Source organism: Ruditapes philippinarum, unplaced genomic scaffold (genome assembly GCF_026571515.1).
Source record: "Ruditapes philippinarum isolate M1 unplaced genomic scaffold, ASM2657151v2 ctg2232_1_1_1_1, whole genome shotgun sequence".
In the NCBI taxonomy this organism is placed as follows: Eukaryota; Metazoa; Mollusca; class Bivalvia; order Venerida; family Veneridae; genus Ruditapes; species Ruditapes philippinarum.
In genome coordinates this window covers 1-140,001 of record NW_026866654.1, presented here as the reverse complement: position 1 = coordinate 140,001, position 140,001 = coordinate 1, and the positions used below count along the sequence as shown (strand labels likewise).

The window sequence follows — 140,001 nt, the reverse complement described above, 5'->3', positions numbered from 1 at the left end:
AAAACCCCTATTGATTTTTGGGGTCAAAGGTAAAAGGTCAAGGTATGCCAGTAGATATTTTTAAAACCCCCTTTTAATTTTTTAAATCACGGGGTCAGAAGTCATGCATAATAACCTTATCACATGACTAATTGGCTGCTGATAGGGGGCATACATGTTTTACAAACATATCTTGTTATTGATGATTGGTCAATCAAACAGTCAACCGTTCGAAATATATTGCTAAAACATCTCAACTTGACTACGGAATAGATAAGCACAATTAATGCCACTCGTATTGTTCTGGTCTGTTGAACAATGAATATCCTGGCACTTTCTATCTTGTCCATGATGTAGACCAATTATCCTCTGGTGAGTGATTTAGGGCCTTCTAAATGTTCTTCTTGTTTTGTCTTTGATATTTAACTAGTAAACAGAAATATAAATAAACAATACTGTAAATTTATATAATCACTGTTTATCGTAATTAAACAATACTGTAAATTTATATTATCTCTGTTTAACATGCACCAAAAAAAAATAACGTCTGTTTTTATATTTCAAAGGGTAAGTTGTAAATATTGTATGGTCTTGTGTATGTTAAATTAGCAGGTCCACTTCAAAATTTGTCAGTTTGACAAAAGTTTCTTTATTTGATATCCCCTGCTGTATAAATGACCTTTACCTCTGATAAAGAGATAATGCAAGGGTGGGGGGGATATGATTGCCTGAGCTTCATTAGATGTACACAGATACCTTGTGCAATATGCCTCAAGATTTGTGCTCATTTTCTCGAAAAGTTTGAAAATGTGTTTAAAAGTACATTATTGCAGGTATTGTGTCGGGAACAATGAAAATAATTTACATGCTGCTAATTGTACTTGCAATCCATGTAAATAACCAAAAAGAGATTAAAATATGCAAAATGGTCCTTGAATACTGCATTAATTAAGTCATGCAGAAAAACTTTTGTGATTTTGTGATAAATAAATGCAAAATCAGCTATTATTCGCACATTTGGTATGCAATAACTTTTAACATTTTGTACATCTATGTGGAATTTAGAAGATAGCGATATAGGAGTGATTGTAAATAATGTCACGCCAAAAAATTTGAAAACAATAACGTTCCGGAAATAACTGATTAGCTTTTTCTGGTGGGAAAGCATAATAGTAAGACTACCAGTTAAAGAGAAATAAGTTATTGTATTCACAACAAGTAAATGAACTGTCTCTCTCACATGGATGGATGTTGCAAGCTAAAGTCATGGAGTTGTATGTATATCTGTGCTAAAGTTTACAAAATTCAGATGATGATCCTGATAATTGTAATTTTGTTTTCAAAAGATAAAAATAAGAATTCTTAGCAAATGTTTTGTATTGAATTGCTCTTGTAATATTTCTTTAAATTTCCTTAATGTTTATTTTTAAACCAAATAGGTATTATATAAAAGGCAAATTCATATACATTGTTATGATATGAGAAGAACACTCTTTGCTTTTATCATATTGCATTTATTCATACAAAGAACATTAAATAGAAACTCAAGGCGATTAAAAAAATTTTCTTAATGTTTACTGTGTAAGTCATTAAATTTTCAAATGCATGTTCACAGTCAATTACCTAGATTAAATTCTAACTTGCATCATTACAATCATTGTCAAAAAAATTTGATTTTCGAAGTAACAGTCAATAAGACTTTTGCTAACAAATTATCATTGGCAAAATGGTTGATTTTTGAAGTAACAATGAACAACACTTAAAATCCAAATTTTAAATTTCAATTTAAATCTGCAGAAATTGAATATATAGTAAATTACATTCAGATTCAATATGCAATTATTCGTCTAAATTTATGATTTTAACTCGCAAATTTTTGGGTGAAATACAGGTGGCCTAATTTCCAAAAAATGCTTTGTTAAATGATGTCAAGTGCTTGAGTCGTAACTTGCCTGGCCCTAAGGATCATTGTTAAAACACAGTATTTGCCAACAAGGGTTATATGATTCATATTTTTTACCAGTACTTTATTATATAGATTCATCAGATCCTTGCAAATGAGGGTTATCCTATTTGGATTGATGTGAATGAGATGAATAAATATGCCAACTTACTTGAGGGAATGGCGAGGGCTGTCGAGGAGGCCTACGTCATTTTAATCTGCTTCTCTGAACAGTACAGAAACAGTCAGAACTGTCGAACAGGTATAAGATATAACTTTCATTTGAACTTATAAAATATTTCCCTGCAATATTTGTTAATTATATTTTCCATGTTTCAAACAGTTTATTGCATGTTGTTAAACTTGGAAACATGACTTTCCCAAAAAATGAGAATTTTTATGATGTTTTAGACAGTTTGGGAAAAACTGACAACATAGTGTATATACATGTAACAAATAAGACATAGAAATCAAATATTTGTTTTATTAAATTCCTTGTATATTCCATTCATATTACAATTTGGAATGCAAAATTACAATTTTCAATGGCATAGAGCAGTTGAATGTAACAAAATGATAATACTTATTTTATTTTTTGTTCCTTAAATGGGGAATTATCTCCTTGAAATTGGGAAAAAACACGTACTTCTTCCCATTTGGAACATGACCCAGTATCAGTCATCATAATGGGCCGGAAAAAAACTCTTTTAAATCTTAGTCAGCTGGTGGTGATTGAATTTAACCATGTGACAAGTGCAGTGCAAGATAAGCTGGCATGTCTGCACCATCTGATCACCAGGTCTTCATTGTTGGCTATATTCAGTCAGTATAATTATTTTTGAATTTTTCCCTATAAATGATAAATGGTTTAGTCCAGATTGAAAAATGGACAAGTCCATTTAAGATATTTCGTGTGGAAAAGGTTAAGATACTTAAATTTATGCAGTCAGCAGTATAGGGATTTGTCAGACTGCATTAAACTGGAGGCCTAGGTGAATTATTGTTGCTTAAGAAGCATTCAGAAAACTAGATTTCAAGATATGGGACTACTAAAATAATGCCCATTTCAATGTATATAGCTATATCTGAAGAAATTTTTTACTAAAACATAAGTCCCCTTGTGGCTGAGGGGTTGTCTTTACGGTTGAGGCTTCATTATTGCAGCCACAGTTCTTAAGAGTTGACAAAATGGGTTCCAATTAATGGAGTCTATGCATCTATTAGCTCCAGCAGGTGAGGTGACCCCTGGTGTTGCTTCAAGTTTTTAACACTTAAGGTTAGCCAAAAACATCTTTCCTGTCCTGGCAACATGTGACCTAAATTGTATTTATGCGCCATAAATTAATTTAAGAACAGTAATTTTATGTTGTTTTTAAAACCTTATAAGATTTGTAACACAAAATATTGAAAAAAAATCCTATTAAACATGTATTTTATATGTAGCAGAAAATAAAATAATCTTGAACAAAATATTCTGCTGTTATTTTTCAGTAGTTTTGGCAATGGTTTCATGTATGCTACACTTGCTTTCAGTAAAAAATAATAACAATTTTTGTTCATTCTATCTATTCTGTTATAATTTTTATCACAAAATAAACAATATAGTTTTACAATCCACAGACATCAAACATCAAGAGTTGACCACTAAAGTGCAGTAACTTATATAAAACAAAGAATGACTTACAACAATTTTGCTGTCAACCTTCGATATATAGCTTTATACACTTTATACTGTGTGCAGTATATTTGCTTGTGTTAACAAAATCGGACATTATGAATGATTTACTTGTATTTTCAAAGAGGCAGATTATGCATACGCTCAGCAGAAGAACATTGTGCCATTAAAGATGCAGCGAGGGTATAAACCTGACGGTTGGCTTGGAGCTCTAATTGGTGCCCGGCTTTACATTGAGTTCTCACCACACTATCCATTTGAAGATCAGATGATTAAAGTTAGGAACCAGATTGTAAGTAATTTTGTGTATTATAATTATATTATATTTTGAGGGCATATCACCACATATTTGGAAATCAATAGATTTTAAGAATAAGGTAAAAAAAAATGGTTTGTCAGTCAGATGAAACACAAATTTGTTTGTGAGATTTAGTGAATCTGATGATTTATAAAGTATTTCTAGTCAAACATTCTTTCTTTGGCAATTTGAGTAAACATTGCTCTGTTGTTTTCTTCTCGAAAGTAGTCTCTCCCTGCAATATTGATGTCAGCTTCTCCTCTAGAACTTTAGTACTCTAGTACTTGATGAAAACAAAATTTAATGTCTTGTGTGCATGCTTAAAAAAACTGAGCACTCACATTCTTATGAAACAAAAAATCTAAAGGGCAACTGGATTTAGTAAACACATTTCAAAACTTATGACCACTTCAAAACGTGAGTGAATAGAACTAGAAAAGTAACACAACTCAATTATGGAATTAAGTTTTAAAGGAGCATAGAAACATTTTTTTTTAAAATAAAGAGTCATGCTAATAAAAAGAATTTTTGTGTTAGGTCTAGCAAGTTTTGTTTTAGGAAGTGGAATTGTAGGACTAAAACATATTAGCAATGACAGATATTCTTCTTTTATAGAAACAGGATGATGAGCCTCAAAGAGAACCAACACCACTTCCGAAACCTCTACCAGAACCAGCTGTGAGTCCATTAAGATCCTGGTCAAAGCAGCAAATTGATTCTTGGATAGCTGAACACAGACTTGAGTATGATATTATTTCACTTATCTTAATTATTAGTGAAGCTGTCCTACTCACCTTATCGTCAATATCAGCATCCAGTATTCAATAATTTATCCATGCTTACTTCTCTGACAACTCTATTTTACTTTGTTCCTCTTCTTAAAACGGCCTTCAGCTTTCCCAAAGGTTAAATATGTTTATGATAGGTTGTTTCATATAATTGTCAAATCATAAGAATGAAGGTTGAAAATGAAATTTGCTGTCATTAAGATACTTAAACAATAAGGAAGCCCCCTCGATACCTCTAATCTAATGGTCCTCTCTTAATAAAGCTAACAATTTGTTTCCTCATCTATTTTTTTTTTAGAAACAAAGGTTACTGTTATGTAATAAATAACTTTCAGGATGCTGTGTTGTTAAAGATTTAACAGTGATATGATAAAATAATAAAGTTACTATAACAACACAGAATAGTTTTTCTAACAAAATTTTTTAAAAAACCCCGCTGAAAACGCTTTTAGCCCATCCCCTGTTAGACCTTTTTAAGCAATATATTTAGAGTATGGCTGTCTCAGTATTGCAAAATAAGGCAAACTACAGAAGTTTTTGAAATACATATAGATCCTGGGCGATTGAAATAGAATAGGGATTGATATTGGGATTGATAAAGTTTATGTCACTAGAGAGTAATTACGATGTTGTTTGTGATGCTATAAATTTAGAACTGGGATAAGGGATTGATTCTGAATCAAACATTGTATAATTATAATCATTTGGTCACGTTTATTACAATGTATCTTTCCTACTCTTTACGATATTGGAATCAATATTGATTAGCCCATGCCACTAATATAGAGCCAGGTCAATCTGGCACACATACAATCTGAACAGGCATGTTGGTATCTTAATTTTTGTATTCTGATATTAAAATTCCTGATTTTTTTCTAACAAAATGTTTCAAATTTAAAGCTGGACAGTACCATTACAAAAAAAAAAAGCAGGTATTTGGTTAATCTTGTCTTTGCAATCTGCTTGCAGCTTATTTAGTTTAAACTAATGTATTTTAGTTTGATTGTGTTGGTAGCTAGCTTACTGGAACACTCTCGAGTTCATTCCTGGAAGAAACCAGTACATGTACAGAGCAATGACTGTAAAGTTTCTTGCTCATGGAAACAACAAGGTTTGAACCCATGTGGCCAGCTATCTTTAGATTAGACCAACAGAATAGTTTGATTCCATTCAAGTAACACATCCCCCACCCCTTTGTGGCTGAGGGGTTGCCTTAAAGGGTTGAGGCATAAGAATTGCAGCCACTGTTTAACCCTGAGTGATCATAAGACGCGACTAAATTGGTTCAAATGACTGGAGTTTATGCATCTATTGACTCCAGCAGATGAGGTGCTTTAAGTTTGTAACACCAAAGGTTTAAAAAAAAAATAAATTTTTCCTGTTTCGGCCCCTATGACATATTTTTTGGGTAATACATTTTAAAACTTTTTTAGCTCGACTAAAACGAAGTATAGGGAAAGAAGCTGTCTACTTGCCCTGCGCCCGCGCCCAAAATTTTTCAGATTAAATTTTTTGGGGGAGTAGAATTTTTTTTAAACTATAATTTTATTCATTTAAATAAGGTATCAACTTCAAACTTCAAATTTTTATTTCCCTTATAAATAAACCAAAATCTTATGTGACAAGGTTCTTTAACCCCAAAGCCCCAAAATTTTTTTCCAGATTTACCCCTTCCCTTTTTTACTTTTTTTTTTTTTAACTTAAAAGTTTTATTTTTTACTCCCCTTAAAATTTAAAGAATTTTTTTTTAAAAAATATTTTTTTTAATTTTACTTTTTTTTTTTAAAGGGGAAAACCCTTCCAAAACCACATTTTATATGAAAAGGTTTATAACTCGAGCACCAATATTCGATTTATCTCCAAGATGTATATTCCTTATCATCCACCAGATCTTATGTGACAAGATTCATCACTTTTGAAGCAATATTTTCTGAATTATCTCCCTTTGAAGTTAGAATTTTCTTTTATAAATATTATAACTTGTTTACTTTTTAAGGTATCTACTTCAAACTTCAAATATATATTTCTTATCATTACACACATGTTGTGTGACAAGGTCCATAGCTCTAGTGTGACTATTTCTAGCATTTACCCCCCTTGAAAGCGGAATTTATGTTTACAAGTATAAATTCTTGTCATAAGAAGAAGTATATTTATATCATAATTGATTTTTCTTTCATAGTTTTATATTCCTTACTGCCTCCAGTATTTAATAAGTCGAGCTTCGCTGTATCCTGTGACAGCTCTTGTAATTAAAGTCGATACACTTCATTATAAAATTTTGAAATCATCTAACATTGGTACTTTTTTGATTTTGATTTTAATATAATATGTATAACTTTATCTTTCAGAGGGCCTGGTTTTAAGGCTGTAAAGAGATTGACAGGTGAACAGTTAGAAAAATTCCCTTTACAAAGGTATGGTCAAGGTAAAAGGGGAGAGAATTAAGGGGTAAAAAAAGTTTAAAAAATTTTTTAAAAAATTTACTGGGGAGTGTCATTTATCAAATTTTCAAAAAATATTCCCTAATCCTTTAAAAGCAAAATTAGTCAATGTTTCAAATGTTTTATAAGCTAAAAACCACTTTTTTATGTCCTCACTTAAGAATTTAGTAGGAGCAAACTGTGATGGGTTCTATCTGTATGCTAGTACAATCAATAACTTTAGAAGGAAATATGATATGGATTACAATAATAATTACATGTATATAACTTAGTAGGGACATTGCCCATTGCCAGTAGATGATCAACATTGATTTTTAGTGAAATAGGTCAAAGATCGAGGAGACAGTGACTCTTTTTGTATAATCCTTGCCCAATTGATATCTTGAGGAGAAAAAGGCCCAAATAAGATATGTTTACTGAAGAATGGGAAGAGTATAATTATAGTTGTCACTTTTGTGTGTCCTTGAACTTGAAAAATATAGAGGAATTTGATTAAGATTTGTAACAGTCATAGAAACAAGTGAGAGAAACTCTTTTTTACTTGGTTATTTAATTATTTCCCTTAATAATGCTTGTTACTCTTGCTTATAAATACAACCTTTATTTATTTGCTAATGTCTCTATTTGATTTGACGGTAAATTTGGTGGTTCTAACTTTTAGTAGAATAACGCCTGTAGGAGTCCCATAGGTCAAGGTCATTAGTTATTATAATTAATTTTGGACTTTATATAAGTTCTGCTAATATTTATTTTTATATAACTGCCATAGAAGATTTTATATAAGTTCTGCTAATATTTATTTTTACATAACTGCCAAAGAAAATTTTTCATAACATACATTTTACAGGGGGGTCAAAATAAATTGGTGACTGCTAAATGTTGTCAGTTTTCAGTATGTTTTGCTTGTAATGTTGTTGACAGCACCAAACAGTTTTTTAAAAAAAAACTCCCGCCTTGAAAATGTTGGTCTGTTTTTTTGTTTTTAAACCAAAACTGTTTATCCCCTATATTTCTAAAGGGGGCCCCTTTGCCCCTAAAATTTCTAGGGGGGCCTCAAATGGTGTATGCTTTCTCTTAAACCATAAAAAGAAAATCAGGAGTGTAAAAAAAGCCCTTTAATAAAAAAAAATAATTAAATTTCACCCATGTAAAAAAAACTTTTTTCGTGACCCTCATTTGCGTTTAAAAATGTAAAATTTTCATTAAAGCAAAATAATTTTTGTTTGCACTATAGACACGTAATGCAGAAGATGAAATCTTTTGGGGGATTTTTTCATTCTTTTTTTTTGTAATTAAAGTGAAAAAAAAGAATATTTTTTTGTGTAGATTCAATACTAAATTTTTTTTTAAAATTGTTGAATATGAAAAACGTTTTTCACACTTCGTGACCAGCATTTTTAGTGAGCACCAAACAGTTTTTAACAAAACTCAGCCTTGAGATGTTGGTCTGTTAAATGTCTAAACCATACTGTTTGTCCGTATATTTTTAGGTGGCCCTCAGTGGTGTGTGTTTTCTCTTATAACATAAACCGCAGTGCAGGAGTGTAATAAATAGAGGATATTTGTTTAGTTCAGTGTAAGATCGTAATATATTTCACCGAGTGAGCACCAAAAGGTATATTTCACGAGTGGCGCAGCCACGAGTGAAATATGAACTTTTGGTGTTCACAAGGTGAAATATATTTCGATCTTACACTAAACTAAACAAATTTTCTTTTTATTACATGCAAAGAAACGTTTTAAAAAGACATTAAACCTAATACTGAATGAAAAGCGCGCCAAAAAATAATACAACGTGACGTCATTTACGACGTCACGTCATTAAGTTGGTACCCAGTTCTGTGTACGCTGGTATTTCACTGAAACAACGTAAGGGGCTTAAATTCAAAACAGTGAAATTATCAAAGTGGTAATTTCACTGTTTGAAACAGTGAAATTACCAGTTTTAATTCATTGATATATTTCTATAAACCACCGAAAAGCATGTAATAAAGCCATTTAATAAAAACAATAAATATTACACCACTGTAATAACACTTTTACGCGACATCATTTGTGTTATTTGTAAACATTGCATTAAAGCACGCTAATATTAGTGTTACACTATAGACGATAACTCTTTTTAACAGTTTACCGTTCTTATTTTTTGTAATTATGTGATAAAAAGAATATTATATTTGTGTAGATTCAATACTAAATTTATTTAACTTGTTGCATAAAACAATATATTATGCTCACCAGAGGCTCGCATATGATTTTATGTGTTAAACCAACACTCATTCAATAACCTCTATTTATATAATATTTAATTCCTCAATTATATATTTTATTTTCATAGTATTGTGTTGACATTGTATGATCACTTTATAATTTAATATAATTTTTGTAATTTCTCGTTTTAGTCACCGGACACTTTCTATCGCTGGCTGGAATCGAAGGTTGAGTTAAAGTCACTAGAAGATCTTATGAGATTTGATAGGGCAATTCAAGCATTAGGAAAGCATGTAACTCATTGAGATATTGGTCATATGTTATGACAATCAAAATATTATTATATTGTGATATTGTAATTTATTTATCTAACAAAAAAATCAAAATTTGTTAAATTGTGTAACTATGTGAACAATCATGTGCCAGATTATTTATGTTTTCAAGTTTGTTAATTGAGTTTTTGTTATTGGCAGCTGTTAATTAGAGTAGATATATGAATTTATTTAGGTAATTTAATTACTTGGAATTTTATTTTATATTTTTTTGTATTACATTATACTTGTATATCATATTGCCCTGCAGGAAATTTTTTGCTACGCATTATTTTGAATATCCCTGTACACCACTCATTTGTAAGTGAGCCTCAAGATCTAGGTGGAGGCCCTTTGATGGCAGGGGCTTTGACTTTTGCAAAAGTAAAGCCCTGGTATATTTTGGGATTCAAAGACTTTTTTTGGGCTCAAAGAAAAAGCCATCTACTTCTTTACTTGGGAGTGTGAAATACATCTTCTAATGCGTACCGATGGGAGGTGATTAGGTTGGCAGTGATTGGTGCATTATGTTCAGTATTGGTTTAAACATATTTTTTTTCATCAGATAAGAACATATTTACATACATGACATTTATAATTAATACTAAAATGGATTAGACTGGAAGCAACCTAATGCTGATTGAAGTCTTCTTCTGGCTGGAATCAAAGTCTTTTTGTTCAAAATTGAATCATTACTGTGATATAGATAATAGGAGTTTTTGTATTTATATAAAAATATGATTGTGATAAATTAATTTTAATGAGAAAATTTGTTTTTGATATACATTTATATTGCTTTAAACTGTACTCTTTATACGTACATGCTAGAGTCTGTAAAACGCTTTGTATTCTGTAAAGTTGGATATAGATTCATTATTTCACACCCTATATAAAATGTAACCAATGAACTTACCGCATTTGCACCATGTGATCTTCCAATATAAATCATTATTGGATCCTAGCTTATAAATAGTGCCTTGTCCAATATAGGTTTTACAGCTGTACCAGTCCAATATAATATGTACATGTATAATAGAGGTGGTCTAGTATTATTGGTATTATGAGTATTTATTTTACAGCATGTTTTGTCAAGTTTTTTAAGCTACATGTATTGCTATTTTTTGAATGTACATATATATAATTCTTATAATATCTGTGATAAAGATGAAAGCATTAGTTATACTTTAACTTAAGCTTGAGGAGTGTAGTCAACCGGGCATCGGTGTCTCACTTGTGTCACACTTTGGTTAAGTTTTTGCATGCAAGTTGCTATCTCCAAAACTACTGGAGGGAATGGGTTGTAAATTCACACACTTGTTCTCTGTGATTATTTAACATGATGGGCATAGGTCCCCTTTTCATGCACACTGTCAAGCACTTAGAATAGTTGAGTGTGCTGTCTGACAAATAGCTCTTGTTTGTTTACATTTTTGTTATTTTACATACTAGTATTTTATCTTAGTGCCATGTTATATTTATACTTTGTCTGACTGTATAATAATCCATACAGTAATTTCAATCTCCTACGCAGTGATCTCCCCTTATCAGTACAGAGATCTCTGCCATCACAAACATTGAAATATCAATATTTGGATATTTATATTTTTTAGCTTTTTAATTTATTTTTCAATATTTTGTATACTTTTGATAATTTTTTGATAAAATATAACGGACGTAGGTACAAAAAGTTAAAAATAAAACAGAAAGAGAAAAATGACGTTAGATTTTCTATGTAACGGTCGATATTTACATTTGAATTTCGACGTTACGTCATGTGACTTTCATCATCATGTGACGTCTGTGAAGGCAGTGATTACAATTCTGCCAAGGGAGGTAATCACTGTGAGGAGTTTGACAGTAATTTTAGCAAATCAAAACAGACGGCTTTTGTTTGTCTACGTTCTGGTTATCTTACATAATTTTATCTTAGTGCCATATCATATGTATACTTTTGTCTGTACAATATATACAAGTATAGCAAATCAAAATTTTAAGTAGTTTTAGTATATTTGTACATGTTTATATTGTTTTTAAATAAGTTATTTATGCAAATTGGGGTCTGGGTGAGGGTGTTGCTGAAAGCTTTTAAGATGAATTTTAGAGACAACTTCCAATATTATTAAGATTTATATATAAATAATTTTCTCTAAAACCAGAACTGGAATTTACTTGTTGCCATAAATGTTTACTTGACGCCATAAATGTTTATGAAATGTCACAAGGAAGTTGATACAATTTCTTTTTGTATGTCTTTTTTTCCAACAAAAGTTAATTGTCTTTCTATTAAGGACATCAATGGGGGTTATATATGAATGGCATTTAGGGATAGTTCTAGTTTAAGATATGTCATTATTTAGTTGTTCCTGACAAAGTTTTGAAGATTTATATGCAAAGAGGGTATATTTAAACTATGTAGATTCCCGCAAAATAGAGTAACATGGTGGTCCTTGTATACAGATGGTCACTCAAAACAGATGATTATGTCATATAATAGATCTAATGAGAAACTAGAATAATAGAAGTAGCAGGGTCTTTTCTCAGCACTTTGGTGGGAACAGGACCCAACCCTCAGAATTGGGAATTTTTACGATGTTTTTAGACAAATTGGGAAAAACTGACAACACATTGTATTCATCAAATAAGATAAAAAAATCAAATGTTTGGTTAATTAAACTCCTTTTATAATTATTTCACTCATAAGCACATATTACAATTTGGAATACAAGATTACAATTTTCCATGGCCTTGTGCAGTTGAATGTAACAAAATGACAATAATTTTATTATTTTTTTGGCATTTGGAACATAACCAAAATGAGCCAGAAAAAAACCTGCAAAATACAAATATGACTATACTATGTCACATATATGTAATATTGTCTTTCTTGCATACGTGTACAAAACCTACACAAATGTGATCATTTAATTTGCTTGAAAATTTAAAATATAGCTATTAAGTTCACAAGAAAATCCAGGTAAAAATTCATTTGCTTCAATCTTCTTTTTATTATTATATGTTGTTATGTAAGATATTTTTGTATAAATAAGCTCCTTTGTTTGAGGCAACGTGTTTATTATTTAGGGAAACAACATTTGTAATATATGAAATTGTTTATCGACTTTTATATATGTTGATCATCATGATATAACAAAATAGGGCCTAGGCCAAACACGTGTGTTCTCTTGTTTTTGATTTACATAACCATTGTATAATTGTTGTCTGTAATGCAGGGCTAATGTCTAAGGAAATCGTGGAGAACTTATAGAAGTTGCTCATACGAGGAGTGTTTAAATATGAATGCTTCTAAAACGTGATATTTTAATATTGCGAAAGGATATCATGCTAGTTCAAACTCCTCATAGTGGTTACCTCTCTTAGCAGACAGGTAAGGGGAGATCACTGTGTTGGAGATTGATGCTAGCTTTTAATACCACATTCATAATCACTTTAGCTGAGATTATAGCTGTTGTACATTGTCTACTCGTATATTAGGTAAAACAAAACTATTTGATAGAAGATCAGAGTATGCCAATGAAATTCAGTCTTAGTATGTGGCCTCTACAGAGTAGTGGCGACATATAGGGATCACTGCTCCGACATATAGGGATCACTGCTCCGTCGCCTGTTTGTCCATCTGTTAGCCAGTCTATCCTTCTCTCTGTCCATCTGTCACAAAACTTGTCTGGACTAATACTCATAAACTACTAATGCCATTTCATCCAAACTTTAAAGGAATGATCAGTACAAAGTCTAGTTGTGTATATCGTCATCATTTTCTGGTTCAATGATTTTTGGCCCAGTTATGGCCCTTTGATAATTTTTATTTTTAAAGTTTGTCAGACGACTCTTCTTATGCCATATAATGATTTTTGGCGGAGTTATGGCCCTTAAATTAAAAAGGTGGGTTTTTTGTGTGTTGCCAGATAGCTAGAATCGTGGGAATCTCATTGGAAGCAGCTTTGTGTCTCATAACATTCTCACGATTTGAAAACGAGGAAGATCTGTGCTTGGTGGACAGATGAGCAGAAAACAGAAAAAGTCTTACGTGCAACGCCAAAACTTTTGCTTAAACAGTGTCCAAATTACAATTCATGGTCTTTTGCAAATGTCGTCACGGGTGAAGAAATGACGAAACATGGGTTCATTTTTATGAGCCAAAACAAAAACGCCAAACAAGATTTGGGCTACAAAATCTGGCAAAGACCATGCATTGCAAAAAGGACCATCAGTATAAATTTAAGAAGGTAACAAATGTATGCCATTTTCTTTATAACTCTGGGTTCCACTATTCAGGTTGCTGTTCCTAAAGGTGAATCTGTTAATGCAAAATTATACAAGTTCGAAAATTAAACAAATAATTTCGGAAACGAAGACAAGGTTTGGCCAATGTTAGATTGCTACATGACAACTAACACATCGTGTCTATAGTGCAAGGCTTTCTAAAGCAGAAACAAAAGTCACGCTCTCCCATCCTCTGTATTCACCTGACCTTTTCCCTTGTGACCTCTTTGTTTCCAAAGCTAAAAAAAATGCTTGTCATGTCGACAAATTTGGTTAGTACATATACCTCGTTTCAGTAATATTCCATTGTCTTCATAGTATACCTAAAAAGAAGTGGAAAATACCTTCAAAGATTGATTTCGATGACTGAAACTTTGTATATCTGTTGGAGGTGAATACTTTAATAAAATATCAGTGAAACCTACTTATGAAGAATCTTACGTGCTTGGATGCATCATTTTTAAACATTCCTCGTATTACCTAACTTTTTGAAATCTGCGTGGAAAGAAAATCAATACAAAAGATGGTTCAGGCTTTATTTTTCTGCCATAACTTTTATAATATTTCATTTTTTCTGGGATAAAGAGTAGACCCAACTCATCGTAGGATTTCCTACAAATAATGTTTCCTGGAAAAGGAAAATTTTGTTATTAAAATGAAAGCGCATGAATATCTGAGCGTTCAATCACGTTTCATTTTCACTTTTTTCCCTTAAACATTCTAAGTGTATGTTACTTACTAGTACTTGAAAAAGTGTATGTTACTTACTTGAATGAGAGGGTTTTACACTTTATCCAGTTTAAAATATTTTTGAAATATCTGTGTTTTTTTTAAGAAAAGTAATGGAAAAAATCCTAGACCCTCTTTACGGGTTTACATTATGCAGCGGAAGTCACTGCGAGCGTGTGTGCATGTCGTGTTCATCGTTCACGTTTTCGTTTGTTTGCTTGTTTGTTTGTTTCATTTTACGCCTTTTTCCAACAGTATTTCAGTCATATAGGCGGGTAGTTTCCTAACCATCGTTCCTGGAGAGTTACACCAGTACTAGACTACCTTCTTACCAAAGCATCTCCCGGGGATCGAATCCGCGCCAGAGAGGTAACTATATTAGAAGTCATCGACTCATACCCCTCGACCACGGAGGCGGTTCACTTGGTTGCTACCGTTAGATATAAATTTCTTGCCAGTCAAATCTCGCAACAAGAAACAAGTTCTGATTAAAAAGAGCAAAATGCGAGTTCCAAAGTATGTTCAAGACAATGATTTTAAACTATGAATTTGATTAAGGACATTTTCGGGAGTTTGCATATATGAAGACATATAGGCAAAATTTAAACTGTTCTATAGAATATCTTTAAACTTGGCATGTTGTTACAATATGATAACAGAAACATTTTCAGCAGAAAAAAATTGGGGTCACTGTTCTCGTTTTTGAGTTATCTGCCCCTGAACCAGAATTTTCTACTTATTTGAGGTCATTTAAAGGGCAGATAACTTATACATACGTGAATAAATTCTTGTTTTTACTTCTGGATAATGCTTTTCTTTTTATTGTTGATAAAATACATAATTACATGCAATTTCTTATATCCTTTCTGTAAATTTTTTTCAATGAAAATAAAGGTACTTTAAATTCATAAAAATAATTTACTTGCTTGACATAAAAGTAGTTCATTGACTTGACATTGAAAACTTTCTGTCTTAAGACAATGACCTTGAACTTGTGAATATGCAGCTGTTGGAAATATAACATACATGCATAAAGCAGCAAAACATGACCATACTGAAAAAAAACAAGTCCTTAAAATTCCTGATAATAAAATGGAAGAAAAAGATATTTTATACAAGGTCATGGTATTTAAAAACGGTCATTTCTCAGGAAGATTGATGTATGTATGTTTGTTTGGTGCTAAGGTGTTTATACATTGATAAAAAAATCTTGTTTGGTGCTAAGGTGTTAGTACATTGATAAAAAAATCTTGTTAATGAACCATAATGGAAAGAGTATTTGTGGTGAAGCAAGTGGCACACGTGTTATTTCGAGATCACCGTAAAAATTAATTCAAAGTACATGTACTAGTTGCAAGTAGTCTAATACAATCAATACATGTGGAATCTTATGGCAGGTAAAATACCCGGCGCCTCTCCCCTATTTCTCACTAAAACTGAAGAACAACACGAATTTTGTCACAAATTAAAGGGGGAATACCTACAAAATAAAAATGAATTCAGTACTACAATGTAATGATTAATTTTCAAAAAATTGCCATCGCTTCCACTAAGTTCTTTTTTTTAGAGCTACATAAATATTTGACTCACATCTTGACAGACATGCTTTTTTTCAAGTGCACTTTTATTAAGCAAATATTTGATAATTAATAATAAAAATGCAGAATCATAGAGTTTTGATTTTTTATCCCGATTGTGTTCCTAATCTATTTAAATCTAAGTGAACTGAAGCGGAGATAGCCCTATGCGGTTATTTCATCTCATTAAGTCTCAGAAATTTTCGTAAAAAGCACCAATTTTCGGAGCCCACCGAGACATGCCAGCTGAAGTGCATGTGTGTATAAAGTATATATACGTGTAAGACGGCAAGTTCGCATATTTTCTACAGCTCGGGGTAACGTTTAAGGCGGCACGACTTAGCTTGTATGAAGGGAGTGGTCCAACAAAGTAGGCTCTGGTCGACGAGGTTGGGGTACTAGCCAAAGGTTGCGTAAGCCATAGTCGAAAAACGGGTGTAAGGGAGGCCCTTTGTTCCACCAAACAGCCCTTTTAAGGGCTACCCCCTTTTATTTTTGTATCAGGTTATGACATTTAGGTTTCATTTACCGCCGTTTCATTTTTTACTTTTGGGTAAATATTTTTTTTTGGCTAATACTCCGTGGGAAACGCATGGGGGTAAAATTACACCACTTGTGCTTCAAAATAAATCTTTTAAGGGCAGATGGTACATGTCCGGGGTCCGTACTCGACAGCAGAAGCTGCATTTTGTGCTGTAACGGGATGATGGACCCAGATTAAGCATAGACTACAGATAGACAGCATTACTCCCCAACGCTATGCGGTGGTAGTTTGACCTCTTGGATCTGCCCAAAGCTCAGATCTTAACCAGCCAGTCAGTTTCCTTGTTAAAGTTTGACCAAGCTCAAAATCATCTGCCGATGCCCTGTGTCACTAAACAAAAATGCACATACGATTGGGTGAGAGGGGGGGCAATAATTGGAAACTAAGGGAAAATTATTTTTGTATGGCGCATCCCAAAACATTTTAATTGCCCAAGTAGGCGCATAACTTGGCTCTCCTTTGGGGCGTTAAATTTCTTCTTTGTTACCAAATGTTCGTAACAAGCACTAATTTGCGAAGCTTTAAATTTTCGTTAAAAGGGCCGATTTTCCTGCATATTAATTTTAATGGAAAAGCGTATGGGGGGGATATCTCGCCAATATAAAACAAATGGCCGCCAGATTCCGCCATTTCAAAGGCGTTTTAGCACCCCTCCCCCCACTCGCGGCGATTTTATCTGCTTGTTTAAAAATTCTTCGTTCTTCGTTCTTTCCTGAGCATCCACTTTCGTTGCAAACTGCATGTAGGTTTCCATTTACGCCAGTTTAAGGCACATGACCATATTTCTACATGATGCGGCAATTGTTCTTTCTGAAGGCTAAATAAAAACAACAAATTTTCGTAGAAATTTCTGCTCTAATATGTACAGAAGTTTCAGTTCCTTGCGAAAGTGAAGGCAACTAGTTCTAGTAAACTGCTTGACAGCCTGACCAGAAATGATGCGATGGTTGAACTGAGCTCTGTTAAATGATCAATGTGGCTTACTGCCGTGATCCGGAGTGAAAACTACCAACACCACCACCACCATGCAAAAGCACCATTACAAGAAGTCAACGGTGACCTTCTAATTAGTCCCTATTTCGTTGCGCATTGGCAAATGCAATAGCTGAGAGGTCCGCGTTAAGGAAATGTAGAGCACGTAATTATGGTGCAAGGTCACAAGATTCCCGCGTAGTGGTCTGGACGTTAGCCGTTTAATTTTGTGACGATTTCTTTTGTCTGTACTGGACCTTTAAGAATTTTCAAAATATCATTTTTCCGGAGCTCGCTGTGACATCCCATTGGTCTGGTGTACTTTTACATCAGCCATTGCAACAGTTTGGAAGCTCTGCATTTGATTTTTAAAAGGCACACGGCGCTAGCTAATACACTCAGGGGCACCTTTTGACACCTTCTTTATAAATTGGTTATTTGCAGAACAAATACTTAAGCTTACTACTTAGAATTTTATTCAAATTACAATTCATTAACAAGAAAATAGAAAAAATAACAAAACAAATAGGCTAGCTACTGTAAAATGAAAAATCACCTGGCTGTAAAAATCGTAACGAAATAAACAGTCTCTGAATCGCGTTAGCCAGTTCTAATACTTTGTGTCTCCTTCAATGGCTATAACAACGTAAAACACCTCTGTCTCGTGGACGCAGAGTAGTTTCTCATGAAGGCTTGGGGAATATTTCTCCATGATTCCTGAAGAAGAGCTTGCTCGAGTTCCAGCAAATTGCGAGGGGCTTCTGGTCACTTTCTCACACGCCTGTTCAATTCATCGTACAATTTGCTGGAACTCTCGATCAGGAATCATGGAGAAATATTCCATAATACATGTATATAGAACACGGGTGCTGGATAGTAATTTCGTTCTTGATGATCAAGGGGAGATTATTTTATAACAATTTGACCATTATTGACAAAGTAAATGCACGAAAAGTGTAAAATTCGAGCTTGAATCGAGGCGTCATGCCAAAATGGGCGTACTCTTTTGGTTTCCTAGCAGTTTCCGGTCCCAAATCGCACTTTTTAACAAAAAGAATAAAAATCTATCTACGACTTTGGCAGGAGAATGTTAGGTACCTGTCCAGCATTGCAATAGTTTTAATTTTACTTTTTAATTCGATAAATAGGCCTGAAATGTAACACCATTATTCACTTTTATTCAAAAATTCATAGCAGTTTTCCGGACCTTTTTATTTTGTATATAATTCGGTACCATTAAGCAATGTTAAGATGGTTTTTATCTAACTAACAGAACTTAAAAACCTTTTCCGTGTCGTCTGCAAATATATTTTTAATAGAATGGGGTCTCAGTTAAATATTGGCTAGAATTCCCCAGGTGTTGCTTGTTTCTAGAAGTCGCAAGTTCCCTTATAAGTTACTTTTTTTTAAACAACAGGCAAAACTTGAAAACATGTAATTCGTTGTACTATTTTAATTAAATGCTGTTTAGCATAGACTACAAATGTCAGGTAACGACTCGTAAAAATAGACTGTACTGGACGAAAATGATAAAGGGCCGGAAGACTGCTATAGGGGCCGGAAACTGCTAGGAAACCACGTAGACTTGTCAAAGAGACATACGGACTATGTCTTTTTGGACAGAATGAAAGAATGAAAGAAAAATTTGTAAAATTGGTGAAACCGTTCACGCCGAATTTACTATGCTACCTGCGTTGCCATCACATGGTCGCATTTTTTTACTACACCACTTTCCTTGGCGCGATAGCTCAGTTGGTTAGACCACTGACTGTCACTCCTGAGGTTCCAGGTTCGATCCTGGGTAACACCCTTGGGATTTTTCAGAAACACTTTCAGTGTTTCCTACCTAACTAGAGATTTACTGGTACGAAACCTAGGTAATCCTCGCATGTATCAGTGCTATACACTGGGCATGTAAAAGAACCAAGGAATCTATTCAATAAGAGCAGGGTCTTTCAAATAGAAAGACCCTGATAAGAGCTAGGGACTGGTTCCCGGATTTCCTTGTATCTCAAAGCTGTCTCTAGTGTCTGCTGAGGTAAGGACCCTACTGGAAATAAGTGCTTGCACTTTCGTAGGTTATCCTTGACCGCCCGGTCTAAAGAAAATCAATCAATCAATTCCTTGGTGGCCAAGGAGCAAACATATGCATAGAGTTCTTCTATCTCTGGTACAGTACAGTAGGCTTGCAAACTCATTTCAGTTTCTAAGTAATTCGTTAGTTGTTTTTTACCTATATATCTATCTGGATACTGCCAACCCCTCTTACGAGTGTTAAAGGCAGGAATTTAGTGCACGTCGGATTGTTAGTAAAAGGTGAAAAGAATGACAAAAAATATTCGTTTTTCCAAAAAAAAAAAAAAAAAAAAAAAAAAAACTAAATAAACGCTTTATGATACAAATACCGTAATTCAAAAAAATTGTGATAATAAATTGAAACCAAAAAAAAAAACAATTTTCAAGGGTTGGGATGAAGGCACAACTGTGCATGCCTTTCCTTTTAAAAGGAAACTTTATTTGATTATATTAGGGATAAACAGGAATTTGTTTACTATACACTCCTTGACCCTGAGTCACAGATGATTAAGCAGACGGTGTTTTATTGAATTGTTCGCAGTCGGTAGACGCTCATCAAAATAGCGAATAAATGAAAGCGTCTACTTAAATTATGTATAGAACCAGTCAAAAAATTTACACCTGAAGTCGGTCAGTTCAAAGTAAATTCATTTTTTTACTGGAAATAGATCAGCTGGAGCAAAATGACCCGGTTTGAATTGATGTAAGTTTATTATAAAAGTTAACCAATAACTTGTTTCCTTTTTCGCTGTTTTGCAGCACCTGTAAGTGTTTACCTGTAACGTACAATAAAAATGTTTACCTTTCTTTTTCAAAATTATGCAAAAAGAATAATTATATGAGGGTGTGTTTTATTTGAGTGATTCATGATATCATATTTATATTATTTTTTATGGCTACATGCATTCCTGGAGATCATACTTTAAGCAGGTAGCAAAGGGCTGGGCTTCTTTGTGTGTACATATATGTCATGATTAACATGTGTAAGTACATAATTTATTTCAAAGTTTAAAACTATTTATCTGTTTATATGTGCATCAGTTGGGAATTCTGAAGCGAAAGTTGAAATACATTTATTTAGAAGTTACATAATTATGATATATAATATGTTTGGAAAATGGGAAAATGTTAGCTCACATTCAATAAAATAGCTCACATTCAATAACATTTCAAATAATGCATGTCCGACCTGAAAAACATTAACCTGGGACAATTTGTCCAAAGAAACGAAAAAGGCTCAAACCTATGTTCAAAGTTAATAAGCACCAAAAGGATGATAGATCAGACATATGATTCATTGCTTTGTAGAATTTGTACAATACTTCTGTGTCCTATATTGTCATGGCGAAAATCATATTTCCTAACCTCTGTATTATTAGAAAGAAAGGAATGTTTGATTGAATAAGTAAATATATTTGATGATATCTTCCTTTGTGATTTCATATATTTTCATCTACTGTTGTACTTATAGTTTTATTTTTGTAATACATGTATGAATACATGTATAATTATACTAAAATCAATGGAATTAAGTATATTCCTATGACAGTCTGTGGTGTGTTTAAATTACACAGTAGGAGTGAAACGATTACTCTCAATTATGCAGAAAATGATTTTAAAGCCATTCTCTTCCAGTTTGGTTATACATGAAGAAAGGTTTAAGAAAAGTGCCAATTAAGAATTTTTTTGTTTAACATTTTTTGAAAAAACTAGATTTCTGGTATTAATGGAACGACACTTTCTACTTTATTATAAATGGTTTACCTCAATAGATTAATTAGTCACAGAAATTAATGTCATTTTCTTTGTTACTATTTACTAATAGTACAGCATATGAGTTTACAACTTCATTCATAGCAAAGTTTTCCTTAGAACACAGTCCATTCATAAAACATGGTAAAATAATGTCATTTTAGAGCATGTGAACCCCCATGCTAGATGAAATTTTCAGCATGGGTAAAAGTAAAACTTACAAAAACACATGTCTGATATACAAGAAATTAATATTTTCCTGTTTCAATTCTCAGAAGTAGAAATTGTCTCATGTATTTTGAACTGTGTATAATTATATCTAACCTTCATGCAGGCATCAACAAATATTTTCAAATTCACTCGTCCTGCAGGACGAGTTGCTTCTAAATCCAATGTGCACGCAACATTTTTCTAATCATCCTGCATCAAATTCTCTTAAAAATAAAAATGTTGTCATTGTTAAACTTAATAGCATGCACAGTCAATGAATTTAAGATTTCGAATTTACTAGCCCGAATTCCAGTTCTAAATTTATTCTACTATATACGTATTTAACTAAATTTTCTTAAAATTTTCACGGGGCCGAACTATTTTTCACTGGCCATGGGCCACGGGGCTAGTGCTAAATTTGATGACTGCATGCAAGATAAATTTTTATTCAAGGGAGATAATAAACAAAAATTATAAAAGATGTTATATAGTCAATTATATCCCTTTATACTGTTAAATGTAAAAGTAATATACATGTAGTTAGCTTATAGTTCATATTATGTTGTTAATTTAATTTTGCTTATAAATAAAGTTGACTTAAGATAATCATTTTTGACAGGGCTTTGTTTTCAGGAATTTACCACTGTTGTAGTATCTATGAGTATGATTATGCAGTTATGTCAAGCAATATTATATTGCTAATTAATATAAATATCCTAAATGGACTTTTCAGTCTTTCAATCTAGACAAAAACTTAAATAATTTCCTATAAGCTTATATAGCTTCCTACACAATGAAACTAAAATAAATACTGTATAAACGTCATAGGTAAATTGATATCTATTAAAGTCATCGTGTTTAAATTGAACATCGATTTATGGTATTATAGTTGTAAATTAAATTTAGCTTGATGATAATTATATTACTTATGCAATGCTTACTTGTTTCAAAACATGTTGATGTATTAGTACCAGAGTTGAAACATGTTCATTTTTACCATTGAATTAAAAGAAAATGTTAATTTCTTTTTACAATTTAAAGGAAAATCAAGCTAAAACTTCACAATTTCAAGCAAAGTTTCACTTTGAAAGGCCTAGCTGGTTCTCTTTACAATTTATGGAAAAATGCAATGTAAGAATTAAAATATTTTGGCATACTTAATTGAATGCCAATTAAGGCCTCATTATTACACAATTTATAGCTAACGACATGTTATACATGATACATTATTGTTATTATAGTAATGATATTAGATTTTTGTCAACTCTTAGAGATTAAGGCCAGCGTTCTTCATTCTGCAGTCTTAAGTTTTTCGTAGTTATCTTACAAAGACTTTGTCTAAAATAACAAATTTTTAGCTTATTATCGATTCAGTTACTGCTGGTTTTATTCAAGGTCATCTGTAATGCCTCGGTACACAACCGCAGTTTGGACACTTATTGATCTGAATTTCGCTGATGCCTTCGGTCACTGTAAGTGTTGAGCAAAATAGATTGGCCAATAGCCATAGGGCACAATAAAAGTTAAATTAAACGTGAAATAACATTACTGCGAACCTGATATTAAACTGTGTTTGCCGATTTATATTTTAACAAAGAGGACGGCAATCGCACTCTACAAAGGATTAAGGTCAATGTGAACTTTTAATGGTTCAACCTTGGTCAGTGACCATTTTAATAGGTCACTGTAGACTTATATTCTTTCGTAATCATTTCATTTTAACTAAAAATAATGAAGAATTGAAATTGGTTACAGCCAGTAAAATACATGTTAGCCCACTGAAACCAACTGGGTTGGGTTTTACAGTTTGATACCTGGGTATTGTCAAACCATGCTAAGAGGAGCAAACATTCTCTTGAAATGTCATGTTGTGATTATTTCTATTGCAATAAATTAATTGAACAAATCTTCAAACTGCATGGTTATTACAATTATCAGGTCACTGTCTTCAAATCACTTAACTGTTGGTCACTGCCGTCCAAGTTAGCAGGTTTATATTATCTCATCAGGATTTTTGGATTCTGTCATGTAAGAAAGCTAGAATACAGGAGGTGCCTGCATTTACAAAGGGACACCTTTATTAAGACTCCTTTCACCAGCACTAAAGAGGTACAATCACCATGGGACCTTAAAAACAAACATAACAATTAATAGCAAAACATTAAAGGTTTTGATCTTAGAAGACAAACTGTATGGGTGCTGTAAAAATGTTTCATTAGATCAAAAATGGAAGAGGGGTGTGGGATGTCAAATGCTTTAGTACAACATACATGTAGATCACTTCACGTTTGAAATACATATAGTTTTATGTTGCAGTTTATAATATTTTTATGTCCAGGTACAAACATCAATTGAAAGACTGTATTATACAAATGTATTGATATACCTTATGTAAAACCTTGTTACGGTTTAGATTTCCAGATACAAATAACATAAATTATGTTAGTTATTTAAACTGATATAATGGCTTCAGATGTTCAATGATGAAAGCTTTAATAAAATCAAATTTAGAAAACTGGATAAAAATAAACAAATGTATGAAATTTAAATATTCACTATTTGTAGAATGTTCTGTAAAAAATTATTTGACAAATTATATGTTCCTGTACTGTCAATAATTATAAAACTAATTTTTGCTATGTGCATTACAAGTGGCAATTTTGGTTTCATAAGGTATAGTTTTTATGATTAAAGAAATGTTCTGTAATAAATGCTCACAGGGATGTTACATTTTCCAACATGGGGACATTAATTAACGTAACTCAATGTCAAAAGGGAGAGGGGCGTTCATTAGAATGTAAACGGTAAATGCTGAAATTATTGTGCTCTTATCATGATATTAGATAATAGCCATGATTCATGCATATTGATTAGTTAGTTATACATGTATATGGGATTTGGAAGATTTCTTTTGTTTCGTATCTGTGTACTTAAAGACATTCTATTACTCATCTTATAATTTTTATCATGTATACATAGACAAAGAAGGAACAACTGAACAGAAATTGTCTTATACATTGCATGATGAAACAAAATCATATTAATTGAATGAAAAATCAATTAAATAAAATCATAATCAGGGGTGGCCTTCCTATGGTGTCTTTTACAGGGATCCCCCTATGCTCTAAGTATAAGAATGCAGAGTGATGGTGTTTTAATTTCAGTATGCTCAAAACAAATGTCATCAGTCTTTTTCTATGCTACTGGTAGTGTTACTGTAATACGTACATGTGCAGTGCTTGTTGTTATCACACTGCCATCACCTTGGTGTTCTAATTTTTCTGGGATGCAGACCTGGTGTGATATTTAGGGACTTAGGGATTGTGCACAGCAGTTCCATTATGGAAAATAGCATAATTATGTGCTTAGATAATCCCTTAGAAATATCTGTTCCAGATTACCATGCTCTGATTAATTTTCAGTTAATTAGTTTCATGATATGAATGATGATGTGAAAATATAACTTTTTTCTTATTTGGAACCTTGTTGAAGTCTCTTTACTAAAATAATTTCCAAGAAAAAGATACATAGTAACATAAGAACTAGAGCAATTATGTAGATAATAGATATTAAACAGAATTATACATTTGTAAATAAGACTTTTCTATGAAAACAAACAGTTAAGGATTATAGCTAGGACAAAAAGAAGATTTTTTAAGACAATAAGTGATAAATAAAGTAGCAGTAAAGAAGCTCAATTATATAAAATACAGGAGAAAAAGGAAAAAAAATAAACAAAAAAAATAGAAATGAAAACTTCCTTTATAATACAGACATTATGAACAATGATAATAGATTATTATTCAGAAATTAATCAAAATCATATTATGTTTTCACTATTTTTTTTTGCGAGATCTTTATCTTTTTTTTCTTTTTTTTTTAATATTACAGGTGTCCAAAATACAGACCAGGTGATCTTTTCCTCTATTGATCTTCTGTGATGTAATTTAAGCCTATGGCCATAGGTGAAAAGGTCATAACTGTAATTTAAGCTGGTCTTAATTTTAATAGGTATATAGCGTTAAATACACAACCACTGAAGTCTGACCATGTCCAATAAAATCTCGTTTCAGATGACCACTGCTGGCCATTTATTCATGTAGATGACCACTTATTCATACAGCTGACCACTTAGTTAGTCATAGGAGATTCATGTGTTATAACATTTATTAATCAGTTTACAATGTACAATGAAATAAGTTGAATGGATTATTTCTGTACAATTTGGTAGAAGTTTATGGTTGTTACCATTATATAAGTTATATAATATATAATATTTGATGGACAGCTTTGTTTAGACAGGAGGATTAATCAATATATATTCATTAGAGATCAATTTGTCTGTGGAGTTAAGTAAACAACTAAATGTTAAGGTTATTAGAGTAAGACTGCCCATTAAGTCAAAGACTTAGCTTCATATGTTGTTCCAATCTTCGGAAACTTTATATATGGTTACAGCTGATAGCATACAGACATATTGTGATTAAATATCAATTTTGAAGAAAAGAGCCACTAAAGGCAGTTAAGACAGTAACTTAAGCTGTCTGTCAGTGCACCTGGTGATGCGTGACAATTTTATACATACTTAAAGTTAGCAAGATAATCTCTGTTACAGGTGATAGTGGTTAAGTTTAACGCGCTGCACTGGACGGTAGAATTCTGGTCACATGATCAGATGGATTTTACCATGTATGTGCAGTACCAGTGTGAAGAGAGTTGTTGATCGGCCATGAGTAGATTGGACAAATTATTATTAATTTTTAAAGAAATTTATTGTTGAGCATTGTACAAGGGATTGTGCGACTGTTTGAAACTTCATTAATTTTAAACATTAAGGAAAATTAAAAATTGGACATTGATTTATTTAAAGAAAAGCTTAATGATGCTGATTATAAATTGTAACATTTTGTGATGAAAATAACTAAATACTTTTTTGCAAAGAGGAAATGGAAAAAAGTATTTTAGTTGCATTTCATAAAATCAGTGCTTGAAGTGTAATATTGCATTAGGAGAATTCTAATTAGGAGATTGATTTGTATTCTGTGGAAGAAAATTTTCATTTGGAGTAATTGCACTGTATATGACAAAGGTAGGGAGGTTTTTGATTTTTTTTCTCAAAGTATTTTGATTTTTTAAACTTTGTATACTTCATTCTTACTTATTTCTGGGTAGTGCTCTTGGACATCCATATACAGCTTGACATTAGGTATTTTCAGCAACTGAAATTTGGAACATTGGACTTAATATATGACTCACTGCTCCAAATTTTATGAAAAAGGGCAAATTTATCAAGGTATTTAAATGGTAAATTTTTTAATATAGGTAATGCACATGCTGTACAATATAATGTTAATGAAATTAATTATCATGCAATATATTAAACAATTTTTTATATAATTTTATTAATTAAAACCTATTGTCTTGTTGCTTAAGATCACATTGGGTGAATTTTTTAGATAATATATTAGCATAATTATTTGATAAGTGGTTAAAAATAAGAAGCATTTATATATTGATATATAAATAAATGATTCATACCAGTACTGATAAAGCATTTGAAGCAAACTTCCACTGATCTTGGTTTGCACTGATCACATAGAATACTTTTAATTGCTGTCAGCAGACAAAAATTTATCTAAAAAATAATAGTTATAAAATTGCATATTTTAAAGAAAATAATATAAGTTATAAAGATTGCATATTTATTCATTTTGCCATAGATTTGATTCAATAATTTAGTATTCTAGAACCATTCACCGACCTGTAAAGCTTAAAAACTTTAGATGTCTTTCCGTTTGAAAAGAAAAAAAATTGTATTTTGAAATTTGATACAACAATGTATATGTCAGTGTTTATTGATAGATATATAGTATGACGTCAGTTTTATATGTGGAAACATAAACGGTATACCTGTCGATAATTCTAAATAAATCAGTTTCGAAATTTCCGTCCATTTAAATATAATGTTTACGTATGTTATTACGGGTAGTTTAATGATGGGAAACGCAAATAGATAGCGCAGTTTTAAAATGTCTTCATATTAAAGTTTAACATGGTGAAATGGATTGATTATGATAGGAAAGAGGGACAAAATTTTCCTGTAGGTGTTTTAATATTTTAGTTAAAGATATCTATACCTGCCTGTTAAGTTTGTTTAAATTTACTTTTGTATTTTTATTGTCATGCTTATAAACTATTTTTAACTGCAGTGTTTTTGTTGTTGTTTTAAAGAGAGATCATTTATCAAAAAAGTTTGTCTAAATTGTTTAGGTAATAGAAATATAAGTTGAAAAAAAACCCATAAGTGTATTTAAAGATAATATTTATAATGACATAGATATAGTTTCAAAATGATTTGACTGTCTTAAGGTACATTATATAATTATATGTTTAATTTATGATTATTTATTATATAATTTAAAACAACATTTAGGTTAATGGTTCATTATAGTACAAGAAACATTTCATTTCAAGGCCATCATATGTTTTATATTGGGGTCCATAAGGATGTTATAAGATAATATTTAAAATTGAAGTATTTTGAAGATGTTACAGAAGTTAGTTGAGGGCTTGTGATGAAGGGAGTGTAACATTATTTAAGTACACAATGTCATTGTTATTTGATGTTCTAGAGTTGTTATTTTACATTGTCATTTTCACGATTGTATCTGCTGTCAGTTTTCTCTATATTTATCTGCTTATTTCATTTCAGATGCGAGAATTATATGAATATTCGAAAATTGTTGAGCTAATGGAGGAGTATAAACCAGCCAAGTTGAAGCCAGCGGCTGTTCGTCAATCTGTGCGATATAAACCAATTAAGGATCGAGTCACGATACCAAAGTCGCCATCAGTTAAGGAATTCTCAGAAGCTGTCTCCAACGATGTCTTTCGGCAAGCCGCGTCAAAGGCCATCGTGGTCGATATGTCATCGCTTGAAATATACAGAAATGACTTGACCAAAAAAGTGAAAATGTTGGACGTAAAACTATCATTTTCGCACCAAGAAGATTTCCAAACTCATACTGTGAGATTAGAAAAGCAGCTGGTTCGGCATGGGAACAAATGGACTTGGGTTAATGTGGACGGCAGTAAAACTGTCGTGTCTTTCCCGTACCTACCCGGAGACCGTGTCAATCTTAATGTAGGTATATTTATTCACAAAACAAAGAAACATGGAATATTTGGTAAAGACACAATAACCACTCAAGCAGGTACGGCTGCAGATTGTATTGTGCTTGCGAGAGACAATGGAGTTGGGCTGGGTCTCCAACTCGGAGTCCCAATTACGCAAAATATCAAGTTAAACTTTGATATAAATGGTAGGGGACATAAATTGACAATGAAACTAAAACTAGACTTAAAAAAGGAATCCAAAGGAACGCCAATGATGTGGTTACGACCCAAGTCTTCAAATAAACGTTTCCGAAGCCTCAAGTCTGCATTTGATCTCCTTCTAGAATTACCTCCGAAAGACAAAGACGAGGACGGTAGAGTGAAGATGTTTGTTTATAATAACCAAAGGTATTTCAGCAGTCTTTTTAATGTGACTTGTAAATATGTATAAGATACCATTCGATTAAGTTATTTTATCCATACATGGCATCTATCATGTGATTTTGCTTTTAGCTTGGCTTTTCTAGGTGTTTTACTGTACTCCACCTGGCTGCAGCATTTCCGTCACACTTTTATGCAAGTTTGTGTGTCTCTAAATCTACTGGGGGAATGGGTTGAAACTTCACACACTTGGTTTCATTTAAAACTTAATATGAACTTCATGGTTTAATCATATGCCTGTCCTTAACAAACCAATTTAGTTTCATTTGGTCTGAATTCTTTCATTTAGTTGTATTTGAAACGAAAGCATGATTAAATACATGTCATTATTATGGTAGAAAATACAAGAGCCTATCAACTGCTATTATTTGCATTTTAATGGAACAGTTTCCTGTGATAAATTGTTTCAAATTTATGATAATTAATCGTTCTTTATAAGTCTAGTTAAGTAATTAATTATAGATGCATTCAGGTCAAAGCAATCTATTGCAACAGATTGTTTGGACCACTTTTAAGCTAATCCAGTTTTTTATGTTATCGGACTTTTGACATTTATGATTTATAATTCACTGTATACAGCTCTGCATAATTATAAAGAAAAGGTATACGATAATTAAAAACAGATGTGACCCAGCCAAATAGTCACATGTTCATAAATGTGAAGTCCAAAAAAGAAGCATATAAATAAGTACAAGAAACTCAATACCCACTTCCCTATAATTGTTATAAATTGAATTACATTATCATATTGTAGTCCAAATCCTGGTCTTTTTCAAACAGACAGGAAATTGGATAGCATTGTATTTCTAATGTATTATACTGTCAAATTTTGTAGTGTTTACATTTTTTCAAGGGATAATAAAGTAGGTCTTTTTTTGTCCTTGTATAATATTAACTCATATTTAACAATTAGGGGGGGAAAACATTTAATGCAAAAAACTGAATAGTTCTAATCATTCTATTTTTGGTTTGGAAGATTGTGCAAAAGAATAAAATATGATTCTATGTTGTAGATAGGATTGTTAGGCACACAATACCCAGTACTTTCATATAAAGCAGGGGTTTCTCATCATTTTGGGAATATGATCCACCCTCAGATTGGGAATTTTTTCCTTGAAATTGGGAGGTGTGGGGGTGGGGGGGAGTACATGACCCAGTATCAGTCATTGAATTGAAGATTTTGAATTTACTGGCCCAAATTCCAGTTTTGAATTTATTCTTCTATATATTTAATTAAATTTTCTTAAAATTTACACTGGCCCGAACTAATTTTCACTGGCAATGAGCCACTGGGCCAGTGCTAAATTCGATGACTGCAGTATCGGTCATACAGATGGGCAAAAAAAAACCTGTAAAGTCTCCTCTATGCAGTTTTACTAGTACTATTAGTTGGAGGAAGTGAGGTTTCAACCTTGCAGCCTCAGGATTTATAGTCAGACAGTCTTGATCCACTGGACCATTTGTGCCAGCTAGCTCTTTAGTACAACTAATTGTACTACGTGATGAGATATTGTGCTTTTTTGTGTATGAGCAATATCTCCCCTCTAGAAGCGAGATTCTGACCCAGGACAAACATATCTCAGAATCTAGCTTTGGCATGTCAATATAATTTGACTAGCTAGCTCTTGTAAACTATTTCTGCTCAAATTATTTAAGTTATTGTAAATTATTATCACAGTTAAGCTACTGGTTAATATGCTGATCTTGTAGGAGTTTCATTTCATATAAACAATGGTTGTACAGATATCTAGTGAAAAAGCAGTTTGACACATTATCTATGACAGTTTGTTTTATTTTGAAAGTTTGCGCCCTGTGGTTTAGGGGATTTTATGAATTTTTATCAAACCTTTGTTTTTTAGTTAAAAATTTTTCCCTACAAAAATTTTTTTTTTTTCACAAAAAGTTTTTAAATTTTTACAGGGAAACTTGGGGGAAAACACTTGATTAAAAGGGTTTTTATTAAACTTTTCCCATAAATTATGTTTTCAGGGTTAATCCTAGGTACTGCCCTATCCTTTGGATTTAGGTTTTAATTGGGGTTTATCAAGAATTACATCACTTTTTTATGACCTTGCTTTTTTATGACCTTGAACGTGATTCTCACAGTATATTTAGTTTGTAAACATGGGAAAATATGTATTCCAAGTTTGTGGTTGATTGAATGTGTAACTTTCTCCATTTTTAGCTCACCTGAGCACGAAGTGCTCAAAGGTGAGCTTTTGTCATCACTCTGCGTCCGTCGTGCGTCGTGCGTCGTGCGTCGTGCGTCGTGCGTCCTTCAAAAAATGGCGTCAAACTTTTCAAACAACATCTCCTCCTAAACTACATGGCCAATTGCAACCAAACTTTACAGAAATGATCCTTAGGTGGACCCCTTTCAAAGTTGTTCAAAAATTTAAATTCCATTAAAAACTCTGGTTGCCATGGCAACCAATAAGAAAAACTTAAAAAATCTTCTTCTAAAAAACCGTAAGAGCTAGAGCTTAGATATTTGGCATGAAACATCTTCTAATGAGTGCCTACCAAGTTTGTTCAAATCAAAACCCTAGGGTCAAAATTGGCCCCGCCCCAGGGGGTCATTGATTTTCCCTATATGCATATAGTAAAAACTTAAAAATCTTCTTTTAAAGAACTCAAAGAGCTAGAGCTAAGATATTTAGCATGAAACATGTTCTCATGGGTGTCTACCAAGTTTGTTCAAATAAAAGCCCTGGGGTCAAAATTGGCTCCGCCCCGGGGTCATTGATTTTCCTTATATGTGTATAGCAAAAACTTAAAAAATCTTCTTTAAAAAAACCCAAATAGCTGGAGTTTAGCTATTAAGCATGAAACATCTTCTAGTGAGTGTCTACAAAGTTTGTTTCAAATCAAAGCCCTAGGGTCAAAATTGGCCCCGCCCCGGGGTCATTGATTTTTCCTTATATGACTGTGTATAGCAAAAACTTAAAAATCTTCTTTGAAAAAACCCAGATAGCTAGTGTTTAGATATAAAGCATGAAACATCTTCTAGTGAGCGTCTACCAAGTTTGTTCAAATAAAAGCCCCAGGGTCAAAATTGGCCCCGCCCCAGGATGTCTTTGATTTTCCCTATATACATATAGTTAAAACTTAAAAAATCTTCTTTTAAAGAACCCAAAGAGCTAGAGCTAAGATATTTAGCATGAAACATGTTCTAATGAGTGTCTACAAAGTTTGTTCAAATAAAAGCCCTAGGGCCAAAATTTATATATATTTAATATTTATATATATATATATATATATATATATATATATATATATATATAAATAAATATATATATATATAAATGTGTATATATATATATATATATATATATATATATATACATATACATATATATATATATATATATATATATATATATATATACACAATATGTATATTATGTATATATATATATATATATATATATATATATATATATATATATATATATATATATATATATACATATATATACATATATATATATATATATACATGCATACATATACAACCAAGTTTGTTCAAATAAAAGCCCTGGGGTTTAAACTGGCCCCACTCCAGGGGCCTATATACAGGTGAGCGACTTTGGGCCATCATGGCCCTCTTGTTTGTCAATTGTATACAATAACATTTGCACCTGAGGTTAGTTTAATTTTGATCTGTACTGACACCTATTTTACTGATTCATCCCGCAGGTATTTCATATAAAACCACTGATACAGGACTTCTCATTGATTAGGAAATCCGAATTTTTGGTCACCTTTGTTAAGTCAGGCAATGAATATATAGACACTGTATTGTCAAACCTGACAAAAGAAACCGTCATTTTAGGGAAGATGGAAATTGAGATTATAAAGTACTTGTAATATTGTAATTTCAATCATTAAAGCCTTAAAGGGATGTGAATTGAACTGTTGATGATGTAATTTGAAGAGACAAGATTGGTCTGTTAACTACATGTGGCAGTGTCATTTCCGTTTCTGATTAACTGATATTTAATTTACTATTTAGTAATTTTAGTTAACTATATAGGGGTATCTTGGTCGAGTGACACAGACTTACCTCTTTCTGGCTAGTTTCATGGAATGATTCCACCCACTAAAATGGTGTATGCCTAGGAATACTTATATGTACATGTAATGAGGGGGTGGGGTGGACACATTAATGGCCCACTGAATGAAATTTTGAGGGACACTTGGAAGAATTGAGGGTCACTTGATTGCCTTTAATGCATAAAATTGCTTGTTACTTCTCAAGGAAGATGGGAATGCATGTATTTCAGAAATTTTCACTTGAAAGTTGTTTTTTCATTATTACTTGTACCAGCAAGACTCAAAGACTTGAAATTTTTAGCACATCAATTGACAGTAATTTCGTACATATAGATCCAATAAAATGGATCAGACTCAACTATGTGTTTGCCGTTTTGCTATTTTTTTTCTGAATCATAAAAATTGAATTTTTTAGGAGAAAATTTTATTAAGTTTTGTCAAACATGTTGGGTGCAATTTTAGAATCTACAGGTAGGGTTTGTCCAGTGACTTGGACAAAACATTTATATCTCAAATTAAATGTTCTTTAAAATTTTTGAAAACTCATTTAGCAACTTCTTAGAATAATAAATGATTATCAAAGGAAAATATTATTGAAATACATTTTTAGCTCGACTATTCGATAAGAATAAGTAGAGCTATTGTAGTCACCCGAGCGTCGGCCGGCGTCGGCGTAACCACTTATGTTAAAGTTTTTGTAATAGTTTAAATATTTTCAAAGTCCATTGACATATGGCTTTGAAACTTTGCACACTTGTTCACCAACATGACCCCAACCTGTAGACAGGAGGAGGTAACTCTATCAAGCATTTTGACAGAATTATGCCCCTTTTTCAACTTAGAATTTATGTTAAAGTTTTTGTAATAGTTCAAATATTTTCAAAGTCCATTGACATATGGCTTTGAAACTTTGCACACTTGTTCACCATCATGACCCCAACCTGTAGACAGGAGGAGGTAACTCTATCAAGCATTTTGACAGAATTATGCCCCTTTTTCAACTTAGAATTTATGTTAAAGTTTTTGTAATAGTTCAAATATTTTCAAAGTCCATTGACATATGGCTTTGAAACTTTGCACACTTGTTCACCATCATGACCCCAACCTGTAGACAGGAGGAGGTAACTGTATCAAGCATTTTGACAGAATTATGCCCCTTTTTCGACTTAGAATTTATGTTAAAGTTTTTGTAATAGTTCAAATATTTTCAAAGTCCATTGACATATGGCTTTGAAACTTTGCACACTTGTTCACCATCATGACCCCAACCTGTAGACAGGAGGAGGTAACTCTATCAAGCATTTTGACAGAATTATGCCCCTTTTTCGACTTGGAATTTACGTTAAAGTTTTTGTAATAGTTCAAATATTTTCAAAGTCCATTGACATATGGCTTTGAAACTTTGCACACTTGTTCACCATCATGACCCCAACCTGTAAACAGGAGGAGGTAACTGTATCAAGCATTTTTTTTTACTATCAAGCACTAAGAATAGTCGAGCGTTGCTGTCCTACCGACAGCTCTTGTTTCTATTGATATACTTTAAAGTATCATATTTATCATATATGATGGACGTAAGTCATAAAATGACTTCCTTTTCAAGTTTAGAGCTTTTGTAGCCAACACCATTAAACTCCGGGTTAAATATGACAACATACATCAAGTGTTAAACACAGGTCAGGCTACAAGTTGTAATGATTTATACCCATTTTGTTTCTTTATTTTTTTAGATTTTTTTTTGTGGGATGGGGGAGAGGGATTGCATGGGGTAAGGCTTTATATTTTTATCTTCTTTTTCATGGGAGGAGGGGGGAGGGGTTTGGGTAAGATGATTTGGGATTATGAAAATAATAGGCTTGTGAATTTATAGAAAAAAATTGTTAATAGCTTTGTTAAGAGTAATATACAAAAGTTTATTAGGAATTAACATACAATGATTTTTCTCAACTTAATTGGGAAGAGGCCTTAGCCTCTTGATTTTGGGAAAAAATTATCACTAAATTTGCTAATCTGGGAAGTAAAAAAGCAGGTTAAAGTTCAGATTTTTGGGAAAACTGCATGATTTTAAAGAAAATTTCAATTGGGAAGATGCCTTTTATCAGAGTCTTGTTATGTAAGTAGAAAAGTCACAGACATATAATATTAGATATACGGTATTACACATATTTAATGTACACATATTCAATGATTAAAGACCAAGACATTTAATGGTGTGTTCGTTTTTGGCTTAAAACATGTTTCCTTTTACATGATGATGACTTTTGACAGGTAAAATTGCACAATAGATCTTCTTATGAATTAAGTTACGACAGTCTCTCATTCGACCCAGTGGCCCTGCTATTGTTTAACAGCCGTTGTATAGCACAGTGAGGCGAACTTTTACATCATTATGTTTAATTTGACAGGTTATTCTTTCCTGTTAAGATTTTTATTAATTTCCTTTTATAGAAAATGCAGACAAGGTAAAATTTGAATATCTGAAGTATTAAAATCCAGGAGTTTATTGCAACATTGACAAATTTTCTTATTTTCATTATATCAACTTGCGGCAGTTATGCATAAAACCTTCGGAAAGGGTGTAGATTTAAAGATCTCACTTGAACCGCAAGTATGTGTTTCCGCCCACAACTTTTGATTATATTTCTCACTGCATTTCATCTTATAATATTAATTTTAGGTTTTTTCTAGTTAAATTAAAAAAAAAAGTTTCGGTCAAGTTTGATAACAATTCTTACATTATAAATAAAAAATGAAGATATTTGCCATTTGTTAGAAGGCATTAACTTGATCAAGTATCACAAAGTGTACAATATGCTGAAAAATGTGCCGAAACCAATTTTCTACTGGTAATAATGCGCTAAAAGTAGCGTTCATAAAAGAAAGTCTTTTTCTTTAATAAATGACATCATAATTATAAATATCATTAAAATGATTCAAATAAAGTAACATTTAAAGTAAACTTAGAAAAACTCTTTCCATGGAATTCCACATATTTGTTGCATCTTTGTACCTGATTTAGTTTTGATTTATTTAAACAAACTATACAAACATTATGTTTATAAAGAGTATAAAAAGTCTACTGGTATAAGTTGTAAACAAATTAATTTCTTAGACTAAATTGCTTTGTCTTTGCATTTCTTGCTAATTCATTCACGTAATATTTTAATTTGGAAAAATGATTCAAGAACAATTTCAACAACTGCGTAAAACTGTACAACATGAGAGTATTCAAAACTCTGAAGAAGAAAAAAAAAGTGGGTAGGGCATATAGATCTGCCCTGGTCATGTTGTCTTGCTGTCTGCTGTCACACTGTCCGTCCGTCCGTACACTGTTTGAAACAGTGGTATGTGATTTGCTGGCAATGTCAGATGGACACATTTTTTGTTGATATTGAAACCACTTTAACTATTGATAGTTCCATTTTCAAACAAAGTTTTTAAGTCTGTTCCACAAATTTAGTCTAGTTATGGTAAATGTTTTTAAATACATATTTATTGAGTTATAAGCATATTAACATTATTTTTTTATAGGAAAAACAAGTTGTCTGCAATGAAGAAATGTGTAATTAAGCTTTATGCCTCTGAAAATGGAAAAAAAAATGGAAGAGAAAATCTTTAATGTAACTTTAAAATGTCAACATGCATTATAATAGGTGCATTTTCTTGACATTAATATTTACCGTAAAGACAATATTTATATGACAAAATGCAGCAGTTTTGAATTAACCTAGGTTTGCCTGAAATCTTTTGACAATTTACAAGGAAACTTACATCAGTAATTAAGCAAAAGATAATTAATTTCTTGTTCAGGAATTTGTTAACTTGAAAAAGAAGATAATTTTAAGTTATATACAATGACATGCCAGTGTAAAATTTCTGACATATATTTGTTTTTATGTATTTAGTTAAATATTTTCTTTGTTTAGTAGTATGGATAACAATTCTCAGCCTTAAAACTGAAGTCATTTAGAACAATACTGGGAGCAAGAGCATATTGTGAAGGTGTTGGTACATATATGTACAAAAGTTTGTACATAAAATATGTTATCTCCTCCATGTTAAATCAATTTTTAAATTATCAACATTATTAAGTACTCCTTAAGGCGTATTGGGCGTCAGTGGCTTATGTTGTAAACTACAAAGCACTTTCACCCTCACAGCTGTAGGTTCAATGGGGCATCCCTGCTAGGGACCAGGAATTCTTTCAAATAGTAAAGAAATTATCAAGCCAGGTTACCGAACATCAATGGTTCAACTAAGGCACCTTGCCTAAAATATAATGCACAAAAGGGCACCTGAGGTTAGAATGAATAAAATATGGCCTTTCACATACTTGTACATATACATATGTATAGCTTGCTTATTAAAATAAGTCTTGTTCTTTGTTAGAATTTCAATTTTTGTAAGGCTATTGCTACAATATTGTAACTTATAATAATTAAAATATGAGTGACATAGGAATGGAACTGTTGAGAGAAATTTTCATGTTAGTGGACTCGAGTGTAAATGTAAAAATGTTGAAAAATCCAGTTAATATTGTCACATAATGATTGATAACATTTTACCAGAGTGTGAGATGAAATTAGACAGGAAAAATTGATACAGTTAGTGCATTCACCAGTCAGGTAGCTATAAATAGTGAATAATTAGCTATATATTTACATTTAAGTAGTGTTTGGACAGGAAACACGCTAATTAATGGTGGAGACGTAATTATCGCTTAACGAAAGTGTCAAGCGCTAATCAAACTTGTTACTATTTTTGTATTATGCTTACCAAGGGAAAAAGTTTTATGGCTCATTCCTATGGCATGTTGTGAACACGGAAATGGAGAATGATGCATTCTAGAAGACAGTGTATCTACAGTAAACACATATTATGTACACTGACAGGGGCAGCCATATTTCAAAAACAACATCCTGTCTTAATTAATAGTTAATTTGCATCACCACATAATATTATGACATAATCTTATACCAACATAATTTGCTGTATTCAACAAAATTTCGTGTATTATTTTTATACATTTTTAGGTGTTGTTTTTTTTTTAAAGCAAATGATAAAGGTATGGTCTATTGTTATAGAGCTAAATTTGGAAAAATGGTGGTTCTATTCAAGCTCCTGCCTGTGCCTGATATAAGGTTCTGAGGGAGGTTGTCAGGAGAGGGTCCTCTGGTTCTATTGCCTTAAACAAAAATGTCTTGATACAACAGAAAAAATCACTTTTGTCTTAAAATGCTACATGTAATGAATTGATTTGTCTTAAAATGTACATGTTATAAATTGATTTGTCTACATAAAAGGTGATAATGTCTTATGTAATGAATTGATTTGACTTAAAATGCAACAAAATTGATAAATGATATTTCTCTATGAATGATAAGAATCTTTATATTAATTTCTTATCTTTAATGCTTTTTATTTTCAGATTAGTGAATTACCAGCGATCCCCTGTGTTGGAATGTCGGTCAGTACGTCCAGCGAGCAGTGAAACAGAAATTCCCACTGGCATCGAGTTGCGCCAAGTCAACAGCGGGCAACTCTTAGCTTATTTAGTCCCAGTTGTGAAAACAGTTGATAGAGAGGTAAAATCGTCTCTCTTTAATTTTTGTGCCCCCACGTTAGTGGCGGGCATTTAGATTTACCCTTGTCGGTCCTTCCGTCCGTCCGTTCACTTTTGTGTCGCACGTAACTCAAAAAGTATTTGACCTAGAGTCATGAAACTTTACAGGAATGTTCATCAGCATGTGTAGTTGTGCACCTGGGTATTTTCGTCTGGATATTTTTAGTATTTTCAGAGTTATTGCCCTTGAGTTAGTAAAATTTTGCAATTTTCAACTTGTGTCGCACGTAACTTAAAAAGTACTTGACCTAGAGTCATGAAACTTTACAGGCGTGTTGATCAGCATGTTTAGTTGTGCACCTGGGTATTTTCGTCTGGATATTTTTAGTATTTTCAGAGTTATTGCCCTTGAGTTAGTAAAATTTTGCAATTTTCAACTTGTGTCGCACGTAACTCAAAAAGTATTTGACCTAGAGTCATGAAACTTTACAGGAATGTTCATCAGCATGTGTAGTTGTGCACCTGGGTATTTTCGTCTGGATATTTTTAGTATTTTCAGAGTTATTGCCCTTGACTTAGTAAAATTTTGCAATTTTCAACTTGTGTCGCATGTAACTCAAAAAGTATTTGACCTAGAGTCATGAAACTTTACAGGAATGTTGATCAGCATGTGTAGTTGTCCACCTGGGTATTTTCGTCTGGATATTATTAGTATTTTCAGAGTTAATGCCCTTGAGTTAGTAAAATTTGGCAATTTTCAACATGTGTCGCACGTAACTCAAAAGTATTAGACCTAGAGTCATGTTACTTTACAGGAATATTGATCAGCATGTGCAGTTGTGTACCAGGTATTTTTGTCTGAATTTATTTAGAATTTTTAGAGTTATTGCCCTTCACTTAGAAATTTTTTGCAATTTTCAACTTAAGTCGCAAGTTTCTCAAAAAGGATTTGACATAGTCATTAAACCTTATGGGCAGGTTGCTCAGCATATTTTAGATTTGCACCTGGGGTTTCGCTTGTGGATTTATCCAGTATTTGTAGACTTATTTCCCTTGACTTAGTAAAAAGATTGACAGAACAGTGGCGCGGTGGGGGCACCCGTGTCCTATGGACACATTTCTAGTTCATTATTCTAGCTTTAATTCTCTGAATGTTAGAAATTTTGCCCTACCAAGACCTAAAAGAGCCTCGTATAAAAAAACCCTTTCCTTTGGTAATGGAAATTTTAGATGCAAAGGAGGGATAATAACAGTAACTGTTGTTCTGAGGCAAATTTAAGAGGACATCAAGCAACATAAAATGGCTAAATTTTGTACCTAGTTCCCAAAATCCATTAGCAAAACAAACTAATAAAAAACATTACAATGTAAATCTGCTAATGATATGGGCAAGTCACTTTTTTTATTCTGCTAAGTATGCAATTACATTTTGTATTCAGTAAAAAAGGCATTAGCATATTTTGTATCAATGCTAATATTACCGTTTTAAGTAAGCTGATATAGCATTATGTAAGAAAATAAATATTGTCCTTGAAAACAATCCAAAAAAATGGTAAATTCTGAAATATGAGTGCAATATTTGAGCCGCGTCACGACAAAACCAATGTAATGCGTTTTCGACCAGCATGGATCCAGACCAGTCTGCGCATCCATGCAGTCTGATCAGGATCCATGCTGTTTGCTTACCAACCCTATTACAAGTAGAGAAACTGATAGCGAACAGCATGGATCCTGATCAGACTGCGTAGATGCGCAGGCTGGTCTGAATCCATGCTGGTCGCAAACCCATTACGTTGGTTTTGTTGTGATGCGGCTCATTTATATATTCAAAGTACATTATAACATATTCCATACATATATACATATGATCAGATTTCATTACAACACCATTGATGTTTAATAGGGATAGTGTATTGTGTTTTACTTACTTACCTTACGTTGCTTGGTGTTCCATTTACATATTTAGACTGTAACCTTGAAAAATACCAAAAAAAGTAGGATTTTACCATATAAATAACAAAGGAGGGGATGTAAAAAATACCAAAATAGAAAAATTTACTGTATAAATAACAATGATGTAAAAATATCAAACAGTAGAATTTACCATATAAATAACAATGATGTAAAATTATCAAAATAGTAGAATTCACAGTATAAATAAGAATGAAGGACGGGATATAAAAATAAGAATGAAGGAGGCGATATAAAAATACCAAAAAAGTAGAATAAACGTATAAATAACAATGAAGAAGAGGATGTGGCTTTCCCATCTACCAGCCCCCAATACTATTTGGCAATGTATCTGTGACAATGGCCTTGATCTTGGATGACTGAAAAATACATGATATATTTTCTCATAATTGAAAACTGGATGATAGACAGAAGGCAGGGCATTTTATTTGGTAAAAACATCATTACCTCATTTTAAAAGTAAATAAGGAAAAAAGACTCTTATAATTAATGTTCTATTATCAGAAGATGTATACTATTTCATCCCTGAAATAAGTTTGAAAAGAGACTTTACTTAAACTTGATACCAAATTACCAATTCAGGAGCTAAAACCTGATGCAGTGATTTATCATATAATTTTTGGAAAACTGGAAATAAAGCAATGTTTTTTCCCCTCATAATCTTACATGTTTGTTTGACAACAAAAAACACAAGTGCTAATAAAAAGAAGCAATAGACAGTATAATTTATAACCACAATTTTGGGACACAGTATATAAATTAATACCTTCTCGTATTACCAGACATTTTAAAAAAAAGTTTCAGGGGGTCATTCAATTGATGAATGACATAGTTTGCGATTTAAAAAAATGTCTTAAAACGAAGACAAGGTCAGTAAGAGGGCATAATAACATATCTACCCGGGCTAGGGATATAAATAGAAAATGTTAATACTTAATTTTAAGGTATTTCAAAATAAACATTGCAAAAGTTATATTAAGCAGCCATTTGCTGCTGGAAATTTATAGGCTTAATTTGTGGCATGATTGGAAAATAGTGGCTTGCTTTTGTTATCAATTATGCTATGATTATGAATATTTGGGCATTTAAATGGAAATAAATGACACATCTATATATGTCTTCAGTTTTTATTGACAGCCAATCACAATTTTTGACCTGCTTAAATACCAAAGTCATGCTAAGAAGTAACTGCCTTCTACTCAATTTCAAGGGTACATGTTACTGGTGAATATAAAAACCCAATGTGGTAATTGTCACACATATTTTTAAGTGCTTTGTAAATATAGAATGAATATTCTTTATTAATTCTTTGATATATTATACAGTTAAAATAATTCAAATTAGTTTTCATGATATACACAATAAACAAACGTGTAACTATCAGAAAATGTTCTGCATATACAACTCTGTAACAATGCTACATTAGTGTCTGTTTATATTTGTTTGATCTGTTACATAATTTGGTATAACAAAGCTTCCCTTGTGATTTATTGATGTATAAAATAAATTGACTTTGATGTATCAATTTACTGTTCATATAACATGATTAAATTAAGAAATCTACTGCGAAAACATTGATTCGATCTGATAATAAAAGCCCTTTTCGGTCAATATTCAAAGCTTTAATTATCTCCGTTTTGCTGGAAGTCTACAAGTAGAAGGAGCGGAATTTTCATGTTGTTTTCGCTTGTACACATAGTTACATACAATAGTAACAATACTTGTGTTTTTGGTAATTAAATATATATTCTGCAAAAATCAAACTTTAAAATGTTACTGTTCAAGGTCATGTACTCCTGGCAGATACAGGAATGTAAAAAAAAAAATCCTTTAATTTTTTTTGTAGGGGAATGTTTTGTAAAAAAATTAAGTAAAAATAATAATTTTTTTTGTAATTTATGTATTGAGAGCCCTTATATTGTAATATACATGTACTTTTCAAGGACTTTACCCCTTAACATAACCAGTGTTGAGTTGCTTGAACCAAAATGAAACGCCTTTTAAATTGCTACTAGTATAGAGCCAGGGTAGTTCGACTAATCGTACTGCGAGACGAGATATTGTGCTATTTTCGTGTCTGGGCAATATCTTGCCTCTACAAAAAAAGCAAGATTCTGACCCAGCACGAAAATATGTCAGAATCAAGCTTTGGCACGTCAATATATTTTGACTAAGAGCCAGGGCAGCCTGGACACTCTTGCAGTTCAGCCAGACTGTGAGCAGATTTCCAGCACACCTGGATCTAATAATACTGGTGGTTAGGTCTAAATTATTTTCATCAAATGGTCAGAAGAACTGAGTTTCAACTTTGTTTAAAGGATCGGTCATGTTTGACTGATAAACTATTCCAATGCTTGTTACTTGGATATGAAAATGTTCTTTGTACATACCATATTAATAAAGTAAACACAGTATTGTTTGAACATTAAAGTTGTAGTGTCTGGATGGTCTCAGTATTTCCTATTTACACACAAAGCCACATCAGACAGAAAGTTATCTCAAGCATTGATTACAGGTAAGTTGATATCTTAAAGGTAAACTGATACCATGGTGTTTAAAGACAAAGGATTATTGACTCATTGACTTTTAAGAAACCAAAGGTTCGGGACTAAAGAGAGACTAAAGGCATAATGGAAAAGTAAAAGTGAGCCGCATCACGACAAAACCAACATAGTGGGTTTGCGACCAGCATGGATGCAGACCAGCCTGCACATCCGCGCAGTCTGATCAGGATCCATGCTGTTCGCTTACCAACTCTATTACAAGTGGAGAAACTGACAGCGAACAGCATGGATCCTAATCAGACTGTGCAGATGAGCAGCTGGTCTGGATCCATGCTGGTCGCAAACACATTATGTTGGTTTTGTCGTGACGCGGCTCAAATGGTCTTAGCTGCTGACGCTACCTGATTGATTAACAAGGTGAATAATCTGGATTTAGATTATCATAAAAGTTATGCAATCCTTCCTCTAATCAGCCATTCATTAAAAGATCAACCATGAAAATTGATCAAATATATTAACATGAGCTCTCTATACTGACATATGGTGGCCAAAAAAGTCAAATTATATGAAAAACTGTCAAAGTTGTTCTTTGATTATAAACTGTAAATCATTTATCATCAAAATGGAAACCCATTGCACATAAACAATTATTGGTTTAGATATTTTGTCTTGAAATATTTATAGTGTTGGTAGAACAATCCAAAAACCATCAATGTTTCTCACCTCAGACTTTGAATAGTTATTTACTATCATTTCTTTCTCAACAAATCTTTTGAAAAGCATTTTGTTGGGTTTTTTTTGTTGACTTGGATTATTAATTAATCTGTAGACAGTAGAGGTTATGGTTAAAAAAAAAACAACACATATAATGACATTAAATTCTTTCAATTAGGTTGTTATGTCCTTAGCAGTTCGATAAGTGTTAAGTATTCACATATGATGATAAGATACTCTGAATGAAATGCCTGTATATAGACTGCATACACCTATCTGTTTACTTGTCCCTTTTTAACCTCAAAATTATATGTCAATATGTCATATTTTATCTATTGCATGAAGATTTGTTGAATATCTGTGGGAGTTTCATTTGTAACTAAGTTTCTGATTGTAACGCACCTACCTTGTCATTTAAATTATCACCAAAGAATGTCCTCCCACCAGGTTTTAGGCGGTGATCAAAACTATGAATTCAGACAAAGAACATTAAACTTTGCAATTATTTTATCAGTTATTGCGGTTGGCCAATAAGAGATTTTTGGCTTGTAGCATTGCCTAAGTGGACTGCAATTGAAGTTATTTTAATGGTAAATATTGGCCCATGTGAGTCATGAATGTAATTAATTAGTCTTCTGCTTTGAAGAGTCATGATTTTCTAGCGATGGATCTCAGGTGGGTGATCATAGTGCCAACATGGCTCTCTTGTTTAAAACAAGTTACAGGCAAGACTGTCGGAGACTTTGTTTGTTTTTGTCTGAACGACCACTGTCTTATCCAAACTTAGCCGTCATTACTTATTCACAAGAATAAAGATAAGTTAATAACATTATGATTGACAGATTTCTTAGACAGATTTATCATTTGATTTGTTTTGATTTCTAAGGGTATATTATAGAGAGTCTGCTGTCATTTTGTCTGCTGCTGATAAAAGGGCTATGTAATAAGATAAAGGGGCTATCAAGTAGGGATAAAGGGGTTGTAAATGCAGGACTAAGTGTTATAACACTGCACCATAATCTTTACAAGGTGTCATAGTCAGAATTTATCAGCCGTTATACATAACAAAATTTAGTCCTTATTAGGACAGTTGTATAATTAAGTGGTCTGGTAAAGATTATAGAATAAATTTATTATGGCTGTGTAAATATATAAAGCTTATGCCATAAATTTAATAACTTGTTGTATAAAGATTTTATGATGTAAATACAGAATGTTTGTTTGATATAAATAGTGATTGATTGAGAGATCTCTATGTAGATAAATGACTCCCCTAAAATGATGAAAATACACAGGGAATTAAAAGGTCTAGTATAACATGATAAAATGTGCTTATCTTGAACTCCTAGTATTTCTGAACGGCTTTGTTTGTTCTTTAATTAAAGTAGTTGAGAAGTCCTTTGTTACATAATTTTATGTTTAATCAACTTTGGTGTGACTTATTTATTATAATTTATATAAAACCCACAATCAGGTATTTAATGAGAAAATATTATTTTAATTTCATGTACCAATTGCCAAATAGAGCAATAATCATTATTGTGGGAATATTTATTGATACTGGTGAAATTTTTACTTCATAGTAAATCAAACTCTTTTATCAATACTTTGTTTATTTTACACTGTAACCAAATAACTGAAATGACTTTCCATGCCATCTGTTTAACGCAGTCTCATATAAGAATTTATTCCTTAATGACTGCTTTTAAGTATATACTGAAATTCTGTCAGTGAACAATAAAAATGGTTAGATAGTTCTTTACATGAATTGAGCAATGTAAGACTGTAAAATTGATAGAATAATGGGTGATATATACATTGAATAATAAGTAATATAAACATTGAATAATAAGTAATATATGCATTGAATAATAAGTAATATATGCATTGAATAATAAGTGATATATGCATTGAATAATAAATGATATATAAATTGAATAATAAGTAAGTGATATAAACATTAAATAATAAGTGATATAATATTATGCATTGAATAATGAGTGATATATGCCTTAAATAATGCGTGCATTGAATTCTATGCATTAAATCTTTCTGAAAAAATCTAGTATTTCATTGGTTAACCCGGAAATAAATGTTGTATATTTGCAGAGTTACAGATACAGACTGGCTATTCTAGTTGTCACAGCAGAAGGTCCACATTGTCTTTGCTCAGCCAAATGGAAAACCTCAGGTATCAAACCTTACACCACTTTCACCAGTCCTTCTAAATAATAATGATATATATATATTGCATGATAGGGGCATCTGTGGCTGAGTGGTTAAGGTTTTTAACTTTAAACCTCTTTCCTCTCACTGTCATAAGTTTGGATCCTGACAGAGACTTTGGGTTCTTTCATATGAGGAAGCTATGATATCTAGCTAGATTAGGGAAGATCAGTGATTCTACTGACATGCCTGTTTATGCCTGAAATTATGCACAAAAAGACACCTGAGGTCTTCCTCTTCCAGTAAAACTGGAAAGTCACCATATGACCTCTTCTATGTTGGTGCAATGTAAAACCCAACCCAATATAAATATAATTACATGATCAACAGTGTTTTCTGTTTCTTCCTAAAGATCTGCCTGTAAAATGGCCCTGTTCTCAATGAAGAAAGTAACTCGGCTTTTTTCTAAATTGGAGTCTGAAAATTCACAATTACTGTGAATATGCATAATTTGGATATTGACGTCACTCCTCAGTCTTCTAACAGTTTTAAAGTTACACATACATGTATGTCTTATTTAATAGTTATACTGCGATTACGTAGGTGTTTAGGTGTTTACATCACATGTGTTGACAAGTGAATCTTATGCCATGAATGAAAACGTTTTTTGCATATCCTTGTGCTTGAGATATTTACATAGAATATGATTAAATGAACCACCTTTTTGATGGGTTTATATATGTCATTTGTCCATCCTGTCATATTTTAACTCTATGTTTATTTTCGACTAAACAAACAGGCCTAAATACCACCAGTATATTACTATATATTTTTAAGATTTCAATCTATACCTTCTGACCAGACATACTTTTCATTGTGAAGTTTTAGCATTAAGTTTTGAACTTTGATAAACTTCCATTTGCCAGAAAATCAATATATATCTAGCATTATCTAAAGATATTATATTGAAAACGTGCACAAATGGACAGTCCAGTATCAATATGATATTGGAAACATTACATATAATTCACAGTCCAATATTGATTTATCAATTATAATTTCCCATATCCTTTTAACTAGCAATGGAAGATTCCATATTCAATGCAGGACAGGTTCATTACATAAATAGGGTAAAGCATGGGGTGAAGGTTAATCATATGCAGATTGGTGGCAGGTTTGGTGTGTTTACACCATCTGGTAATTTAGATTTTATAAATGACCATAATTGTTTTTTTCATGATACAGTGTCTTTATTCTTTAAGCTTATAAGGAAATACTAGTACCTGACACATTCATGTCCATGTGGTTAGAGAAGTAGCATATGAAAAATGTAGTATATACTATATTTAATGTATAGAAACAATGACTTTCTGGATATAATTTATGAAAAACATTAACACAACTGTAATATCAGCTTCTTCTTGTTTATTTGTTCACAGTTAAGAATATATAATGAGTGATATTGTTTGTATCTCACCGTGGACAAAAAGATTTTTGGAATTTCATTAATCAGCAAAAAAAAAAACCACCTTGGTTTAAATAATTTCCCTTGTTCGTGAACTTTAATGGTTTTATTGAACCTTAAAAGGTCAAATATGGGGTCAAGGCTGCTAGTATTTGAGACAATTGTTGATGAAAGGCGAGATAAATTGATGATCATAGCCACCAAAGTCATTATCATACTTAATTGCATTTTTATTCTAATAAGGGCATATGCAGTGATATCAAATCCGGAAATTTTTACTGGGTAATCAAGCTTGAAAAATGCATAGCATTAAGCTATCTCCAGGCTTGATTACTCTGTTCAAAGTTATAAATATTGATCTTTTATTGTGATTAGACATACATGAAATGGTAAATTTTATCATCAATTAATCACATGTGAAATATATTGTACCAAATATTATACCATATCTATTGCAAACTTATTTTTACATTTTGAACTTTTGAATGCCCTCATTCATAATTACAAACCTTGACCTCAAGTACACAGCCAGGCCAGCCTGCACATTTTGACTACCTGTACAGAACCAGGCCAAACTGCAAATCTTGACCTCCTTCTGTACATAGTACATTTTGACCACCACCAGTACATAGTACATTTTGACCAACACCAGTACAGAGTACATTTTGACCAACACCATCATAGAAATTAAATTCTTGAATAAGCAGTGAACAGTTTCTGAGATTTAGAGCAGGTCAGATCCTGACAGATGCTGTATGAAGGATTCAGTTTGCTGAAGTTGCATCTTTTCCCGCATTTATTAATTATGTAATTTTATTTGCCTAATCATCAGTTAATTTGTGTGTGTAAAAATATATCTGTTACAAAAAGGAGACAAAGTTGGATTAAAATTTACATAAGACTATTTCAGTAACAGCTGTTAGAATGGTTCATGTAAAGGTGAGGTTTCAATGAAAGGGTAGTGACCTTGAACTTTTGGACAGACATGGTCAGAATAATGTTTCAAACATGATACCCTATTATTATTTAAGTGGGTTTAACAAAGCCCAGATGTTTTCCTTTGTATACCTATTTGATATGCTGGTCAAGTGCTGTTTAACTGTTGACCATTAGTATTGATTCAGAGTTGTAAATTTGATCACAATGTCCACAATTTATGCTTGGGTTAACTATTAGTAATATAAATAGCTGTGTAAAACTGTGTCACATGATGTGACATGTGCCTTTGATCATAGGCCATGATTTGCTATGCATTCTTCATTGTAATAAACATACATTTATTTGTATTTCAAACTTCGATACATTATCTCTTGAAAAAAAGTTTGCCCATCTTTAAAGACACATTAAGCCTTAAGAATTAATACATTTTTTCTCCTTTAGAAAGAAACATGTCATTAAAGTGTATGAATAAAAAAGTAGCACTGAATTTGAAATAATTTGTTATAAAAGTAGCAAAATGTAAACCAAGTCATATTTTGACTTCCATACAAATAAGTTACCTTACTAAAGCCCTATAAACATTAATACATGTATTAAAGTTCCAAAAAGCAGCATAGGCTCAAGGTTTGTCAGGTACATGGCCAGTGAGTAACATTTTGGAATCTATAACGGGACACCAAACAGTAAAACACTGATGATGATGATAAATAAAAATAAAACCATTTTTAAGGCTAAATGGGCTTTTACCTTGTTTCGATTGTTAGACATATCCTACCTTGGAATTGGATCTATCCATTGTTGATATAATAATGTAATACATTTAAATATCAAAGTTTTGTAATTAAGCCGACAAATTAACCCTTACCCTACTGAATTTGTATAATGCATTTCCCCAGTTTTTAATTTGGAACAAATCATTTGAAGAGGTACTAACGCTTGTACACCCTGTGCAGCTGGCCCGCCATAATATATAATATATCTACTATGGCTGCATTGGCTTATCACATTTCCGCTTCCAATGTCATAAGGGGTAATGAAGAATTATTGTACATATTAGGTAAAACTGCATTGACTATTTAAATTCCCGTTTATCCCATTTGATTCTGGTGGGTAAAGGGGTAATGAAGAATTATTGTACATAGGTAAAACTGCAAGGGTGTGCACAAGATTACTTGACTTTGCTTGTGTAATGGATCTGTTATTTCTGTCACAAGAAAACCTTCTGGATGAAATGAATGGCGTCTTACTAAAATTAAAATGTGTCATTGACACCAGAATCATTATCACAAAATGTTTAACATCATTCTGACGTAAGATTGAATGAGCCTGCTCTTTATTTTATATTGTAAACAACTTTTTTTCTTGTTTACGGATTTTAGGCATGGTTGTTACATGCAGTGAAACATGAAAAGTTTAGTGTAAACGTCCCACAGATTTTGTATTTTGTTGTCGAAGTATGTTGTCACACTTTATTTGACACTTTTCTAAACAAAAATGTTACAGAAAAAGTAGCAGTCTATAAATTTTACAGTTTTCTTAACATTTAAGTAACAAATTTGTTCTCGTTATCTGAAAAAACAACAGACAGATAAGATAATTAAGTATACTGACTATGTCACTTTAAAAGCATATTAAGACATTTGAGCAGAACTTCTGAACTTTGATCAACCTCCATTTGCCAGAAAATCAATATATGAGGCATTATTAATTGAAAAACGACCTATAACTTGGAAACAGAAACAAATTTGATATGAGTATAACTTTCAAACCCATGCTATTGTACAATAACATGTATATACATGTAGGTAACTAGGTAACCATTTCGTATAAATCATTTATATGATAGAATATTAAATGTCATTTCATTTAGCCAATGGCGACCATTAAACTGGTCAAGTGACTATCACAAAATCTCCAATAGCCTTTTAAAAATCAATACTGCTAGATTCATTTTGAGTTTTAATGTTTAGATCAATGTCATATTTAATTTAAATTCGAAAAATTTGACTTTAGGACCACCAAAGCCCCTGGAAATATCTTTAGCCAGGAGGGACCTATCCCCATCAGTTCCTCATACAGAGGGGTTAGACTGTAACTCCAGCTTGCAAGTTGGTACACTACTGGAATAGGGAATGGTAAAATGAAAAACTTCAACATGCTCATTTTCTGTGATTTAACATGATAGGCACAGGTTCCATAAGACTGAGTTAACTTTTTTACAGAGTTATGCCCCTTTTTCTTACTGTCAAGAACTAAGAAAGTCATGCCTGCTGTCTTAAGGACAGTGAGTCATATCTCATGTACTTAATTATTATGATCACTGAGGTATTTGAAATTGCATCCCTCTAATAGCATAGTAACTTGGGACCAAAGCCCTACTTCTTTGGCAGAACCCAGACATTTCATGTCTCAGAATTAAGTATGTTAATACATTGCTATGATTATCAAAGTAAAATGTGGTTAACAAGGATGGTACACATGTGTATGGCACTATGCAAGGTAGCTATCTAATAGTTGGGTTGCTTAGATGTACATCTATTCCTAATGCCCAGATACTTACAAATGTTCTATGCATAGTGATGCTTGAATTCTTGTTATTTTTAGTAAAAGAGGGCAATTTCAGCATTGGGAAAGTTAATAGAATTAATAAAGGATAGGATAGGCAGACTATGGGAGTACAAATGTACTACATTGTAGCTTGTTTACAGACTTTATACATACAAAAAAATTATAACACATATTCAAATTACACACCTACTTCAGGTTTTTGGTTATTTAAGCGTAAATTGTTTATTGTTTGTTTTTTTTTAAAATGAGATACTCTGGTGAATAGCTTCCCACATTCATGTCACACATGCATGATCATTACATGTTGGATTTTGTTATTAAATATGCTAAGTCATTATTATCAACAAGTATAGATAAAAGGAAAACAAGTCTGGAAACAAAGTTGTTTTTGGAAGTTTCAGGCTCATTTTGGGTTGTTTTCATTTTAATTTATTTTGACCCCCATTCCCCCATTGCCGCCCCCCCCCCCCAACCCATCAAAAAAATATATATAAATAATATCCAGTTACTACCATTTAGACAAATTTATCAGTGCAGAAAATTAAGTAGACAGTTAAAAGAGGCATGCACTTTCCATTCAAAATCCTTTGCAGAGCTATTTCATTTTGAAATCATTTAGTTTCTTAGACTTATTATTTACTACTGGTATCGAAGCAGTATCCGTCGGCTAGTAGTATCCGACAATACGGTTATTTTCGTTTACTGCAACTCTTCAAAATTGAAGGTGAGTTTTTTTGAGAACGATATCATTCAAGGAAAACGTTCGACAGAATTTCTTCAATCTAAATTAAACATTTAATATATCGTTCTCACCTTTATATTTTACAAGCAGGTGTGTTTACATTTATCGCATGAGGGATTTCACGTGCTACTGTTGCGCATGCGCAAAGGATAACTCCATTAGGCACAAATTAAGACAAGTTTGCCCCCTTTGCCAGCGAATACAGACGACATTTCCAAAGTCGCTAATAATCATTCAAATTTCATAATAGTCAATAAATATAAGCTAGAGCTATGTGTTGTTGACATTTTTAATCAACAAAATTTAATCTTGAAATAAAAGCAAAATTGACAGAAATGGGAAACCCGCGGCAATTTTCTTCTAACCAAGGGAGGCAACACTGTTTATTATAGTCTATATTCTAACAGTAGGTTGTTTCCCGTATAGAAGGCTATTTTTATTATGGGGCACCTCATGGGGTGTTTAGAATAATTTTATAGAATTTCTTTTATATATGTTCGTACTTGAAATTAATGTGTTATGGATTCATGAATGCAATAACACTCGTGGTACAAGCATACGATATGTCCGTGAAATGTAAAAAGTCTGGTTTTGACCAATGACCGTGATAAAAAATTTAATGATTAACAAGTTTTCTTTTTTTCTTCTTTTTCTTTTCTTTTGTTTTATATTTATTTGTACAAATGTTCACATCAAAAATGTCAGTATTCAAATAGACATTAAAATACGTACAGCTGTTTGACCGGTTCCGACACAGACTTTCAACTTTCGCTGTCTGCATACAAATTAACAAATTGTTTCAAGACCAAATGTACTTGCTAGTAGATATTTGATTCCACTTCAAACCTTTTTTTCTAATAAGAACACGGCTTCATTTAATCTGATTGTTTGCACCAGTTTCGGAGGTTTACCAGTTCCGGTGCGTATAACAAACCATTTGTAATATTACCAACAAACCATTTGTAATATTACCTACGAAGAGTACAAGAATAAGTACAGACCTGCCTTTGAACAATCTTATAAAATCATACACGGCAGTTTTACTAAACTTACGTGGCTCAGTTATGGCCGAGGGGAGTTCAGAAACGACGGCGATGTGTTTTGAAAAAAAATAACATAAACGCAGACTCTGCTCTGTGTAAGATAAACTCTTGCGAACAAAATACAAGAACATTGCTGTAAATAAATTAGTTTGAACAAAATACAAACAATTGCTAAACGAAAGTGATTGACTTATAATGTACTGTTTGAACCACATATGATCGACCATTGATTAACTTTAACCATCGTGTGAACACAATCTTCGTACTTCTGTTCTTGCACGTTATATATGACAACTGTCCTTTAAAAGTCAACCTTTTACCCTTAATTAAGTTTATGATGCACGATCGTTGTAAAAACTTATTGACATATGCCAAAATAATATTCACTAGTTGCAGATTTTAAGCGGTGCGAAATACACCGGAAAACGCTTCTTGAAGCATCGCTGAACGAAAATTTGTTCTTCGGAGTATCCCCCCTCAAGCCCTAGGACCTGCCCAGTTGGCCGTACGTATCACAAAATCGTGACATGGTCAAGATAAAAAATAAGTTTTGTTTTGCGATTGTGCTCGAACAATATTCATTCCAGTCCCATTAGTGATAAATACTTTCTATAGATAATCTTATTATTTACTGTTTATTTTATCTGGGACAGAACGATCTTCTGTCCCAGAATTTATCCATAAAACAGATATATTAACAGCAATTTTTAGAACACTGACATAGAAATCGATATTTATTTGTTCTTTCTTCTGCATGTTATCTTATGATATCATTTAGTTTTCAGAGGTTTAATGTATATATATTAATTACACTACACGTAGATGTGCTTTCCATAAATACGAGCATAGCGTATTTTAAAGACTCGATCCTACTATTTTAAAGAGTTAGCGCTTTTTAAATAAATGATAATGCTTTTACTTCAAAATATGTTTATCTCAACAAAGTTGTTGGCACACTTTTTTTACACACTCTTTCATAAATTACATTATCAAATAACATTTTATTTCTGATGAGAACACATGGAAAAGTGTTCATTGACAGAAATCCTGTCATTAAAAATACATGCTTCGGAACTACATGTAGTTAAATAGGGTCTCCTAGTTTAAACAGGTATTAATATCTTTATGTTATATTTTTGCAAATATTTTGGGATGAAGTTGTAAGGCAGCTAACAACTTTTCCTTCAAGATATAAACTGTGTCCCTTTCTTTCAGTTTACATAAAATATGTACCGATATACCAATACCAATGAGATTGGCGAGATGAAATTTAGCATTTTTGCCTAAATCAGACGAAAATTATAAATAAGAAGCCGAAATAGAATGATGATTTAATTATTTATTTGTTAATGTCAATAAACTACAAAACCAGTGAATATTTTCTATGTTTTTTATATTTATTGTCGGTTACGTGAATAGCTCGCTTGATTGTTCGGAAATGGTCAGTGCGCCGGAACCGGTCTGATAATAATCTCGGTAAAAATCACTGCAGATGTCATATTAAGTCTACCAAGATTTCTGAATTATTACGATTAAAACCCTAAATAAAGCAATATTGTTTGTCTAAAGAGGCCTTCAAAAAGTCTTATTATAATAAAAACACCGATACCGATTTATAAACCCGCAAAATCAATGATTAAAAAAAAGTGTCGGAAACTGCTTCTGTAGCGAGGCAATTACGGCTAATTTGCACCTCCCGTTGGAGCCCCATTTTTGATGCGCATGTCTTATTCAGGAATCCGGTTTTTATTTACAATAACAATGCATGACCTGTATTTAGTCATATCAAAAGTTTATTTAAATTGGAGACGTTGTTATTGAGAAATTTTTCAATAACCTCATATTTTTATCGGAAACTGCTTCGATACCAGTACATTTATATAACCTTAGTTTTTATTATGGAGGAAATCATTTGAAGAGGTACAAATGTCACACTTTTCAGATTGCCATTTCATTACAAGGGTCTCCAGATTTTGGTTTCAGGGATAATTTGTGTCACCCGCTGAATGTGACTTGCACAATTAAACTCACCGTCAAATATTTTGATTTCTTTGTAGCCTTCTTTTACACATTCAGGTGGGAAAGCTGGTTTTATATCTTTATGTTTAAAATTTCTTTCCAGAACTTTTTTTTTTGAAAATAACATTAATCATTGTTGTTTTCATTTTTTCAGACAAATTTGACTACAAGATTCACATGTTCAAGAATGGGGAGACGTTTGGCCAGAGAATTAAATGGTCCTCGAAAGATTTTGTGGACATAAGCTATGCTATACTCAATAGCACTGGACATCAAATTGTACTCAACGCTGATTCAGAATCTGTTATAGAGGACATTTGTATAGGACTGTCACTCAAACAGCTGGTAAGATGGAGCAGCGAACCGTTACCGTGGCGACTAAGTGACCGCGTTCCAATGATAGACTGTCAGAAATATCTCAGCAATAAATACAGTAGTCAAGGAAACAAAATATCTGACTTTTCAGGACGTGATATTCAAGTCCATATGGAGGCTCTACCGCAATTTCTCGAGACTCAAGAACTCATGATTTTCACAGACGTCGAAGAATTTATTACAGAGGATGAGATAGACGGAGTAAATAAAATTGAACTTACACGTACAGGAAGTAACAGTAGCTGTGATAAAGACAGTAATCCAAAACGTCGCGGAGAGTTGAACATCGAGGATCCAGACGACCTTGAGGATGACGTTGAAACAACAACAGCAAGTTCTCGCTACAGGTTTGACGGAGATTGGGACAATCTGACAAGTTCAGGTTTTATCGATGACAGATCGGAATATACTGGAGGGGGTTCATGGGTCGACTCTGTGTTATAGTCATAATATACAAAAGAAACTTCAAAACGACATGAGTGGCAAAGTTGCATTCATTGTGTGCCTGTTGAACCAGGAATAGTAGGTCCAAGCCCTGTTGAGGCCATTTTCCATTTGCCTGATATATCACTAGTGCTTGCTCATCCAGGAAATAGACTTGACAAAAGTTAAATAAGTATATGACTTTATATGTCATGTGCTTTTATTCACAATTCTGCTGAAATAATTGTGCTTAAAGAAAGAAGCTAACTATAACCAGCTGCATTTATCCAATGTAAATTTCTTGGAAAAAGGATGTAAAAAAATGAAAAATACTTCAATCATCAGTAAAAAGTAATAAAAAAGTGTGTTTACTCAGTTAGTGCTTTAATAAAACATGCTAGAAATCTGCTTAAATGGATGACTTACTTAATACTCTATGAATCTCTCAAGGCATGACAATAGTGTGCATGTGATTGGGAAATGAATACTGTTTGCTTTACTCAGTTACTGGAGATTAAACAGTTGCCATTTTAATATATTTACCGTATATTTGGTGTCGGAGATTCCCCGGAAAAGTGGTGGATAGGTTAAATGCATGGGATTATAATTATAATGACATAGAATTGCCTTTGTGTAATTTAGCACATATTAGAAATACTCCTGAGTGGTGTAAAAGTCAGTGCTTAGAAATTAAAAATGCCCATAGTTTATGTAGAATTCTGCTGAATGTTTTGTAGAAGAAAATGTTATGATGATTTTAAAGCTACAGTATACATTATTTATAGATTTTTTAAAAAAAAAATCGAGACATGTCTATGATTAAAAAAAAGCAACCCACCTACAACAAAGGGGTTTAGTTTATGGTTCTTTGAGTACATATGATAACAGTATTGCATGGCAATTTAGAATTGTTTTAAGCTTATGATACCAGATTGATTTAAATCACACTCCTTGACTGTTATCTTAAAATGTAATAAAATCTTAATATATACTTTTAACGTACATGTAGATTATTGTAGATGTAAATGTATATATGATTTAAGCATACTCTTTAAAGTTTTTTTTTTGTTCTTGTTTGTACAAAATTAGAATTCTTCGAATTTAACATGTTTTTTTCCCCAAACATCAACTATTTCGGGAATTTTGAGAATAACAGAAGCTATGTAATGTAAAGTAGAAAAGAAAATGACAGTTTATTTTTTGAATACACTATAAAAAAAATTTTTTTAGAGCACAGAAACTGTAACATTAGAAAATCTGTTTTCCGTTTGTTGTTGGGTTTTTTGTTGCTTTTTAGGAGGAAAAATTCAAAATGCTACCAATTAGGAATTGTCAATTCAAAATTATGAAAAAGCACACATTTTTACTGTGGGCATGACACCATTTACTGAAGTTAATTAATGTTAAGAGGAAAAACGTCTATATCATGAATTTAAGAATTTATTATAATGGTTCAGACGAAAGTTTTAATACATGTACAGCATTATCAAACAGCAAAGTTTTATAGTTATTGATTTTTGAGAAATTTTCTTTTGTCAATACATGACTATAGTATGCAATATTTACCAGTTTTTGAAATGTTTGTGATACATGTATTTGGTAAATTTAGTGAAAGATTCATTTTATGTCACTTCTTTTGTTAACATTATACAAGAAATTTTGCTAGCCACTTTTTAAATACAATACTTTATGTACACAAAGGTTGTGTATATTTAACTTGTTTTGAAGTTGAATTAGGTTAAGGAATTTTTGATACAAATTTGTTGATTATTTCATCTGTAACCAATCATAAAGTTTACAAGGCAAATGTATTAACATTTTGATTGAATGCAAGATTGTAATCTAGCACTTCTAAGGTATTAAATCAACATTGAACTTTTCACACATGAGTTGGTGAACTTTTATACGTTTAAATGAAGAGATGCCTAAAATAGGGGAGAAAAAATCATTCATGCGAAGCCAGTGCTGTATGCAATTATATGTGAGCATTTGACATGTATTGTTTGAAATAATGACTACAATGTATTAATAATAATGCATGGTTGGACTTTATTGAGCCTTTCTTTAATATATAAGAACTTGGAAAGATGCCAATTCTAAAGCAGCATACCTCAAGATCTTTTTTTAAATTTTTATAAAAATTTTGAAAATATTTAGTAGTAATAATGTTGTCCAATGAACAAAACAAGTTCATTTAAGCTAGCATATTAAGGCGCTTAAAATCTACACAATGAGGGTTGATGAACTTGATCGCAAAACTGTTGTAAGTCCTTCTTTATTTCATAAAAGTTACTGCCGTTTTGCAGTCAACCCTCGAAAAAAGTCAAAATGTTCACAAATGATACTTGCACTGCATGCAACATAGTAGAGATATGGATATTGTAAAATATAATAAATTTTTATCTGATTTACTCATAGCATGTAAAGTTTGTCACCAGAATCTTTCAAATATGGAAAGCCCCTGATGTACATCATCAGTTGTGAATATTTATTTTTATTTATACATCTTAAAAACTCTTGTCAGATGCATGTTGTAGTTGGGAAGCAAGAGAAACGTAGGTTTATAGTCAAATTTGAATGTACAATCATGTATAAAAAAAAAAAATCTGGCCAGTTTTAAAATATTGAATTTTTATATTTTGATTAATTTTATTGTGAGGAAATATCTTTCAATATAATTTCTTTTAAGAATGAATGTTTTTATTTTTATACAACCAGATACGTTTTGCCTTGATGTATGATGTAAACATTTTGTAGATATTTTATAATTGCAAAATAAAATAATTCACAAACACATCTAGTAAACTTATAAAAGCAATATAGTGTAGGGTTTATCTTTGGTTTCACGATTCAGAATCTGGGTTTTGCACATTTTTTTTAATTTTTTACATTTTGGTAGAAAACATTGTGTCTATTTCTATACATTCTCCACAAGTAGCTGAACTTGTTGATGTGAAGAAGTGGAAAGATAAAGGTATTGGTGAAAATATTACAAGATCATCATCACAGACCTGAGTTAAAGTCATTACCTGTTTATTTATCAAGACTGAATTGGTGTGGCAAACTTGTACTTAACCATAAAGGTAAAACAGCTTGACTGTTTGTGATTAAAAATCACTACAAGCTGCTGCCAAGTACAAACTACCCAGTAATAATAAAAACATTCTTCCAGTCACTTGAAGTTTTATATTTCCTTCACTTTTGTTTTCGTTGAAGGATCTTCAGCTGGATACAGTGCGGGCAGACCATTTAATTACACATTTAGGTACTACCGGTATGTCTTTGGTTAATTTAAACTAAGATTGCATTAGTTGCCTTGGTTCCATGCCCGACCATAATTATTGCCAAATTTTCTTTTTATAAATTTCATAAAGTGTATTATGTATATACATGTCAAAAAGATGTGACTGATTGTGGTAAATTCCTATCTTTGAAAATACTTTATTTAGTTTCTAGTTAAAGAAATTCTAATTATTTTTTAATGTAATTCAATGTATCAGTATTAATAACTTAAAGGAACTCCACTGAGGTTCAAAAGCCTTAAGGAAAACCCGAATTTGAAATAAGATACATGTACAATGTAAAGATCAACTAGCATATCAAGGAACTTGGCAAATTCTATGAAAGTTTGCTCTTTGAGTTATTGATTGATCCAGATCTACATTAAATGATGAATAAATCTCAGAAAAGAATACATTCAATGGTTTATAAATCTCAGGAAAAAAATATTTTCAGTCCTATCATGGTAAAAAAATCCTCAGTGGAGTCCCTTTAAAGAGAATATAATATTATATTGAATCTTAAAGATGAAACAAGAGGGTATTTATTTCATCTTGGAGATGATATATTGCGTTTTCGTATTCATTTATTGTCCATTTTATTTCATCATAGTTTTTATTTTCTACCATATTTCTCATAAAATTCATTTTTGTCTGGAGTCTCATACACAAAAGACTGTTGATGAAAAATCCATGTACTTTTCATTGGTTGTGTCATAATTTAGTATTCATCAACCTTTTTTCACTTTGTATTGTTTTATACAAATTGAAATTTGCATAAATACTTAATGTGCAGTAATTTCATCAATTATCTACATATATATAATCAATAAATAACCATTATGCTGTGTTTTTTTTAAAGTGATGGACATAAGAATTGCAATGGGAAATTGTATTTCTATTTAACTTTGTTTGCTTAATATTATATGCTTATTTCAGTTCTGTTTTAAATGTGATTTTTTTTGTGTCTTAAACTGAAGGCTATATAATTACACATTTTTTTATGTACTATCTTTTACTTGCTAAAATTTCTTAAATGGATATGTCCAACTGCAATTTTATATTAGTTAAATTATTTACCCTTTTACTGTCAACAGGATTGGTACAATTGTATCCACCCCACTCTCATAGATGTACCCTTTATACATGTATATGTACACTTTGTAGATGCACACTGCATAGATGTACACTTTGCATTATGTACACTTTGTGGATGTACATTGCATATAGATGTACACTTTGGCTGGGTGCTATATTGGTGGCAAGTTTTTTTTCTCTCTATCAGTTATGGTTTTGGCAATGTAAGGAATCATAATGCATATATATGCACTGCTTGAATATTTCAGATTGTCAAAAAATCCTAAGAACAATCACTTTTTATCGTTGATCAAGAATTTTAAAAATGTTTCAGTTTGCTTTGTTATGCTTAAAATCTTGTTTGAAACTAAATTATTCCAGACTTATGTTGAAAAGTATATAATTTATTGCATTTTTATGACAAAATATTAAATCTGCTCTGACCACTTAAGGAAGTCTATATATGCATGTTTTAATAAAGTTAGCTAGATTATGTCAGAAAAGCTAGCAAAAGAAAAACTGTTAATTGCTGTATATCTTAAATAATAAAAGCAATCTGCTTGTATAATTATCTTTTAGTTTAAACTTTGGTTTTTATTTTAAAAAGTTGACAACTGCAATTTAATATTAAAGAATTGCAATAGAACAATGTATATATACACCATTTTTATTATACATGGCAATTTAATATTGTTTGTAGGGAAGGTTGCAATATTGAAATAGAGGAAATGTTTGCTAACGGTTGCAAACTTTTTTTCTGACTTTAACAATATTTCTTTCAATTATATTGTCAGTTAACAATACATTATGTAACATATTATGCAGTATAAATTGTAAATTGTTATTTCTAACATTTTAAATGAAAACTATTTTATTCTGTGTATATATATATTATAAATGTACTATATTTGTATAATAAAAGATTTGATGAGACTATGACTTATTTGCTTTTGTTGATCATAAAATTTCAAAATGATTTCTGTTTTTAACGGCCTGTAAAGGTTGAAAAAAGAACTGTGGTGATCTGGTATAAAGTATTGAAAGAAGAAACACATTCTTGAATGTGTATCACATTAAAGCAACATAAGATAAATGGTTAAAATTAAACTAATGATTATACCAGCGGAGGGAGCTACTTTTATTTTTTGTTTTAATTCTCGCCAAGAAGAATGTATATAATATTTAATGTTCTTGCCTTGATCTGGGGGTGTTTCTAAATTCAAATTTCACCATTACCATGATTAAATGTTAAATTCTCCTTAAGCCGGTGCTAGGGGGCGTGGACGGTTACTTGCACTTTCTAACAGGTTCAAACCGAGTCTGCAACATTTTCAATTTTGCCGTTTTTTTATGCGTTCTTTGGGAATTCTTTTGATACCAATTTCAGGAGAAACCGGAAGATCTTAGGCATTTAAGCATGCCCCTATCTCATACTAGCCGTAAAAGAGAACCCTTAAGACAATCATTCGGTCATCGCATCATAAATTGTTGTTTGCTTGGTGTAAAGTAGACTGTTTTCTGTATATTAAGTGATATATGCATGCACATACAGGTGTCATGGGCTTTTTTAAAGCTGCATGCATTTGACATTGTGGGTCAGCATACAGTTAGGTCAATGACCGTCCATGACCAGTATGTCACGTTTATATACAATTGATGACTTTTCCACTGCACATATATATAAATAAACATTTGACACATGGTCACTATATGCAGACTAAAAAGTAAACATTTAAAGAGGAAAAAGTGACAACATACAAATTGCTACGGTGACATGAACACAGCATCTCAAGCTGATAGTCAAAGTAAATGTTTTATGTCACATGTCACGGTCTTCACCTATCGTCTGCTTTTCTAAGGTTTTGTCAAAAATGCATAAGTACCGGAAATGATGTTAAAAATAGACATATAGAATTGCGTTTATTACTCGACACCTTGTTTCATTCTACTTCCGTCTCTTTCACATATATTTTGACACAATAATCTCTTTCATAAGGTTATATTATATTGTGATTATATGCACGTAAATAAATAAAGATGATATACCGGTATAGCAGGACGTACGGCATACGCAACTTCCCAAGGCGACACATGTTCTATGTGACAAAACCTGAGCACGCATGCTTAAAAAAATCGGGAAAAAACTTTGTAAAGCCAGAATAATTAAGTAAATGCTATTTATGTCATGATCTACAATTTATTTATTTTGATAAATTTCTTCTATTCATGAATGGTCTGTTCAAAACACTTTTTAATGTATCTTTTTGTCGTCTATGCATTTTTAATACAAGTTCTCAAAACAGTATCATTTCAGGAACATATTTTCAACCCCTTCCCGTCATACTCCAGAAAAGGAACATTACAATTTATAACCCACATGTTTATAAATTTCAATAATTGTTAATCAGTTAGGTGTCCTGAAATGTCCGATTGAGGTAAAGAATAATTTATTGGCCTCCGCGCCGAAGCGCGGCGCCTATTGGAATGAAATGAGATTTTGTGAAAGGGCGACAGCAACTTCTCGAGCCTTTTATAGTTGCCAATAATAAAAGCCGATCATTCCGATCGGTATGTGGGTGCTTGATTATTAATTAGTCGCGATATGTACAATGAATGGCGAACTGGAGAATTTCGCAATGCAAACATTTTCAAATGAAATAACCTTTTCCGTCAATAAATCGCGCTCTTCGGGGTATTTTTGCTTATCATTTTGTAGTACACAGTGGGTTATTATGGTATATTATTCCGAAAGCTGTTAATAGAATGATGAGTTGATGACCTAAATATTCCGAAAATCTATTTATAGAGGGATGTACTCCTATCGGTAATTTCCGGTCTCTCCCGGGATTTACTAATGAACGGCGAATAGTACCACACGTTTATTGTCCGGTCTCTCCCGGTTTTGGAGTAGATATCGTTACAGAACAGAACAAATATTTTACAGATAAGTAAGCTTTTTTTCAAAATGAATGTTTGTCACTTAGTTTGGTTACAATAATTAATACACACAGATCAAATCTCGAATTGATTGATCATTATTATACATAAACATACAATTCGAAAAAAAAACCAACAACACAAATCGCATGTTATATTTTATCTATATGAGATAAAAACAATAAATATGTACAATAATTGAGAAAAAAATGTACATTTTTATGGCATTAATATGACACTATCAACTTTAAAACATTTTATATAATTTGTTATTCGTGTTTAGTAAAGATTCCGAGGAATTATTCAAAGTTACAAATCAGATTTTATGAATTATTCAATTGATTGATAATTTAAAAAATGATAAAGAAAAATACATATGTACATGTATATGGTTTAAGAATAAACAATATTATAAATTGAAAGATTAACCATGATTTACTGACTTTTTCCAGTTAAGTTTTGACTTATAATCGTCGATCATTATGACAATTGAATTCTTAAAATAGTAGTAAACGTAAAAACTCAGTATTAAAATAGCGCATAAAACACACACACAAAAAGAAAAGAAAACAATATTCATAAAATCTGTATTTTTTTTTATTAAAATAGAAATTACATTTATTGTATAATAAACAATTATGCTCAACATGATCAACATGGTAATATAACGTACAAGTGTCATATTGTTATTAGTGTGAACAGATACCTTAAGAGGGGGTCCTCGTTAATAGCAATAACATAATAAGGGACAATTACACAAGTATGGTGTTGATCATGCGTTACACATATGGATTATAAATGATTGTATACATGTATATCCGTTGCTATTAATAACCACGATCATAAAGAAATAACAAGTAATATTCTAATTTCTAGCATGCCGATCAAAGTTATAAATAATGAACAATGTCTTTCGTCCGTTCATTCAAAAGTGATATACAATTCTGGTAAAACCCAATGAACCATTGAAAAGTTTATAAGAATATCTTGTCATCATATATCTACTAGTTCATCTGCACCTGCTGTTTGGACGCCCTTTGATGCTTTGCATCAATGCTTTTCTTGTATAAGCTTGCAACACGGTCAACATTGGTTGCAACACGGCTTTAATTACATTAAAGCTGTGGTTGCAATTATAGCCATCTAAATTTATCTGTTTATAATCATTGTTTCAGGTACTTTAAAAAATAACTGAGGGTGTATTTTCAGATTGATTATGACAAAGCTTGTGACGAGACACGTTTGCAATAAATTAACAAATCAGGTCAAGACCTTTCAATGCGCAAACTAGACGTAACGCTTTCCTTACATTTGGAAACTTGTTGAATCATCAATTAAACACTGAAGAACGAGATTTAACGTGTCAATTTAGATATTAAAACGCAGTTAAATTTATCTTTTTTGTTTTATTATTTCGTCGAAAAAGTGCATTGAATATAATTTATTATAGACCACTGTCACGAGTACAAAAATGTGATCGCAAATTTCATTTCAGGCCAGTAACATGTACATTTAAACGTTTAAACATAAGACGGAAATATATGCATCACGCATATGACAGTTTCATTATTAATTATTCTGTAATATCTCTGGTGTGATATATTTTGGGAGTATTTATCTTCTTATATCATCGTACAAAGGATTTCATTCAAATCAGATAATAAAAAAATAATACCGCGTCAGACAAACCAACTTGGGTTTTGCGACCAAAGCATGGATAGACCACCCTTGGCATTTCGCGCATTTGGGACAAACCCCATGCTTTCGCTTCAACCCTATTAAAGTAAAAAACTAAAATAGCGAACACTGGCCCTATAAAACCTGCGGGGATGGCCCAGGTGGCTACCCAAAATGCGGCCAAAAAGACATTTTTTTTCTCCGAAATAAAAATGTAATACAAATTTAAAGTGTTACATTTTAAAGTCAGGGTTCATTTAAAATATAAAGGATATGACTGCATAAAATTGGATGAAAAACTATCGTCGGTGCATGGTCCGTCCAATCCAGATATCACACGAGTTCGAATCCCGCTACAGAAGCAAATAATAAATAAGTTTTGGTTGATTCTTTAAAAAATTTCCCCTTTTTGGCATATAAAATTGAAATTGGGGTTTCACAAAAACCCAAAGGTCGGATTATGGTTTAGGCCGAAAAAGAGGATGCAAAAACCCGAAAAAACAGGGACAAACATGGCATTTTTTTAACAAATTTTTTAAAAAAGCAAAGCAACAGGTTTTTTGCCCAAAAAAAACAAAAAAGCCAAAAACCCCCCAAAACTTTTGTGGCGTTTATAAACGTCAATTCATACAGTATTTATAAATATATTTCATTTTTTTTACTAGCTTAAGAAATTTTTAAACATTAAAATTATTTCGGCGGCTTTTTTTATATGACTCAAAGGCGACTTTGTTTTTAACATTTCAGCTATAATTAACGAGTGTTATTTGAATATGCATATTGTACTACCTGACTTTGACTAATTTGGTAAATTTTCTTTCGTCATAAAATGTCTTGTTTCTGTACATGATGATGTGACACGGTAAACATTGTCAAAACACAAGGACATTGTTTTCCCTTACATTTATGTTACCCCAGCCCCCTCCCCCTCCGCGAGAATAAGTGGCAATAATTTACTGTTTTTACCGCCCAGACGTTCTGATCAGCTGATCAAGTGTCGTCTGATTGATATTGAAATCCATGAAAGTATCCTTGTACATGATGTAATAAGAATTAATGTCCCAGTTGCTTTTTGAAACTATAAATCATTTCAGAACATTCATCATTTCAAAATGTTTTATTCTTCCTTAAGTAGGCCACTCAATCTTTTAACATCATTGTCGGTGCATTATTTTAAATTTTCTTTAGTAAGCAAAACGTTAGGTAATGACACAGTCCTAGCTTTTTTCAACTTAATGTTTTGCGTTGATATCTCTATAAAGACACAGTTTCAATGGATGCGCGGATTTCAAAGCTTTTAGTGAAAAAAAGACGAAAAATTAAATTCAGTTTCACAAGTACAAAATTTTGAAAGTCATAAAAAATGTGAAAATTGTAGAGATGATTTGAGTAAGACAATGACAAAGCAACTTTACACAAATTTAAAACATCTTACACAAGTCCAAACAGTATTTGAATCTGCAAGCTCTCTTGTGCCAGCTTTAGCAGTACAAGCATTCAAATCTTCAAAATGCTTGTCCCAGCATATGCAATGTTTGAATCTTCGAGCGTATTTGAACCTTCAAACTTCTTGCCCAGCATATAATGTACATAACTTGAATCTTCAAGCCTTCCCACCTTAGGGAGTGTTTATAATTAAAGGGATTTAACATGTTCTTTCCAGTTTTTTGCATGAAATGACAAATTAAACCGTATTTAACCTAACCTTCCTTTAAAATTATTTTATAGGGCCCCCTGACCCTTAGCCGCGTAATTAAATCTAAGCTCTTCCGCATTTTTTACAGTGGCCCCTGACAAATTAACCATTAAATTTAAGCTTTTTAGATTATTTATCAGTGGCCTTGCAAAAAGAAGGCTTTTAATCTAATTTTTTCCCCCCATTTATGATCCCCCTTTTAACTAAGGGGGGTTAATAAACCTAAACTTTTTGTCAGCATTATTTAATGCATGGGCCCATGAATCAAATGAAAGCTGTTATTTTAAATTCTTAAGCCTTGCCTAATTTTATTTTCTTTATTGTATTTTAAGGCTTTTATTTGAAGTCCTTCGTCTTCTTACATGAATATTCAGATGTTTTATTGTCTACTTGCCTTCCTTTAGATCAACTTATATTCATCACACACATCAGCAAAAATGTGGATCACCGTGCCAAGCTGATGTTTTAAGTGGTACGTAAGATTCGGTTTTTGAATATTTAAATGTCATTGAGCGCAATAAAACACTGCTTTTAGCGGCAATCAAAAGACAAAAATGGAGGTTGGAGCATCTCCACCTGTGTTTGTATCAATAAATGTTATTGTAATGTTTTATATGTTTTATTTTTTTCTTATGATATATAAGTGCATTTATGAATTCTCTATTTGTATAAATACTTTTCCGGTGGTAAACAGTTTTAGAAAGGTATTTTCTGTTTGTCTTTCAGTTTTGTTTTTTAATTATGTTAATCTTTATGTAATAATTACTCTGTGACCGAGTGGTTAAAGTCGTTTGACTTCAAACCACTTGCTCCTCACCGCTGTGTGTTCGAATACCGATGAGAAGTTTTGGACTATTTCGTGTGAGGTAACTACCAAACCAGATTACGGAACGACGTAAGGTGCCCGTTCGTACCTAAAGTAATGCATGGATGGGAACCAGAGATCTTCCTCCGCCAATAAAGCTGGAAATGTCAGCCCAGCTTGTTAATGAATTCTTTACTAGTTAATTAGTGGGTGCTTATTTCAAATTTTTGATATCAAAATACTCTTATGCTATTTACAAACTACCAGGTGATATTTTAAAAGTAAGTGTTATAATAAACCATATATTATGTTTAAATTTACTGAATAATTTTGCATAAGAAATAGAAATATATTATAAATGTATGCAAATATACAAAAAGAAACTCAATTTTGAACTGTCAATTGTAGTTAATTGAAGCTTTTCATGGCCATACATATATAAATTTATGTGATTATGTTGTATTTATGTATTCATTGTATGTTAAGAAAACGATGTATATTTGTATAAGTCTAGAAAAAAAAGGTTCTGTTCCGTTCTATTACACACTTACAGCCATTGGTGGTGAGTCGCCCCAGGCTGTGCCTCTGTGCATTATTCTACGTTCTGTAGACAAGAGAAAAAACTCTTTATTACTACTGCCATTTATCAATTCTTTACGTATATGGGAACCAAATTTGAAGTTGGTAACAATTGTAAAAAGTCATTAAAGTATTTTTTGACTCGAAAAATGTACTATATACATTTCTGTTTTAATATGAAAGAAAAAAGGACGCCAATTTTAAGGCAACCCAATTTTAAAATCACACATCAAGGATATAGTGTTTTTGATTGAAATTAAGAATTTGTGATGGGTTAACAGGTTGGCTGTTTAATTCAATGTCTCACCTTCTGGCCTACATTTATATCATTTTAGAGCCAAATATGCAAATTTGATAACTTATTACACCTTTAATACATGCAAATGTGTGTGATAAAGTTTCAGATAGTTTTTTATGGCAGTCTACCTGCATGTTCATTTAAGACAGAAAAGCAATGTTAAGGGTTTAAGGTCAACGTTGAAAAATATATACCATACAAATGTAAAGGAATAATGCTTTTATAAAGTTGGATGATTCTTGTATGGGGATATAGCGAAAGTTTTAGACATGCATCTGAAAAAATCATGCGGCTGGATGAGGGTTATGAATTATCCTTACCATTCCACATTTTAATTACCCTGTCACTAATACATAATATCTGATTACATCTGTAAATTATAAACTAGGCATATTACTAATGCACCTTTCCAAGCAGTAAAACACATGGTAACTTAAGAAATTTCTTTAACTATATTAGGCAACTTACAATTTTCATAATAATGTTATTTATTAAGTTAAAGATTAATAAGCTAAGATGTATTCTTCACATTTATATCATTACACAATATGACATTTTGATATACGTTTTAAGAGCGAGCGACCACAAGTGCGTTCGTACGTATGAAATAAACAAATAAAAAACTAAGTAACTAAGAATAGCAATCTTTCAACAGTTTTTAGTCAATTATTAGAGGTACACCAATACATATATGTATCTTAATTAAATAGTTTTAAGCTGTTTTGAGAACTACTTTTTGTTGTTAGGATTGTCGGGAAGCGCTGTTCCAGATATTGAATGTCAGCATTGTATTTCCTGATCTGCGATCAGAAAATACAAAAAGTATATTTATATGACACAAAATAGTATTAATCTGACACAACTACTTGGCATACAGACTGACTGAATAAATATCATGACACAGAATGACGTCAGATGCTGAGAAAAAAAATGATAAGGATGTAATACAACCTGTCATTATCATCATGATGTAATGATAAAAGCCACTAAGATAAAACATGCGTGTAATTAAAGGAGATATAAAAACCCCAACACATTTCTATTGTTTAATCAGAAAACCACGTACATCTATCTTAATAAGATTATAAAATATATATTCATGAAAATCATGACAAGTTTGACAGATTGGAGGCAAGAAGAGACCAATTAAAATAGTTTTTATGTTAATGTATAAAACCAGTATGAACCCGTTACACTGCAATTTAAAAGTTCCTTTACTGTCGTTATGTTTTTATAGTAGTTTATTTTTCAAATTTTGTTAATGATTCAAAGGTGCTTGATATGAAAGCATTAATCGACCGCTTGGTGCGAAAGGGTTGTAACTCCTTCTTTATCAAATAAGTTACAACCCTTTCGCACCAAGCCCTCGTAATGATGTTGTATCCTAAGAAAATATCATATTGGCATTGTCCACAATGTCTGCATATCAACCTAGGACTATAGGTTATTAGGCACTGTGTTTTAAAGACACATTATGCTTTAGAAATGCATATTGTTTTTTCTTCTTTAGAGGTTTTGAATGTGTAACAATAGCAGATCATATAAAAAAGTTGTATTTTAAATTGACATTTATACCAAATTCTTATTCATTATTACTGTATTAAAACTGCCAAAAAGCAAACGAAGCAAAAGATAGATGGCTGTGCATGAGTTTCTTTTTGTAAATTGTAACAGGACATCGAAATAAAAAAGCTGTCAAGAAAAGAAAATGATAGCAGTTTGGTAACTTAATGGGCCTTTAAATTATGACAACAGTTACTGATAAGTTCACAAAGTAGCCTCGCAATTGACTTCAACAAGTTAATTGTGTTAGGCAAGTTATCTAAGGATTGCTGACCGTGTGGGTTCAAACCCTGTCAGGGACAAGCTGTTGTTTCCTTGAGCAAGAGACTACATTCATTGCTTAGTACTGGTTGGTTCCAGGAACAGATTCGAAAGTGTTTTGACTATAAGCTTATAGCTTCCTACACAATCGAACTAAAATAAATTTGTTTAAACTAATAAGTTCATCGTTTAGGTGTGTATAGGTATAAGATATAAAGGATCTTTTGAAGGGAAGTATATAAGTTTGATAGATGTTAAAGGCAACTTGATGTTAGAAATGACATTTAGATTTGCATTGTATCATTAATGACAGTGTAATAAATTATAATGTTATTATGCAACACAGATTTAACTTTCATTCACGCCCTTGTTAAACCCACTGATCCCCTTTCAAAATTCCATATCATTTAGTTCCGTCCATTGCTTTCTGGTGGCAAACACATTGTTTTTCTACTTGGGGGGACCAATGTAATAGCAGATATGAGTCACTTTGAAGGTCCGTAATTGAACGCATCTAAATTCCAAATTTCGTCATTTTCATGTCTAAATGTTGAATTCTGCTAAATTCCGTGCAAGGGGTGTGAAGGATAGCTTGCATTTACCAATTATGCCATGAAGCGGCTACATCAAACTGATTCTTCAACCTTAGAATTTTGCCGTTTTGGGGGTTCTTTAAGGATTTCATTTCCGACCATACTAAGATTGACCAAGTCAAACTGACTGAAAAAGCAATCAAAGCAAAGAGATTAATCACCTGCATTTAGTATTTTCACCCTCGTAGACAACCACTTTGTGAGTCTGGCCACCCTTTATACAATTAAGTTCTATAATTTTAAACAGAATAACAAATACCAACAAACCTGCACTTAACAACCAGTCAAACGAAATGAAAAATGGTCTGTACTCTCGTGTGGTTTTTCAGAAAAAGAAACATGCAATTTATATCATTTTAAGACAAAAGCACTGTTTTGGTCTCAAGAGAAAGGTTTTTTTAATAATTTGTATGATTTTTCACTAAATGTGTCATTAACACACATAATAACATTGTAGTTGCAAATAAGGATATATTTTATGTTTAATTTTAAAAGGAAAAAAAACCTAAGATGGAGTTAAGATAATTACAATTTGAAAGGTAGTACACTTACTTCACTTAATTACCGTCTGTCCTACATTTTTTTTAAAACCAATTTATCAATAAACAAAAGTGCTTGTTATCTGATGTAAAGAAAAAAAGGTCGTAACAATATGTACTTACATAGGCCAAGTACAAAATAGTCACGTATTTTTGCTTTTTTTCTATCTTAATGCAAACATATCCATTACCCTTATATTTCAGAAATGTTTTTAACCCTTAACCTGCAGGAACTAAAAATATCTAAAAATATAAAGCATCTGCCCCCCCCCCCCTTTCCCCAGTATAGATCCAGGTCAGCCTGTATTTACATGCAATGTGACCAATCTCTATAATTATTAGTTGGTAGTTTTGAAATCATGAATGAACTGTTCCAAATACAAAGCAGGAAAAAGTCAGCAAATCATGAATGAACTGTTCCAAATTCAAAGCAGGGCAAAGTCAGCAAGTTCCAAATTCAAAGCAGGGCAAAGTCAGCAAGTTCCAAATTCAAAGCAGGAAAAAGTAAGCAAATCATGAATGAACTGTTCCAAAATCAAAGCAGGAAAAAGTCAGCAAATCATGAATGAACTGTTCCAAATTCAACACAAAGCAAGTATGTTGCACAAATTTAGCAAATCATGAATGAACTGTTCAAAATTTAAAGCAAGGAAAGTCCAATCCAGCACAAATTCAGAAGGTAAAGAGTTAAATTGACTCTTCCTGCTGTCTGTTTTAAGTAATACATGACTGTAATGGTTTCAATATGTCTAAACAGAGAAACCTGGTATTAGATTGCACAGAATTGTGAAGGTTGGATATTGCTCTAAATTGGTCGCATAAACAATTATGTTATTATTGCCACTGCTTTCAGAGAATAAGACCCCCCACCCCAAAAAAAAACAACAACAAAAAAACAACAACAACAAAAATAACAAAAAAGTTATAGCCTGAATGTACTTTACCCTTGGTTATATTCTAAAAGGTTGTGTGAATTGCTGTTTGTTGTCATAACAAATGTCATTAAGTCCTTGAACTATAGTAACTGTTATTAATACATTTAGGAAACACATACACTTAATAATTAAATAGCATCACAACAAATGAAAAACTTATGTAACACCCATTTTATAGTATAACCACATAATGTTGTTAAGTTTATTCATACAATAATTACATAACCCTATTTGAACAACCATTGTGATAACCAAACATGCAAGTTTTAAACATTGTCATCTGACTTTGTTTTCAAATAAATTTATGTCACGCTACACAAAATGTATTTACTTACATTAAAATCTTTATAATTTTTTATGCTATGAAAGTTACACAAGAAAAAGTAAACATAAATTTCAATGCACTATTTTATATGACCAATGAAAGGAAAATTAAATATTTAACTGCCTTGTATAGCTTGTTTGCTTAAAATATTTGACCTAGTCTCGCAGTTGAAATTGATCGAAATGATATTTAACCCCTTAACTGTGCTTTATTTGTATAAATGGCTTATCCTAGTTTAAATTTGGAGCAATTCACTGACAATAATGTATAGAATTACTATGCTATTAAAATGCAAAATTTAAGCATTAAAATTGATGTATGGCAGCTTGACCGTGTGGTTAACATGTCAGACTAATAATTTAAGGATTGCTGGATAAATGGGTTCAATCCCCACCAGGGACAATCTGTTATTTCCTTGGGCAAGAAACTTTACACTCATTGCTTAGTACTGGTTGGTTCTAGGGACAGATTCCAAAGTGTGTCTATCAGCTTATAGCCGCCTTCTACATAATCAAACTAAAATTTGAGTGTGTTTTTAATTGAGTTTATTTATTTCGCCACCAGTTGCTCAAATTAGTGGGTCCTCCAGAAGAGTACTAATCCTTTTATATTTTACAGGATAGTGCAAGATACAGAAAGATGTCCCAATTCCAGAGGCTTCTCCTGGTTCTTTTGTATGAGAAGTGTTTAAGCACTCAAAAACGGACGTCAATTTAAAGTCTCATCTCAAAGACCGATTATTAGTAAATATAGTTGGCAAGCCTAAGAATCGAACCCACAAAAAAGACTACAAGTCCCGCACCCTAACAGATTGAGCCATACCGTCTGGGAACTAAAATTCAAACAGCTAATAGTATTACAGAACACAGTCAACTCTCTGGTCAGACTGCATGGATACTGGTGACATAAACAATTAAGTATTACTGATAGCATTGAAGCGGCTAATGTATTTTGCAAATTTTTAAGATAACAACTTAAAACTGAATTTCATGGCTTTTGGCAAAACAACAAATTCACTTAAAATGTTAATGATTAACTTATATGTACAGTACAATCTCTGCAGAGCATCACCCTTTGGAAAACAAAGATTTGAGTTGCTGATGAGAGGGGTTGCTTTTCAGGGGTTAAAGGTTCAGAGGTGGCTGCTCAACAAAGGTGGCACTGTAGTTAGTTATATCTGTGATACAATCAGGTCCTGTTCATTTCACACAAACCTACTACTGGAGGGAACACCAGTTATTGACTAGACAAGAATTTTACATTGTCACCTTGACCTAATAACCTCAGTCAAAAGGGGCATCTACTCACCATGTTTAACATTCCCAGGCCTTTTTATTATCAAGTTATTGATTAGCCAATGACCTAACACCAATTATTACACTGTGACCTTGACCTATGACCCATTACCTAATGGCTATAGGCTATGTCCCTACAAAGTTTGGGAAACTTAAGCTTATTACATCTCAAGTAATTTATCAGACAAAAGATTTTACACGTCATTGTGACTTTGACTTTTAAATCAATAGTTCATCTACTTAAGGATTTTACACAAGTCATGGAATAAAACTGTTCACCAATTGGAGGGATACGCATGCCGTTGTGAAGCTCATTTGCTAGAGAAGAACTGTATTCCCAGGGACTCCTGTCCCAGTCCCTATCAGGCTGATTTTTCTCACACTGTGATACACAATGTCACTGTGACCTTGACCTACTGACCTCAGAATCAATAGAAAAGGGCAATGTTCATGTTAAGTTAGAACTTTAACCAACTAAGGTGCATTCAGTCTCAAAGTTATTTAGTGCACATAGATAACTTGATGTATACTAAGTATCGATGGACCTCCCTTCACTTTGCACTTGCCACTCTTTAATTGGGGCCTATAAAAATCACAATAAGTAAACAAATAGAAAAAACAAGAAAACAAGAAAGCTTTAATTGCAGCCATTTAATATTTATTGCTACACATACTTAAAATACAAATCTTAAAAAAAAAAGAGAAAGAAAAGAAATGCATCCCAACAAAAACATCTGAACAATGCAGCATTATTACATGTGTATTCCAAGTAGCTTTGGGCTTATTTCTTTGGTAACAGAGATAATAAATATATAAATAACTTTCTGGAACAAATAGTAACAAAACTTTGTATCAGTTCTGACAATCTCAATACCTTTAATAGAAATTTGATAAAATAAACATATTCTTTGAGTTAAGGACTATTATGTAAGAGTTCAGGAGGTCATATACAGTATCCTAGAATCTAATTAAAATACTAGGCATTCAACATTATCAATTATTAAGAAGTAATCATTATCTGATAGTGTTCTTCATCTAAACTGGATGCAAGAAAAACTTCAGGTAGGCATTTTAATAATTGAAAAATTAAGAAGATGATAAATATAAATCAAACTAAAGATCAGAACGACGCAGATGGGACTCAAACCACGGATCTTTGGATTGTCGGTCCAGTATGCTAACCACTGTGTGATTTTTCTGTGCATACATATTTTTTTACATATACATGTATATGTTTTACAGGAAATTTCTCGTGTTTAAACTGGTTCCCAGTTGTTATAGACATTAAGGTTTAACCATACTGTAGAAAGTTTTCTGCTTATAAAGCACATTCAAATGTTATCATAACAACGGGACATTGTATGGACATAAATTATAAGTCATGTGGGAACCAGTGCAAGTGATCCACCATTCTACCTTATATAATTCATTTCATAATTCAAATATTCCACTATATTAGTTAACCTGCACTCTGTAAAATGAACTTGTCCAACCATGAATTTGGTCAAGTCAACTTAAATTTTAAATGATACAACATCAAGGTTCTAACATAAAGTAGAGAACAGAACCACTTGGATATTTGCTGTCAGTAAAGCTATTAAACAGGAAGGATTAATGTAAGATAGTCTTTGCATAGAAAAAAGGGGAATTAACTCTTATTTACCATTTAAAATAATGTAATAATTATCATACCAAGTAAACCATAACCTACTGGTGGGAACTGATTCTACCCTCGCAACCAGTACCAACTCAAGGTCAGCCAGTACAAAAAACGGGGTACCTTGATAAAACCCAATAATCAGAGAGCTTGATAGCTTCCTCTTATAAAAAGGTAACACCTGCCTAATGATCTTTTCCATCTTTCAATCTTGAAAAGATAATTCATAATTTGTGGTGGAAAACTTCAAAATAAAGAACTGATCAAATAGCGAATTCTGCTGACCATGATCAGATGGTACAAATGTGCGAGCTGATTTTGGTCTGCACTGGTGGCATGGGTAGAATCTGTTGCCAACATAATGCTAAAGCTGATGTCACATGCATTTCATTGTCAGTGGCATCAGGTTTCAATTTCCAGTTCATGTCTTATCATTAACAAGAAAATCATCACAAATATGCAGACAGACAACCTCACATTCCTTTTAGTTTTAATGGCAGACAATGATATTTAATCTATCTAACCATTGTAAAGATAATACATAACTTAATTAAAGCTATAAAATGTAACAATAAAACATTCATAGGCTAGAACTTGCATAGCTGCAACATTCCGTAACTTATTGCTGAGTTGCCCTTTACGAAAACGCATTTCGCTACAATAGTTCCTTTTCCAATTTCATTTTTGGAGTATTTAAAAGTTTAAATAACATAACTTACGAATACACTGAAGTATGAATTCCATTTTCTTGGCTTTCAAGTTGTCTTGAAACAAGCTGCGTTATAATTTAAGCTAATTGCAAGATTTTACTGTAAAGGTAGGCCATGAACGAATCAATGTGAAAGTATTTTGTTTAGGCTTGAGCAGAAACAGTGGTACAACAACAAATCTTCCATAGCTTAATATGATTATTGTAGATCATTATTCTGTGTAGAATTTGACATTTGAAGATAAGAGGTCGAAGACCAACATTTGGTATTTGCACATAAGAGGTCAAGGACAAAGAAATTGGCATTTTACAGATTAGAGGTCAAGGACCAAGAAATTGGCATTTTCAGTCAAAGACCAAGAAATTGGCATTTGCAGATAAGAGGTCTTGAACCATAACAATTGACAGGGTCACCCACAGGCTCTCACAAGACCCACATTCAGGTTAGAGGTCAAAGACCATAATAATCAACCATAGAAACCCATGATCATATTTAGTAAGAGATTTACAACACTGTTTTAAATAAATAACCAATAAATTCCCAAGGTTTAGCAAAAAATGCTAAAGTTAACCAACTTAACACTATATTTTTCTTATTAGATACCCAAAGTCACATTCAGATAATCATATCAGCCTAATCCTGTTACCAGTCTAAAAATCATTAATCTTTAGCTTTTGATTGGCAGCAGCATTGCATAACTTTAAAAATCAACCAATCATACAGCTACAGTGACAGACTGGGACTCTTTTTTATAGCTTAATATATTTTAGTATATGAATAGATATTTTTATTGGTTGACATAATGACTTCCTTTCTTTCACATGATCTCACATGAATGTATGTTATCAGGTGATTTTATTTTCACTGACATAACACATGATCTTTAACAGTGTATCTTGTCATGTACAACTGCTAATTTTTGGAAAAAACAATAAATGTCTTTTTGATTTTCTTTTAAATCTTAAAAAACATATTGTTTTGTCTGTATACTGCCTGGTTCCCAGACTTCTTCCAGCAGCAGTGCTGAGACCTTCATCTTGTAATAACTGGTACCAGGCTCATCCTTTGTTTAACACCTCTGACCACTTGTTGACAAACTCTGTTATATTCTCGACACTCACACCTGGAATATGTTTACAGCATAGTTAGTAAACATCTTCTCTTACAGTAAATGTGACCAAAAAAAGCATTCACATAATAAAACAGTCACACATACAATATATGAGATTAACCTCTGAAATTTGCTAATAAACTTTGAAAGTGTATTTTTCTTTGACTGGGTTTTATATCACACCAACACAGTATAGGTCATATGTTGACTTGCCAGCTTTACTGGTGGAGGAAGACCTCTGATGCCCTTCGGTGCATTATTTCAGGCATGAATGGGCACCTGAGTAGAACCACCGACATTCAGTAAGCTAGCTGGATAGCTTCCTCACATGAAAGAATCCTAAGTCCCTGTTGAGATTCAAACCTACAGCGGTAAGGGGCCAAGTAGTTTGAAGTCAACAACCTTAACCACTCAGCCATGGATGCCCCATTTGTCAAAAAAGATATTTTTCATTTCGAAAATATTGTCAAACTTTAAACACAGGTTTGACTGTAATGTGAAAATTGTCTTAAGAATAAATGAAGACTTTCGAAAACTATATGGCTTTAAACACAAGTTTGACTGTAAAGTGAAAATTATTTTAAGAATAAATGTAAATCAGCTGATGGTTTATCATCATTAAATGTAAGTTTCAACTTTTTTTAACCTTGCCAAATGAATGTTTATGAGTATTATCTGTATATTTAAACAGTTGATATAAACAACACTGTCACCCTAGACAAAAATTACAATTTTGTTTCTTAAAATAACTTTTATGACTTTTAAGTGTTACCAAAAATAAGTTTATTCATGTAAAACAGGTAACATTATGCAATGTACATCAAAAGAAAAACAAGGAAATTGTTTTTGCTGAAAAGGTTTTAAAGCAGCACGCCTCCAGAGCAGTGTTAACAAGTAATAATTTTGTCAAGTGTATAAATGATTTAATCTAGCCTTAAGGCACTTAATATCCAGATACCTATAACATTTAAAACTATGTAGACATTTCTAACTCTGATCGAAGCTGGGCAGAATTTTAGTAACAACAAGAGCTGTCATTTGGACAGAGTGCTTGACTACACGTATTCTTAATGCTTGATAGTTAAACAAGACCCTTCATAATGTAAAACATTATAAGTTCAAAAAGGCTATAATTCTGCTAAAATCCATGTTACAGTTATGGGCCTTAAAAAATAACCTCATTTATGCTCTCAAACAAGTGTGTGAAGTTTCAACTCTTTCCCATCCGTAGTTTTGGAGATACCTATATGCACACAATAACTTAACCCTTTCCCCCATGAGCATATTGTGAAAAATGGCCGTTTTCACTGAAAAGCCTCCTGTTACAAGTTCAAACTGCTATGAAACTATGAAAAATGCTTCAATACTAATCAAACTTGGCACAAATGTTGACTGGACCATTGCCTCTGTAACGACATGCTCAGTCTTAAATTTCCTGTTACCATGGCAACGAGGGGACATCTCAAAACTGCCAAAAATAACTATTTTGCCTCGATTTTTTCCATCAAAATTTATTTCAAAGTGCTGCAACTGCTCAAGGGATTGAGATAGAGTCAAAGGCTTTTCAGCGTTGGTTGAACGTTACATTATGATCGACCTGGGGTCATTTTTAGCCTCTCACAAGTCCAAAATTTTCTTGGCGATGAGGGGGACTCCGCCCCCTTCAAACCCCCCTAACAGAAGGGGGCACATCCCCCTTCTGGCAACCCCCTGATGTATCTTTTGGATGGGGGGCGGCGCCGAAAAAGTGCTCAATTTTTTACGCAACATTTCTCAAACGAAAACTTATGTTTGGGGCCCAAATAGGACATTATTTCACTATTTTAGGCCTAAAAAAGGGGGGGGGTCGAAAGTGCGTTGTTTCGCGTATATATGTGGTAAAAGGTTAATCAAAGTGTGATGCACAGGCCAACACCTAGGTGAATTCAATAGCTCTCCATATTCTTCGACTAGTCAAGCTAATAATATTAAATTCCTTCAAATTTTAATAAATACATTCATAGTTTGGAATAGATTCTTAAAAAAACATAGTGATTGAATCATCTGAATTTTGCCTGGATGTTCTTGATCAAGAACTTCATCAAATGGCAAACAAAGCTTGAAAAGTCTAGTCCTGTCCGGCCAAATAACCTCAGTCATGTCCCTATTAAGCAGGTTAATTTAATAACATCACAGCAGCAATATAATTGATGATAATAAATCTACAAAACTACATGTCATGGAACTTTTTATTATTTTTGCACTAAGAATCAACAAGGGTCAACTCAAGCACTGGAATAATAATATCTGTCATATGTTGCGGTTCGGATCAGAATATCCAATATTCCAATCCAAACCGCAAACATATGTCACATATTTTTTTCTTGCATATTCTACCATATAGTGTAACTTCCGAAAACCGAACACCCATGGGACTTGTCAAAAAGTTCGGATTTCAGAGGTTTCCGGAATTCAGAGGTTTATGATAATGTGGACAAGACTAAACCACTTAATAATCACTAAATGTCAAGGAAGATGTGGCCATTACTGTAATATCATATATAATAGTCTTTTAATCAAGATAAAGATGTGAATGAAAAGAATACATTTTTATCTTACACCTGAAAATGCTTTCGAATTTCTATCAGTTTGTAGAAATGTTGTTAATTACATAAACTTACATATCGTCCGATGCTAGTTAATTAATTATTACATCAAATACAATAAAATCCCTATAGACGTTTGATGCATACATTGTCCCAACTAATTGTGATTTAATCCGCTAATAAACACTTCAAATTAACTGACCGCGGTAAATTACTTTGATTAACCGCATCACTTCAAACATACCATTTCACAGTTTGCGATTTTAACGCGTGTCAAATTACACGATCACCGCTAATTAGTAAACAATCGATAGGGAGATTAAATCTTCCTGCAGGGTAAACATTCTCGATTTCCAATGTATTTCACACCTTTGGATATTTCCGGTTTTCGGAGGTAAAATTGCATTGATTTGACTCTAATTTTACGAAAATATCGTCCGGAATTCAGAATTTAGAAGTTCCGGAATTCAGAAGTATTATATTAATAGAAAATAGAAGGGAAAAAATCGGGACCGAAAAAATTGTTCGGTTTTTAGAAGTTTCCGGATTTCAGAAGTTCCGGAATTCGGAAGTTACACTGTATTCTATTTTAAACTCTTTACATTAATAAAACAATTATCCATGGAAATTTATGTCATTACACCCATTACTATTTTCTTACAAGATCGTATGAAATTACAACTTTATCCATATCGGTAAAATTATGGCATCCTAAGCATGCCATTGTACAGTAAGCGACTCATCTGGCACCCCCCATGCCAGATGACATTTCCGGCATGGGTAAAACTAACTGAAACGCAAGTGTGATATGCAAGAAAGAATCATCCCAAATACATATCAATGCAGACACAATCTGACTGCTTCTCCCCTTACCTTCCTGTTTACTGGTAGCCAGCGTTTGCTTCACGACTGGATTTTTGATGGCATTAAATCCACTAGATGTGAGGATTGCGATGACAGTGTCGGCACCAAAGTCACCTCCTTGCCTTGATAAATACAGGGCACAATTCACTATCTCCAGAGCACACCTGCATAATACAAAGGGAAAATTACATAAATATGACATATTCTGATTAGCTTTTTTTATTATTATTTATTGATAACGTAAAATTGGGGAAAATGCAAATACAACAGAAACTAGAAATGTGTCCATAGGACACGGATGCCCCCACACGCCACTGTTCTGTCAATCTTATGACTCTAGGTCAAATATTTTTTGGACTACATGTGCCACAAGTTGAAAAACTTAAAATCAACAAAGGGCCATAATTCTGTTAAATTTGGTCGCAGCAAAAATTCCTTCCTTTACCGCCATCTACACATTAAGGTTGTTAATCCCTGGAAGTTTAAGCAAAATCTGCCACCCGGTTTAAGAGGAGTTGCGTTCACAAAATTTCTACTAAGTATATAATGAAAAAATCAACAAAGGGCCATAATTCTGTTAAAGTTGGTTGCAGCAAAAATTCCTTCCTTTACTACCATCTACACATTAAGGTTGTTCATCCCTGGAAGTTTAAGCAAAATCTGCCATCCGGTTTAAGAGGAGTTGTGTTCACAAAATTTCTATATAGTATATAGTGAAAAAATCAACAAAGGGCTATAATTCTGTAAAATTTGGTCACAGCAAAAATTCCTTCCTTTACTATCATCTACATATTAAGGTTGTTCATCCCTGGAAGTTTAAGCAAATTCTGCCATCCGGTTTAAGAGGAGTTGCATTCACAAAATTTCTACGTAGTATATAGTGAAAAAATCAACAAAGGGCCATAATTCTGTTAAATTTGGTCGCAGCAAAAATTCCTTCCTTTACTACCATCTACACATTAAGGTTGTTCATCCCTGGAAGTTTAAGCAAAATCTGCCAGCCGGTTTAAGAGGAGTTACGTTCACAAAATTTCTACATAGTATATAGTGAAAAAATCAACAAAGGGCCATAATTCTGTTAAATTTGGTCGCAGCAAAAATTCCTTCCTTTACTACCATCTACACATTAATGTTGTTCATCCCTGTAAGTTTAAGCAAAATTTGCAATCCGGTTTAAGAGGAGTTGCGTTCACAAGATTTCGGGACATACAGACTGACGGACGGACGGACTGACGGACGGACAAGTGCAATGCTATATGCTCCCACATTGTGGGGGCATAAAAAGACGGGTTTAAACTTGTAAGACTAACTTACAAGCAAACATAACACTAAGCTAAAGAAAGATTCTCTGAAACAAATGTCAGTTTTATTTATACTTTTAAAATTATCAAGGTATGTTTGACATGTATTACAGAAATAACACCACCATAAGGTCACTTGGCATCAACAGTTTAATCATAAAGGAGAACCCCATGGGCAGCCCCTCCCCCGTTCCCCATATTGAATTGTACCAGACACCTCAGCAACGTACATTCTGTAAAAAAGCTGTATAACATATTCACATGAAATAATTTAACACTGCTATGAGTTTATGACAGCATATCAGAAATAAAAATCTGACAGGAATGTGGCAAGTTGATTAACATAAAATCAGCATCCTTAAACCATTGACCCTGAAGTTTTACATTTACATATACATTTACATATATACATGTACAGTCTAACTAAATTTTGATTTCCTTGAATTAAGAATATGACTCCTTCACAGAATCTGTCACATTAAATTTCAAGTTTGAGGTTAGCAGAATCGTTTAAATGCATCTTCCTCATCATGTTATAAAAACCCTAACTGCAGCGTTAAAACTGCCAGGATCACTTCAATCAAAATGTGTCAGATACTTGTTACATTCACTACCTGTTAATTGTATGCAAAATGTAAATTGAAGCACTGTCTGTGAAACATGGTAATCTTTTCCACTTAATGTCAGTCACAGGGTGTAAAAACATTAAAGACATTTAAAGATATAATGTACACGCAAGTAAGTGCTGAATACCTAAGCCTTATCTGTATACATGTATAAGAGGATATTCAGGTTGTTTTTTTAAAATAAGATTTATTTTCTGCCGCCACTTGTGAAATATGATATTTTTCATACCACAAGATGAAAATAAATCTTGTATATAAAGAAAAAAACTTGAAATTTACTGTTCATTATATTTACTTTTTCTCTTTTTTAACATTACAATTTGAAAGACTTCTCTTTGACTTAAGTGCACTGGCTAATGTCAGAAAAAAGTAGTCTGGCAAGACACCAGTGAAAATACAGAACATATGTTTCACTGCAGTGAAATATAAATTTTCACAGAGAATATACGGAAAATAAAAATAATCCATTTTATTTCTTCAATATTTTTCAATATTTCATTCATTAAATATATGATAAAAGACATGTCAACATAAAAATCAGCGTGTATTTATCAATTTATGAGAATTGGACACATTTTAAAACTGTACCAAGGGTTTAAGATTCAATACTGGTGAAGCAGAACACATGCTTTAGCCAATTAAAGATAGTGTTGAAATTATCGTATTTTTTATCGATTCAAGTCGAATTAATTTTAGAAATACAATTTAGTGGGACATTTTCAAAGTTTATTAGGAATGCCCTTAAACTTTTTTTGCTTCTTAGATTTATATGCGTAAGTTTTCACAAATAAATATTTTATATTCATAAATATATATTAATCAAATGATCTCACAATTCATAGCATTTTTTTATTTAACCATACAACAGATTTTGCTAGTATTCCCTAATAAAACATACCATGTATCCCTGTACTTTTTTTTTAAATGTCGAGTATTGGCTGCAGGTATTTTCTCACTGTTCTTCTGTGCTCGGATATACCTGAGATAAACAGAGAAGATAGAATTACTCCTAAACATGCAGTAACAACAACTGTCCATAAAGAGACTAAATTAAACCAAGCCTGCAACATATTCAATTAAGCAAAGGTCAAATGATCTTCAACGTTTCCATATACATTTAATTATCTTTTTACACACAGAGATCAAAAATTCCACTTGTTCGCTCGTAATTACAAGTAGAACTTAAGAGAATTCGATGCAGGATGAGAAGAGATATGTTGCCTGCACATTGGATTTAGAAGCTACTTGTCCTGTAGGAAGAGTGACTCTGGAAATGTTTTTCGAAGCCCGACACCCTAAAAATCTCTTTATCCAGGAAAAATCAGACTGGTGAAAAACAATATCAATTTCTATTTTCTATATTCAGAGAAAAGCAATGCAGAGACTAGTGCCATGTCTTTTACTAGTGGACAAACTTTCCACGTCCATCACTTCATCTCTTTTTAAATTTTTATTTTGGTTGGGTTTTACATCGCACCAGCACTGTAAAGGTCATATGACTCCAAGGTTTAGTGGTCGAGAAAAGACCTCGAAGTTCTCACTGTTAGCCACATTTTAGCTAAATATTTTCCTCACATTTAACAATAAAAACGTCTTGACAGGTTTCAAAAACAAAGCTGTAAGGGGCTGTTGATTCAGATTCAGCAATATGAACAACTCCGATCACACAGATGCTTGTTAAAAAATATTACTAATGGAGTGTATAGTTTACCTATTGCCTTTCCTGAATTCCGCCTCCAGCCAGCGTATAGCATCTCTAGCTCCATGACTCTCCTTCTTCTGATGATCTAGGCTATCTATCACTGTTGAAAAAAAACCATACAAAATAATACAGTCATACAGGTTTCACTTGGGATGATAATTGCATACCCCAATTCCTTTACTAAAGAGTCAAACCAGCCTAGGCTACACTGTCTCATCAGACTCCATACTGTTGGTTGCTTAACATTCTGATTTATAATTTATTATGAAAATAATGCATATTTTCTACTTTATCCCTACCCTGCTGATTAGCCTTTGCCACCAATATAGATAGAGTCAGACTAGCTTGTACATAAGTTCAGTCAGACCAGGCTGTACACCCTTGGTTTGCTTACTTTATTTTTTCATCTTGATACACTCCATAATTTATGGACAGTGGAAGCTGGGGAATTCTGCTTGTGGCAACAGATTCTATCCTTGCAACCAGCCCAAGATCAGCCCACACATCTGTGCCATCTAAACATAATCTGCAATGTTTGATTTGCAGACAGAATATAATTAGAGTTATGGGCCTTGGAGAGTAACCTGTTATGCTCTACAATAAGTGTGTGAAGTTTCAACCCATTCCCTTCAGAACTTTTGGAGATATCAACTTGCATGCACAAACTTAATGTCATGGACACCTGGGTGAGTACAGTACCTCTCCCTTTTCTTCAAATAGCCCAGCTAAAATTGGAAAAGTCCATATAAAATCTTTTAGGTGGTAACGGTTGAAAATCAGCAGGTTAAAGGTTAACAGCTGGACAAGTCCATTTCATATATTAAAGTATCAAGTTTCAACGTTCAGATAATTTTTTTATAAAAATTTAGTAAATATCTTAAAAACATAATCTAACCAGCTAGAGGTATCACAATAATGCTTCTGTTAGTCTGACTGAGCTTCTTGATAGAGGGTAATGCAGCACACAGACTTGACGTATCTGGAATGAGGTACGGTGGAAAAGGCACAGAGTCTGTCATCGACAAACTTCCCTCCAACTCACTTACTTCAGCCTGAAATATATACATAACACTGAAGATAAAATTATATTCATAAATAGAGCATGCACAGATCTAAACAGACATTCGTCTACTTAGCATTTTTTTGGTTATTCTAATAGTATGCAGTGCACAAGAGCATGGCATGCAGTGTTAAGGCTAAGTATTCCAAGTTTCATGTTGATACATTTTAAAATGTTTGTATAACGAATTACAATAACATTTTTGCATGATGACAATGACAACAATGACAATGCCACAGCACTCAAAATAGATTAACTTTTTCTTTGAAACAGACAAGCTGGAAAATGAAATATAATATGACATGGTATAGCAGAACCATACAAATATACAACCATAATATCTTGTTTTTGTAACCATACATAACCAAAAGATAAAATACATGTAATAATGCCATACAACTGTTACGTTACAATAGAAATGTTACATGCATTATGAATTTAGTGAATTAATTAACTTCTTTATCAAATTTGAACCAGAACCGGTTAAATCTATATATCAAATATAATTGATCTATATATACACATGATAGAAAAAAAGGAAATTGCCATTAACTATTTATCATTGGATCTGCCTGTTTTAATCTACTAAGCTATGCATTGGGCGATATTGGTAAAGCGTTCCCGGAGTTTTTACAAAATCAACTAATATATGTTATACCTGCAATCTAAGCTGGGCCATATCTCTCATAAGTTGATTTCTTCGACTCTCTGTATCTGCCTGTATTAACAATTAATTCAAATTAGTAAAAATACTATATACAAGACATGCTAGTGGGACAGTGTCCTTGACTATGCTCAGTACTAAACCATTGCTGATCAACTTAAAATCTGCTTCAGATCACAGGTGCCTGAGGTCTAGTAGCCCCTTATTATATCTATAACTAGAACTATCGCTGAATGCGATTCATACCCCCACCAATGTCCTTGACAGAAGACAACTTGGAAAGGTGGTTAAGGGAATAACTTAAGTGGCACAAATACATAAAAAGAAATTATCTCTGGTGAAAAAAAGACTAATTGTACAGGTAATAGTAAAAATATCTATTATCAAATCATGTTCGAAACAGTTACAAATAACCTTTCATTTTCCCAATATACTAAACTTTTATAAGTCAATTTTTGACCTTCAAGTGTGGCCTTGACCTTCAGCTGGCACAAGGGTATGATGGGTTCTGCACATCGCCCAATTGGAGAGAACATTTGAGTAAAGTTTGAAGAAAATCCTTCCATTAGTATAGAATTTATAGAGCGGACACAACATATTGTCTAGTATTGATTGTATGTAAATTTAAAGACTTAAAAAGGGGGATAACTTTGTCAAAATGCAATACAGAGTTATGAAACTTGACCTGCATATCGTAATTGCGACACCTCATATATCTTTTAAGTTTCAAGCAAATACCTATGCTAGTTTCCGAAATAATTTCAAAAACATGTTTTAATCTAAGAACATTTTCTAAGTCAATTTTTGACCTTCAAGTCTGACCTTGACCTTTAGCCTGCACAAAGGTGACATGGATTCTGCACATAACCTTGTTTAGGTGAACATTTGAGAAAAGTTTGAAGAAAATTCTTCCATTAGTAAAGGATTTATAGAGCGGACACAACATATTGTCTAATATGTGATTGTATGTAAATTTGAAGATTAAAAAGGGGCATAACTTTGTTAAATGCAATACAGAGTTATGAAACTTGACCAGCATATCTTAATTGTGACACTTCATTTATATTTTAAGTTTCAAGCAAATACCTTTTCTAGATTCAGAAATATTCAGATATATGTTAAAATTAAAGAACATTTTCTAAGTCAATTTTTGACCTTCAAGTGTGACCTTGACCTTAAGCCGGCAAAAGAGTGACATAGGTTCTGCACATAACCTTGTTGAGGTGAACATTTGAGCCAAGTTTGAAGAAAATCTTTCAATAAGTGTAGGACTTACAGAGCGGACACGACATACTGTGTAATATTTGATTGTTTGATATTTGACCTTCAATTGTGACCTTGACCTTGAGCTGACACATGGGCAACATGGGTTCTGCACATCCCATTGTTGAAATGAACATTTGAGCCAAGTTTGAAGAAAATCTTTCAATTAGTGTAGGACTTACAGAGCGGACACGACATATTGTGCAATATTTGATTGTTTGATATTTGACCTTCAATTGTGACCTTGACCTTAAAATGACACATGGGCAACGTGAGTTCTGCACATTCCCTTATTGAGGTGAACATTTTAGCCAAGTTTGAAGAAAATCTTTCAATTATTGTAGGATCTACAGAGCGGACACGACATACTGTCTAATATATGATTGTGTTTGATATTTGACCTTCAATTGTGACCTTGACCTTGAGCTGACACATGGGCAACATGGGTTCTGCACATCCCCTTGCTGAGGTGAACATTTGAGCCAAGTTTGAAGAAAATCCTTCAAGTGGTATAGGAGTTATAGAGCGGACACGAAAATGGAGACGGACGGACCGACCGACCGACCGACCGACCGACGCGACAAAGCGAATCCATTATAGCCCCCCCCACATTTTGTGGTGGGGGTATAATAAGCATGTTTATCATATATATAGGAGTAGGGTGGGAGGGGGTGTTATATGTCTGGCACCTATGCTTCAGATGCATCAGTTCAAATGCTGAGCAGTATAGTTAGAAAGTTTCACAGCTCTAGAACTTAAACACAACACAAATCTGTCCACAGACAGACAGTGGGACAGCATGACAATAGACACAACCACCCAGAGTGGTATAGGGAATAAGAAAATTAACTTAAGTTACTTCCCCTGAAATTCACTTTCATAGGAAATCATTAATAAAGTTTGGCAAAATTAGATCGCTTCAAATCAACACAGGCTGATTATAGAAAATTTATTAAAAAAATTTTAGACCCCAATTTGCATTAAAATAATCAAATATAGTCATATCATTTAAATAAAATGTATCAATCTAAAGCATGAAAAAAAGGTGAATATTATATAAGAATATTACCAAACAGCAGATATTGACATTGTAATATCTGGCTTGAGGGTAACTGTTCACAATAGTTGTGAGGCCAGGTTTCTGCTAAACAGTTAACATACAGTTTTTACAATTGTTAATGTGAGGGCTCTTGATATCAATTTGAAACAGACATTGTTCCGCTATAAATGTAACGAACATTTATAATTAAAATGCTTAAAGCTACCAGTATGGTCACACCTGCACGAGATGAGCAGACGGGCCTAGCTTAATAATGGTGACATAAACAAGTCAATATTGCCAGTAACAATAGGGAGCCTTCTTAGAATTAAAGTCTAACAATAATAACTAGAACTGCCACTATCATGGCGTGAATACCCCCGCATACCACTTTGTCAGAATCAACAGTGGCCATTTAGAGCTCAAGGACAACCTCCCTGCCAAATCTGAGGTTACTAAGCCAGTGCATTGCTAAGTTATGTATTCTACATGCTTCAAATGTGAAAATGTCAAAATCAATACATTGCGGACAGGACATTCTTTAGCAATTGAAAAGAAAAGCTTTTTTTTGTCAAGGTCCCTGTGACCTTGACCTTTGACCCAGTGACCTCAAAATCAATAGGGGTCACCTTATAGTCATGATCAACATCCATACCAAATATGAAGACTGTGGGTCAAAGGAATCTAAAGTTATTGGGCAGACAAACTTTTTGAAGTCAAAGTCCCTGTGACCTTGACCTTTGACCTGGTGACCTCAAAATCAATAGAGGTCATCTACTAATCATGACTAACCTCCATGCCAAATATGAAGACTAAGGGTCAAAGGAATCTTAAGTTATTGGGCGGACAAGCTTTTTGAAGTCAAGGCCCCTGTGACCTTGACCTTTGACCTAGTGACCTCAAAATCAATAGGGGTCATCTACTAATCATGACTAACCTCCATGCCAAATATGAAGACTAAGGGTCAAAGGAATCTTAAGTTATTGGGCGGACAAGCTTTTTAAAGTCAAGGCCCCTGTGACCTTGACCTTTGACCTAGTGACCTCAAAATCAATAGGGATCATCTACTAATCATGACTAACCTCCATGCCAAATATGAAGACTAAGGGTCAAAGGAATCTTAAGTTATTGGGCGGACAAACTTTTTGAAGTCAAGGCCCCTGTGACCTTGACCTTTGACCTAGTGACCTCAAAATCAATAGGGATCATCTACTTATCATGACTAACCTCCATGCCAAATATGAAGACTAAGGGTCAAAGGAATCTTAAGTTATTGGGCGGACAAGCTTTTTGAAGTCAAGGCCCCTGTGACCTTGACCTTTGACCTAGTGACCTCAAAATCAATAGGGGTCATCTACTAATCATGACTAACCTCCATGCCAAATATGAAGACTAAGGGTCAAAGGAAACTTAAGTTATTGGGCAGACAAGCTTTTTGAAGTCAAGGCCCCTGTGACCTTGACCTTTGACCTAGTGACCTCAAAATCAATAGGGGTCATCTACTAATCATGACTAACCTCCATGCCAAATATGAAGACTAAGGGTCAAAGGAATCTTAAGTTATTGGGCGGACAAGCTTTTTGAAGTCAAGGCCCCTGTGACCTTGACCTTTGACCTAGTGACCTCAAAATCAATAGGGGTCATCTACTAATCATGACTAACCTCCATGCCAAATATGAAGACTAAGGGTCAAAGGAAACTTAAGTTATTGGGCGGACAAGCTTTTTGAAGTCAAGGCCCCTGTGACCTTGACCTTTGACCTAGTGACCTCAAAATCAATAGGGGTCATCTACTAATCATGACTAACCTCCATGCCAAATATGAAGACTAAGGGTCAAAGGAATCTTAAGTTATTGGGCGGACAAGCTTTTTGAAGTCAAGGCCCCTGTGACCTTGACCTTTGACCTAGTGACCTCAAAATCAATAGGGGTCATTTACTAATCATGACTAACCTCCATGCCAAATATGAAGACTAAGGGTCAAAGGAATCTTAAGTTATTGGGCGGACAAGAAAAAACCGACGGACGGCCGGACGGCCGGACGGCCGGACAAGCTGATTCCAGTATACCCCCCTTACAACTTTGTTGTGCGGGGGTATAAAAATAGTTTTATACCATTTTCTCCATGGCCACCTCTTCTGTTTCGTCAATGCTGATTGGCTGAGCTGGACCAATGAAAAGCTTCTTCTCTATATTATAAGTAAACTGTAAACCCTCTAGACCAGATAAAAAGTAACCAAACTGTCTAAGGCAACATGTTCTCAAGAAGCTCTGAAAATTTTCACAAATTATCATAATGTTTAAAGTTAAAAACACTTTTTAAAACATTATACCAGCAAGGAATGATAAAAAAATTGAACAAATAAATTAGAATCTTTATTTACAAGCAAATGGATAGCTATTACTTAGCTTTTACATGTACCTGAATTATCAATACTGGACAACAGTTTTGAAAGCCTCCACACTTCAATGTCCAATATTGTCCCCTAAAGAAATCTTATTTTCACAGAACCAGAACCAAATTAAGATCAGACAGCACATTCCATACCATCTTATCATGGTCTGCAATGTTTGCCTATCAGTGGAAGCATATTTGAAATTCTCCCTAAAATAAATAAATGGCTATGTCCATATTGAAAGACAGACAAGTTCACTTAAAATCTTTAGCATGGTTAGTATCAAATATAAAGTCAGTATACACACCTCCTGTAAGTCGGTGAGTTTCACGTTCATTTTTCTGTCAAGCTCTTCTTGTACATGTTTTAGAGGTGGAAATTTTGTTAGATTTATGTCTTCACGTAAAGGTATTTTCTGTTTCCAGTCTCCAGACTTTGACTCCTTTAAGACTGACCGCAATTCATCCTGCCAGCACTGATCTAAAAATAGAATTTCTGATGATGAAATCAAGGTTTCAAATCAATATTTGACCAATAATAAACTTATCTTACCTGATTTGCGTACTTTGATATCATATATAATCTGTAAAAAAAACAACAACAAAAAACAAACAAAAAACGCTTTTTTTAGCTTTTGACTTGAGTCTTCTTCAGAAATTTTCTTTTCTGTACTTAAAATCAACACTCTCACATCATTTTTTTAAGGTCTACTTCCTGCAGTAAGCTAAATTGCCCAATTTTATATTGAAGGTTCAGAGATGTCACCCACAGACACAATAGCATAACACACAATCCAGCCATTTTGTTATGACCAGTCCTTGAACTATAGTATCCTTTGCCATACAAGTCCGGAGCCGTTCTCCGTAGCAAGAAATATAAACTGACCTTTGGCCTACCAGTCCTGAACATATTTGCATAGGGCTATAATAAGAACTGGTCTCCAGCTTTCAAGTCTTGAACCTTTCTGGCTAAAATAAGAAGCTATTTGTGCCATTTTCGAAATACTTCTAGATTTAAACAAGTAAATAATTGAACCATCAACCATATGAGATGAAAAAAGAAAAGCGTAATATTTATATAAAAAAAATCAAAAAAACTTAATCATCAATTAATATACATACCATGAGATAGGAATGATGATTCATGAGGCAAAAAATTCAGCAGTACAGATAATCTACACCAGACAGACTGGGAACTCTGGAATATAATATAACGAACATAATTGAGCCGCGTCATGACAAAACCAACATAATTTGTGACTAGCATGGCTCTAGACCAGCCTGCGCATCCGCGGAGTCTGATCAGGATCCATGCTGTTCACTTACAAACCCTATAACAAGTAGAGAAACTGATAGCGAACAGCATGGATCCTGATCAGACTGCGCGGATGCGCAGGCTGGTCTGGATTCATGCATGTCGCAAACCCATTATGTTGGTTTTGTCGTGATGCAGCTCAATTATATTATAAAGTTTTGTAACTTACATTAATCACTTTTGATTCTACATCCTGGCACCAACTAGTACATGTGTCATATGTGGAAACATGTTTGTACGGCTTTAACCTTTAATCACTTGGTTTAGAGGTAGACATTTTAACCTCTAGGCCACAGCTCCCTTTTCCTTTATATGATATGGCTAATATTTTCATGCAAACTCTATACACCTAACCAGTTTTCCTGAATAACTAACTAACTAACTAACCAGTTACTGCCAATTTCTTAACAACTGACTGATCACTTATCCCTCATGATTTCTGAATATGAGGTTAAAGATAAATCACTATTAGACTCAATGTCTGAGATCATTTGTCATGGAGAAATTTCACCTTTCCCTAGGACCGAACCAGCAACCCCTGAATTACAATTCTGATGCTTTCTCTATCAAGCAGAGCAGGCAGACTGGATCATAAACTAGAAGTTATGCAGATTCATTATTCAACTTGTCTAGCTTTTGTAACCATTATATATTCTTACCTGAGCACATGTCATGATTACTGAGGAGTTACACATCATCCAATCACACATCACCTTAATGACTGAGAGAAGCCCCTCCCCCTGTATCACATTGACCACATTCTGCTGATGCACCGCCTCTTTTTCCTCCTCTGAAGACCTATATGTAAAAAATCACCCATTTAAAATATTCTAAGGTATGTTGGTGAAAATATTTTAAGGTTAACATTTTGGTGAAAATATTTTAAGGTTAACATTTTGGTGAAAATATTTTAAGGTTGACACTTTGTTGAAAATATCTAAAGGTTAATATTCTGGTGAAAATATTTTATAGTTAATATGTTGGTGGAAACATTTAAAGGTAAATGTTAAGGTGAAAATATCTTAAAGTTGACATTCTGCTGAATATATTTTAAAGTTAATATGTTGGTGGAAACATTTAAAGGTAAATGTTTAGGTGAAAATATTTTTAAAGTTGACATTCTGGTGAATATATTTTAAAGTTAACACTTTGGTGAATATGTTTTAAGGTTAACATTTTGGTGAATATATTTCAAGGTAACAGTTTGGTGTATATGTTTTAAGGTTAACATGTTGGTGAAAATATTTTAAGGTTAAAATACTCAATCTTACAAAATATTACTTATTTTGCTTCGGTTCATATTTTACGGGAAAATTCAATTCATTAATTTAACAATTTTGACATACTATAGAAAAAGGTTGATTTTTTTTTCCTTCAAATTTTAACAATCAACATTTATTAAACAACTGTGTTTAGTAGTATATCAGAAGAATATTGATATAAAATACTGTTATAGCATGATAGCTGGCCTACAGCAACTTGTAAAGAGACATTGGAAAGGTTCAATTTTGGTTCCATTGAAAAGGGGCTAGAAAGAGAAATCTGAGTCCCCTAAAGAATCTAACCAAAGTTTGCGCTGTCCTCTTTCTTTCATTTTAATTGTAGTTATATAAGCATCCGTGAATTTTAAAATGTATTTGTATTTTGGGTATACCTGATTTTATCATTTTCCTCGCTACTGCTAACATCACCGGCACCATCTTCTCATCCGACTCTCCTGAAAACTCTGAAAGTACGACAAAATATACTGATACAGTTTCTATGACAATGTCATAATTTTTATTAGTATTAATAACAAGCTTGGAAGTTACATTCCTTATCATGTATGATAAATGGGCTAGTACATCTACAAAACCTATGTGTTTGTTTGTTTTGGGTTTTACATCACATTGACACAGTATAGGTCATATCGCGACGTTCCAGCTTTACTGGTGGAGGAAGACCTCAGGTGCCCTTCCGTGCATTATTTCTGGCACGAACGGGCACCTGAGTAGAACCACCGACGTTCCATAAGCTAGCTGGATAGCTTCCTCACAGGAAAGAATCCAAACGACCTTAACCACTCGGCCACGGACTCCCCTTTAAAACCTATTGAAAAGTTTTAAAAAGGTACTACACTTCAAGTTGCAACTTCCAAAATTGAGAACATGATGGAAGAAAAAACAAAATTATTGTCACATGAGCATCTTGTCTTTGTGTCCATTATTGTCTCAATATTTAAAATCCCGAACACTATAATCTGTAAACAGTATGTAAAAATATAATGTACTGAATCTTTTGGATTTCAGTCTTTTATAGAAATAATATTTTACATTAACTAAACAGCCTTGCCTACCTGCTTCTGTTGCTGTTATTGAAGTCTCAGTGTCAGTTTCTATCACAAAGTTGGCAAGTTTCTGAGATATTTCTTCCACGTGTTTCGCTTCCGAAGATGCAGCAAAACCAGGTGGTACAGGCACTTGTTTCCGGCCCTGAATAACATCGCTATCCACACCATCTGTCTGTTGAGATAGTTTTAAAGCCCCTCCGAGAAAAGGCACGGAAGATGAAAATAATTCTGATGAAAATGTAGCCAAGCTATCGGTTCTCGTAATATCTGACCAGATTTTACTTTGTTCTGAGCTCTGAAAAACGGGCGGCAGAAAGTCTGTGTTTTGTTTATTGATTGTAGATTCAATGGCACTGTTGGTATTTTCAGCATCTGGGTTTGTGGCAAAACCTGGGTCAAGTTCTTGACTCTTCATAAAGGAGTCAGACATGTCTGAGTCTGAATCGTCATAGAAACCAAGAGGTTCTTCTTCTGACTCGTCAGACAGATCGTCTCTCAGTTCATCACCACCTGAATATAAAGAAAATTTTAATGCCAAGTGTTAATTCAGTGCATGCCAATGTATTTGAATATCAATGAAATAAGTTAGCTATGAGAAGTTAGAAGTTACAAAACAGAGTTTGCATCCTATCAAAAAGTTACAAATATATTTGAGTTTTTTCTTCATTGAAATACTTCCCAGTGATAAATTTTTTAAATTTTATTGTCTGTGTTAAACCCTTATTATATGTGTTCAACAATATTTCTTTGTTTAATTTATGGGTCATAATTAAGCAAATCATAATTCATGCCTGTGATCCTGCAGTGTTTTTTGTAGTGTACAGGTCCTTTTCTCAACTAGTAACTGGAACATTTGCCCCTTGAAATTTACCTGAACCACAAGTTGTTAATGTATTCAAATTAGACATACTGTCTATATTTACTCTATTTACCAGGAATACAACAAGAGCTGTCAGAAGGACAGCGCGCTCGACTTTTTTAGTGCTTGCCTATAAAACAAAACTTTGACAGTTAAGGGCACACAAGACTTTAACTAGGAATTTCTAAGTACAAATCAAGAAACATTTTCACAGAGTTATCTTCTCTTGCTTACAGATAGGTCTCATGATGGCACATAAGAACTCCAACTTCCAAAGTAATATCTCAAATGGTTAAGTCAACAAGTGGACAAGAATGAAAATCTTAACTGAGTTTCTAAGTCAAAAAGGGCCATAATTCAAATAAAATCCTTAACAGAATTACCTTCTCCTGCCCATGTTTTGGGACCATGATGGTAAACAAGTATTCCAACTTTCAAATTAATATCTCAAACAGTTCAGTCAAAAAGTGGACTGGTACTAAAAACTTAACCAAGATTCTAAGTCGATAAAAGGCCTTAATTTTTAAAACAAATCCTTGACAGAGTTACCTTCTCTTGCGTACAGATGGGGGTAATGATGTGAAATAGCATTAAAAGTTTCAAAGCAATATCTCAAAGGGTTAAGGCAATAAGTGGATTTTACCCATATTCAATGTATTTTCTAAGTCAAAAAGGGGCATAATTCTGTCAAAAACCTTGACAGAGTTATGTCCTCTTGTCTGTTGATGAAGGTCGTGATGGTAAACAAGTATGGTCAGTTTCAAAGCAATACCTCCAATGGTTTTGAAATAAAGTGAGGTGGTACAAAAAACTTAACCAAGCTCAATACACTTTCTAAGTCAAAAAAGGGCCATAATTCTGTCAAAAACCTTGACAGAGTTATGTACTCTTGTCTGTAGATGGAGGTTATGATGGTGAACAAGTATGGTAAGTTTCAAAGCCATACTTGTAATACTTCTGAAATAAAGTGGGGTGGTACGAAAAACTTAACCAAGGTGTGACGCCAACGCTAACGCCGACGCCGGGGCGAGTAGGATAGCTCCCCTTTTCATAGAAAAGTCGAGCTAAAAATGTATGTGTAATGTTAAGGACACAAAATTATGAAACTGATTCAGGACCAGCATTTATCACAACAAAATTACATGAAAATTGCAGACTCGGTTTGATTGACTCTGTACATGAAGGATAACGAAAATGTGCAACATCCCTCAAGCCCCCTCACAGCTTGAGCGGTACTCAATTTTCAATGGTCTCGAAGGACCAGAAACGTATAACAACACTGAAGCATCCATGTATGTTATGTTTAAATGAGTTAAAAGGATACATACCTTCACTAAGGTCGGAAATATCCGAGAGATCAGAATCATCACTGACTACTGCTTTAGAGGAACGAGGTCTACGACGACGTAAATTTCTAACTTTGGATTTCTTCTGTTTCTAAATATAGATACAAATGTTCAGGATAAACACAAGAATAACAATTAGTTATCATCAAAATTTCTTAAGACTTTATCCTGATGAATTTCTGTAATAGACTTATTGTTAAGTTATTGAAGTTTAGTGTTTGGATATATCATCAATTTTTGTCATTGATTAAAATGGATAGGACACAGAAAAATACTTTGCAATTTATAAATTTACTCTATCTGTTCACTTAATTCACAATGAAAACAAGTATGTCAGTAACCAATGATGGATATTCCTTGATGTCAACAAAATAATATAGCCTCACTACTGATCACTCCTGCTGCAGTCTCACTCAAATTGCATTAATAGAATACGAGAAGTAGTCTTGACAAAAAATAAAAAATTAAAATATTTAATGAGCCATAAACCTGACAAAAATTATTGAACTGGGAAATGCTGATGGTAAGCCCAACTGAACTTGATACTTATCATTCCTATAAACTTTGGATAAAATTGCACCACTTCTCTGTAGCTGGCTATACAAAATTTGTCTATGAAAGGTACCTACACACCAAATATCTAAGACATCAGTCAATAAATAAACATATTACGATTGATGAAAGGACAAACTACAGACCTAATATGCTTCTTCAAGCATGAAAAATATCAGATAGTTCACATTTAACATACCTTTGGTAGCTGAGGTTTATTTTCCCCATCACTGTTTTGATTTGGAATAAAATTACCACGTTTAACATGACCATTCTTCAATGATGAGGTATCAGTTAGAGATGAACTTTTATCACTCTCGGAATCCTCCCCATTAAGTTCATCTGTAAAAGTAATAAAATAAATAAATTTGAGCCGTGTCATGACAAAACCAACATAATGCGTTTGCGACCAGCATGGATCCAGACCAGCCTGCGCATCCGCGCAGTCTGATCAGGATCCATGCTGTTCGCTATCGGTTTCTCTACTTGTTATAGAGTTTGTAAGCGAACAGCATGGATCCTGTTCAGACTGCGCAGAAGCGCAGGCTGGTCTGGATCCATGCTATTCGCAAAACCATTATGCTCATTTGACCATGAAAAAAAACACTTTATTACTTAGTAATGAGCAGTTCACATTATGAGACCAAATTTTGGTGATTTTCAAGTCATACTGTCCATGTTAATCGCAGTAAGGAAAATTTTCAGCTTCACTGTTCAACGAAGACATCAGATTTCCAGCCACACATATTTCAGGAACATTCAATCCTCAAAATAAAACATTTAACATTTGTTAACTATTAGTGCAGCCAGAAACGTTGATTACAATTGGGATAAACCGTATATGTTAAGTTAACACTTTAAACTAAGACAAACCATTAAAAGTTCATTCATGTATTATTTGTATATTGAGGCAATTATTATCTTTCAATTAAATAGTATTCAAGAAATAATGATAATTTTAAAAGTATTTACAATAAATTTTTTAAGAATATTGATAATTTTACATGTACTCACTGTAAGAATATTGATAATTTTACATGTACTCACTGTAAGAATATTGATAATTTTACATGTACTCACTGTAACGTTGGGTGTTTGACTGTAATATTTTATTTGGATTTTCCTTTTCATATAAAGCTCCTTGAAGTCGTATGACAACATGATTTAGAATATGGGAGAAGAGTGCCAACAGAAATGCTATAGCTGCAGTTACTTTCCGAGAACCTACAATGTAAGAAATAAACAAATTACAAACAAAAATTGTGCACAATTTAAACCTAAATATTTTACATGTCCGATGAAAAAACAAACTTTTTTTATTGGACTGTGTAAGAACAAATTATCATATGTGACACATTTTTAGTTGCCATACCACTGAAATTTAGAAACCACTCTGGGAACAATTAATTAATAACTACCTATTTCACAAAGTTTATCAAAGTGAACTTTCTTCATAAATTGACAGCAGCTGTGTATATAAAACTATATATAAATGATGCAATGTCAAAGGAGGTCATTAAACTTTGTGAAATAGATAGTAACTATATACACTAAAATTTATTTTTTTTTTGCTCTACATACCTCTCTTCTGTAATATATAGACAGTAGCTATACAAATAACAACAATCTTGAAGACAATATCATCTTCCATGTAGTGAATGTTCTCCTCGGAGAGGTCATCACTGTAACTGACAGGCTCGTAGAACATACAGTGATTAAAGCTTTGTAGAGTGGTCTGACAACATTCCTGGATTTCTGTCGTATCACTACTGCAAAGTAAGAACAGTTCACAATATATGAGACGTGTCACGACAAAACCAACAAAATGGGTTTGCGACCAGCATGGATCCAGACCAGCCTCCGCGCAGTCTGATCAGGATCCATGCTGTTCGCTTACATCCATATATCAAGTAGAAAAACTGATAGCGAACAGCATGGATCCTGATCAGACTGCGCGGATGAGCAGGCTGGTCTGGATCCATGCTGGTCGCAAACTCATTATGTCGGTTTTGTCGTGACGCGGCTCATATAATGTTACCAGCAATGGTGTTGTGTAAACACTAAATAAACAAAGATTGCACTGGTTCTTCAATAATGTTGTTTAATTTTTGATAATCGGAAGTCAACTCATATAATGATGTCAATATAATAACATATAAAAAGGCACGCCATGCTAAATGTGATGCTAATATTGGCGCAATAACTCAATACATGCATATGTATGTAACAAATGGTGATATCTTTTAAAAGGTTTTGAGGTTAAAATAACCAAACACTTTTTTCAGTTTTCAGCCAAAATAATGTCAACTGACAGTGACCTATTTAGTACTGTGAATTTGTCTCACTATCATCCAGTAGATTTTGTATTTTGGTGTTCTTTTTTTAAGTACATACATATTATTCTAGGACTCAGTAGTTTATAGTTAACAAACAAACAACAACAAACTGTTTATATTCTATTTATGTAACGAGGCACGTCATCAGACATTTCATCAATAAAAACATATTATTAAGTATTTTCAGTTGGTTTGTGAAAAATGGCGGAATCGGTCATGACAGCGCGATGAATCTTCATCAGACAACCACTAATGAAGATTAAATTGATCTACCTACAGACTACCACTATAGGAGATAAAAGGTGCGACCAGGAGCGATATGCCGTACGCCCAAATAGATCCCTACCCCTATTGCACTATTATTTTGTAATGATAGCCGCCGCCTGGCGATATATATAGTATGCTAAGAAGGTACACCGCCGTACCCAATATAACCAGCAAACAAGGTACTCCGCCGTACCTAATATAACCAGCAGCCAAGGTACTCCGCTGTACCTAATATAACCAGTAGCCAAGGTACTCCGCCGTACCCAATATAACCAGCAAGCAAGGTACTCCGCCGTACCTAATATAACCAGCAAGCAAGGTACTCCGCAGTACCTGATATAACCACCAGTGCAACATAGTTATACAGTGCTTAACATAAGATAGGCCTAACAAAATTAGAGCTCATCAAAGAACGCCTAGTCATAGCTATCTGGCCAGTTCTTGAAGGCCCATTTAAACCAAATAAGTAATTTTGAATCCTACAGATCGCAGTCTACCCACAGACAACCACTATGGAATATTCCACGACCATAGGTATGCAATGTGAATTTTTTATCTCCCTGTATGAAAGACACTAGCAAATTGTAGCAAGTGACTCCTGGTCGCACCTAAGAAAAGAATTTTCCGCTGTCATAACAATAAATAAAGTATGAAAACTATTGTTTTGTAAACGCTGTTAATATATATGCCTGTCTCCAACTTAAGTTTGTAATTAAACACATATGTATTGAAATAAACTGTTTATCCTTGTCTAGGATGGTTTAACACGCTCGATTTTACACAATTATAATTAACAAAGTCGTTAGTACTCTCCGACCAAAGGGTGCTGCACTTTGTTCAAATTGTTTGTTCATTCTTGAATCCCGGCGTATATTGTTAATAAACACATATGTACAAATAGTAAACATTGTTGATCCTTGTCTAGGATAGTTTTACACAAGTCGTTAGTACAATCAGTCCGGTGAATGCTGCTATGGAACTCCGGCATGGCTGTTCATTGTGTATATTCGTCCATTTAACGTTTAGCGTGCCTCCCTAAAGTCAGCAGTACGGGCGCAGTTACAGCCAGAAACATACTGAAATATAAAAGCTAAGCAGCACCATTTGGACTTCAACAATTTCATAAAACATCAAATACTAAGATATGAAAACAGATAACATGATACTTCTGGGTGCGGTGGGTGGGTTTTTTGCTTACTGCTTTGTCGAGAAAAAGAGGGCGAATACCGAAATGATCGCCTTTATATATGACTTGATACGTCATAATGACTTACTTCTCCCGGCGCGAGATTTTGGGCGTGTACTTAAGGCCAGACTAAAATGCTTTATAGGTTATGGACATGTCACTGAGCCATAATAAAGTAGATTAATATTAAGAATTAATCTTGATTATTCTAGGACTCAGTAGTTTATAGTTAACAAACAAACAACAACAAACTGTTTATATTCTATTTATGTAACGAGGCACGTCATCAGACATTTCATCAATAAAAACATATTATTAAGTATTTTCAGTTGGTTTGTGAAAAATGGCGGAATCGGTCATGACAGCGCGATGAATCTTCATCAGACAACCACTAATGAAGATTAAATTGATCTACCTACAGACTACCACTATAGGAGATAAAAGGTGCGACCAGGAGCGATATGCCGTACGCCCAAATAGATCCCTACCCCTATTGCACTATTATTTTGTAATGATAGCCGCCGCCTGGCGATATATATAGTATGCTAAGAAGGTACACCGCCGTACCCAATATAACCAGCAAACATGGTACTCCGCCGTACCTAATATAACCGGCAGCCAAGGTACTCCGCTGTACCTAATATAACCAGTAGCCAAGGTACTCCGCCGTACCCAATATAACCAGCAAGCAAGGTACTCCGCCGTACCTAATATAACCAGCAAGCAAGGTACTCCGCAGTACCTGATATAACCACCAGTGCAACATAGTTATACAGTGCTTAACATAAGATAGGCCTAACAAAATTAGAGCTCATCAAAGAACGCCTAGTCATAGCTATCTGGCCAGTTCTTGAAGGCCCATTTAAACCAAATAAGTAATTTTGAATCCTACAGATCGCAGTCTACCCACAGACAACCACTATGGAATATTCCACGACCATAGGTATGCAATGTGAATTTTTTATCTCCCTGTATGAAAGACACTAGCAAATTGTAGCAAGTGACTCCTGGTCGCACCTAAGAAAAGAATTTTCCGCCACAGAATAAATTATTATTTATTTCCCCAAAATTCTTATTACAATATTTTCAATAAAGTTTCCCGGATTGTGTCAATGTACATATCAAGGCCGACGTCGGATAGATGAACGCCATCGCTCCTAAAAAATCCCGGTGTACTTTCGTCGATATCGAAACGTATACAATGATGGTTTTTTGTTAGCCTAATTATTTTGCGCCCAAATTGGTTTACGCGTTTTCTTTTCTTTTCTATAAGACGTTTTTCGTCATTTCCAACACCCCAATCAATACGCTGCAAAATATCGACCCAGACGAATTCAGAGTCGGGAAAAGCGGATGTAATATATTGGATGCTTTCCTGCACCATTTTAAATATGAAGCGTAATGAATGCTTAGTAAGGTCATTGCCGCCTAAATGAAAAAATACAACCTTTGGCGGTGTTCGAAAAACCACAGGTAGTTGGACACAATGAATGAAATCTTCCCATCCCAATCCTCGAATGCCCCACCAAGCAATGCTATGTCCGTCGGGAAGACTTAGATTGGGTGTATTTCTAAACTGCGCTCTGACGCCGGCCCAATATGGTAATGAATCCCCAAGAAACCAAATATCTGGAATGAAATGATAAGTGCCCTATAAATAATATTCTAATTTTGTGTGTTTACTCTTATATAAGTTAAATAAGCTGTCGAGTTCCAACGGCCCAACTTCATTATTTCCGTTTCCGGCAGCCCAGACGAAGCTAGTTGAGTAGCCCTACCAATTCTAAAGCTATGGCTTTTATATTTTTCTGACCCAAATTTTGTTCGAGATAAACTCTTTTGAAGCACCGCAGAAAATTGATAGCGAGTTACAGGGGTGCCATTCATATGAATAAAGAATTGTCCGTTTATATCTGGTCTAACAGCTAGATAGGAGCGTAAACTACAGACTGGGCATATAGAAATATCTGCCTCGCACGGTATCTTTAGCGTTACTGGCTTCCCGTACTGATTATTCTTATAAACTGTTAAAGTAATGAAAACAGACTTCTTGTCATTTGCTATTTTGACCTCGGAAAACCCGACTGCTCTATTCGTTGTCCGAGTCGCAACCAATTCGCTTATTCTAAAAAGGCCAAAATATGCTAGCGTAAACATAGTCTTAAAAAGACGGTTTTCAAACTCATTATTTGTAACAGCGTGTAAAACATTACAGATTGCATGTAACATTAAAAGTGTAATTGGAGCCCTCTTGTCAATAGATGGTCTGGCTCTGCGGCAACCTTCAAGAATCTTACGTATCAAAAATACGTCGCTAATATTGTACCATCCATTTATTTTATGATGAAACGATAAACCCGAGATATACGTAGTAATTGTTCTCGGTGAGTAGAGTTTTTCAAAGCAGTAGGTAACAAACCACATTATATGCTGTAGCGGTATGGGCCATACGGATTGAAGCTTATATAACCCTCTGAATGAATTGAAAGTATTAATTGCTGTATTGTATGCTAATCGAGTGTTAGAGGAAATCCCCGTGTATACCAGTTGTCTAGATCTAAGCTGAATATATTCCATAGATGGTCCGGCATTGGAGTCATGGTTGTGTCCGCTTGTGGAGCTAGCTCTCTGAACTTTTGGTTCTGAAATCGAGAGAGTGCATCGGCAATATTATTTTTTGACCCAGCGATATGAGACGCTTTTATCAAGCAATTGTGCCTTAAGCATTGCATGGTTAGTATCCTAACTAAGGATAATATAAGGGGAGACTTCGAAGTCATCGTGTTTAAAATGCACACCACCGATTGATTATCGCAATTAAAGCGTACTTTCTTGTTTTTAATTTTTGAGCCGAAAAGGACTGTAGCGATAACAATTGGAAAAAGTTCCAAAAGCGTAATATCTTTTGTCAAACTATTTTCTTTCCACGAAATTGGCCATTTACATTGGCACCAATGTCCCTTAAACCAAATACCGAAGCCTATACCGCCCGAGCTATCCGTAAATAATTGTTCATCATCGTTAGAGATCCAAAATCGATCATGAAACATTGAAATACCGTTATAATGCTTAAAAAATTCAAGCCATATTTTCAGATCACATTTCATTTCATTTGTTACTCTGATATGATGGTAAGAGCGTTTAACCCCGCATGTGGCGTCAATTAAACGCCTACAAAAAGGTCTGCCTACTACAATAGCCCGGCAACAAAAATTAAGGGAACCTATTAATGACTGTATATTTTTTAATTTTACCGACTTTTTTGTTAGGGTCGCGAGAATTTTTTCAACTACTTCCTGTATTTTTTCCCCCGGAATTCGGACTAACATTTGCCTGGAATTTAGTTCAAGACCTAAATATACTAATACTTGACACGGGCCTTCGGATTTCTCGTCTGCTAGCGGAACTCCGATTTCCTGCATACTTTCCGAGAAAATTTTCATGTTATTTTTACAGCTTTCAATGGAAGTGTCTCCTCCTAAAAAATCATCGAGATAATGAAGTAATTTCTTATTCGGAATTCTGCGTTTAATAATGTATTCCAAGAATGTTGAAAATTTTTCGAACAGACTAGGTGAAATGCAGCAGCCGAAGGGTAAGCATTTGTCAAAATAATAACTGCCGTTAAACATAAAGCCCAGTAGTTCAAAATCGTCTGGATGAACAGGAAGCAGTCTGAACGCATTTTTAATATCCATTTTAAATAAGTAACAATTTTGACCTAGATCTTGAACCATGTGTATTGCCTCATCAAATTCCGTGTATTTAACTGAACATAATTTTGGATCAATGAAGTCATTAACAGACGAACCTTCCGGATAGGATAAATGATGAATCAATCGAAAGTCCCCTATTGTTTTCTTTGGGACAATTCCGATCGGCGAGACTTTAAGGTTAATTAAAGGGAGGTAATTAAAAGGACCGGCAACTCTGCCTGCCTTTATTTCTTTTTCTATTTTTTGTTGCGCTATATCAGGGTATTGGGTCACGGATTTTAGGTTTTTACAAAGCCGTGGTTCCCTTGGGCCCTCGTAATTTAGACGAAAACCATGTTTGAAACCCATTAACAGTATTTTAACATCCGAAGAATCATAGTTAATCAACCACTGTTGTAAACTTGGAATTTTAACTGGCGAATAAGCAATATCGTAGATATGTCCGTTATTAACGTCTATAGTAGCTCCTATGCGGTCTTGTATAGGGCATTGTGCGGCGAAAGGATCCACGTGTTTTGCCGTGAAATGAGTCCGTTTCTGCCGCACGAGGTTGGGGACTGAATTGCCCGCTGTTCGTGTCATTTGCACTGAAGGAATTTTTCCTTGAATTAGGGACGCAGTTAACAAATGGATGTCCCTTGTTACAACTATAACATGCGTGTGTATACTTGCAATTCGGCCATTTGCATTGGCCTCTATTAAAGTCAATGCAGATATTTTGTGGTCGTGACTGTTTTTTCTGTTCGAAATTTAGTAATTGTGGATGATTTTTCTGTTCTCCACGAAGGGGCATACAACGTAACCATAAATCATGGTTAATATAAGACCATGATACAGGTGTTATTGCCTGTCGGCTTCTAAATTGTTGGTCGTAAGTTTTCCAGAAAGTACCACCATGGACTGATGCGCATTCTCTTATAATGAAAAAATATTGCAGTAGCTCGTGAATTTTAAGCGGATGAGCCGAAAGATAAATGTCCATAAATATGATGAATGCGTCAGTCCATCTTTCTATAGAATTTATGTCATCTTTGCTTTCATTTTGTCGTGACTCAATTTTACCAGTATTGGAAATATATAATGTGCCAACGCTATTATAATCGGCCAACTCCACCGCACCCTTTAACAATAAAGACAAATTAATATATTCGCCTTTGCAAATACGTTGTTTTAAAGACGAAGGTACGTGCATAGCGATTTCGTCGCTAGTTTGCCTAAGTAATTCAACAGGATGAGGTGAAATGACATTTGAAACATTGTTTTGAACCTGTAATTCTGTATTATTTACATTATCGTAACTAATTTCGGTAGAGCGGCGAGTGATATTCTCATCACTGCATAGCCTATCTGATGTACAAGCAGACGAAGTTGATGCCACGTGGCCGCCACGTGGAAGGATGTCAGATGCCCGTAAAATTTGTTCAAAATCAATAACTGAATGCGACTCACCTCTATCCACGTTGTCCTCGTTGTTATCAAAAGAGACCCTTTGTCTTTTAGGCTGTTGCTGCTGGCTGTCTTCTGCTCCATGGCTAGCATTCCTTGTTCGCCTTCTGCCTCGTGCACCTCTACCACGCCCTGGCATGTCGATTTTATTTTTTAACGTTTTTTGCTTACTGCTTTGTCGAGAAAAAGAGGGCGAATACCGAAATGATCGCCTTTATATATGACTTGATACGTCATAATGACTTACTTCTCCCGGCGCGAGATTTTGGGCGTGTACTTAAGGCCAGACTAAAATGCTTTATAGGTTATGGACATGTCACTGAGCCATAATAAAGTAGATTAATATTAAGAATTAATCTTGATTATTTTTCTTCAAAGCAAGATGTGTTACAGAAATTCAATGTTTGAATTGGTATATCAGGACTATTAACATTTTATCAATTTCTTTGAGACTAATTTTTCTATAGTATATCAAGCAATTATAACAAATTATAGTACTTACATTGGAACATCATACAGGACTTTAAGCAGCTGTAGAAACCTCACGAAGAAGGCTTTCAGGTCCTGGTAGCTAAAATAAACAGAAATACTATCTTATTATAGCTAATGCATCTACATGTAATTATAGCATACAATTAATTATATAATGTTGATTACCTATATATTGAATCAAAGATATTAATGTTTTGTTGATATCCATTAAACTTAATCAGTGATATATTGATGTGTTGATTGCTTTTAGTGCTTTTTCTTTTCAATTTTCAAAACAACCTGCGGCTTTCTGAAGGGGGAAATATAGTGCAATAAATAATCAAATTCTAACAACTGAGAATTTCAATTCAACTTAACATGCATGGTACATAGCAAAGGCTATCTATAGGAAAAGCATTCTGTCTTCTAGCTGATATAAGTCAGCTGCTGTTAAGTGAAGAATGTGCACATGACATTTTAGGGGAAATATTAGCATTTTTAGGGGAAAATATACCTACTTTGTGCTAGGGGAAACAGCCTTTATTCGGCTGTAAAATACAGGAGAAAAAAAACACTGGTTGATAAAACTAAAAACAGTTACATTGATGTTTTGTAGATATCCCTTACACCAAATCTATAACATCAATGTATTTTGTTGATCTCTGTAACCAATATATAGCTGATATCCTTTAAACTGAATTATTAACAACAACGTCATGTGTTTATATGCCTTAAAATGAATCAATGACATGAATGTATCATGACCAATGTAACATACATACCATTGTTCTTTTGGAGTATTTGATTGTTTGCCTGAGTCAGTTTTCAAATCAGTAAAACGTTTTTGGTTTTTCTCAAATAATCTCTGCAGATTGCCCTCGGCACCTTCAAATGGGACATCACATGCCATACTGTATTAAACAAGATGAATTTAACATATTTTTATGTTTTAAGACACTGCTGTATTGTTAAAATAAACATTTAAATGGGTCATTGTAACAACGTTATAACTTTTTTTTTATAGTATACAGTTACATGAGTATATTTTGATAGGACAAATAGTATATATGAGCCGCGTCACGACAAAACCAACATGATGGGTCTGCGACCAGCTTGATTGTGGACTTATATTTGGCTCTCATGGTAATTGCTAAGCCAGATCTAACTTTGCCTTGCACAAACTATGTTCAGCAGAATCTGTGTGAGTTGAAGTGAAGTCCAAAATTAAGACACATACAAAATAACCCTTTATAAAAGATCAAAGGTCAAGGGAGAGCATATGTGGCTTAATCTTGTCAGTGACTGTATTCTTTGAACGTTGCTCTCCCTTGACCTTTGATCTTTTATTTCAGAAAGAACGCAAAATAAAGAACCAGCAAATTTTATAGCCTTATACAGTACTCTTCCCATGCATATTTCAGGGGAAGCAACTAGCACTAAAACTACAGACAATGAGCATATAAAGAGTACTAAGCACTTGCCTCATTTTAAGCGATATGAAGTAAGTAGTCCATTTTTTCCAATCCATTAATGTGGCCCTTCTGTTTATAAATATCTGTATATATTATTTTAACAATAATGTGACATATTTTCTTAATTTCCCATCCTAAAAATGATCAAATCTACTATTGATCAATAAAAAGACTCAGTCAACTTTTTAATTAAAGGGACAACATGATATTGATAAATTTTAAGAACAGTTTGAATTACTTCATCAGGAAAACAGTGTTTTATTTAATAAGTATCAGTAAAGGTATCTCACCATCGTATGTAGTGGTAAGCTGCCTCACAGTTAAAGTAGCGTGATGATGCCAATGTTCCAAGCTGATTATGAGCCATCCCTGTAAAAAATTTAAAATTATCAGTTAGTTTGACTTTTCGCCAGCTGAATCTACACCCCTTCGACCAGTGCAGACCAAGATCAGCCAGCACATCTGAGCCCTCAGCTTATGGTCTGCACTGTTCAGTATTTAGTCATTATATACTTCGATAAATTTTCCTTAAAAATGATGAATTTTTTCGCCCAAATTCAAATATGGTCAAGTCCATGTAGGATATTATGCATGTTTAGGGTTCAGTAGGAAATTGCTTGAAATGTTACTGTGTGTATGCGATTTTGTAACTTTTAATCAGTTATACATTCATTTTTATAAATTTTAAGTACATGAAGCATTTCTGAATACAATATTTAATTTCTTTGGAAAAGATTTTTTTCTGATTTAAAAGCCTTAATAGATTTAACAAGGCAATTATCATAATTTAATTAAATCCAAAGAATAGAATGCTTAAGTATAAAAGTAGACGTATAAACAACAGACAATAAACTATGACAACATACCCATCTCAGGTGCCAGCATAAGCGCCTGTTGATAAAACCTCTCAGCCGCTGAACCACTCATGCCTGAATCAAAATCTTGCTGATAACGAGCTGGAAGACAACAACAAAGACTAGATAGGATAATTTTATATACCAATTTAACTCAATAAGTTTAAAAACAATTATTTTAATGAATTGTTCAGGGTAGAAATATATATTGTATAAACTTTGTTAAATGCTGCAAATAACTTTTTATACCAAACTAATTGAGTAACTTTTATGATAAATAGTTTGTAAATCGCTTTATTTACAAACAATACTAATCAGGTTTAGTAAAACATAACCTGCAATTAATTTGACATTATCCTTGTGATTTCATCTTGATACCAATTCCTTACAGAATCTTTTTTTAGTCATTTGTTTTGTTGGAGTTTTAAGTCACTTCAATACTGTAAAGGTCATAAAGCAACTTTCCAGTCTTACTGGTGGAGAAAAACCTCAAAAGCTCCTTCATGCATTACCTCAGACTCAAGCACGCACCTGAGTAGAACCACCAACCTTCAGTAAACAAGCCAGATAGCTTCCTTGTACAAATGAATTCAAAGTTTGTGACAAGATTTGAACCCACAGTGATTCTATAGTATAAACCACATGTGGAATAGAAACTTGTCGTCATTATAGTCATTCTTTCAATAACATTGTCCTTAGACTTCAATAAAACATCTAGACTTCAAGCTATCTCTACCAATCTATCAATCTTACTAATGTAAATAAAATATAAAATTTTACCAATATCTCCAAGACATATCAAGCATCGGTGTACCGATTTCATTGCCCATTCATGCATAGCAGGTGTCACTTCTTTACGTCTTGTTGTCTTTGAAAATCTACCTACATTGTTAAAAGCAGTATATATGCATTTAACTGATATATTATGCAAAAGAAAAAATAAACAATTAATATATTAACATTCAAAACTTAAAATATGCCCATAGGACACATATGACCCTTCTTCATGGCTATCACTGTAGCATATTTTACATACTTATGCGTATTTTATAAAAGTCAAGTGATATATTGACCTTGACCTTGGCCAGATAGCAAGGTCCATGATTAGTATTTGTTAGTTTTACTACATGCATATCACATGATCACAATGGCGGAGCAGTCTTTCTCAAATGGTCAATTTGTTAAGTAGATTACAGATACAGTTAATGTTGCAACTGACAGACAGACAGACAGACAACTACAGATTAGAGAATTTCTGCGATAACTAACCACCAAAATGCTCTTACATAATGTACCTTAACACAAACAAATGATTTACCTGGGTTATTGTCAGGTAGCAGTGGAAAATCGATTCTAGTTTCGAGTTTAAGGTTGAAGTCTCGCTGTAGCCGGAACAAGAGATGATAGTAGTAACCACACGCTGATGATAGATGTGTCCTGTATGCTGTCTCTAATGAACTGCCCACACGTACATGCTGAAAACAACACAAAATGATATTACAAATGTTACTTGTGTATGAACTTTTAGTTTATACAAATTTATTTTAGTTTGATTGTGTTGGAAGGTATAAGCTAATTGGAACACTCTCAAATCCGTTCCTGCAACCAAACAGTACTAAGCAATGAATGTTAAGTTTCTTGCTCAAGGAAACAACGGCTTGCCTCTGACAGGGTTTGAACCCACCCGGTCAGCAGTCCTAAGATTACTAGTCTGACGCATAAATCACTTGACCTTTAAAGTTAAAGTCAATCTTTATTGTAAAGCAGCTACAACCCATAGATCATTCCTGTTGGGTTTCAATGAAATATACCCAGCAGATGAGGAAAAGAATCTCTTTAAAAGCTTATTTCTACATTCAGAAATATTGGCCATCTTGTTCAGCAGTTTGTAATGATTTGAATCATTTTGTAAATGATCACCCAAGATACATTCTCTTTGAGTTTCAATATTTGCGTCGGGATCAAAGATACTTAACTATGTTGTAAATTTGTTTATAAAAGTTTTTTTCTTCTTTTTCAGTACTGGTGGCCATTTTGTTCAGCTAACCAAGTAGAACCTGGATTATTCCTGTATTGTTTTATCACAATTATCCCAAGGTATTTAGGAGAGAAAGTTATTTCAAGCATAACATGACTACATACAAAATGTGCTAAAAGTTCTTTACATTCACATACTTGATTATATAAGACATGACTAACATATTATTTTGAAAACATACATTTTGTAATTATAATGGCATGTTTTGTTAAATTCTTGTGAACAAAATATAATTTTACCCTTCTATTCTTTTTAATTAGCTGAATGATTTCATAGAAGACCTTCCTCCACAGTACCTCCTCGGCCTTTCTACCATAATACAATGGATTGTAGAACATCAAACGCTCACAATATTCTCTTAGCCTGAAATCACAAATTCAATACACACAATTTTAGCATGTCCAGGAAAAACCTTTAATGCAGCTGGTCTAACTGTGCCTTAATTGTGCCTTAATTATTCATAATAGGTTCAAAATTTAAAAAAAAATCTTGAAGATCTTTAATTCTAGAAGATGTTTCAGCAGAGTTTTCTGAACATAACAAATATCATTTAACCTAGAAATGTGTCCACAGACCATGTGTGCCCCCCTCCTCCCCCATACCATTCTTTTAACAGTATGGACACTGGACAGGTACAGACACACAAGGGCAAATCTGTATGCCTTCCACCTCTAAGAAGGAGCACAAGAAAGAAGTTCAGTGAGAAAATGACCTAGTTCCGTGAGAAAATGACCTAATAAATCTATCTGGAAATAACAGGGTCATTAAATAGATTAATACAATTTTTCATCATCAGTTGTACATAAATGTAAATGGATAAACATGTACAGATATCAGACAATCAAATCTTAGTATGCAGCAAATTTATTTCAGATTTAATGTAAGACAGCAAGAATATACTTGTAGCGGAGGCCAACAGCATCTTGGTGAAAGACCTCCCTGTATGCTCTCTTCTTTTTAAGACCTTCATCAAGTTTTCTCACAGCATCAACAGCAGCCCTAAATCATAAAAAATATATGAAATTTCACTGTATATATACTTATAATTACAAATTACAAATAAGCAAAGAATAACAAATTTCAAAAGAGGAAATAAAATCTGTGATATTATAATCTATGAAATATGATTGTCCGCCAATTGTGTCAATATTCAGTTAAGAACCCAAAACACAGTATGAAAACACAGAACAGAATTCTGGGATATGTTGACTTGTATATTACAAGTTTAGTGATTGAAATTAGCACTAAATTATAGATTTTCTCTGGGACAGGTCCTTATTTACTAGCCTAGGACTAGTAAAATTCAAATTGTTAAAAAAAAATGATGTTATTTTGTTTCACATGATAAAACAAGCATTTGATAGTATTGCGGGCAATACAGTAGTCCCCTACCGGTCCCTCAAAAAGTTCTTTAATTGTCATACACTCCTGTGTATTGCCATTTATAATGAATTTGAGGATGAAGTCTGTATTTGAAAATATCAACCACAAAACATAATAAAATAAGTTTGTCTATATCACAGTAATGTGTTAAGTTTCCATGCTTAGTAAGGAAATTATGTTTATACAACCTTGTCATATTATTACGATGTGGGATTTTAAAGTAAATCCTATAAGGAATGAAGAAGTTGGAGTGAAAATACCAGTTTCTCGAAAAAAATCTAAGTTAAAGGGGGACATAATTCTGGAAATAGTCTTGCTAGAGTATTTAACCTTCTCAAAAATGTCGAGTGATAATAAGAAACATATATATGAAGTTTGAAGTAGATACATTAGGAAATAAAGAAGTTATTTAAAAAAGACAACATTTTTTCCCCTAAAAAATCTAAGTTCAAGGGAGGTAATACTGATATTTTTTGTGCTAGAGTTATAAACCTTGTCACATATGATGTGGTTGATGACCAGAAACTTAGATTTAAAGTTTGAAGTAAACACCTTAAGAAATAAAGAACATATAGTGAAAAAGCTGAAAAATTTAAATCAGAAATCTTGAAATTCAGGCTATTTGTTGCCATAGCAACCAGAATTTTCAACATAGGAAGAAAAGAAAAAGATGTGCATAATCTCCAGACTGCCATCTACCCATATTTCAAGTTTCATAAAAATATTTTCAGTACTTTTTGAGTTATCACTGGATCCAGTTTATGTGTTAAATTTGCCATATTTTCAGACTATTTGTTAATATTTAAAAAAATCTAAGTTAAAGGGGGACATAATTCTGGAAATAGTCTTGCTAGAGTATTTAACCTTCTCAAAAATGTCGAGTGATAATAAGAAACATATATATGAAGTTTGAAGTAGATACATTAGGAAATAAAGAAGTTATTTAAAAAAGACAACATTTTTTCCCCTAAAAAATCTAAGTTCAAGGCAGGTAATACTGATATTTTTTGTGCTAGAGTTATAAACCTTGTCACATATGATGTGGTTGATGACCAGAAACTTATATTTAAAGTTTGAAGTAAACACCTTAAGAAATAAAGAACATATAGTGAAAAAGCTGAAAAATTTAAATCAGAAATCTTGAAATTCAGGCTATTTGTTGCCATAGCAACCAGAATTTTCAACATAGGAAGAAAAGAAAAAGATGTGCATAATCTCCAGACTGCCATCTACCCATATTTCAAGTTTCATAAAAATATTTTCAGTACTTTTTGGAGTTATCACTGGATCCAGTTTATGTGTTAAATTTGCCATATTTTCAGACTATTTGTTGCCATAGCAACCAGAATTTTCAACATAGGAAGAAAAAAAAAAGACGTGCATAATCTCCATACTGCCATCTATCCATATATCAAGTTTCATAAAAATATTTTCAGTACTTTTTGCGTTATCGCGGGATCCAGTTTTGTGGACGGACGGACTGACGGACTGACAGACAGACAGACGGACGGACAGACAGACGGACAGACAGACAGACAGACGGACAGACGGACGGAGGGTAAACCTAAAGTCCCCTCCGGTTAAACCGGTAGGGGACTAAAAAGTATGCCGCTGATATGATAATCATTTGGCAAATATGACTCTTGTATCATAATGCTTTCTACACATGAACCAAGTATGATTCTGGTTCTTGCATTGCATCATATATGATATAATGTGCAATGGTTTGTGGATGTGTATTCTTACAGGATGGTAAGTTGATGGTAGTGTATTGATTTTAGGACTTTACACCTCCTGGACCTTTCGGCCTCAAAACCCTGGTCTTTTCTGCACTTTTTTAAATTTGATAAATATATAAATATATAAAATAAATACCATTATGGGTTATAATATTGATATAATATAACACATTCTTGCAAACAATTACATTCATGTGATAAAGAAGATTTTTTGGTCATAAATATAGTGAAATTTCCCTGAGAAAAAAATATGGTATTTTCTATGAGTTCTGAAAAAATTATCAGCTATAAGTCTGCATGCATATACTGGTTAATTAATTAGCACCTCTATAAGTGTGAAAATTTAATTGATTTGTCAGATTAAAGTACCTTATTGCTTAAACAATAGTATCACTAATCAAAGAGAAATGTGCCAATATCAAAAATAACATGAATTTATAATGAATTAATAAAAATAACAAATAAATTAGTTTTTCATGACTAAATATTACCAATGACTTATTAAATTTAGTTTCATAATTTTCAAACAAATTCGATACAATAAATCATATAGCTATATTTACTACCTGTGAAAAAAAAGTTTACTAGAATAATTCATTTAATTAAAAAAAAATCATACATTGATACATATTTGGTATATTTTATTTGAACAAGTATGTCATTTTTTAATTAAATTTCCCAATTATGAATTTCAAAAATATGCTTTCAACAAATATTCTCTCAAAGTCTATATCTTGCAAATATAATGTTATTGAGATTATTCAATTATCACTTAATTATTATATTAAGTCACGGATTTATATTACAAGGATCGGACACTTTCGTTTAGCTTAAAGTCCCGTCGCGCGCATGCGCGGAATCGGATAAAGGTGGACAGAATGAGATGGCGGAACGTGCGGAGTACGAAATATGACAGATTTTCACCGGAGTATGTGGTGTTATTGCAGCTTTGTGAAAAATTATACACATATGAATGTATTGATACAGTATTATTTTGTGTCGCTAAAGTATTATTATATGAAAATATGCTGATAGAACGCTGCAACGCTTAGTTAAAAAGTACCTAATTTAAAAAATATTCGCCTATTGTTTAGGCATACTCTCTACACTTCGCCACATATGCCATGAACTGTAGTTAAAGACCGCGCATATACAAAATATACATTCAAATTATATTTAATTTTGAAGATTGAGTGTTGCAATTATCACATGTAACCTGGTAATGAAAGTTTGGAAATAAAGTTTTTTAATTATCACTTACCCCCCTTCAAAAGTAATTAAACTTGAAAGAAATTTAAGCGATGTGTAAAAAATAATCAACAGTTACTTTTATTTCGCAAAATACTGACTCAAACTGTAAAGATTTTTATTGTTTTTCTAGCGTTACATTAAAAAGTATAATAAATATCTTTCTACAGGCATTCAAATAAAAAGAATAATTAAAATATACGGATTAAAATATACGAGTGACATTAAAAAGGCCGGAATCGAGACAGCCACACGAGAGAACTTTACTGTTACGATGATTGTCTACTTCACTGCACCGACATTTGAAAACAGATTTACAAAAAATAATAATGATATAAATGATGAATGAAATTTAAATATTCTATGAATATGGCAATATCGACAATCTCGGCAATATTTTGTACTAAAAAATGAATAAATTTTCTTCACGTGTAAAGGCCGCAATACAAATACCCGTAAAACAATTATGCGTTAATAAATTTGACTACATAACCCAACAAATCTTAAATATTGCATCTTTGATCATCTGTGAATAACTTACATCGGCTTCTTTTTTGTTTTGAAACTGAAAGTATTATGGTACCGTAACAATAAATTTCAAATACCTGCTTTTATATAAAAAAATGTAAATTCACCGCGGATTTCATCAAGTTAATTTTTTAACCGTCGTTGCGGACAGATAAACTGTACCTTTAAAAAATAAATTAGATATTTGAATTAACCAAGAATTTTTCTTCAAAATAAACTTTAAATTTCCAAAATCGGATAATAAATGAAAAAGCTATATCAGGGCTCTCAGTAGGGTCAGAATTTCACGAGTCAAAGACTCTTTGGCTAAAATTTTCATGAGTCAAATAATTTTTTTCTAGTGTCATTTGACTACATGAATCATTTTTATGTTACAAAATAACTGTATTGGAGGTCATTTTTGAAGATTCCAAAGTCTAAATTGACAGAAAAAAATGCCTAATTATAAATGTCTATACCCCCTCCACCTAAAACAAAAAACAAATAAAACAAAAACAGTAATTGCTGTAAAAGAATAAAATAAGCAGCAGCTTTTCTGATTAAATGTATAAAATATAAAAAAAATATCTTTGTAAGTATGCTATATCATATTAATTTTAAATACCAAAATGTACCAGGTATATTTATAACAAATGCACAGGTACTCCAAGTAAATCAAAGACGTATTATAAACCTTTAAAAGCAATCAATAATTGACACCTCAAGTATGTAATTCTTATCAGTTGTGTAGAGCTATTTTTAGCGCTGTCAAATTGCAGCCACTGAATTGTCGCGCTTCAGTGCACAGGGTATAAACAATTGCCGTGTGTAAAGCATTTTATACACGGCTTATACTGCCTGTTGACATTTTTTATGAGTGTGATTTGAACACATGTATTTAGGATTTGATAGTTAGGGGTGGATTTAAGGTAATTATTATTGCATAGCTGAAAATCCCATGTGGCAAATTGACTCTTGAGCAGATTTTATCACGTGTCAAATATGTGCATTTCCCGATTTTCACGAGTCAAAACCCGGATCCCCGTGTCAATCAAGAGCCCTGGCTATATGGTATTTTGTAAAGTAGGTATCCGTTGCGAACGGGCATTTACGCTTCGCACCGGTAAATTATCGATCGATGTACCTTTATCGGGTGCACGACAAGATATTTAAGCATTTATATAGGGTTAACTGGGAGTGTCCGATCCCTGTAATATAAATCCGTGATTAAGTTAATTAATATAATCCAATCCAGGTGTAAAGGAATGTCAAACAAGTTTACTGATTAATCCCTACAGTATACAATACTATATAAAAAAAGTAGCCGAAACATCTAGGAGGTGTAAAGACCAAGACCGAAACGTCCAGGAGGTGTAAAGTCTAAGGCCGAAACCTCCAGGAGGTGTAAAGTCCAAACACCGGTGTATTCCGCAGCAATATTTATAAAAATTAAAATATAGCAATATTTATTTTTGTTTGTATATAAATATAGATTATAATGAGAAATAAATAAATATTTATAAAATAATATGACTTAGCCTGCTATAACTTTCATTCATTCCGTTGAAATGGGCAGTTAAGATGTTGTAAGAAAATAAAGTTGTGACATTTGCTTATCTACTATATATTTTATGACACACTTTCATGAAACAATGCTGGATATTAACAATGTTTGGAAAACAATGATCTATTGCATTAAGGTTTTCAGATTTTCTCTATACAGATGGCAAATAGCAAATGAAGATATTATGGAAAATTTTATTTCCAAAGTCAACCTAGCTCTCTTAAGCTGGTGAGGGCCTGAATTTGAAATTATTTGAAATGCAGCCATTTCAGGTAGAAATAGTATTATACTTATTACTTTTGCTCTAAATTCTTTGTTACTTGTAAAATTCAGTTAAAGGATAGCAAATTGTGAAAAGTGGATGAATATTTAAATCCGTGCCACTCTTTAGTGAGACCCAAAAATATGAAAGTTTTCCTCAAAACGACAAAAGTTGTCAAAACGAAAGTTGTAAAATTTACCTGTAGACTTTCTTAGCCTTGTCAAGATCCGTTTTCAGGTCAATTAATTTTTCTGTCATACTTGTCAGATGATCATTGTCTTTGCACCTTAGTAACGGTCGAATTCTGCCATGTGACACGAAAATTCTTCAAGTATCTGAAATAATTTTTCTTCCTGTCACATGGACGCCATCTTAGGTACAGTTAATATAATATCAAAAAACGTCTTTGTCATCACGGTTCCCATCCATCCAGTTGGAACCAAGATTTCGATAATAAAAGTATTTTCTCATTATTATCACGGATCACGGATATTTATTATATGTAATATAAATCCATGGTATTATGAAATAATGATATAAATTTGCATATTTGTATCCTCTTGTTTTTGTATATTTTTATTTGTTTCTTCCATTTGATTCTATGAAACAAGTCACTTAATGTTCAATTACTCAAATAACAGATGATGTTCTAAGACAGAGACTTAAAATACAGAATATATTAATTAAATATAGCTGTGTGGTTCAGATGGGAATTTTATCATTCATAAACTGTCTAAATAACTTAAGATATCTGCAATTGATAATAACCTGCCATGATTCTATATTTATTTACAGTAGCCATTCTCATCCTACACATCAAAAAAGCTTGGATATTTTGGATGTCTTCAAAAGCTGTCACAATCTGAGGCCTTGACTTCTTGTTGTCTGCAAGCTTTGACAACCTAAGCCTTCAATTTCTTGTTCGCAGGCTTTGACCATGAATAATCAGCAATTAGAGTGTTCCGAATGAACTACAATGTACATGCATTAGTTACAGAAATTGCTGATAGTCTTTGACACTTGTAAGTAAGGCCAGGCCTGCTATCTGTGCAGCCTGACCAGGCTCTATGCTGTTGGTAGTTCAATTTTTGTATTTTCATACTGAAAACACTTTATTTTCAAATTACCAAATTCAAAGCATTGCAAATCACTTCTACAAATTTAGCAGGTGAAGTGTTAACCTAAATAATTGACATTCATGCAAGGTCACCTGTGCAGAGCCAAGGTTATCCAAGAAGTGTAGCTGTTAGCTATTAAGTTTAAGTACTTTAATATTTTAAACCATTTATGGATTGTGCCAAGATAACACAACAAAGTCCATCTTTAAAATTTCAGCAAGGCAAGGGTTTAAGCTTTAGAGCGTCAGATTTTTCAGGCGAGTAGCAAAATCGCACTTTCAAATGTTTATTGATTGAAATTGTCTCGGTCCCATTGATATTTTAGCTAGTCATATATATCTGAATCTAAGTGATCAACAAGTGGTTGGTTATTCATTTCTATTTCTCACATTTATATACAGAATAAGACAGAAATCTTTTTTTACTTCATTTTTTTTTTAATTGTTGGACTTTACGTCGCACCAATGTAGGTCTTATGGCGACTTCCCACTTTAATTGGTACAAGAGGACTCAAGGTGTCCCTCTGCATGTTGTTTCAAGTACAAAAGGACATCTGAGTAGAACCAACAACGTTTTATAAGCTAGATAGTTTCTCACATGAAGAATCCGAAGGCATTTGTGCAGCTTGAAGCTACAGCGGTCAAAGGCATTGGTTTGAAGTCAACGACCTTAACCACTCTGCCACAAGATAGGAAATTCTATCTAAACTATTTGTTAAACAAATACAAATAAAATTCAGCAAGTTTTTATCATTTTATTGATACAAAAGAAGCATCTAAAAAATAAATAAAAAGAATCATAAACTTTTCAGGTAGTCTATTTAAAATCTAAATTTTCTTTGTCTTTAAATACTGGTCCTTGAATTTTGACACTCATATTTTGAAAAAATTGAGAAAAAAAATTGAACAAAATATGAGTGTCAAAATTTTCAATGTTTATAATAAAAAGATGAAATTGAGGTTGAAATCTCAGCTGTTTTCAACCTAACCTTGAAACTGCTCCAAGGATTGGAGAATACTCTTTATTTTCCTTTTCAGTATAAGCCGGGAATATTGACAAACAGTATATCACCAACATTGGTATGGACCATAAAAAAAAACATCAATGAAAATACAATAAAATATCACAGATTCAGTAATGATATATATTGAAAATGCAGCAAAAAAATTTATAAAAGTGGAAATTATAATTATGCAAAATGGAAAACTTTGATTCAGAACAAACATAAAATATGGAGATATAAAAAGTTGGGATAAATTCACATGACCTGGTTTACTGATGGCAGAGATACATTTTTTTTATTAATTTATTATCATTATACAGTTTGGTTTGAAGTATTTCAATGTAAATTTTTGTTACTACATAACATTAAAGTATTTGTACAACCATTGCACATATTACATAACTTTGAAGGGTATCAAAATTAAAGCTATATTTGATCTGTCATCTGTAATTGACAAAAAAAAAAGTTTGAATAACTTCTTGGAATCATAACAATGAACCTTAATTGAATGAATAATGTAAGTTTTTGTGAAAGCAAGTGGGTGTGTATGAAATAATAGCATTTACCACTGAAAAATACCAAAGGAATACAATGTACTTTATGATTTTGTTAGGGAACATTATATTTTAAGTTTTTTCTTTCTTTCAAATAAAAGAAACAATTTTCATAAAAGTTTTTTTGAGAAACCATCTAAGATATGTGTATGAATAATAATTATCTATTTATAGCTTTACATCTTTTGACATTGTGATGAAATGAGCCGCGTCACAACAAAACCAACATAGTTATCAGTTTCTCTACATGTAATAGAGTTGGTAAGCGAACAGCATGGATCCTGATCAGACTGCGCAGGCTGGTCTGGATCCATGCTGTTCGCAAACGCACTATGTTGGTTTTGTCGTGAGGCGGCTCAAATAATGCCACATAAAAAATCAACAGAACACACTGAATTATAAAGTAAAAATCTTCAGTCTAGGATGATCAGCCTCCCTTTTTTTTCTTTTTTTTATAAGTTCAAAATTATGAAATGAAATACACAATCTACGAAATTCTAACACTATAAGGTCAGTAAGCTTCTTGTGCTAGACTTCCTTTTTCTCCTGTCCATCTAATTTTCAGGTCAACCTGGCAGTCCAAGTCTCTGAGGGCCGCCTTGGCCTCGTCCTCGCATGACTTTAGATTCCGAGCTCGATTAATCAACTCCTCCGCTCCCATTTCAAGTATAGCTGTGCAGTGATCACGTGTCCTTGCTACTATGTTTCTAATAGCCATACATGCTTGTTTCTGAAATACAACATGATATATTATACTTATAGGTCAGTGTTTAATGGTAAGTTAAGTATTTACAAAATTGCATTTGGTCAAGAACAGCCATACTTACTGCACTTACGGTACCAATAGTGGTTTGAATAATTTTTTATAAAGAGTTGATTTACCACACTACTTAATTGTAATCTATTAACAAAAATAAATGTGTTATGATTCAACTGAAATGCTGCAATTATATTGGACAAAAATAATTGACCCTGAAGAAGGCTGTTCAGCCGAAATGTTGTTATATTAAAGGGAATTATAGAATTTGCAGTTGACTACTTATTTTTTACTATTTATTGACAAAAATAATTTTAAACACTTTTAGAGGATTTAATTTGTTCATTACAACTAAAAGCAGAACCGACCTACTTATGCAACAACTTCAATACACACAAACTTAAAATAAATAAATTTACAAATATTTATACATTAAAAGCATGTTGAGAGATAGAAACAACTTTAATAGAATTTGAAACATTTATCATTGAAATCATATAAGATATGGAGATATTTTTTTCAAGGAATCAATTAATAATGATGTCATTCATTTGCAATATTTTCAGACTCTGTAACATTAACACTTTATCTAGAAATAAAACTTTCTTTTTCAATGTTAACAATTTTAAATTCAGTTTAATCATTGCTAGGAAATTCTTAAATTAACATGTATTCAAAAGAATAAATTATTCATGAAATGCAATTTCTACAAATTATTAAATTTGGAAGCACAATGTTTTGTTTTTCTAATTCAAACTTTTGTTTTTCTACATCCTTAGCAAGCTGGTGGTAAGTCAATCAACAAATGCAGACAAGGATTAGCCTGCACATCTGTACCATCTGATCATGGTCTGCACTGTTCGCTATCCGGACAGTGCACAAGATTTTGAAATTCTCCCTAAAACCGTGAATGGTTTTGTCCACAAGGCCATTTAAGATATTTAGTGTGGTTAGGTTAAACACACACCAGCCCTGTGAATATAATAATATAGTGACTTTCCAACTTTTTCAATTAAATGGAGGAAGACTTCAGGTGCCCCTCCATATGTTACCTTTATTACATGAGAATACATGAATAGAAGAAACTTTCTATATGCTAGATAGATTGCTTGATCACATGAACAAAAATCATGGTCCATGATAGGTTTAGAATCAACAGCTGTGCAGGACAAGAGATTAAAAGTCAGACATTTAAACCACTAGGCCATGGAGGCCCAGCTTCTTCTAGAAACTGTAAAATGAATACTATACTTCTTATACACACCTGAACATTTTCATCATTGGGATGTACTTTCATAGTTTGTAATATCACATGATGTCCATTGTTTTGCATCACAATAGCACAATGAGCTGGCTGTCTTAAAACTAGAGCAGCAAGTGCCTGACATCCTACTGCAGCTATATGAGCATTACCTGAAACAAATATACAAATTATCACATAATGACAAGTACACTACATGTACTTAAAGTATAACAGGACAGTGATTTTCCTACTTATATAACAGACTCCGAAAAAAAAGGTCTCTTCCCAATTGAAATTTTCTTTAAAATCATGCAGTTTTTCCAAAAATCTGAACTCAAAACCAGCCTTTTTACTTCCCAAATCAGCAATTTTAGCGATCATTTTTTCCCAAAATCAAGAGGCTATGGCCTCTTCCCAATTAAGTGAGAAAAATCACTGCAGGAATTGTTTTTTGTTTAAAAAAAAATTCATTTATGCATTTTATAGCCATATTACATGTGTAATAGAGAAGATATTTATTTTGGTTGAGTTTTACGTCAATAACACTAACTCAAAAGAAGTCCTATCACCATTTTCTAGTTTTACTAAAGGAAAAAGACCTAAGGTGCCTCTTTGTGCATTATTTTAGGCAGCTAGCTCAGAGTCTGTTAGAGTCTGTTATGTTCACTATACATATATGTGGCTTAAAGTGAGATCGGTAACACCAAACCCTTTTTCGCTCAAAATATTTCTGTCATCACATTCTAACAACATACCAAATTTACAGAAATTCAATTGAACAGTTTATTTTCTACCTATATGTCTATATGAAATCTCCAAAAAATCATCCTTAAGTTCTCTAAAGACATTCATTGCACAATACAAACAACACCTGTCCTGACTCCACTTTTTTATGTGCTGGATAGTAAAACAGGCTTTGATTACGTGACCAATTTTATGATTTGCTATGACAAATACAGGTATCAGTGTGAATGACAATCACCATTGACTAGAAAATAGGTGTGACACGTAGAACTCGTCAAGGTGCATTCACATACTGTTTCAATGTAATATCTTTGTTGCATTTAAAGTTAATGACTAAAGATGACAATTTGGCCAAAACGTTAATCAACAGTAGCTCTGCTTTTCATTTAAAGATTATTTTTTTCTTATATTTTCTATCCAATTGCAAGCTTACATAATTTTGATGAGGATTTAACACAAAATAAAACAACAAACCTTGATGTTGTGTCATGCCTGCTAAGATTAACTGTAGACCCTCAGATTTCACAATTGCAATCTTGACCTCATCATTTCCAGCCAGAGCTTTCAATAATCCAAGAACTTGTTTAACAATGCCCTGAAATAAAAATCATATCTGTATACTAATAAGAATTCTTGATCAATTCTTGTACTTCAAATACTAGCCAATGGCATTTTACTATGATTAAATATATAAAATAAACATTGAAGCTGCATAATAAACATCCATTTTATAGCTTTTAATAAGATCATACATTTTATTACGAGTATAAATATTTACATTTTAGAAGTATGTCCTAAATTGACATCTCATCCCCCCACCCAGTGTGCGCATGTTGCTTACTTAGAGGAGTAGTTCTACAAAGTAGGCAGGGACGAGGCGGAAAGTCTGCTAGAGTGTGTTAGCCCCTAGCACAGAAGTGACGGCTTAAAAAGGCTTGGCACTAACAGCTATTATCTGGGCTAATACCTTCTCAGAATATGTCAGGGTACAGTACATTAGGGTTCTCATTGGCCACTGCACAGTGACCTACTTTTGGCTAATTCATATCTTTGGCTAATACTGAAATTGCATGGAGATATAGGTAAATTATCACCACTTCACAATTAACTCTTCAAGGGCATGGCTGGTGACATGTCCGGGATCTTTACTTGACAGTGAAAGCTTCACTTAGTGCCTATACAGGCGGATGGATGGATCCTCATTAAACAAAAACGACAAAAAGTCACAAATTGAAAATATTGCAGTTACATGTAAATGTTACTTAATTTGAAAAATGATGCATAAACATGACTTAATTGGATCTTTAAAAAGGCAGTGCAAGTCAAGTTAAATTGGTATATATTAGCAAACAGTAGTACTTTAAATCATAGGTTAATGTATTGTTCCTTTCACAGAAGAAAGTGGTAGACTAGAGGTAAAGGTGTTGTACCAAACCTCAACAAGAGGGCCATGATGGCCCTGAAGTCGCTCACCTGTATATAGGCCCACAGAGCGAGGCCAGTTTAAACCCCAAGGCTTTTATTTGAACAAAATTGGTAGAAACCTATTAGAAGATGTTTCATGCTAAACATCTAAGGTCTAGCTCGTTGAGTTTTAAAAAAAAAGATTTTTTAAGTTTTTACTATACACATATAGTTAAAAGCAATGACACCCCTAGGGCGGGGCCAGTTTTGACCCCAGGGCTTTTATTTGAACAAACTTTGAAGACACTCACTAGAAGGTGTTTCATGCTTAATATCTAAACTCTAGCTATTTGTTTTTATTCAAAGAAGATTTTTAAGTTTTTGCTATACACATATAAGGAAATTAATGTCCCCCGGGGCAGGACCAATATTGAGACTAGGGCTTTTATTTGAACAAACTTTGAAGACACTAACTGGAAGATGTTTCATACTTAATATCTAAACTCTAGCTATTTGGGTTTTTCAAAGAAGATTTTTTAAAAAAGATTTTGCAATACACATATAAGGAAAATCAATGACCCCCCGGACAGGGCCAATTTTAACCCAAGGGCTCTTATTTGAACAAATTTGACAGACACCCATTAGATCATCTTTCATGCTAAGTATCTTAGCTCTAGCTTTTTGGGTTCTCTAAAAGAAGTTTTTTTTAAGTTTTTACTATATGCATATAGGGAAAATCAATGACCCCCTTGGGTGGGGCCAATTTTGACCCCAGGGCTTTTATTTGAACAAACTTGAGAGACACTCACTAGAAGATGTTTCATGCCAAATATCTAAGCTCTACCTCTTTGGGTTTTTTAAAAGAAGATATCTAAAGTTTTTTTTCTTTCGGTTGCCATGGCAACCAGAGTTCTGCATGGAATTAAATTCTTTGAACAATTTTGAAAGGTGACCACCAAAGAAACATTCCTGTGAAGTTTGGATGAAATTGGCTCAGCGGTTTATGAGGAGATGTCATTTAAAGTAAAAGTTAACGGACGATGCACGGACGACGGACGAAAAGTGATCACAAAAGCTCACCCTGTCACTTTGTGACAGGTGAGCTAAAAATGGTTAAAAATCTTTTAAAAGCTTTCATCACAATTGAGATAAATAGATAATTTAAAACTAAAATATGGTTAGTTTTACCTTTTGTGAAATATTTGTCTGGAAAGAATTTAATACGAGATCAAGCCCACCAAGGTCTTTCACTTCCTGGCAGAATTCATCTCTGACCACTAACGTACTGAGAGTAGAGAACAATTCTCTCTGAACTGAAATATCACTTGTATAATCTGAAAAAAAGAGAGGAGAAATGACAAATTTAAAATTTAAATGCTTTACCTAGGGAAAAGACGGAACTTGGGTTTCTTAATCGGACAAAAATCATAATCGATCATCGAAAATAATCGAACAACCCTTTTCGATCAATCATCGATTATATAATCGAAACATTTACAATAACAAAGTAAATAATTATGTACAATGTTCATATCATGCTTTAATATTTATAAGAATTCCATTTCCATGTAACCACCACTTTATCAACTGAAATAAATTAGTTTAAAGATATACTATGCTCATCCTTGAGTAAAATATTTTTATCAAATAAATTCATTAAAATCTATGAAATTATTATGTCTCACTTCCAAAAAGCAAATAAAGTTAAGTTGGTCCTTTCTTAACAAAACTGCCAGCTTTTTTTTAATGACACTATATATTGATATTGCAACCACCTTTAGTGTGTAGAATAATTTTATACATAACATATCTTCTTTGTGTGAAGTCAAAACATATTTATTTTATATTTACAAATAGACTGTGTAGCAATTTTAAATATTTTCTAATGTCAAATTTGAGCATAGTATACCTATAAACTACATGTAGCATGCCTCACTGTCAACTATTAACTCCATGGTCACCAGTATACTTTCATATTCAATTGAATGAAAATTATTGTTTCAACCAAAACTGGCTTTAATTTAGTGTCGTTATAATACAGTGAGTCACTTAAGTAACGGCAAGAAAATAAATTATCGATAATTAAACTTTGTAATCGATCATCGCTGATCGGTTCTATAAACGATCACTTTTCGATTATACTCGATCATCGTTTAATCCCAGACGGAACATTAATTTTGTTCTCATTGAAAAATAGGACTAATTCTCCTTATTCAGAAAGACGCATATAATTACTACATGCATTACATTTATTACATCATAGCTAATCAGCTAACTTATATACCTGAACAGATTTCCAGCATACTCCGGAGTGCATCACCTTCAGTTACAATTTGCTTGGCATTCTCATGAGCTGAACCAAATGGGACACGTAGATCATCATCCAGGGTCAAACAACGCAGTCCATACGATACCTCTTTAACTATGGTTGGCGATTTTCTATTTGATGTAAGGATTCTCACAAGCTCTTTAATCAGATCATTTTTAACAAACATTTTCCTATTATTTTCATGCTTTATGCAGTTCAAACGAACCAGCTTCACTATTAGAGCAATCACAGTTTCATCATTACTCTCATCTTTCATTATATCCATGAAATACTCTGCTCCATCTTCGTCAAGCAAATCTGGTTGTCCATTACACAAGGAGCACATCGTTTCTAGTGTTTTTACAAACATTTCCTTATTACTTGTTCTGAAGTTCTTTAATGTTTTCAGCAAAACTGGATATGCATTATTTTTCCCTGCAAAACATCTTCTAGATAAGTCAATGTCACACTCCTGTCTTACGATGTCTAAATGTTTGTTCGGATCAAATTCTTCAGCACCTTGTTTTTCATCTAAAGAAAGGGAATTGAGCGCCTCAACAACAGGGTGTACACTTTTCTGTCCATCTGCACTGTACAGACTAGCATCTCGAATAATCATGGTCAAGTTCACACCCTAAGAGATAAAAAATGTTACAAAGGAAGAAATCTTTAATTATATAATGATAAACAATATTAGAACGCCAAAAATTTTTTTTTTTGAGAAATATACTGGTTTCCTAGCAGTTTCCGGCCACAAATCACACTTTTTAACAAGTAAAATAAAAATCATTGTCTACGGAGGGGTACAAAACTTTGACAGGACAAACAGCATTGCCATGTATTTAATGTTGCACTTTCATTTTACTTTTTAATTTGAATATGTCCTGAAATGTAACGCCTTTTCTCACCTTTATTAAAAAATTCATAGCAGTTTTCCGGACCTTTTTTATTTTGAATATAATTCAGTACCATAAAGCAATATTAAGATGATTTTATCAGACAGAACTTCCCAACCTTTTCTGTGTTGTCTGCAAAAATATTTTTCGAAGTATTGATTTACCTAAAATGGGGTCTTAGTTATTGCGCATGGATATTCAAACTAGAATTCCCCAGGTGTTGCTTATTTTTTTAATGTCGCAAGTTTTCTTATGTAACTTTTAATAACAGGCAAAACTTCAAAACATATAAATCGTTGTACTAAATGCTGTTTAGCATAGAAAACAAATGTTTCTCTGATTGATGAAGTAATGTGGATGCTTTACTGGTAAAAATAGACTGTACTGGACGAAAATGATAAACGGAAAACTGCTAGGGGACAGAAACTGCTAGGAAACCAGTAAATAAAGCACTTCTTGTGTTTAATGCGCCTTTTAATAAATGTATAACAATATGGTTGCCATAATTGATTAGTATCAACATACTTGAGTTTCAAACTGTTGCACTGCCTCTGCTATTGCTTCTTCCACCGTCATTTCAAAATCTTCAATATTCTCTTTGACAACATCGTCAAATGTCTCTTGACTTATCTGTTTTGCCATCTGTTAATAATACATAAAGTTTAGTAAAAACTCATGGAAATATGTTAATTTGTTATTTCATTAGGAGAACATAAGTGTTAATTTAAATTGTAAAGTCTAAGTAGAGAGACTCACTATTAAAGTGGATCTGTCTACAAAGGACACATTTTAAGAAGTACATGTATGATGCAACAGGGAATGGGCTGATAACAGGGAATGGGCCTATGTCATGTGCAAAAATGACACATTAAACGTCTTTATATGTTTTTTTAACCTCATCAACCTGAAAATCTTCGGGCACTGGCCGAAATTTGGACACCAGAACTCTGTAATTTACAACGTGGACACACAAGCTGTTAGAGTTACAGGTGGTGGTGTTAGTTGTTTACATTCCGGATCAGGGCAGTAAGCAACATGTATTGAATTTTCCAGTGCACAGTTCAGCCACGGAAGTGTTCCTGGGCAGGTTGTCAAGTAGTTTACCAGTACTAGTTGCCGTGACTTCCGCAAGGAAAGGAAACTACTGTACATACCAGAGCAGAGGTTCAGTGCGAATGACTGTAGAAAAGATTTTATGATCAATCACAACAAAAGTGATTTGCGCCGTCCAGGATTCAAACCTGGGTTGCCCGATTCACAGTCCAACGCTTTTCCTATTGAGCTAACCGGACTGCTTTGTTGGGGTTATTGTCGGCCTGTGTACAACTTATACTCCCTCAACTTAATCACTTAAAGGTTAACCCAAGACTGGGCAATCTCCTGAATTAAACCCCTAAATATTTTTTTTGTAAAACAACACTCAACAGCAATCATGAATAGATGAAACTTTTTTTTTCATTTCCAGCATGTAATTAGTGTTAATGTTTTTACAGTTCTTCACCTACCTTATTGCTTTTGCTGTGTTGATAGGGTAATAATAATATCTATAAATAACTATTAACTACAGTTATTTTTGAAATTCTAGCATGTTCCAACAGATTTGTGTAGCCTTACAACACCCACCGGATGAATCTACATAAGAAAAATAGTTCTACATTTTTTCTTGACTACCTTTAAAAATATCTGACTTTTTCAGCAAATTAAAATATTATTGGTATATATAAAACTTTAACTTTTTATTTATGTTATTTAAAACTATACCGCTTACAAAATTAAATAATGTAATAAATGTATGAATTTATTAAAGGGAGTTAACTGCGGAGGTACAACACCACTAAATCATTTCGTTAGGCACAATAATACTAAAAACCAGTGCAGTTTGGCGGGCTTGCCTGGACTCATATTTAGGATACGCACAATGGATAATACCAATCATTTATTATTTTATAAAAATATCCCTGGAAAAAGTGACCGATTAAACTCCATTAGACAGACGTTTGGAACACTATTAGGACGGTTCACACCAATACGGTTCACACCGCCTATATTACTTACCAATAATTTTCACCAAGGATTAAAAGTAGATCTACAACAAATAACTTTGTACCACCCACTCACCGAATTCTACTTGCTGAACGTTTTCTATCACTTAAATTTTCTCAAAAATTCTATTGCAGAACATTGTAACAGGTTGTCGATTGTTGATTGGCTACATTTTTTTCTGGGGTTTAGATCTATTTATTGTGACGCCAGGGAAGGGGATAATGATGAAAAGGTCATATCCATATGCTCAAATAATTGGAACTTTATCTACGGGTATTCTTCGATTTCTTGACTGTCTATTTCTTGATATTTTAATGATATTTCCATTATAAACAAGTTTTTGAGATTTTTAAAATGCTCTACTACTGAAAAAAAAGATGTGAATTTTGTTTGTTTCCGAATGCCGCGTTTTTTTAAAAAAATGAATTGTGATTTCTAATTTTTAAAGAAAGGATCTATCATTTTTTTGAAAGAACGTATGTATCACTTTTATTTTATGTATTAAACCACAGAGCTAATATAAGTCTCTGAATAAACTTCCCTGTATTTGAAATTGTTGGTCAAATACCCATTGCAAAAGATGACACCCAGATTTCAAAGACAAAAATCGTTTATTACATTTGTTTATCAAATGTTTCGAACTTAACCATTCGAAATTTAAAATTTCGATCATATGATGATTTAGTGTCCAACTTTATTTGTCATCCAATGAAAACGCTGTGTTTCTAAAAATTCTGTGCGTTAATTTTCATAGAAGAACAAAAGTCGATACTATATATCGAATTCCGTTCATAGTTGTTGTATATTGTAAACATATGTTTCATCTAAATAATATCTTATACGGTAATGCGCATGTCCATTATCTTCCCGCCACTTATATACTTGGGATATTCAGTTATCATTAAACGATAGAACTAGTAACACGTGTCTGTGTTATATATATTACAAGTGCACGCTCTGTGTACATATTAATAAATATACCCATAATACAACAATAGTCGACTTCTTTTTTTTCATAGTACTTCATAGAACCGCATAATGACGTAAGAAAGTAAATAATAATGAGGCCAAATAAAGCTTGACACTAAGAATGTTAGTATTCAACCGTAGCTGTTCTACAGAAATTAGAAACATTCTCCTGTCGCTATCGCTCCCGTCGAAGTTTCTAATTTCTGTAGAACAGTACGGATGAACACTAACATATACATAGAAGTATCGAGTAAAATGAAATAGAACGGCATTCAAAAACTTTTTTGCTTTTTTTTTGCTTTTTAAATCTAAATTTACTTTTAATAATGCCATTTTTGAATCAATAAATCCTTATTTGGTCATTGTCTAGAAAAATTAAGATTTGCCTTCAAAATATTAATACATATGGCACGATTGGTTAATATTTTGCAAGTTTAGAAGAAAATGCCGTTTCTCATTTTGCATGAAACAGATCGTTGATGAATTTTGCTATTTTCGCGATAAGTTACAGAAGACAAGGGAAGTTATGTACATCAAACCTGTTATAATGTGTTGTTGTTTTCCCCCTTTGTACATGTATTTCTAGCGTATATTATTTATTGTGATTTTAAAAGAAAAAATCAATAACCGAGTCATAATAGAAATCTGTTTGATATGTGGGTATGAACATCATTATTTGTGTAGAAAAAAATAAATTTCTACTCATCAGCTTGCTGTTTGCATATATTTCAATTTCATTTAGTTTAATTTTAAAATATAATTCATAAGCAAGTAAGGACAGACATATAAGAACAAATCTGAAGTTTGATTGAAAAATAAGTAAAACAAAGCTATGGTTACCTAGTGGTTAACTAATTACAATATTACTAAACCGTATAGAAATAGTTAAATCGCAATGCGTTTATATCAAATTTATTTCAACCAAGTTAGAATGAAAAGATGCCATGTAATGAAATAAAACATCGTTCATCAAATTTGTCCATTTTGCTTGATTATATTATGTTAAATACAAATGAAGTAAATTTTTACTTGCATTACCATCTTATCCCAGAGGGAAAAAAGAGAGGCAGATCTATCTGAAGAACAGTAATTGTTTCTAGAATCTCTCAGGAAAATATGTCAAGAAATATATATTTTCATTAACTGTCTGTGATATTAATATATACGCGAGGATTTAAATGTTCGTGAAGTTAGCCAGACAGCCGAACAGCCGAAACAAAATTTTGTCTTGTCCGGCTACTCCGGCTAGCCAGAGAATATACAGTAAAACATGTGCAATAGACAATAATTGGTTAATTCCATAATGCAGTTTAAAATTACTTATCGCCTCGATCTCTGGCTATTCCGGCTGGCCAGAATAACCAAAATGAATGCTATTTAAGATGAAAAGATAATCCAGGAACAAATTAATGAATATTTGTGCCGTGCAAAGTGTGACCGTGGGTCCGTCGGGAATGCTGTAGCATTTTGCCGACGTGGAGCCGAAGATCGTACTACACATGGTCATTTCAACTCATATCTGGCCATTTCCGGCTGACCCCTGTGAGGCCCAGCCTCAATTGCACAGAAACCCATATGGTGGGAAGGTTAGGGAGTTTAACCGTGTGTCCGCTGGCATAGGAGTGTCCGTTGGGAATACTTTGGTATTTAGCCGACGTTGAGCCACAAATCGTACTATAAATGGTCATTTCATCAATATCTCGCCTATTTCGGCCGGCTCCTGTGAGGTCCAGCATCAATTTCGCAGAATCTCATATATTTGGATGGTTAGGGGGACCGTGTGTCCGCTGGTTTATTTGTGTCTGTCAGAAATACTCTGGTATTTTGCTTACGTTAAGCCAAATATCAAAATATAAATGATCATTTTAGCTCATATTTTGCCTTTTATCTTAAATGTCGCCTGTGATACCCAGAACCAATGTGGTTATGGAGCTGACCGTGTGTTCACGGGTATAGGTGTGTCCGTCAGGAATACTCTGGTATTTTGCCGACGTTGAGTCGAAACTCGTACAATACATGGTCATTTCAGCTCATATCTTGCCAATTCTGGCTGACCCCTTTCTCCTGTGATCCCAAGGTTCAGTTCAATTGAAACCAATAAACTTATATTCTTAGGTACGAAAGACCAGTGGGGACATTTCAACTACACGAATTCCCGATTATATCTTCGTGAATTCACGAATTCAACTTCGTGAGTTAACGTTTTCAACATACGGAAATCACGAATTTACGATTTAAACTGCACGAGTTCATGATTTCAACTTTCAAATCACGAAGTTACGATTTTAACTTCATGAATTCACAACTTCAGCTTCATGATTTCACGATTTCAACTGCACGAGTTCAGTTCAAAGTATATCAAAGATAACGAGTGTTGCTGTAAGCTGAAGTTACAGACTTTTACAATGAAATCAAATACATGTATATATACATGATTGTATGATGTTATTCTATTTATTTTAAGCTGATATTGTTAACCTTCCCTGTTAAGCTTTTTTCTTTAAATAAATTGCTAATTTTCATTTTTTTAATATGATCAATAAAATCATTACAGGCATATATTAAACGTGTACTTTGTTATTTGTGTAATTTTTCAATAACTATTTTTCAATTGATATTTTATAAATTTATGCGGTTTGTCACAATTTCGTCGAAGTGAAGAGCACCATGAACAAACTAAAAAGGAAAAATCAAGAATACAAAATCTATTTTTCAGACTTAAAAAAATAAATTCAAACGATGTTATATAGAGGACAGAAAGGGGGGTGGGGTGGAGATAAACTAAGGTAACAACCCTCAATTAAGACAAACATCGTGATTGAACCAAAGTGGTCGTAATTCAGGGTTGGTCTCAATTGTGGATATTCTTATCATTGCTTAAATACTTTATGACCATGACTTTATAACCTACAAATACAAAATTTGTTATAATATTTAATCTGGTTAGAGCTAAACAAATTTCTGAAGAAAAGCTAATACAGTAAAACCCTCAATTAAGACCACCATCGGGACTGGACCAAAGTGGTCTTAATTGCGGGGTGGTCTTAATTGTGAATATTCTTATCATTTCTTACACACTTTATGACAATGGTCTATTTTAGTCATTTTGTTTGAACAAACAATATGTATCTTAACCTGCAAATACAATATAAAAGTTAATGTCGTTAAGTTTATAATGTTACATCTGATGGGAAGATATTTCTGAAGAAATTAAATATCAAATTCTATTAAGCCTGATTTCAATATTAATTATTACATGTATATGATGTACAAAATTCATCCATCAAATAAAAAAATAAATTATTCGCAAAATCGATATGCTGAAAGCAACATTAAACACTTTAAAATCTTCTTTCTCACCTTATTTCATTCAGTATCCCCCAAAACATAAGGTGTTTTTGACACATTGTGAAATCCAGTGTCATGCCCAAGAACATTCAAGCAGATGGTTACAACATAACAACAGATTTAAGGTCTAGGTGAGTGTTGACTTTAAATCAGTAGTCTCAATAGCGGGGTCAAATAATAAAACAAACAAAGAATTGGGACTTAATTTGGTAGTCTTAAAAATGGGTAAGCGGTCTTAATGAATGCTGAATCAAGTAACCATTGACATAAAGAACAGAGAATTCCGTTCTTATAAAAATGGTTGGTCTTAATTCCCGGGTGGTCTTAAGTACAGATTCTACTGTATAAAATTCAATTTGGTCTGATTTAAATATTAATTATAGTATGATGTGCATAATTCAACTATCCTATAAGAAATGTACGGAAGCGTATCAGGGCCTACAGTTGGTAAGTCAACTTATTTTTATTTGCATTGATAAGATGTTTTTGCATTTCTCAATAAAATTTACTGACAAAGATGAGAAGCTATTAGGCATTGCAACTGAATTTTTCTCGATATGCTTGAAGCTTTTGTCTCTTCGACAAAAATCCTGTCGAAACTTCTTGATTTCACGACTTTGCTGAAATATTTAGTAAGACACAAAGACGTTACTCGCATCGACAAACAGCTCACGTAACTCAACAAACTTTTTTTGCAATGATTAAAAACTTCTACGTATTACGTATTAATCATAACATCTTCATGGAATGTTTTATGTATTACGTATTAATCATAACGTCTTCATGGAATGGTTTTGGTCAAAACGAGAAGAAACAAGTTGACAGGACGTGAAACTTTTAGATAAGTGGAGGCCCTGATAAGCTTCCGTAGAAATGAATTCTTTACAAAATAAATATTCCGAAAGCAAAATTTAACCACAGTGACGCAAAAAATTTACTTTCTCACCTTATTTCATATAATAACCCAATAACAAACGTGCAAACGTTTTGTAGAAAAATATTTTTTAGTAAAAAATAAAGAAAAAAGTCTAAAATAGATGAGAAATTTATTCAGTAACAATGAAGAAATACATGTACTGACAATTAACATATTTTATAAACTTTTAACACGGTTATTTAACATTCGCTTTCATTTTAGAAAAAAAAGATCATATTTTGCATAATTATTCTAGCTAATTTAAAAAAAAATACCGTATTTTGTTTGCATAATAAGCATAAAATTCTTACATATAGTCGCCAGCAACCGAGTATATAATATCAACAAATAATTGATAGTATAAATAACATTAGTATAAAAAATTAATAACAATATATCTAATTGTTTGTTACGTGAATGTCATTGTGGAAAAAATACATACTACATACATGTACTTTTATCATTATTTGTTGTTGTTGTTTACATTCTAAGACCACTAGTTATTTTCTAAAACTAATTCTATTGGTGCAAATTGGAATAATGACTTGTCTATTAAACAGGCTAGTACGTACATGAGGTCGGTCTAATAACTAATAAGGCTCAATACGATTGGCTGCTTATAGTTGAAATAAATTTGATATCTTAACACCACAGTCTCACAAAAGACAGCTGAAAATATCACACAAAATTACAAAATTCAGCAGTATGAAGGCGAGGTAAATGCATGGTGGCTATTTCAATTATTTCACCATTGTATGACGTTTTGTATTCGTTTTCAAAAAGAACAAGATGAAAAAAATATAAAAATAAAAAAAAGTTTTTTCTTCAGTTTCTCAAGGGTAATTAGTCGAGTTTGGTGCCACTGGTGGTTTGCCAAACGAGTACAGAGGAGGCGGTGTGTGGCCCAAGTACGGCGGAAGGTTCGAGTCTGCGGAGGCATTCTCTGAATACTTCGGCGGCGCAGTTGTATCATGGGTGGATGGACTGGCTGCACTTCTCTCTGGTGGGGTGTTGCGTTCAGGGTTTGTCTTCTTCGTATTGTCGTTGTCGAGTTTCATTCCACTTTTTGCCGTGTAGTAGACGATAGGCCTAGTGTAAGGGGAAGTTCTCTGTACTGGTGCTGAAAAAGTGATACATTACGATTAGTTGAATTAAGTTTACCTATGTCTACATGTATTTGTAATCGAAATAAATAGTTCATTTAAAAAAACACAAAGTCAGTAGCAATTTTAGCCGACTGGGCAATGATTTAACACTATGCACCTTCCGCTTAACTGATAAGAATTTTCAAAACATTTTTTTAATTTATGCACGATCATTCCTATATATATGATTTAATTAAATCAAGAAAGAAGTGTTCTCCCTTAACATTACAGACAGTTCTTTAAATTCAACATTATGGTTTTTAAATAGTCTCAGCTGTATTTCGAGGTTTGCGTACCATTTGATGTAGGTCTTGACCAATCCATTTCTTGTGTCCATTCGCTCAGTTTTATTTTCAGGATTATCAATATAATTGTGCAAAATGAGACAAAAAAAGATAAATAAATAAATAAAAAAAAATAAATAAATAAAAGAAAAAACAAAACAAACGAAAAGCGTTGAAGATCCTGTAAATCTTGTAATTAAGGTTGTTACCACGCTTTAACGCAAATCGGGTTAAGGATCGCAATTTTAAGGCTATTGAACTTCAGTGGATGTCCTTAAAATAATAAATACTTACTCTGTTCCGCATATATCTTTTCTGGAGACGTCCTTCTCAACTTGGCTTTCTTGTGTTTGTACACACCAAACACGCAACAAGACAATGCGACAATCAGCATCACAGCAGCAAATATCAGCAATCCACGGACCAGATGCTTGTTCCCTCTGAAGTAAAATAATGTTTAAACATATTCAAGTTCGTTTAAATATATACAGGTATGTTTAGACATATTCAAGTATTTTTAAACATATTCAAGTATGTTCAAACATATTCAAGAATATTTAAACATATTCAAGTATGATTTAAACGTGTTCAAGTTTGTTTAAACATATTTAAGTTTGTTTTAACATATTTAAGAATGTTTAGACATATTCAAGTATGTTTAAAGATATTTAAGTTTGTTTAATAATATTCAAGTTTGTTAAAAATATTCAGGTATTTTTGAACTTATTCAGGGTTGTTGAAACATATTTAGGTATGTTTAAACTTATTCAAGCTTGTTTAAATTTCTTTGAACATATTCACGTTTGTTAAAGCTTAATATCAACGAAGCTCAGATGTAAAACCATTTACACTAAATCACTAATTTCACAAAATGTTACGATTGTATACCACTTAAAATAAGGGTTGTTAAGAATTTATTATTTATTCACTTCCGTGTGTAAAGGTACGTATGTAACAATTTTACAATTTCTGGTGCCACTAAAATGGTGAAACAATGTCTGCACCAAAGCAGTCGTGTCACGAGTATAAACTATATACATCAATACGAAAATTCTGTCCACTCTTTTTAAACACGATCCACATTTTTAACATTGCGGTCAAGTTTCTTTACAAAAATAACACATTTCACAACTGTTGTCATATGGTCAAAAGCGAAAGTATTTCGGCTTTAAATTGTTGATACAAAATGTAGTTACAAACAACGTGGCGGACCCGCATGACATTTGGCAAAAAAAACCCCTTAAAATTCCACTTAAATAATCAAATCGTCTTTTAATTTAATCAAATATTTTTGCTTTTTTATTCAAAATAGGTTCAATTTAACCTACGAACATAAAACATACGAGTAAAGAGTAAGCTTACACAAGTCAAAAAGGACAGACCAAACGTTTTACATTGTTTTAAAAGAAAATATTGGAGTTGACCCTTTGACTACTATCTCAGTAACAGAAAAAAAATGAATGAGTGTCCAACGAATGACCGTATCAGCAATCACTATGATTATATTTGGTAAACAGAATATGAAGACACCCCCCCCACAAAAAAAAAAACAAAAAAAAAAAAACAAAAACAAAAAACATTTACTTATAAAACTTGAAAATTCAAAAATTATCTACGATATTCGGGGCTTTTTACTACCCAGTGCAATTTGTTTAAAAGTCAGGTGAGTTGAACAATTTAATCATTCTTAAAGTGATAAAATTTGGCGCATAAAATACTTTGACTTACTCTTCCTCGTGTTTCTCTTTATCGGGATCATCACAACATTTCTGGTCGTCAAGTGATCCACAGCAACCGAACGGACATATTAGATAGTCCGTTAGCCGGGTTTGGTGATCCATCCGAATATGTATGCAGTGATCGGCGAGATCATTCGGGTCCTCTCCGCTTTTATCATAAGGGTCATCGTGACGGGATCTTCCAACCACGCTATTCACTGTATAAGATTGAAAAAAGAATTTAAATAACTATATGCGAATATATAAAAATATGTGAATAATTAATGTCTAATGATATTAGATATTATATTATATATAATTTGTGAATGCTATTATATATTAATTAAAAACAAGTATATCATACTCATGCAGTTTCCTATTCATGCAATCAATTGTAGCCAGGGCCTCTATTCCCGAGAAAACCGGGGAATTTACCCTTCCTGGTTTTCGATCACTTTGATAGTTAAGGCCCCACTCTGATAGTAAAGTCCCCACTGATAAAGTCCGCGAGTTGCGATTTGATATGTCCCTGTTTTAAATTCTGGCGCATCCTGGAACCACCACGTTGATCAATGCGGGTACAGACACCGCTGGTTTCCTTGCCTTTCACTGATTGTGGAACAATTTACTGATAAACATACTAACATATTCATCTAAAAATTTAAAGATTTATTCCTATCGTCTGCATTTAATTCAGTTTAATGTGACCGCTTAGGAGAAGATCATCTGTTCTGTTTTTATCTGAAAGTGAACGAGATAAGGACAAACACATTTGTATTTTTATTGATTTTTATTTGTTTGGGTCGTCAGTCCAAGTAGCAAAATTTCAGACCCTGATGCTGTTAATTGCAAATGCCGAACAGGCCTCGACAGTAACTTTTTTATCAGGTGGTAAGCCGGACCACTAGATTTGAAATTAAGGTGGTCCTTCCAGAAGTCAAGTGGTCAATTATTATTATTATTATTATATCAGTTTACTGTAAGTTTAGAAAAAAGTATGCTTAAAATGGATGACAAAGATGTATTTCTAACCTTTAAAGAAAATATAGATATATATTTTTATCCGAGAGCAAGTTAGTAGGTATTCTGTCGTGAAGTTATTTTTTTTTCATAGCTCCTTCAAAAATACACAACAGTGCTCTTATTTGTGTTAACTTATATATTGAAGTGATTTCTGTCTCAACTCAAGTTAGGGAATAGTGAAACCATTTGTGTCTGGGGTTTTTTCTTACTGTTATTCAAATATACATTGTTGTATATAATCATGCTGTCTTATAATCATGATAATTACATGTATCTTTTATAGATTAACATTTTAATAAAAACTAATAAATTATCTTAAAACAAGGAAATATTTAAAGGATAAAAAATAAAAACAACTTTATATATAATTATAGTTTAGCTTATTTTTCTCACAGATTTATTATGAATACAGAATTTTTACCGCCCCGTTGCTTGTTGGTTGATATTTATTTTTTACATTGAGTATTTTTAACCTTTTATTAAAAATTAAAAAAAAGTAATTTTAACTCTGGAAGAAATGGATCTCTTAGCGTTAAAAAGTTAAAATAAAGATAACTAGCAAATAACTTGATGTGTTTCTCAAGTTCCTTTAGTTTGCTGCCATTATTCATGTATATGAAATTGAAAGTTCATACGGTATCCCATACAATATCATAATTACCATCGTCGGATACCCATGTGTGATTAACATGTAACATAACATAAATGTTAAAGGTTCCACCGTGGTAATCCGACGATGCATCATTACTAGCATCATTTGAATGCAATTTGTACCTAGCTTAATATCACAAATTCTTAACTCTTTTAACTTGCATAGACACAATTTTAGCGACTTAAAATGAAAGTTATTGATGATTTAAGCCCTTCTTTAACTTATCAGATTAATCTATTAATGAACCATATACATGTT

General features: G+C 33.0%; 6 protein-coding genes across 8 annotated transcripts; 2 read left to right on the top strand and 4 right to left on the bottom strand.

Annotated features, from left to right (window-relative positions):
* The first annotated feature begins 1,984 nt into the window (after positions 1-1,984).
* On the top strand, positions 1,985-9,642 carry LOC132733241 (uncharacterized). Its single transcript, XM_060719844.1, has 6 exons — positions 1,985-2,183; positions 3,722-3,888; positions 4,510-4,637; positions 7,034-7,099; positions 8,617-8,629; positions 9,529-9,642. The coding sequence occupies exons 1-6, from the start codon at positions 2,072-2,074 to the stop codon at positions 9,640-9,642; spliced, it is 600 nt and encodes a 199-aa protein (XP_060575827.1). The 5' UTR covers positions 1,985-2,071.
* A 10,739-nt stretch (positions 9,643-20,381) lies between these two features.
* Positions 20,382-61,182, top strand: LOC132733237 (uncharacterized). Of its 3 annotated transcripts, none has more exons than XM_060719840.1 (5): positions 20,382-20,530; positions 28,502-29,313; positions 38,831-38,987; positions 46,264-46,345; positions 55,251-61,182. In XM_060719840.1, exons 2-5 carry the CDS (start codon positions 28,502-28,504, stop codon positions 55,913-55,915), a joined length of 1,716 nt encoding a protein of 571 aa, XP_060575823.1. In that variant the 5' UTR covers positions 20,382-20,530; the 3' UTR covers positions 55,916-61,182. The 3 variants fall into 3 exon arrangements, with proteins under 3 accessions (XP_060575823.1, XP_060575822.1, XP_060575821.1); XM_060719839.1 differs by lacking the exon at positions 20,382-20,530 and adding an exon at positions 26,631-26,878; XM_060719838.1 differs by lacking the exon at positions 20,382-20,530 and adding an exon at positions 27,731-27,889.
* A 14,311-nt stretch (positions 61,183-75,493) lies between these two features.
* Positions 75,494-118,020, bottom strand: LOC132733236 (nonsense-mediated mRNA decay factor SMG5-like). Its single transcript, XM_060719836.1, has 26 exons — positions 117,818-118,020; positions 111,816-111,914; positions 111,155-111,278; positions 110,196-110,352; positions 109,658-109,759; positions 108,890-108,979; positions 108,314-108,392; positions 107,334-107,462; positions 106,583-106,651; positions 98,711-98,898; positions 98,210-98,353; positions 97,329-97,471; positions 96,560-96,668; positions 94,379-94,882; positions 93,698-93,769; positions 93,609-93,630; positions 92,703-92,841; positions 91,851-91,926; positions 91,037-91,209; positions 90,449-90,604; positions 86,027-86,086; positions 85,204-85,360; positions 84,318-84,408; positions 83,505-83,585; positions 80,689-80,843; positions 75,494-77,242 (listed from the first exon to the last, which is right to left on the bottom strand). Exons 1-26 carry the CDS (start codon positions 117,874-117,876, stop codon positions 77,178-77,180), a joined length of 3,243 nt encoding a protein of 1,080 aa, XP_060575819.1. The 5' UTR covers positions 117,877-118,020; the 3' UTR covers positions 75,494-77,177.
* On the bottom strand, positions 99,921-106,455 carry LOC132733240 (uncharacterized). The gene is made up of 2 exons (XM_060719843.1): positions 106,084-106,455; positions 99,921-102,547 (listed from the first exon to the last, which is right to left on the bottom strand). The coding sequence occupies exons 1-2, from the start codon at positions 106,217-106,219 to the stop codon at positions 101,994-101,996; spliced, it is 690 nt and encodes a 229-aa protein (XP_060575826.1). The 5' UTR covers positions 106,220-106,455; the 3' UTR covers positions 99,921-101,993.
* Positions 118,021-120,586: 2,566 nt separating the features above from the next.
* LOC132733239 (armadillo repeat-containing protein 6-like) lies at positions 120,587-129,309 on the bottom strand. Its single transcript, XM_060719842.1, has 7 exons — positions 129,151-129,309; positions 128,171-128,287; positions 126,726-127,383; positions 125,630-125,775; positions 123,512-123,632; positions 122,315-122,463; positions 120,587-121,023 (listed from the first exon to the last, which is right to left on the bottom strand). Exons 2-7 carry the CDS (start codon positions 128,285-128,287, stop codon positions 120,805-120,807), a joined length of 1,410 nt encoding a protein of 469 aa, XP_060575825.1. The 5' UTR covers positions 129,151-129,309; the 3' UTR covers positions 120,587-120,804.
* A 5,950-nt stretch (positions 129,310-135,259) lies between these two features.
* Positions 135,260-138,286, bottom strand: LOC132733238 (uncharacterized; the record flags this gene model as incomplete). Its single annotated transcript, XM_060719841.1, is given in 3 exon segments — positions 135,260-136,041; positions 136,645-136,790; positions 138,079-138,286. Coding segments are annotated over 3 exon segments (641 nt in total), but the record flags the coding sequence as incomplete, so codon positions are not given.
* Positions 138,287-140,001: the final 1,715 nt, after the last annotated feature.

What these genes read in the sequence shown, in the direction of transcription:
- LOC132733241 (XM_060719844.1), top strand. Translation starts at nt 2,072, where the DNA reads ATGAATAAATATGCCAACTTACTTGAGGGAATGGCGAGGGCTGTCGAG. An exon ending in CAGTCAGAACTGTCGAACAG is followed by an intron (nt 2,184 to 3,721) that starts GTATAAGATATA and finishes GTATTTTCAAAG; the next exon opens with AGGCAGATTATGCATACGCT. An exon ending in TTAAAGTTAGGAACCAGATT is followed by an intron (nt 3,889 to 4,509) that starts GTAAGTAATTTT and finishes CTTCTTTTATAG; the next exon opens with AAACAGGATGATGAGCCTCA.
- LOC132733237 (XM_060719838.1), top strand. Translation starts at nt 27,842, where the DNA reads ATGGTGAAATGGATTGATTATGATAGGAAAGAGGGACAAAATTTTCCT. An exon ending in AAGAGGGACAAAATTTTCCT is followed by an intron (nt 27,890 to 28,501) that starts GTAGGTGTTTTA and finishes ATTTCATTTCAG; the next exon opens with ATGCGAGAATTATATGAATA. An exon ending in TTTGTTTATAATAACCAAAG is followed by an intron (nt 29,314 to 38,830) that starts GTATTTCAGCAG and finishes TTTTATTTTCAG; the next exon opens with ATTAGTGAATTACCAGCGAT.
- LOC132733240 (XM_060719843.1), bottom strand. Translation starts at nt 106,219, where the DNA reads ATGCCAGGGCGTGGTAGAGGTGCACGAGGCAGAAGGCGAACAAGGAAT. An exon ending in CGAGGACAACGTGGATAGAG is followed by an intron (nt 102,548 to 106,083) that starts GTGAGTCGCATT and finishes ATTTCATTCCAG; the next exon opens with ATATTTGGTTTCTTGGGGAT.
- LOC132733236 (XM_060719836.1), bottom strand. Translation starts at nt 117,876, where the DNA reads ATGACAGAAAAATTAATTGACCTGAAAACGGATCTTGACAAGGCTAAG. An exon ending in GTCCTGTATGATGTTCCAAT is followed by an intron (nt 98,899 to 106,582) that starts GTAAGTACTATA and finishes CTTACTTTGCAG; the next exon opens with TAGTGATACGACAGAAATCC. An exon ending in TATTGTGATACCTCTAGCTG is followed by an intron (nt 84,409 to 85,203) that starts GTTAGATTATGT and finishes TTTTTTCAACAG; the next exon opens with TGATAGATAGCCTAGATCAT.
- LOC132733239 (XM_060719842.1), bottom strand. Translation starts at nt 128,287, where the DNA reads ATGGCAAAACAGATAAGTCAAGAGACATTTGACGATGTTGTCAAAGAG. An exon ending in TGCAACAGTTTGAAACTCAA is followed by an intron (nt 127,384 to 128,170) that starts GTATGTTGATAC and finishes TTTATCTCTTAG; the next exon opens with GGTGTGAACTTGACCATGAT. An exon ending in CCAATGATGAAAATGTTCAG is followed by an intron (nt 121,024 to 122,314) that starts GTGTGTATAAGA and finishes GTTGTATTTCAG; the next exon opens with AAACAAGCATGTATGGCTAT.